Genomic DNA, 144,179 nt, shown 5'->3' with positions numbered 1-144,179 from the left:
TGGTTCCCCTAACAATGCTTTCAATGAAGAATTTGCCACTCTCATGACCTCTAAGTTCAAGATGTCTTCGATGGGAGAGTTGAAGTTCTTCCTTGGTTTTGATATCAAACAAAGAAGAGAAGGTACCTTCATCAACCAAGCCAAATACACTCAAGACATGCTTAAGAGATTCAAGCTAAGTGATGTCAAGCCGGCCTCTACTCCAATGCCCACCAAGTGCGAACTTGACATTGATCCCAGTGGTAAAGCGGTGGATCAAAAGGTATATCGCTCTATGATTGGTTCCTTGCTTTACCTTTGTGCATCTAGACCGGATATCATGTTGAGTGTGGGAATGTGTGCACGGTTCCAAGCCGCACCAAAGGAAAGCCACTTTGTGGCGGTCAAGCGAATCTTTCGATATTTGGCTCATACCCCAAACTTTGGCCTATGGTACCCAAGAGGAGCTAACTTCAAGCTTGAAGGATTTACAGATTCTGATTGGGCGGGAGACAAGGTGGATAGGAAGCCCACTTCCGGAGGGTGCCAATTTCTTGGTTGCTCTTTGGTGAGTTGGTCTTCCAAGAAGCAAAGTTGTGTGTCCCTCTCGTCCACCGAAGCGGAATATGTGGCGGCCGGTAGTTGTTGTGCACAACTCTTATGGATGAGGCAAACTTTAAAGGAATACGGTGTCATTTCTGACAAAGTGCCTCTTTGGTGTGACAATGAAAGTGCCATCAAGATTTCTCTCAACCCAGTGCAACATTTCAAGATGAAGCATATTGAGATTCGGTATCACTTCATCCGGGATCACATTAGGAGAGGGGAGATCGAGCTCAAGTATGTCAACACTCATGATAACCTTGCAGATATTTTCACGAAGCCCTTGGATGAAGCAAGATTTCGCGAGTTAAGGCATGAGCTAAATATCATTGATTCGAGCAATGTGACTTGAACCCTTGCACCCCCACCACACTCAACTTGTTGTCTAGTTTAGGTGTAGGCATGGACATAGGGGGAGTGTTGTTCTCTCGATGAACTCTTCCTCCCCCCATTATGCATAAATCGATCAACTCTTTCACACTAGCCATTTTTGATGGTACTTGTGCTTCAAAGACGAGTTTTGGTCATGGGCCCAAGGATAATTCTTCGCGGTGCCATACCAACTAACTCAAATATAGGTGGCTCCGGCCACCGCCCTCTCCTTTTGAGAGGTAGTGTCGCGTGGTTGCTTCTTGTTGTCTTTCTGCCTTTGGGTTGTGCGTGCTATTGTGGTGTCCTTTGTGCTAAAAGTTTCCTTGCAAAGATCTTCTTCTTTTGTTGAAACCTGCTTTTTCTTGAGCTCACGGTACTACCGCAGCCAGCTACGGTACTACCGCGTGTGGGGAGAACGGTACTACCGCCCCCATGCAGTAGTAATTTTTTACTGCCGCCTGGGAGAGCGGTACTACCGCTTCGGTGCGGTACTTCCGCCCAAGCGGTACTACCACGATGACATGCGGTACTACCACGCCATCATAGACGCGTGGGGATAAGGACGGGCAGGGGGAGTTCTAACTCCCCCATACCCATTCGTCAGTTCCCCCACATCGTCTCTCTCTCTCCCTCGCTCAAGAACGGGGCCGGCATCCGTCGCCGGATCTCCGCCTCTGGCTGCCCTCCTGTGATTCCGTCCGGTGGGATCGTTCCCCACCACATGCTCTTGCCATGGACCAATGTCTTTCCCCAACTCCCTCTCATTTTTGTTATGTTCTTTGCCTCTAGGTTTTTGGGGGAGGCTTGTGTGTTCTAGAGATTCTTAGGCTAAATCTATGCAAGAGTAGGATGAAGGAGTGTAGTATTGCGTAGGAATTATACTTGTCTTTTTGTCCTGTGCTAGATTTGATCACCGTAGCACCGCCGTGGTTTCGCGGTTCTTTTCAGATTCAAACCATCGTTTGGATCTGATGCGGTGCGGTACTACCGCCCGTCTGGCGCGGTACTACCGCTTGTCCGGTACTACCGCCCGTCTGGCGCGGTACTACCGCACTCGCTGCGGCACTAAAGTTTTACTACCGCTCCCACAACGGTACTACCGTGACCCCGCACGGTACTACCGCGACTTGGAGCGGTACTAAAATTTTAGTACTGCAGGCTCTGGCAGTACTACCATGGATCACATCTATCTCATGGCAACTTTCAAGTATTCTTTCTATATGTTTCTTGTGCTTTGCCGTGGTCTTTGCATTGATCCTTTTTGCTTGTCATGGGTGTTTTTGCGTTTTTGTCTCAGGTGGTGGCTCTCGCCGTTCCAATCCTAGTCGCGACACTGGTTCCAAGCGTCTGCGCAATCCAGGTGAAGCACCAGAGGGCTCCACTGCCCTGCCATGTCAAGACATCCGCTAGTAAGCACAAGGAACCCAACAAGGGCATGGATAAGATACCCCTATCTGAGTTCGTCCGCCTCAGGAAGCTCAACCCGTATGTGCATCCTCGTGCTACTGTCAGAGGTTGTGAACTATTTTGGAACAAGCAACAGACTCTCACATATCTGGATGTCATCAAGAACAAGCAGGATACCTACGTGGATGTCAAATGGATAGAAATCCATCACCTGAGGAAGGACAAGTTCCATCAGTACTCTGGAGAAGCTCTGGATTTGGTGGAGCAGTTTGGTATTGAACATGTGATCTCCTTTCACCTTGACTATGACCCTGAGCTTGTTTGTCAGTTCTTTGCCTCAGTTTACTTTCACCCTGATAAGGAGCGGAGGATGACCTGGATGACCAATGGACGTAAGTTGACTGCTACCTAGAAGGAGTTCATGGATTTGCTCCATGTTCCTGATGATGGGCTCGACACTCCCGTGGGTGTTCGCCCCCATGCTAATCCTGAGTCTGCTAACAAGGACAAGCTTCAGCCATACTATGTTGAGAAGGCGCTTCCCAATGGCAAGACAGGGTGGGTGCTCAACTCCTTTCTGGATATCATGTATCGCATCTTCCGCAACTCTTTGTTCGCTCGCATTGGTGACAAGGACAAGGTTCATGCCTATATGGTGGTATGATGCTCCTATGCGACGAGGCTCGTGTGTCTCAGACTCAGCCACTTGATGTCTCACACATCATGTGGTGTGAGCTTCGGTTTGCAGTGTTCAACCGCAAGGTGCCTATCTATGGGCCCTATATGTTTCTGCTGATCTTGAAGACTTGGAAGATGTTCCCTGGTGAGGAGTTCCTTGCTCCAGACTGAATTCCACATGATCCCATCTGTCTCCGTGTCAAGTCCAACTGGGCCAACACTACTACTCGTGTTGAGGCATCTGCTGCTAGGGCTGCTGTTGATGAGGAGGATGCTGGCGCAGAGGATGTTGCTGAGGACCGTGCTGCCAGACCTTCCCATAGTTCCTCTATGCCCTCGTTGGCCAAGAAGCTGAAGGACAAGATGAAGACTCTTTTCTGCATGCAAGCTAAGGGACAGTACATGACTCACGTGGCATCCAAGGAGAGTCGTCGTCGGGACAAGAAGATCTTGCAGCTATATGGCGAGGATGTGTCTGGCGGTTCTGAGGATCGCATCACTCCAGAGGCCGAGTGGATGGAGAAGCAAGGCTACAGGTGGACTGATTCTGAGGAGGACGTCGAGGAGACCATCCCTGCTACCGAGGAGTCAGACGAGGAGCGTTGGGATGAGTTCCCTGCTTGAGCCACCCCTAGTGTGTAGGTGTCCTCTCTGCCTTTTTGGCATCTCGATGCCAAAGGGGGAGAGAGTGTAGGGATTTGCGAGTCGTGTGTCGTCGTTTGTGTTCGATGTGTTTGCTGCTTTCTCGTTTGAACCTCGTTTCAGTTGCTTTGGGTTGCTTTACTTCATATGGTGTAAGACATATGCATAATATCTAACTTAGCAAGCTCGTGATATATTGTGCTACCTTTGTGCTATGCTCTGCTTAGATGTTAGTTATCATGCCTTTGTCTCTAAAATATAGGGGGAGTGTTGATCCTAGTTTGTGTGCTATGCAGTCCAAAGCATCTATCGAGATTGCACACATCTAGGGGGATCCTGTCTATATTCTAGAGAGGTGGGGTTTGCCTTTGCCCTATATTATCTCATCTATGTGCAAATCCCGTATTGTCATCAATCCACCAAAAAGGGGGAGATTGTAAGGGCATATTTATCCCTTAGGTGTTTTGGTGATTAATTACAATGCTTTTGCAGACTAATCGTGTGCCTTGAGTTTCTCAAACGCTTCATCACTAGGCACGAGACGATTCGGTGCCCCTTGAAGACTATTGAAGACGGCGTTGTTCTACGTTTCTCTTTGGTGGATTTGAGTCGTAGGAGAGCCGTACTATTAAGAGGGGGTCCGTGTCGGAAAGGTTCGAGTGGAATCATCACGTACACGTTTCCTTCCTTGCATCCACCTTTCCCTTGCACTTTGGAGCGTTTCTCCGTTATCCTCTTTGTGCTTGCTCTGACGGCTACTGCTGTACTTACGGTAGTACTGCTCTATGGAGCGGTAGTACCACAAGCACCTGAGGTAGTACCGCTGGGGTTCACGGTAGTACCGCTCCTCTGGAGCCTTAGTACCGTGGCTCCCAGGCCTAGTGCTGCTCCGGTACGGTAGTAGGGGCGGATGTAATTTTTTACATCCGCGCCCACACGGTAGTACCGCACGTCCAGCGCGGTAGTACCGCGGGAGGCCACGGTAGTACCGCTCCCCTGGAGTCGTAGTACCGTGGCACTCATACCCAGTACCGCTGCGTCGCGGTAGTAGGAGCGGATGTAATTTTTTACATCCGCGCCTCAACGGTAGTACCGCGCCTCGTGCGCGGTAGTACCGCCCGTGGCCTGGCTCAGCTAGTTTACGGTAGTACCGCGTCTTAGCGGTAGTACCGCGTCGGATTTTTGCACTATTTCATTTTCAGCGGAAGTAGGCACGGATGTATTTTATTTCATCCGCGCTCTTCGTAGGCTTGGACTTTCCTGCCTTGCGGTAGTACCGCAAGGGGGAGCGGTAGTACCGCGCAAGCGGAAGGACTGCACTCAGTCAGACAAGTCCCGACCTCTGCTGCTGCCGCGTAAGTACCATGGTCCACCACGGTAGTACCGCGTGGCCTTGCGGTAGTACCACGCTCCTGGAGCGGTAGTACCGCATGTCGCAGGCTGAACATGTGGATAACGGTTGGATCTCTTCCATGACTATAAAAGGGGCGTCTCCTACCTCTAGTTGACTACCTCTTCCACCTCTAAGCTCCATTGTTGCTCCAAGCTCCATTTTCGCCCGATCTCTCTCCCTAGCCAATCAAACTTGTTGATTTGCTTGGGATTAGTTGAGAAGGCCTCGATCTACACTTCCACCAAGAGAGATTTGATTCCCCCCACTTATCCCTAGCGGATCTTGTTACTCTTGGGTGTTTGAGCAGCCTAGACGGTTGAGGTCACCTCAAAGCCATACTCCATTGTGGTGAAGCTTTGTGGTGTTGTTGGGAGCCTCCAATTGTTGTGGAGATTGCCCCAACCTTGTTTGTAAAGGTTCGGTCGCCGCCTTCAAGGGCACCAATAGTGGAATCACGGCATATCGCATTGTGTGAGGGCGTGAGGAGATTACGGTGGCCCTAGTGGCTTCTTGGGGAGCATTGTGCCTCCACACCGCTCTAACTGAGACGTACTTCCCCTTAAAAGGAAGGAACTTTGGTAACACATCCTCGTCTCCACCGGCTCCACTCTTGGTTATTTCGTGCCTTTACTTTTGCAAGCTTACTTGTGTTGTATCTATTGCTTGCTTGTGTGCTAGTTGTCATTGCATCATATATGTTGTTCACATAGTTGCATATCTAGACAACCTATTTTGTTGCAAGGTTTAAAATGTTAAAGAAAAGCTTAAAAATTGTTAGTTGCCTATTCACCACCCCTCTAGTCAACCATATCGATCCTTTCAAGTGTTAAAGAGTTTATGAATTCTCAAAAGAATTTCAATGCTTTGCTTGAAGAAAAATTGCTTAAAGTTGATGAATTGGCTTGGAACATTGATAGACTTTCTCTTGATGTTGATTCTTTGAAACTTAGATCTATTCATCCTAAGCATGATATCAATGAGTCTCTCAAATCTATGAGAATTTCTTGATGAGTGCAAAGAAAGAACCGCTAGGTTGCGCGCTAAGAAAGATTGCTTTGTTAGAGCATGTTCTTCTAGTTTTCATGAAAATAATGATGAAGATCTAAAAGTTATTGATGTGTCCCCTATTAAATCTTTGTTTTGCAATATGAATCTTGGTAATGATGAGACTGGAAGTAAGTCAACTTTAGTTAAAAAGCGTTCCGACGATTTGGAGTATTTTGATCTTGATGCTAAAATTGGTAAAAGCGGGATTGGAGAAATTAAAACTTTACATAGTAATGAACCCACTACTTTGGATTCAAGGAATTTAATTATGATAATTTCTCTTTAATAGATTGTATTTCCTTGTTGCAATCTATGTTGAATTCTCCACATGCTTATAGCCAAAATAAAGCTTTTACTAAACATATCGTTGATGCCTTGATGCAATCTTATGAGGAAAAAACTTAATTTGGAAGTTTCCGTACCTAGAAAACTTTATGATGAGTGGGAGCCTACAATTAAGATTAAAATAAAAGATCATGAATGCTATGCTTTGTGTGATTTGGGTGCTAGTGCTTCCACGATTCCGAAAACTTTATGTGATGTGCTAGGCTTCCATGAATTTGATGATTGCTCTTTAAATTTCCACCCTGCGGATTCCACCATTAAGAAACCTATGGGAAGGATTAATGATGTTCATATTGTTGCAAATAGGAATTATGTGCCCGTAGATTTTATCGTTTTTGATATTGATTGCAATCTTTTGTGTCATATTATTCTTGGTAGGCCTTTTCTTAGAACGATTGGTGCAATTATTGATATGAAGGAAGGGAATATTAGATTCCAATTTCCGTTGAGGAAAGGCATGGAACACTTTCCTAGAAATAAAGTTAAATTACCTTATGAATTTATAATGCGAGCCACTTATGAATTGAATGCCAAAGATGGTAATATTTAGATCTATTCTTGCTTTTATGCCTAGCTAGGGGCGTTAAACGATAGTGCTTGTTGGGAGGCAACCCAATTTTGTTTTTGTTCCTTGCTTTTTGTTCCTGTTTAGTAATAAATAATTTATTTAGTCTCTGGTTAGATGTGTTTTCATGTTTTAATTAGTGTTTGTGCCAAGTAGAACCTATAGGATAACCTTGGGTGAAAGTTAATTGGATTCTGCTGAAAAACAGAAACTTTGCATGCACGAGAAAAAATTCAATAAATCACAGAAACGTGATTTTGCGTTGATTCTTTTTGATGTAGATCGATAGACAAATTACCTAGGACTTCCTATTTTGGTAGGATTTTTGTAGTTCCAGAAGTATTCGAAAGTTACATATTGCTACAGACTGTTCTGTTTTTGACAGATTCTGTTTTTCATGTGTTGTTTGCTTATTTTGATGCATCTATGGCTAGTATCGGGGGGTATGAACCATAGATAAGTTGGAATACGGTAGGTTTAACACCAATATAAATAAAAAATGAATTCATTACAGTACCTTATGTGGTGGTTTTTCTTTCTTGCTCTAACGGAGCTTATAAGATTTCCTGTTGAGTTTTGTGTTGTGAAGTTTTCAAGTTTTGGGTAAAGATTTGATGGACTATGGAATAAGGAGTTGCAAAAGACTAAGCTTGGGGATGCCCATGGCACCCCAAGATATTCAAGGACAACCAAAAGCCTAAGCTTGGGGATACCCCAGAAGGCATCCCCTCTTTCGTCTTCGTTTATCGGTAACTTTATTTGGAGCTATATTTTTATTTACCACATGGTATGTGTTTTGCTTGGAGCGTCTTGTATGATATAAGTCCTTGCTTTTTAGTTTATCATAATCATCCTTGCTGTACACACCTTTTGGGAGAAACCCACATGATCTAGAATTTACTAGAATACTCTATGTGCTTCACTTATATCTTTTGAGCTAGATAGTTTTGCTCTATGTGCTTCACTTATATTTTCTAGAGCACGGCGGTGGCTTTATTTTGAAGAAATTATTGATCTCTCATGCTTCACCTATATTATTTTGAGAGTCGTTTAGAACAGCATGGTATTTGCTATGGTTATAAATTTGGTCCTAGAATGATGAGCATCCAAGTTGGGTATAATAAAAACTATCATAGAAAGTGCATCAAAAACTATGATCAATTTGATGCTTAATAATTGTTTTGAGATATAAAGGTAATAATGTTAGAGTCATGATAGTTGGGTAATTATAAAATTGATAAATACTTGTGTTGAAGTTGGCAAGTCCCGTAGCATGTACGTATGGTAAAAGTTGTGTGACAAATTTGTTGCATGGGGTGCTCTTTGAGTGCTTTCCTTATGAGTGGCAGTTGGGGACGAGCGATGGTATTTTCCTACCAATCTATCCCTCTAGGGGCATGCGTAGTAGTACTTTGCTTCGAGGGCTAATAATTTTTTGCAATAAGTATATGAGTTCTTTATGACTAATGTGAGTCCATGGATATACGCACACTTACCCTTCCACTTTACTAGCCTCTATTAAGCCGCGCAACTTTTGCCGGTATTATGAACCCATTATTTATCTTTCTCAAAACAGCCACCATACCTACCTACTATGGCATTTCCATAGCCATTGCGAGATATATTGCCATGCAACTTTTCACCGTTCCGTTTATTATGACACGCTCCATCATTGTCATATTGCTCTTTGCATGATCATGTAGTTGACATTGTATTTGTGGCAAGGACACCTTCATAATTTTTCATACATGTCACTCTTGATTCATTGCATATCCCGGTACACCGCCGGAGGCATTCACATAGAGTCATATTTTGTTCTAAGTATTGAGTTGTAATTCTTGAGTTGTAAATCAATAAAAGTGTGATGATCTTCATTATTAGAGCATTGTCCCAAGTGAGGAAAGGATGATGAAGACTATGATTCCCCCACAAGTCGGGATGAGACTTTGGACTTTATAAAAATAAAAGAGGCCAAAGAAGCCCATGAAAAAAGAGAGGCCAAAGAAGCCCATCAAAATTTAAAAAAAGAGAGAGAAAAAGAGAGAAGGGACAATGCTACTATCTCTTTTCCACACTTGTGCTTCAAAGTAGCACCATGATATTCATGATAGAGAGTCTCTTATGTTGTCACTTTCATATACTAGTGGGAATTTTTTATTATAGAACTTGGCTTGTATATTCCAATGATGGGCTTCCTACGCCCTAGGTCTTCATGAGCAAGCAAGTTGGATGCACACCCACTTAGTTTCTTTTGTTGAGCTTTCATATATTTATAGCTCTAGTGCATCCGTTGCATGGAAATCCCTACTCACTCACATTGATATCTATTAATGGGCGTCACCATAGCCCGTTGGTACACCTAGTTGATGTGAGACTATCTTCTCCCTCTTTGTCTTCATAACCACCACCATATACCACACATATTGCTATGTCCATGTCTTGCGCTCAAGTATTGCATAAGAATTGAAAAGGCTGAAGCGCGTTAAAAAGTATGAACCAATTGCTCGGCTCGTCATCGGGGTTATGCATAAGGGGAGTATTTTGTGTAATAGAGATGAAGCATGGCCTAACTATATGATTTTGTAGGGATAAGCATTTTTTGGCTATGCTATTTTGATAGGACATGATTATTTGCTAGTATGCTTCAAAGTATTACTATTTTTATGTTTTATAAGCTTCTATCTTGAATCATTTGGATCTGAAAAATCATGCCACAATAAAGAGAAATACATTGAGAATTATGCTAGGTAGCATTCCACATCAAAAATTCCGTTTTTATCATTTACCTACTCAAGGACGAGCAGGAATTAAGCTTTGGGATGCTTGATACATCTCCAACGTATCTATAATTTTTGATTGTTCCATGCTATTATATTACCTATTTTGGATGTTTATGGGCTTTACTTTACACTTCTATATCATTTTTGGGACTAACCTACTAACCGGAGGCCCAGCCCGAATTGCTATTTTTTTGCATATTTCAGTATATCGAAGGAAAGGAATATCAAATGGAGTCCAAATGGAATGAAACCTTCGGGAGCGATCTTTTTGGAACAAACACAATCCAAGAGACTTGGAGTGGACGTCAAGAAGCAGCCGAGGCGGCCAAGAGGGTGGCCGGCAGCCCAGTAAGGGTGGGCGCGCCCCCTGCCTCGTGGGCCCCTCGTGGCTCCCCTGACTGACTTCCTTCGCCTATATATATCTACGTACCCCGAAAACATCCAAGAGCACCACAAGAAATTATTTCCACCGCCGCAACCTTCTGTATCCGCGAGATCCCAACTTGGAGCCTTCGCCGGAGCTCCACCGGAGGGGGAATCGACCATGGAGGGCCTCTCCATCACCACCAAGGCGTCTCCGATGAGTTGTGAGTAGTTTACCACAGACCTTCGGGTCCATAGGTATTAGCTAGATGGCTTCTTCTCTCTCTTTGAATCTGAATACAAAGTTCTCCTTCCTCTTCTTGGAGATCTATTCGATGTAACTCTTTTTGCAGTGTGTTTGTCGAGATCCGATGAATTGTGGGTTTATGATCAAGTTTATCTATGAGAAATATTTGAATCTCCTATGAATTCTTTTATGTATGATTGGTTATCTTTGCAAGTCTCTTCGAATTATCAGTTTGGTTTGGCCTACTAGATTGATCTTTCTTGCCATGGGAGAAGTGCTTAGCTTTGGGTTCAATCTTGCGGTGTCCTTTCCTAGTGACAGTAGGGGCAGCAAGGCACGTATTGTATTGTTGCCATCGAGGATAAAAAGATGGGGTTTATATCATATTGCATGAGTTTATCCCTCTACATCATGTCATCTTGCTTAATGCGTTACTCTGTTCTTATGAACTTAATACCCTAGATGCAGGTAGGAGTCGGTCGATGTGTGGAGTAACAGTAGTAGATGCAGGTAGGAGTCGGTCTACTTGTTACGGACGTGATGCCTATATACATGATCATGCCTAGATATTCTCATAACTATGCACTTTTCTATCAATTGCTCGACAGTAATTTGTTCACCCACCATAATACTTATGCTATCTTGAGAGAAGCCACTAGTGAAACCTATGCCCCCCGGGTCTATCTTTTATCATATAAGTTTTCCGTCTACTTTTATTTGCATCATTTACTTTCTAATCTATATCATAAAAATACCAAAAATATTTATCTTATCATATTATCTCTATCAGATCTCACTTTCGCAAGTTACCGTCAAGGGATTGACAACCCCTTTATTGTGTTGGTTGCGAGGTTCTTGTTTGTTTGTGTAGGTGCGTGGGACTTTTGAGGAGCCTCATACTGGATTGATACCTTGGTTCTCAAAACTAAGGGAAATATGTTGGAAGTATGCCCTAGAGGCAATAATAAAAGTATTATTATATTTCATTGTTCATGATAATTGTCTTTTATTCATGCTATAACTGTATTATCCGGAAATCGTAATACACGTGTGAATACATAGACCTCAATATGTCCCTAGTGAGCCTCTAGTTGACTAGCTCGTTGTGATCAACAGATAGTCATGATTTCCTGGCTATGGACATTGGATGTCGTTGATAACGGGATCACATCATTAGGAGAATGATGTGATGGACAAGACCCAATCCTAAGCATAGCACAAAGGTCATTTAGTTCGTTTCCTAGAGCTTTGCCAATGTCAAGTATCTCTTCCTTAGACCATGAGATCGTGTAACTCCCGGATACCGTAGGAGTGCCTTGGGTGTATCAAACGTCACAACGTAACTGGGTGACTATAAAGGTGCATTACAGGTATCTCCGAAAGTAGCTGTTGGGTTGACACGGATCGAGACTGGGATTTGTCACTCCGTATGACGGAGAGGTATCTCTGGGCCCACTCGGTAATGCATCATCATAATGAGCTCAAGGTGACCAAAGTGTTGGCCACGAGATCATGCATTACGGTACGAGTAAAGTGACTTGCCGGTAACGAGACTGAACAAGGTATTGGGATACCGACGATCGAGTCTCGGGCAAGTAACGTACCGATTGACAAAGGGAATTGTATACAGGGTTTGATCGAATCCTCGACATCGTGGTTCATCCAATGACAACATCGAGAAGCATGTGGGAGCCAACATGGGTATCCAGATCCCGCTGTTGGTTATTGACCGGAGAACGTCTCGGTCATGTTTACATGTCTCCCGAACCCGTAGGGTCTACACACTTAAGGTTCGATGACGCTAGGGTTATAAAGGAAGTTTGTATGTGGTTACCGAATGTTGTTCGGAGTCTCGGATGAGATCCCGGACATCACGAGGAGTTCCGGAATGGTCCGGAGGTAAAGATTTATATATGGGAAGTCCTATTTTGGCCACCGGAAAATGTTCAGGATTTTTCGGTATTGTACCGGGAAGGTTCTAGAAGGTTCTGGAGTGGGGCCCACCTGCATGGGGGGACCCACATGAACGTGAGTAGTGGGGGAAAGGCCCCACACCCCTGGTCAAGGCGCACCAAGATCCCCCCTTAGAAGGAATAAGATCATATCCCGAAGGGATAAGATCAAGATCCCTAAAAAGGGGGGATAACAATCGGTGGGGAAGGAAATGATGGGATTTCTTTCCTCCCAGCTTGGCCAACGCCCCAATGGACTTGGAGGGCAAGAAACCAGCCCCTCCACCCCTATATATAGTGGGGAGGCGCATGGGAGCTTAACACAAGCCAAGGCGCAGCCCCTCCCCTCCCCAACACCTCTCCTCCTCCGTATATGCTTGGCGAAGCCCTGTCGGAGTACTGCCGCACCAACTACACCACGCCGTCGTGCTGCCGTTGGAGCAATCTTCCTCAACCTCTCCTTCCCCCTTGCTGGATCAAGAAGGAGGAGACGTCTCCCGTCCCGTACGTGTGTTGAACGCGGAGGTGCTGTCCGTTCAGCACTTGGACATCGGTGATCCGAATCACGTTCGAGTACGACTCCATCATCACCATCCCCTTGGCTAGCTTCCGCTCGTGATCTACAAGTGGTATGTAGATGCAAACTCTCTCCCTTGACTCGTTGCTTAGATGAACTCATAGATGGATCTTGGTGAAACCGTAGGAAAAATTTTAATTTTCTGCAACGTTCCCCAACAGTGGCATCATGAGCTAGGTCTATGCGTAGTTCTCTTTGCACGAGTAGAACACAATTTTGTTGTGGGCGTGGATTTTGTCATCTTACTTGCCTCTACTAGTCTTTTCTTGCTTCAGCGGTATTGTGGGATGAAGCGGCCCGGACCAACCTTACACGTATGCTTACGTGAGACCGGTTCCACCGACTGACATGCACTAGTTGCATAAGGTGGCTGGCGGGTGTCTGTCTCTCCCACTTTAGTTGGAGCGGATTCGATGAAAAGGGCCCTTATGAAGGGTAAATAGAAGTTGACAAAATCACGTTGTGGTTATTCGTAGGTAAGAAAACATTCTTGCTAGAACCCAATTGCAGCCACGTAAAAGATGCAACAACAATTAGAGGACGTCTAACTTGTTTTTGCAGCGATTGATCATGTGATGTGATATGGCCAGAAGTTGTGATGAATGATGAATTGTGATGTATGAGATCATGTTCTTTGTAATAGGATTCACGACTTGCATGTCGATGAGTATGACAACCGGCAGGAGCCATAGGAGTTGTCTTTATTTTTTGTATGACCTGCGTGTCATTGAAGAACGCCATGTAACTCACTTTACTTTATTGCTAAACGCGTTAGCCATAGAAGTAGAAGTAGTCGTTGGCGTGACAACTTCATGAAGACACGATGATGGAGATCATGGTGTCAAGCCGGTGACAAGATGATCATGGAGCCCCGAAGATGAAGATCAATGGAGCTATATGATATTGGCCATATCATGTCACAACTATATAATTGCATGTGATGTTTATTATGTTTATGCATCTTGTTTACTTAGGACAACGGTAGTAAATAAGATGATCCCTTACAAAAATTTCAAGAAGTGTTCTCCCCTAACTGTGCACCGTTGCTACAGTTCGTCGCTTCTAAGCACCACGTGATGATCGGGTGTGATGGATTCTTACGTTCACATACAACGGGTGTAAGAGAGTTTTACACAGCGAAAACACTTAGGGTTAACTTGATGAGCCTAGCATGTGCAGACATGGCCTCGGAACACGAAGACCGAAAGGTCGAACACGAGTCGTATGGAAGATACGATCAACATGAGAATGTTCACCGACGATGACTAGTCCGTCTCACGTGATGATCGGACACGGCCTAGTCGACTCGCATCGTGTAACACTTAGATGACTAAAGGGATGTCTAATCTGAGTGGGAGTTCATAATTTGATTAGAACTTAATTATCATGAACTTAGTCTAAAACCTTTGCAAATATGTCTTGTAGATCAAATGGCCAATGCTCATGTCAACATGAACTTCAACGCGTTCCTAGAGAAAACCAAGCTGAAAGATTATGGCAGCAACTATACGGACTGGGTCCGGAACCTGAGGATCATCCTCATAGCTGCCAGGAAACAATATGTCCTAGAAGGACCGCTAGGTGACGCTCCCGTCCCAGAGAACCAAGACATTATGAATGCTTGGCAAACTCGCGCTGATGATTACTCCCTCGTTCAGTGCGGCATGATTTACAGCTTAGAACCGGGGCTCCAAAAGCGTTTTTGAGCATCACGGAGCATATGAGATGTTCGAAGAGCTGAAACTAGTTTTCCAAGCTCATGCCCGGGTCGAGAGATATGATGTCTCCGACAAGTTCTACAGTTGTAAGATGGAGGAAAACAGTTCTGTCAGTGAGCACATCCTGAAGATGCCTGGGTTGCACAACCGTATGACCCAGCTGAACATTAACCTCCCAGATGAGGCGGTCATTGACAGAATCCTCCAGTCGCTCCCACCAAGCTACAAGAGCTTTGTGATGAACTACAACATGCAGGGGATGGAAAAGACCATTCCTGAAGTGTTCTCGATGCTGAAGTCAGCAGAGGCTGAAATCAAGAAAGAACATCAAGTGTTGATGGTCAATAAGACCACTAAGTTCAAGAAGGGCAAGGGTAAGAAGAACTTCAAGAAGGACGGCAAGGAGGTTGCCGCGCTTGGTAAGCCAGTTACCGGGAAGAAGTCAAAGAATGGACCTAAGCCTGAGACTGAGTGCTTTTATTGCAAGGGGAAGGGTCACTGGAAGCGGAACTGCCCCAAATACTTAGCAGATAAGAAGGCCGGAAAAACCAAAGGTATATTTGATATACATGTAATTGATGTGTACCTTACCAGTACTCGTAGTAACTCCTGGGTATTTGATACCGGTGACGTTGCTCATATTTGTAACTCACAGCAGGAGCTGCGGAATAAACGGAGACTGGCGAAGGACGAGGTGACGATGCGCGTCGGGAATGGTTCGAGAGTCGATGTGATCGCCGTCGGCATGCTGCCTCTACATTTACCTACGGGATTAGTTTTGAACCTTAATAATTGTTATTTAGTGCCAAGTTTGAGCATGAACATTGTATCTGGATCTTGTTTAATACGAGATGGCTACTCATTTAAGTCTGAGAATAATGGTTGTTCGATTTATATGAGAGATATGTTTTATGGTCATGCTCCGATGGTCAATGGTTTATTCTTAATGAATCTCGAGCGTAATATTACACATGTTCATAGTGTAGATGCCAAAAGATGTAAAGTTGATAACGATAGTCCCACATACTTGTGGCACTGCCTCCTTGGTCACATTGGTGTCAAGCGCATGAAGAAGCTCCATGCCGATGGACTTTTAGAGTCTCTTGATTATGAATCGTTTGACACGTGCGAACCATGCCTCATGGGCAAGATGACCAAGACTCCGTTCTCCGGAACAATGGAGCGAGCAACCAACTTATTGGAAATCATACATACCGATGTGTGCGGTCCAATGAGCGTTGAGGCTCGCGGAGGATATCGTTATGTTCTCACTCTCACTGATGACTTAAGTAGATATGGGTATGTCTACTTAATGAAACACAAGTCTGAGACCTTTGAAAAGTTCAAGGAATTTCAGAATGAGGTGGAGAATCAACGTGACCGAAAGATAAAGTGCCTACGATCAGATCGTGGAGGAGAATATTTAAGTCACGAATTTGGCACACACTTAAGGAAATGTGGAATCGTTTCACAACTCACGCCGCCTGGAACACCTCAGCGAAACGGTGTGTCCGAACGTCGTAATCGCACTCTATTGGATATGGTGTGGTCTATGATGTCTCTTACTGATTTACCGCTATCATTTTGGGGATACGCTCTAGAGACAGCTACATTCACTTTAAATAGGGCACCGTCTAAATCTGTTGAGACGACACCGTATGAATTATGGTTTGGGAAGAAACCTAAGCTGTCGTTTCTAAAAGTTTGGGGATGCGATGCTTATGTCAAGAAACTTCAACCTGAAAAGCTCGAACCCAAGTCGGAAAAATGCGTCTTCATAGGATACCCTAAGGAAACTGTCGGGTATACCTTCTACTTAAGATCCGAGGGCAAAATCTTTGTTGCCAAGAACGGATGCTTTCTGGAAAAAGAGTTTCTCTCGAAAGAAGTAAGTGGGAGGAAAGTAGAGCTCGATGAAGTACTACCTCTCGAACGGGAAAGTGGTGCAGCTCAGGAAAATGTTCCTGTGATGCCCACACCAACTGAAGAGGAAACCAATGATAATGATCAAGGTACTTCGGATCAAGTTGCTACTGAACTTCGTAGGTCCACAAGGACACGTTCCGCACCAGAGTGGTACGGCAACCCCGTCCTGGAAATCATGTTGTTAGACAACGGTGAACCTTCGAACTATGAAGAAGCGATGGCGGGCCCAGATTCCAACAAATGGCTTGAAGCCATGAAATCCGAGATAGAATCCATGTATGAAAACAAAGTATGGACTTTGACAGACTTGCCCGATGATCGGCGAGCGATAGAAAACAAATGGATCTTTAAGAAGAAGACAGACGCGGATGGTAATGTCACCATCTATAAAGCTCGACTTGTCACTAAGGGTTATCGACAGGTTCAAGGGATTGACTACGACGAGACATTCTCTCCCGTAGCGAAGCTAAAGTCCGTCCGAATCATGTTAGCAATTGCCGCATACTATGATTATGAGATATGGCAGATGGACGTCAAAACAGCATTCCTTAACGGGCATCTTAAGGAAGAACTGTATATGATGCAGCCGGAAGGTTTTGTCGATCCTAAGAACGCTAACAAAGTATGCAAGCTCCAGCGATCCATTTATGGGCTGGTGCAAGCATCTCGGAGTTGGAATATTCGCTTTGATGAGATGATCAAAGCGTTTGGGTTTATGCAGACTTATGGAGAAGCCTGCGTTTACAAGAAAGTGAGTGGGAGCTCTGTAGCATTTCTCATATTATATGTAGATGACATACTCTTGATGAGAAATAATATAGAATTTCTGGACAGCATTAAGGCCTACTTGAATAAGTGTTTTTCAATGAAGGACCTTGGAGAAGCTGCTTACATATTAGGCATCAAGATCTATAGAGATAGATCGAGACGCCTCATAGGTCTTTCACAAAGCACATACCTTGATAAGATTTTGAAGAGGTTCAAAATGGATCAGTCCAAGAAGGGGTTCTTGCCTATGTTACAAGGTGTGAGATTGAGCTCGGCTCAGTCACCGACCACGGCAAAAGATAAAGAAGAGATGAGTGTCATCCCCTATGCTTCAGCCATAGGATCTATTATGTATGCCATGCTGTGTACCAGACCTGATGTAAACCTTGCCGTGAGTTTGGTAGCTAGATACCAAAGTAATCCCGGCAAGGAACACTGGACAGCAGTCAAGAATATCCTGAAGTACCTGAAAAGGACAAAGGACATGTTTCTCGTTTATGGAGGAGACGAAGAGCTTGTCGTAAAGGGTTACGTCGACGCTAGCTTCGACTCAGATCCGGATGACTCTAAGTCACAAACCCGATACGTGTATATGTTGAATGGTGGAGCAGTAAGCTGGTGCAGCTGCAAGCAGAGCGTCGTGGCGGGATCTACGTGTGAAGCGGAGTACATGGCAGCCTCGGAGGCAGCGCATGAAGCGATTTGGGTGAAGGAGTTCATCACCGACCTAGGAGTCATACCCAATGCGTCGGGGCCAATCAAACTCTTCTGTGACAACACTGGAGCTATTGCCCTTGCCAAGGAGCCCAGGTTTCACAAGAAGACCAGGCACATCAAGCGTCGTTTCAACTCCATCCGTGAAAATGTTCAAGATGGAGACATAGAAATTTGCAAAGTACATACGGATCTGAATGTCGCAGATCCGTTGACTAAACCTCTCTCGCGAGCTAAACATGATCAACACCAGAACTCTATGGGTGTTCGATTCATCACAATGTAACTAGATTGGTGACTCTAGTGCAAGTGGGAGACTGTTGGAAATATGCCCTAGAGGCAATAATAAAAGTATTATTATATTTCATTGTTCATGATAATTGTCTTTTATTCATGCTATAACTATATTATCCGGAAATCGTAATACACGTGTGAATACATAGACCTCAATATGTCCCTAGTGAGCCTCTAGTTGACTAGCTCGTTGTGATCAACAGATAGTCATGATTTCCTGGCTATGGACATTGGATGTCGTTGATAACGGGATCACATCATTAGGAGAATGATGTGATGGACAAGACCCAATCCTAAGCATAGCACAAAGGTCGTTTAGTTCGTTTGCTAGAGCTTTGCCAATGTCAAGTATATCTTCCTTAGACCATGAGATCGTGTAACTCCCGGATACCGTAGGAGTGCCTTGGGTGTATCAAACGTCACAACGTAACTGGGTGACTATAAAGGTGCATTACAGGTATCTCCGAAAGTAGTTGTTGGGTTGACACGGATCGAGACTGGGATTTGTCACTCCGTATGACGAAGAGGTATCTCTGGGCCCACTCGGTAATGCATCATCATAATGAGCTCAAGGCGACCAAAGTGTTGGCCACGAGATCATGCATTACGGTACGAGTAAAGTGACTTGCCGGTAACGAGACTGAACAAGGTATTGGGATACCGACGATCGAGTCTCGGGCAAGTAACGTACCGATTGACAAAGGGAATTGTATACAGGGTTTGATCGAATCCTCGACATCGTGGTTCATCCGATGACAACATCGAGAAGCATGTGGGAGCCAACATGGGTATCCAGATCCCGCTGTTGGTTATTGACCGGAGAACGTCTCGGTCATGTCTACATGTCTCCCGAACCCGTAGGGTCTACACACTTAAGGTTCGATGACGCTAGGGTTATAAAGGAAGTTTGTATGTGGTTACCGAATGTTGTTCGGAGTCCCGGATGAGATCCCGGACGTCACGAGGAGTTCCGGAATGGTCCGGAGGTAAAGATTTATATATGGGAAGTCCTATTTTGGCCACCGGAAAATGTTCGGGATTTTTCGGTATTGTACCGGGAAGGTTCTAGAAGGTTCCGGAGTGGGGCCCACCTGCATGGGGGAACCCACATGAACGTGAGTAGTGGGGGAAAGGCCCCACACCCCTGGTCAAGGCGCACCAAGATCCCCCCTTAGAAGGAATAAGATCATATCCCGAAGGGATAAGATCAAGATCCCTAAAAAGGGGGGATAACAATCGGTGGGGAAGGAAATGATGGGATTTCTTTCCTCCCACCTCGGCCAACGCCCCAATGGACTTGGAGGGCAAGAAACCAGCCCCTCCACCCCTATATATAGTGGGGAGGCGCATGGGAGCTTAACACAAGCCAAGGCGCAGCCCCTCCCCTCCCCAACACCTCTCCTCCTCCGTATATGCTTGGCGAAGCCCTGTCGGAGTACTGCTGCACCAACTACACCACGCCGTCGTGCTGCCGTTGGAGCAATCTTCCTCAACCTCTCCTTCCCCCTTGCTGGATCAAGAAGGAGGAGACGTCTCCCGTCCCGTACGTGTGTTGAATGCGGAGGTGCTGTCCGTTCAGCACTTGGACATCGGTGATCCGAATCACGTTCGAGTACGACTCCATCATCACCATCCCCTTGGCTAGCTTCCGCTCGTGATCTAAAAGTGGTATGTAGATGCAAACTCTCTCCCTTGACTCGTTGCTTAGATGAACTCATAGATGGATCTTGGTGAAACCGTAGGAAAAATTTTAATTTTCTGCAACGTTCCCCAACAAAATACTTATGCTACTTTGCCACATCACCCTTTCCTCTTCATGGGAAAAAGCAACGCATGCTCAAGAGGTAGCAGAAGGCTCTTGCCACCAAACTCCACAGCAAGGACAAAGAGGTCCATGCCCACCTTCTGCAGCAGTTCCAGGAGCTCGAGCGAAAGCACAAAGAGGTAATCAATGCTCAAGCTACAGACCAAGCCGGCAAGGTCAAAGAAGCCGTTGATGCTGCCGAAGCCGTAGAGGCTGCTAAGAATAAGCTGGAGGGCAAGGTGAAGAAGATGGAGGATGATCTTGCAGCAATTAACTATTGGGGATTGTTGCAGAAATTAAAAAATTTCTACGCATCACCAAGATCAATCTATGGAGTAACTAGCAATGAGAGAGAGAGGGGAGTGCATCTTTATACCCTTGAAGATCGCGAGATAGAAGCGCTGCAAGAACGCGGATGAAGGAGTCGTACTTGAAGCGATTCAGATCACGGTGGATTCCGATCTTAGCACCGAACAACGGCACCTCCGCATTCAACACACGTGCAGCCCGATGACATTTCCTGTGCCTTGATCCAGCAAGGAGGAGGGAGAGGTTGAGGAAGATGGCTCCAACAGCAGCAGACAGCGTGGTGGTGATGGAGTGGTAGTTCTCTGGCAGGGCTTCGCCAAGCTCGCGCGGAGGAGGAGAGGTGTTGGGGAGGGTAGGGGCTCCGCCTTGGATGTGGTGCTGCAGCCCTCCCCTCACCCCTCTATTTATAGGGAGAAGGGGGAAGGGAGTTGGCCCCTCTAGATGAGATCTAGAGGGGGGGCGGCCAAGGGGGGGGACTTGCCCCCCAAGCAAGGGGGGCGCCCCCCTTAGGGTTCCCCCCATCCCTAGGCGCATGGGCCCTAGGGGGGCGTGGCGCCCAACCCACTTAGGGGCTAGTTCCCTTCCACCTACAGCCCATAAGGCCCTCCGGGACAGGTGGACCCTCCCGGTGGACCCCAGGAACCCCTCTGGTGGTCCCGGTACAATAACGGTATACCCCCGAATATTTCTGATGACTGTATGATGACTTCCCATATATAAATCTTCACCTCTAGACCATTCTGGAACTCGTGACGTACGGGATCTCATCCGGGACTTCGAACAACATTCGGTAATCACATACAAATCTTCCTTATAACCCTAGCATCATCGAACCTTAAATGTGTAGACCCTACGTGTTCGGGAATCACGCAGACATGACCGAGATAGCTCTCCGGCCAATAACCAACAGCGGGATCTGGATACCCATGCTGGCTCCCACATGTTCCACGATGATCTCATCGGATGAACCACGATGTTGATGATTCAAGTAATCCCGTATACAATTCCCTTTGTCAATCAGTATGTTACTTGCGTGAGATTCGATCGTCGATATCCCAATACCTCGTTCAATCTCATTACCGACAAGTCACTTTACTCGTTCCGTAAAGCATGATCCCGTGACTAACCACTTAGTCACATTGAGCTCATTATGATGATGCATTACCGAGTGGGCCCAGAGATACTTCTCCGTCAAACAGAGTGACAAATCCTAGTCTCGATTTGTGCCAACCCAATAGATACTTTCAGAGGTACCTGCAGTGCACCTTTATAGTCACCCAGTTATGTTGTGACGTTTGGTACACCCAAAGCACTCCTACGGTATCCGGGAGTTACACAATCTCATGGTCTAAGGAACTGATACTTGACATTAGAAAAGCTTTAGCAAACGAACTACACGATCTTGTGCTATGCTTAGGATTGGGTCTTGTCCATCACATCATTCTCCTAATGATGTGATCCCGTTATCAATGACATCCAATGTCCATAGTCAGGAAACCATGACTATCTATTGATCAACGAGCTAGTCAACTAGAGGCTTACTAGGGACATGTTGTGGTCTATGTATTCACACATGTATCACGGTTTCCGGTCAATACAATTATAGCATGAATAGTAGAAAATTATCATGAACAAGGAAATATAATAATAATCATTTTATTATTGCCTCTAGGGCATATTTCCAACAGTCTCCCACTTGCACTAGAGTCAATAATCTAGTTACACTGTGATGAATCGAACACCCATAGAGTTCTGGTGTTGATCACAAGAGGTTTAGTTAATGGATCTGCGACATTCAGATCCGTATGCACTTTGCAAATATCTATGTCTCCATCTTGAACATTTTCACGAATGGAGTTGAAGCGACGCTTGATGTGCCTCGTCTTCTTGTGAAACCTGGGCTCCTTGGCAAGGGCAATAGCTCCAGTGTTGTCATAGAAGAGAGTCATCGGCCCTGACGCATTGGGAATAACTCCTAGGTCGGTAATGAGCTCCTTCATCCAGATTGCTTCATGTGCTGCCTCCGAGGCTGCCATGTACTCCGCTTCACATGTAGATCCCGCCACGACGCTTTGCTTGCTACTGCACCAGCTTACTGCCCCTCCATTCAAAATATACACATATCCGGTTTGTGACTTCGAGTCATCCAGATCTGTGTCGAAGCTAGCATCGACGTAACCCTGTACGATGAGCTCTTCGTCACCTCCATAAATGAGAAACATATCCTTAGTCCTTTTCAGGTACTTCAGGATATTCTTTACCGCTGTCCAGTGTTCCATGCCGAGATTACTTTGGTACCTTGCTACCAAACTTACGGCAAGGTTTACATCAGGTCTGGTACACAGCATGACATACATAATAGACCCTATGGCTGAGGCATAGGGGATGACACTCATCTTTTCTCTTTCTTCTGCCGTGGTTGGGCATTGAGCCGAGCTCAATTTCACACATTGCAACACAGGTAAGAACCCCTTCTTCGACTGATCCATATTGAACTTCTTCAATATCTTATCAAGGTATGTGCTTTTGTGAAAGACCTATGAGGCGTCTCAATCTATCTTTATAGATCTTGATGCCTAATATACAATCAACTTCTCCAAGGTCCTTCATTGAAAAACACTTATTCAAGTAGGCCTTTATGCTGTCCAAAAGTTCTATATCATTTCCCATCAACAGTATGTCATCCACATATAATATGAGAAATGCTATAGAGCTCCCACTCACTTTCTTGTAAACGCAGGCTTCTCCATAAGTCTGCATAAACCCAAACGCTTTGATCATTTCATCAAAGTGAATGTTCCAACTCCGAGATGCTTGCACCAGCCCATAGATGGATCGATGGAGCTTGCACACCTTGTTAGCATTCTTAGGATCGACAAAACCTTCCAGTTGCATCATATACAACTCTTGCTTAAGATAGCCGTTAAGGAATGCCGTTTTGATGTCCATTTGCCATATCTCATAATCATAGAATGCGGCAATTGCTAACATGATTCGGACGGACTTCAGCTTCGCTACGGGTGAGAAAGTCTCATCATAGTCAACCCCTTGAACTTGTCGATAACCCTTAGCGATAAGTTGAGCTTTATAGATGGTAACATTACCATCCGCGTCCGTCTTCTTCTTAAAGATCCATTTATTTTCTATCGCTCGCCGATCATCGGGCAAGTCTGTCAAAGTCCATACTTTGTTTTCATACATGGATCCTATCTCGGATTGCATGGCTTCAAGCCATTTGTTGGAATCTGGGAACACCATCGCTTCTTCATAGTTCGAAGGTTCACCGTTGTCTAACAACATGATTTCCAGGACAGGGTTGCCATACCATTCTGGTGTGGAACGTGTCCTTGTGGACCTACGAAGTTCAGTTGCAACTTGATCCGAAGTACCTTGATCATCATCATTAACTTCCTCTCTAGTCGGTGCAGGCACCACAGAAACATTTTCTTGAGTTGCACTACTTTCTAGTTCAAGAGGTAGTACTTCATCAAGTTCCACTTTCCTCCCACTTACTTCTTTCGAGAGAAACTCTTTCTCCAGAAAGGACCCATTCTTGGCAACAAAGATCTTGCCTTCGGATCTGAGGTAGAAGGTATACCCAATGGTTTCCTTAGGGTATCCTATGAAGACGCATTTTTCCGATTTGGGTTCGAGCTTTTCAGGTTGAAGTTTCTTGACATAAGCATCGCATCCCCAAACTTTTAGAAACCACATCTTAGGTTTCTTTCCAAACCATAATTCATACAGTGTCATTGAGGGAGTCCTGGATTCGGGGGTATCCGGACAGCGGGACTATATACTTTGGCCAGACTGTTAGACTATGAAGATACAAGATTGAAGACTTCGTCCCATGTCCGGATGGGACTCTCCTTTGCGTGGAAGGCAAGCTTGGCGATTCGGATGTGTAGATCTCCTTCTCTGTAACCGACTCTGTGTAACCCTAGCCCCTCCGATGTCTATATAAACCGGAGGGTTTAGTCCGTAGGACAAGAACAACAATCATAATCATAGGCTAGCTTCTAGGGTTTAGCCTCTACGATCTCATGGTAGATCAACTCTTGTAATACTCATATCATCAAGATCAATCAAGCAGGAAGTAGGGTATTACCTCCATCGAGAGGGCCCGAACCTGGGTAAACATCGTGTCCCCATCCTCCTGTTACCATTAGCCTTAGACGCACAGTTCGGGACCCCCTACCCGAGATCCGCCGGTTTTGGCACCGACATTGGTGCTTTCATTGAGAGTTTCTCTGTGTTGTCGCTGCAAGTTTTGATGGCTCCTTCAATCATCAACAACAATACGGTCCAGGGTGAGACTTTTCTCCCCGGACAGATCTTCGTATTCGGTGGCTGCACACTGCGGGCCGACTCGCTTGGCCATCTGGAGCAGATCGACAGCTACACCCCTGGCCATCAGGTCAGGTTCAGAAACTTGAACTACACATCCGACATCTGCGGAGACTTGATCTTCGACGGGTTTGGGCCCGTGTCAGGAGCGTCGAATGGTCATGACGAGCAGGACTTACATCTGTCGTCGAACAGTATTTGGGATATCGCACCTGCAGCTCCGGACTTCAATCTGGAGCAGATCGCGCCATCCGAGGATGGGTGTATGGACCCTGCCACGGAGGCCACACACTCATCAGCGTTGGAGCGGAACACAGACTCCACCTCTGAGGAAATCTGTGTCACCCGACCCTCGGACTTGTCTCCGGTCTTAGGTTCCAGACCGCGTGCATTCGTGTCCATCGAATCTGATTGGGCATCGATCATGGAATTCACCACTGCAGACATCTTTCAGCACTCACCCTTCGGTGACGTGCTAAATTCACTAAGGTCTCTCTCTTTGTCAAGAGACTCTTGGCCGAACTATGTCCGGCTCGAGTGGGAAGCGGATGACAAAAAAGTTTGTTACCCACCCACCACCCACTTAATTGCCACTGTCAATGATTTAACCGACGTGCTTGACTTCAACTCCGAAGACATCGACGGTATGGACGACGATGCAGGAGAAGAACAGGAACCACCGCTCACAGGGTGCTGGATAGCCACCTATTCATATGATATATATATATGGTGGACACCCCCAAAGAAAACAATGGCGATCAGGCAACAGAAGATAACCCCTTAGGGAAGCAATCAAAGCATGGGCGTCATCTACGCCGCTCTAAGCCCCGCCACAGCAATACCGACACAGGAGACAATAACAATTCGGATGGTGCCGAAGACGAATACAATCCCGACCAGCCTAACTTTGGGCAGGCCGAGCAGGGGGACGAGCAAGCTAGCCCAGATGAACAGGCAACAAACGGAGACTTGGAGGACGACAATTATATGCCTCTCTCCGAAGACGAGGTGAGCCTCGGTGACGATGAACTTGTCGTGCTTGAGGATCCCGTCGAGAAGGAGTGCTTCAAGCGCCGGCTTATAGCCACTGCAAGAAGCCTGAAGATGAAGCAGTAGCAGCTCCAAGCTGATCAAGATCTGCTAATAGACAGATGGACTGAGGTCCTGGCAGCCGAGGAATAAGCACTCGAGCACCCAACCAAAAGTTACCCAAAGCGCAGGTTGCTACCTCAACTCGAGGAGGAGGCACTAAAGCCCGAACACCAGCCTGCACCCCACCGCCAACGCACTACGGCCAGGGGCTACACGCAAGACCTGTGAAACTTACCAGAAAACAAAGCAACACAGTCAAGATCGATCTACGGATCGCGGGGGCGCACCACCATGCGTAAAGATAATTATCACGCCGGATACACCAAAAACAAGTCCAGCCGGCCCAAATACAACCGACCAGATTCCTCCAAACTGCGTCGTGATACAGACCGGCACAGAGGCGCCACACACACCCTATGCTTCACTGATGAAGTAATGGATCATGAATTCCTAGAAGGGTTTAAACCCGCAAACATCAAATCATACAATGGCACAACAGACCTCGCGGTATGGATTGAAGATTTCCTTCTCCATATTCACATGGCCCATGGTGATGACCTACGTGCCATTAAGTATCTCCCCTTAAGCTCAGATGACCGGCTCAACATTGGCTGAACAGCCTGCCGGCAAACTCAATTGGCAGTGGGGAGAACTTGGAGGACGTGTTCCTTGACAACTTCCAGGGCACTTACATACGAACACCGGACGCTGATGACTTAAGTCACATAATCCAACAGCCCGGAGAGTCAGCCAGGAAATTCTGGACTCGGTTCCTAACTAAAAAGAACCAAATCGTTAACTGTCCAGATGCCGAAGCCCTGGCGGCCTTTAAGCATAATATCCGTGACGAATGGCTCGCCCGACACCTCGGCCAAGAGAAGCCGAAGTCCATGGCAGCCCTCACGACACTCATGACCCGCTTTTGCGCGGGCGAAGATAGCTGGTTGGCTCGTAACAACAACACTGCAAGCAATCCTGGCACATCAGAGGCCAGAGACAGCATCGGCAAACCTCGGCGCAACAAACATAAGCGTCGCAAAAACAATGATGATGCCCAAGATACGACAGTCAATGCCGAATTCCGTGGCTCTCAGTCCGGTCAGCAGAAAAAGCCACTTCAAAAGAACAATTCAGGCCCATCCGACCTGGACCGCATACTTGACCGCCCATGTCAAATTCATGGTACCCCAGGAACGGCAGCCAATCATACCAATAGAGAATGCTGGGTCTTCAAATAGGCCGGCATGTCAGGCGCCAAAAACAAGGAGAAAGGGGTCTCAAAGCGATGAAGACGACGTGGAGCCCAGATCACCAAACCATAGAGGGCAAAAGAAATTTCCCCCGCAAATCAAAACGGTGAACATGATAAACACCATCCACATCCCCAAATGGGAACAGACGTGCACTCTTCGGGACATCGACTCAACAAAGCGAGTCACCCCATAGTATAAAAATATAGCCGATCACCTTCAATCGTATAAACCGTCCGGCCAATACCAACCAGGGCAATTCAGTCGCACTTATCCTCGACCCAATAGTTTGCGGGTTCCACCTCACACGAACCCTATGGGGGGAGGCAACAGTCTAAACTTGCTGTACCAGGACACAGTGCGCCAGATGGGTATTGATTGCTCGAGGATCAAACGCACTAAAAACATCCTTTAAAGGTGTTATACCAGGTGTGAAGACCAGTTCTATAGGCTCCATCACTCTGGAGGTAGTCTTCAGATCACCAAACAATCACCATAATGAAGAGTTCGTCTTCGACATTGTCCCTCCATGCAGTAACTATCACACACTGCTGGGGTGAACCGCGTTGGCTCGATTCAACGTGGTACCACACTATGCCTATGTCAAGCTTAAAATACCCGGGCCACGTGACGTGATCACAATTATGGGCAAGGCCTAACTCCACCTCGACGCCGAAGAGTATACCGCCACTTTAATGACAGAAGCAGCGAGTTGCACCTTTTAATCGAACCTTGATTCGACAGCCAAACTCCCGGACGCCGATAAAGGAGTCCGAACTACTTCACAACATGATAGCTCGGCTCTACCAGGGCTCAACCAAACACTCCGACATAAGTTGGGAAGGGCCACATCCCGCGGCTCAACCGCTCCGCGACACACAAATGTCTCTAGCATTTTCTTTGTAGGTTCGCTTTTTGCGCAGAACAGGACTGGCGACATGGAATTAGCTCGGGCGCGCAAAGGGGGAATCTTTAGACACCCCCCTGAAGACAATCCAGATATACTTCAGATTCGCACACAGCTCCCTCCCGCCCGGTCTTAGCAGGTTCCGCCGTCATACCTCTTTTTATAACATCAACAGTACTCATACGCATAGACGTATTACTCGAATACAACATGTAGAGTTATATGATGCTTATCTGCTATCATTTATCATTGACACCTTTCGTCATAATGGCATCCGTACATCGTGTCATCCCCTAATACGCCAGGGGCTTCATTGTACCCATACTATGGCAACAAAGTCCGACTACCTTCTCAGTCGCTTGGCACCCCGAACTTATAGCATTATATGCATTAGCTCCAAATCCTGTCTTGGGTCAATAGTTGGGTTTGCCCGGCTCCCATGTTTTGGTACCTTACATTCCGCTATATCGGCTAAGGTAGCGCTGGGAGAACTACTGCGATTGTGTCCCGGTTCTTCCGGACGGGCACCTCAGTAGAGAAAGCCGAAAACTGACTATCATGATATGGCGAGAGCTGGTCAGCTGTTCGAGAGGTTGTAAAATCTTTAAGGATTTATTCCGCATAATGCCATAACAAATGCAGCGTGCGATGGATCGGCCTTCCGATCAGGTGCTGATAGAGCCCCTCGTACGATCTTCCGAACACCAGGGGTTGCGCCTACCTTACTCAAACTCCCATGGCTAAGTGAGAGTGATAAAGCCCTATAGTTTGATTGCCTGGTTCGTTGTGCTGAACACCTCCTTCAAGGACCCAAAAATGGGATAAAGAGTGTTCAGGTTTACCCCGAACACCCCCGTACTTCCTACGTAGGGGCAGAAGCCGACGACTGACGAACTCTCAGGATTAATATATATAAAACGGCCGCACAGGAGGAAAAACTTTCACATAACAGGCAATACATAATAAAAGTGACTTCATTCCGCCTTACAAAGGACAACATGACTATCTTCATGGAAATACAATGTCTTTGGTACATTGCTCCGCCACAAGGCGGGCTCCTTTCAGGACACTATCATAATATAATTCGGGCTTGCGGTGCTCCTTCCCCTCCGGCGGTCCCTCGGTCATCAGTTTTTCAGCATCAAGCTTTCCCTAGTGCACTTTCGCGCGGGCAAATGCCATTCGTTCACCTTCTATACAGACCGACCACTTAATGACTTTGAGCCGAGGGCAAGCACTCACAATCCGCTTCACGAGCCCGAAGTAACTGCTTGGAATTGACTCGGCAGGCCATAGCCGGACAATTAAGTGCTTCATGGCTAGTTCGGCCGCCTTGTGCAGTTCGATCAGCTGCTTTAGCTGATCGACAAATGGCACCGGATAATTCGGAGCCAAATACTGTGACCAGAAGAGCTTTTCCGCAGTCTTCTTCTCCTTAGCTCGGTAGAATTGAGCAGCGTCAGATATGCTGCGGGGCAGCTCCGCAAACGCCCCTAGAGAAATCAGAATTCAACTTGTAACCTTGAATTTCTCCTTTTACTACATAAAAATCACTTTGAATAAGAAAAAGCCTTACCAGCCACAATCCTCTTCGCCTCCTAAATGTCCTTCAGAGCACCTTGGGCTTCCTCTCGAGCATCATTTGCGGCTTGGAGAGCTTGGGCGAGTTCGGATTCTTTCCCTGATAGACTCTGCTCCAAAGTCTCGCTTTTCTTCACGGCCTCCTGGAGCTCTCATTCAACTTCAATGACCCTGGCCTCATGCTTCTCGCGAAGAGCTTGCTCCGCGGCTGCCTTCTTTTCGGCTTCGGCCACAGCCTTCTTAAGCGCCTCAATTTTGGCATTCGCCCCTAGAACGCATAATATAAATATTTTCATCAGGCACACCTATTCATTTGTGCTAAACTTAACTAGGTTTCGGCATACCTTGATTGTCCTCCAACCGCTTTTTCACTCGGCCAAGTTCTTCTTTGTCCCGCTCCAAACTCCGCTTCAGTACGGATACTTCCGCAGTATGAGAGGCGGCAGTCGCAACAGACGCCTATTTATAAAGGAAGAGATATATGTCATCAACTGAGTCTCCTGAGAACAGAAATTTGATCCTCTGTCCGGTTCTTTCTTTCACTGGACAGTGTATCAGGGGCTACTATCTATACTATGACAATCTTCAAAACCTCATAAAACATACCTCAAAGCCTTTTATAAGGCTGATGCAGGATTCATTCAGTCCACTTTCAGCGGACTGAATCTTTTCAATCACCGCACCCATAAGGGCGCGATGTTGACCAATGATGGAAGCACTCTTCAGCGTTGTCGATAAGCTGCCCGACACCTCTGGTTGGACAGAGGTTGTCGGCGGGGCATACTCGCCCCCTCCAGCAAAGGGGGGCTACCTGCCTAATCCTGGAGCCTCAAAGGTCTCCGGGACTGTGTCCGGCTGTGGGCCAAATCCAAGATCACCCCCGCCGTCGACGCTCATGGGAGCCATCGCTCCCGTATATCTGGCCCCTGAGGTGTGCCCTCCCTGGTCTGGGTCCTTCTGGGATGACACCTCGGTGTCATGCCCAGGCTTCGGGGAAGGGGCCTTCGGAGGTGTCTTGCTCTCTAGGGCATCTGAGCTCAACGAATCCTCTGACAATGACTGTTCAGTGCGAGACCTCGCAGGGCTGCAAAAAGTGTGGCGCAAATTAAAATATTATGCCTTAGTGATCCTCGACACATAGGCGTGTTCGGATTTCGTGTACTCATGAGTTGACCAGGGGCTGGGCCCTGGGATCCCACTCTGGGCTGCTATCGGTAGCTATGGTGGACACCTCTGGAAGGGGGGGGGGTTCCCCTCTTAGGCAATTCGGCCTCTAAGGATGAGGAGGCCGTCCTTTTCTTTCCTCCCCCCACTGGGGACTCGTCTTCTTCTTCCTTCTCGTCCTCTTTGGTGGAAGGATGGGCATTGGAGTCTTTGGATTTTGTGTCCGAAGCACCGCGGTGATGGAGGCCGCCCCTGGTCGCCTTAGCCTCCTTGTTGGCCTCTTTCTTAGGCGCCTTGTAAGGCGCTGGGACCAGCATCTTCGTCAGAAGTGGTCCGGCCAGTTCTTCCGGCAGCGGGGCCGGACAGTGTATCCACCCCGCCTTCTTCGTCCATCCCTAGTAGGATCGTGGAAAGCACGTTAAAGCGTCTTCCTCGGGATATGCCAACGAAACATATGGATGGACAAAACATAGCGATGATTTACCGGACTTGCAGGGCGGGACAGTTGGTACCCGCGGTCCTCGGTGGAGTCCGGCCACGGTTTGCCGGACTGAAAAAGCACCTTCCAGATATCCTCGTGTGAGGAGCCATAGAGCTCTCGCAGGGTCTGGTGCTCGGCCGGTTGTACTCCCACAAATTGCTGGCTTAGTGCTGACAAGGAAGCACCAGGCAAACTAACATCACCTGAACTAAATCGACAAGCTTGATGTCCTTGTCTTCCATACCCTTGACGCGCGTCTGGAGCATCGATAGTTCGTCGGACAACGACTAGTTCAGGCCCTTCTTGGGCCAGGACATAAGCCACAGGGGGGCTCCAGATCGAAATTCGGGAGCAGCGGCCCACTTTTTGCCGTGCAACTCAGTGATGTAGAACCACTGCTCTTCCCACTCCTTGAAGGAATCATTGAAAGTGCCCGCCGGCCATGTGACCTTGGGCATCCTGCTCACCATGGCGCCTCCCCACTCGGTGTGCTCGCCGTTCACCACCTTGGGCTTCACATTGAAAATCTTCAGCCATAAGCCGAAGTGTGGCGAGATGCAGAGAAAAGCCTCACACACGACGATAAATGTCGAGATGTTGAGGAAGGAATTACGGAATAGATCATGAAAATTGATCCTGTAGTAATACATGATGCCGCGATCAAATGGGTGAAGGGGAAACCCGAGCCCGCAAACAAAATGAGGGAGGAACACGACCCTCTCATGGGGCTCCGAAATGGGGACAATCTGTCCCGCCGTCAGAAGACGGTGGCCGATTTTCTTGGCCAGGTACCCGGCCTCCCGAAGCTTTTTGATATCCTTCTCCTGGATGGTAGAGGCCATCCATTTGTCTCCTGCTTCGGATCCGGACATTTTTTGGAGAACCTTTGTTGGTGGAGAAGATGAACGCTTGGGCGCTAGGGCTCGAGCGAAAGGGAATGGCCGAGCAGAAGGAGAAGAAGGTGTGGGTGAAAAGGAAGAGGCATTTCCTCTTTATAGAGGCAATAAATACTTTGCGCCTCCCCGCTTGCCTAGTAGGACCTGCTCGTTCCCCACTTGCCGCGATTGGTGGTGCGGTTGGGTTACCCACACCCGTATTGATGAGAATACTGTGATAAGGGGACATGATCTCTGCTTTGACAAGGCGTGCCCAGAAAACCGCCTTGCAATATGCGCAGTAGCTGGTTGAGAAACGGTTTGGATAAGAACCGGGCCATAGTGTGATATCAAGTTATGAAAAATTGTCAGCAGATTCGATTCGTGGAAAAACTATGCTCTCTACGGTGGTATGTGGAAATTATTTTGCAGAGCCGGACACGATCCTCGTGTTCGAAGTTTACCTTGGAGTATTAGGAGATGGAACCCGCCTTGCAATGCCGAAGACAATCTGCGTGCCGGACTGATCATCATTGAAGCCTGGTTCAGGGGCTACTGAGGGAGTCCTAGATTAGGGGGTATCCGGACAGCCGGACTATATACTTTGGCCGGACTGTTGGACTATGAAGATACAAGATTGAAGACTTCGTCCCGTGTCCGGATGGGACTCTCCTTTGCATGGAAGGCAAGCTTGGCAATTCGGATGTGTAGATCTCCTTCCCTGTAATCAACTCTGTGTAACCCTAGCCCCCTTCGGTGTCTATATAAACCGGAGGGTTTAGTCCGCAGGATAAGAACAACAATCATAATCATAGGCTAGCTTCTAGGGTTTAGCCTCTACGATCTCGTGGTAGATCAACTCTTGTAATACTCATATAATCAAGATCAATCAAGCAGGAAGTAGGGTATTACCTCCATCGAGAGGGCCCGAACCTGGGTAAACATCGTGTCTCCAGCCTCCTGTAACCATTAGCCTTAGATGCACAGTTCGGGACCCCCTACCCGAGATCCGCCGGTTTTGACACTGACAGTCGTCTCAACGGATTTAGACGGTGCCCTATTTAAAGTGAATGTAGCTGTCTCTAAAGCGTATCCCCAAAATGATAGCGGTAAATCGGTAAGAGACATCATAGATCGCACCATATCCAATAGAGTGCGATTATGATGTTCGGACACACCGTTACGCTGAGGTGTTCCAGGCGGCGTGAGTTGTGAAACAATTCCACATTTCCTTAAGTGCGTACCAAACTCGTGACTTAAATATTCTCCCCCACGATCTGATCATAAGAACTTTATTTTTCTGTCATGTTGATTCTCTACCTCATTCTGAAATTCCTTGAAATTTTCAAAGGTCTCAGACTTGTGTTTCATCAAGTAGACATACACATATCTACTTAAGTCATCAGTGAGGGTGCGAACATAACGATAGCCACCGCGAGCCTCAACGCTCATTGGACCGCACACATCAGTATGTATAATTCCCAGCAAGTTGGTTGCTCGCTCCATTGTTCCGGAGAACGAAGTTTTGGTCATTTTGCCCATGAGGCATGGTTCTCACGTGTCAAATGATTCGTAATCAAGAGACGCCAAAAGTCCATCTGCATGGAGCTTCTTCATGAGTTTGACACCAATGTGACCAAGGCGGCAGTGCCACAGGTATGTGGGACTATCATTATCAATCTTACATCTTTTGGTATTCACACTATGAATATGTGTAACATTACACTCAAGATTCATTAAGAATAAACCATTAACCAGCGGGGCATGACCATAAAACATATCTCTCATATAAATAGAATAACCATTATTCTCGGATTTAAATGAGTAGCCATCTCGTATTAAACGAGATCCAGATACAATGTTCATGCTCAAAGCTGGCACTAAATAACAATTATTAAGGTTTAAAACTAATCTCATAGGTAAATGTAGAGGCAGCGTGCCGACGGCGATCACATCGACCTTGGAACCATTCCCGATGCGCATCGTCACCTCGTCCTTCGCCAGTTTCCTCTTATTCCACAACTCCTGTTTTGAGTTACAAATATGAGCAACCGCACCGGTATCAAATACCCAGGAGCTACTACGAGTACTGGTAAGGTACACATCAATAACATGTATACCACATATACCTTTGGTATTGCCGGCCTTCTTGTCTGCTAAGTACTTGGGGCAGTTCCGCTTCCAGTGATCGTTTCCCTTGCAATAAAAGCACTCAATCTCAAGCTTGGGTCCGTGTTTGGGCTTCTTCCCGGCAAATGACTTACTGGGCGCGGCAACTCCCTTTCCATCCTTCTTGAAGTTCTTCTTACCCTTGCCTTTCTTGAAACTAGAGGTTTTATTGACCATCAACACTTGATGTTCCTTTTTGGTCTCCACCTCCGCTGATTTCAACATTGAAAATACCTCAGGAATGGTTTTTACCATCCCCTGCATATTGTAGTTCATCACAAAGCTCATGTAGCTAGGTGGGAGCGACAGAAGGATTCTGTCAATGACTGCGTCATCCCGGAGATTAACTCCCAGCTGAGACAAGCGGTTGTGCAACCTAGAGATTTTGAGTATGTGCTCGCTGACAGAACTATTCTCCTCCATCTTACAACTGTAGAACTTGTCGGAGACTTCATATCTCTCGACCCGGGCATGAGCTTGGAAAACCATTTTCAACTCTTGGAACATCTCATATGCTCCGTGCTGCTCAAAACGCTTTTGGAGCCCTGGTTCTAAGCTGTAAAGCATGCCACACTGAACCAGGGAGTAATCATCACTACACGACTGCCAAGCGTTCATAACGTCTTGAGTTGCTGGGAAAATGGGTGCTTCACCTAGCGGTGCATCTAGGACATATGCTCTTTTGGCAGCTATGAGGATGATCCTCAAGTTCCGGACCTAGTCCGAATAGTTGCTACCATCGTCTTTCAGCTTGGTTTTCTCTAGGAACAGGTTGAAGTTGAGGGCAACATTAGCGTGGGCCATTTGATCTACAAGACATATTGCAAAGATTTTAGACTAAGTTCATGATAATTAAGTTCATCTAATCAAATTATTTAATGAACTCCCACTCAGATAGACATCCCTCTAGTCATCTAAGTGATACATGATCCGAGTCAACTACGCCGTGTCCGATCATCACGAGAGACGGACTAGTCATCATCGGTGAACATCTTCATGTTGATCGTATCATCTATACGACTCATGTTCGACCTTTCGGTCTTTTGTGTTCCGAGGCCATGTCTGTACATGCTAGGCTCGTCAAGTCAACCTAAGTGTTTTGCATGTGTAAATCTGGCTTACACCTGTTGTATGTGAATGTTAGAATCTATCACACCCGATCATCACGTGGTGCTTCGAAACAACGAACTTTCACAATGGCGCACAGTTAGGGGTAACACTTTCTTGAAATTATTATGAGGGATCATCTTATTTATGATACCGTCGTTCTAAGCAAATAAGATGCAAAAACATGATAAACATCACATGCAATCAAATAGTGACATGATATGGCCAATATCATTTTGCTCCTTTTGATCTCCATCTTCGGGGCGCCATGATCATCATCGTCACCGGCATCACACCATGATCTCCATCATCATGATCTCCATCATCGTGTCTCCATGAAGTTGTCTCGCCAACTATTACTTCTGCTACTATGGCTAACAGTTTAGCAATAAAGTAAAGTAATTACATGGCGTTATTCAATGGCACGCAGGTCATACAATAAATAAAGACAACTCCTATGGCTCCTGCCGGTTGTCATACTCGTCGACATGCAAGTCGTGATTCCTATTACAAGAACATTATCAATCTCATACATCACATATATTTCATTCATCACATCGCTTTTTGGCCATATCACATCACACGACATATGCTGCAAAAACAAGTTAGACGTCCTCTAATTGTTGTTACAAGTTCTTTTTACGTGGCTGCTATAGGTTTCTAGCAAGAACGTTTCCTACCTATGCCAAAACCACAACGTGGTATGCCAATTGCTATTTACCCTTCATAAGGACCCTTCTCATCGAATCCGATCCGACTAAAGTGGGAGAGACAGACACCCGATAGCCACCTTATGCAACTAGTGCATGTCAGTCGGTGGAACCTGTCTCACGTAAGTGTACGTGTAAGGTTGGTCCGGGCCTCTTCATCCCACGATGCTGCCGAAACAAGATAATACTAGTAGTGGAAAGTAAATTGACACAATTGACGCCCACAACAAACTTGTGTTCTACTCGTGCATAGAAACTACGCATAGACCTAGCTCATGATGTCACTGCTGGGAATCGTTGCAGAAATTAAAAAATTTCTATGCATCACCAAGATCAATCTATGGAGTAACTAGCAACGAGAGAGAGCAAGGAGGAGGGAGAGGTTGAGGAAGATGGCTCCAACAGCAGCACGATGGCATGGTGGTGATGGAGTGGCAGTTCTCCGGCAGGGCTTCGCCAAGCTCGCGCGGAGGAGGAGAGGTGTTGGGGAGGGGAGGGGCTGCACCCTGGATGTGGTGCTACAGCCCTCCCCTCACCCCTCTATTTATAGGGAGAAGGGGGAAGGGGGCCGGCCCCTCTAGATGAGATCTAGAGGAGGGGGGGCAGCGGACAAGGGGGAGGGGGCTTACCCCCCAAGCAGGGGGGGTGCCCCCATTAGGGTTTGTAACGCCCCGAATCCGATGCGCCAGGTGTCTTCCAGTTATTCACCGTAGTTGCCATGTCATTTGCTTGCGTGTTGCATTTTTCCATGTCATCATCTGCATTTCATTTGCATGTTTTTCAAAACTTGCATCCGTTCGGGTATTCGCCGGTTCTCTCCATTATCCGTTCTGATCCCAACCACACTCGCACGCGCCCGTCGCCCCTCTTAGACCTTGTTTCGTGAGCGGGATAAAAACATTCTCGGAATGGGTCGGGATTTGCCGAGTGGCCTTGGTATATCACCAGTAGACCGCCCATCAAATTTCATTCCATTTGGAGGCCGTTTGATGCCCCAACGGTTAACCGAGTTAACCGAGACCCCCCTTCTCTTTGCAGCCCAACACCTCTTTACACATCCCACCTAGCCCATCTAACTCCCCTCCATGCTCTCCGTTGTTCGATCATGATCGTGTGGGCGAAAACCGCTCCTCATTTGGACTCTCCTAGCTCCCTCTACCTATAAATATGTGCAACCCCTTCGAAATTCGCGGATGAATCCCCTAACCCTAGCCTTCTTCCCCTCCGCGCCGCCGGACAAAACCTCCCCCACCACCGGATATGTCCACCGCCGTCCCCCGCCCAATCCGCTGCTGCCAGCCGCCACCGTGGCCCGCGGAACCCGAATCGGGCCCGCCCGAGCCGCCCGGGCCCGTTCCCGGCGCCCCGTTCCCCACGACGATCGCCGCCCTGCTCGCCGTCCGTCGGCCCCATCGCCGGCAAGCCTCGCGGCCGCCCTGCTAGGTCGCCGCCCTCCTCTCCTCATGTTTCCCTCTATCTCTCCGCGACCCTCACCCTCTCCTCTCTCTGCCATGGCCAGCAACGTCGCCCCGCGCCATCTCCTCCTCGCCGGCGCCCGATCCGGCCTCTCCGGCCCCGGATCCGGCCGAACCCGCCGCCGCCGCCCCCGTCTGGCCTCCTCTGACTTCCCCGGCTATCTCCTCACCCTCGCCACCGGCGAGCTCGCAGTCGTCTCGGTTCGCGCACCGAATCCCTAGATCCAGATCTGAGAGGGTAATATATTGCAGTCCCGAAATCCCTGATATTCTGATGCACTGTTCATCATGCCATAACTTCTTGTGAGCTGCTCCATTTTGTGCGTGTAATATATCAAAATGTTCATTGTGAGATGCTTTTCATTTCATTCCACTGTGACATGCTTGTTTTTGTTCATCTGGATGTTGTAATCATCGTTGCAAGAGTGCTATAAAATGTTTACTACTGGTACTTATCAGAATATGATGTTTTGTCCTTTTTGTTGCATTTGATGTGTGCATCATATGAGCATGAGCTCTACATGTGTTTTGATCTATGACATGCCATCTTTACAGGGGTGCTAGTCTTGCATTTTTGTGATCAATGTGGTGGCTAGCACAAGCATGCAAACTAGGCTTTGTGATGTTGCTGATTTCAGTGTTGCCAAGTCCTTGTTCTGCTGTTATTTTGATGCCATGTAAACTTGATGCTACAGTGATATCCATGCTTGTTTTGGGGTACTTCAGTAAGGATGTTTTGAACATATGGTTATGCTCTATCCATCCATGTCCCTGTTTGAAATTATGGAGTGCTCTAGCATGTTTTGTTCTTGCTCTACGTTTGCTATAAAATGTTCCTGGCAGAATGTTAACATGTTAATCCATATTGCCATGGTTGTTGCTAGTGACACATGCATCCTATGAACTTGCTCTTGCCATGGTTAGCTTCATGAACATGTCATCCTGCTGTTGGTATGCTTATTTTGTCCTTCTGTGCCTTGTGGTGAGTGGCATGAGCTCGCAAAGTTGCCTTCATAATTCTGTTTATGACATGCTCTGTTTTTCTGCTAAGTCTGAAACTATTAACAAAACTTGCTATGTTTACATGGGCACCATCACATCTTCTGTTCCTTTTTGGCTCATGTTCATTAAGGGACTTTTTTTCTATGCGTCTAGTAGATTCATTACATGCTTTGATTTGCTATGATATGTTCCTATAGCATGTTATTTAATAGCTCCAGACATTGCAACCTGATGTTATTTCTGTCATGTCCAGTGAATTTCTGTTAAGTCTGTGAATCTGTTATTATTTGCAATCTTGCCATGTCCTTTTGAGCATGTTGTAGTGGTTTATGGAGATAGCTCAGTGTTCATGTTTTGTCATGCTTTACCTGGAAATCATGCCCATGCCTCTTGTTTTCATGTTGGGCTGCTGTAGCATATTTTTATGATGCTTGAAAGATGCCTAGTTGCTGTTTTGGACAGATTGTTGTTATATCTTGTTTGGAGTGTATGTGTTGCATCGTTGCTCCGTTTTGAGCATGCTCTATATGAAACTTGCTTGATTTTGCATGTAGTTTCGTCTTTTCATGTTGGATCCATGATTTGAGAGTGTTTGCTTGATGTTTGTATGATTTTTGCATTAATGCCATGTTTGACTTGTTTTGCTCATATCTTCTAGGCCGTAGCTCCGAACTAAATGAACTTTATATGAAACTTGACTAGAATTTCGTATAGATCATCTTTGAGCATTTAACTTGCTGTTTAACAACTTGAACATAAGGTTTATTCAGATCTGGACCAATCTCAAAAATTGCATATGAGGACTTACCAGACTTGTTATATGTTGTTTCCGGCCTCATTTAAACTTGCTTTGATGTGTTGTTCTTGTATGCATCATCTCTTGCCATGAGCAGCTTCATGTATGCCTTGTCACGCATCATGTTTGGTTGTGCATCATGTCATGTTTATGTGTTGTGTGTTTACCATGTTGTTTGCTTCTTTCCGGTTGTGCTTCTTCTCGATAGTTCCTGTTTTTGTTGCGATCGTGAGGATTCGTTCGTCTACGCGTGGATTCGTCTTCGTGTCATGAGCGATTTTCCGGGTATTAATTTCCAGAAAATGGCCGTTGTGCTCACCAGCCCCAGGATTACTGTTAGCTGATAAGGCACCAACTTGATACAGAAATTCCAAGCAAAATACAAAAACATGCAGTACAAGACCATTCTGGCCTGGGAGTACAACAAATGGTTTCTAGTGGTTGATGGCGGAAGCGGTTTGTGGATCATCAGTGTCCATGGAACTCCATTTCCCACAGGAACAGCTGACCAGGTTAATTCCTATCTTCGCGAGGCTGCTATTACCATTGCTTAGGTTCCAGGTCTGTCATCGCAACGCTCCTCTCCATGCAAGAAATCTGGCCAAGACAATAGCCAGGGACAAGCCAATGAGCACTTTGAATGTACTCGCAAACATTATGAACATGGGTATAATATAAATGATAATCATGCGCTGAAATATTCTATGATCACATCGTCAGTCATAAAATAAAATCTCTGATTCATGCAAGCAGGTTATTTATATGCAACATGAATATGCAATAATGGGGTAGAAATAACATGCACCGATCGGGTGTCTGAAGCGACGCCTCAAAAGGGCCGTGATATGAAGCATGCCTCAGTCGGGCGTCTAAGAGACACCACATAAAGGGCTTATATGGTAAATAAATAACAGGCATGCCACAGTCGAGCGTCTGTGCGACGCCACAAAAAGGGACTATAAAGTAAATAAATAACAAACATGCCACAGTCGGGCGTCTGTGCGACGCCACATAAAGGGCTTATAAAGTTAATAAATAACAAGCATGCCATAGTCGGGCGTCTGTGCAACGCCACATAAAGGGCTTATAAAGTAAATAAATAACAAGCATGCCACAGTCGGGCGTCTGTGCGATGCCACATAAAGGGCTTATAATGAAAGTAAATAACAGTGAATATCCAGGAGGTAGAATCGTCCCAGGGATACTCAATAAATCAAGTAATGTCAATAGTTAGTCCACGATAAAAAAATGATCATAATCATCATAATCAACACAAGTCACAAATCATGACCCATGTTCTGGTTTAGCAGTTTCTCCTCCGAAGACCAACACTAAGACCGACACTTGTCCCGACCCAGACTGTAGTCCTTAACCATGGACACGGCTATTCGAATAGGTTTAATACCTATGCAGAGGGTGTACTCTTTACCCACGAGCAACGGATTTCTTTAGTCCATCAGGACTAATTTCGTCTACGGTCTTTTAGTCGAAAACACGCCTGACTTGCACACACCAGCTTAACTTTACTCGTGTCTGGAATCACCCACGACACTTGTTAAGCAAAACTCTAAGTGGGGAGGCTACAACCTCGCGTAGCATGGGATCAAATTTCTATCGCATGCTCTAAGGGGTGCCCCCCTCTCAGTCCCAACCAGAAACACCCATGCTCCCGGACCAGGTGGCATGCCTACTGGATGCAGCCGGTATCTTCCACCATGGCCTCTCTGTACGGTGTGTGCCAAGACAAGGGTTGACAACTTACTGAACCATACCCTACCTACGGCAGGGACAAGTGGCAGCACGAAACAAGTATGGGGGTTACTGGAACAAGACTCGATCTACGGCCCACTTAGGAGGCTTAAGTATTCCCTGCATGATATGTATAACAAATATATTTCAACCAACAGAATCACCACTCACTATACCTTACCATGCCATACCGGACATAGCCGTCCTGACGGAGACCAGAGACAAGCTCAGGCCTACCCAAGGCAGAAGCTTTCCCGGATTTCTTTTCAGCATGCATGCAAGGCATTCGAGGATGATTATCATCACAAGTATATCTGTTTCCAACAGCAAGGAAATCTCCAATATGCATACATGCAAATTATCGTATCACCACATAAAATAACGAGTTCTCCGAAATGAGGTGGTGTTATAATCGTGTCAACCAACACAACGAAAATATTATGCCAGGGTTCAGGATGCTTGCCTTCAAGTTGTGGGGAGGCATGGTGCACTCCAAAACTTTTGAAAGCTTTCACTTCTCTCCAAAAATCCTATTAAAAATATTTTGAATCAATATATAGTTTCGAAAACAGTACCAAAAAATTGTCTGAATTTTTTTCAAATAAATCTTAAACTAAACTAGACTAAATTTGAGCGAGGTAGGAAAAAGAATCAATTTATTTGGAGTTATATTTAAAAAGTTATAGCCAGTCAAAGTTTAGCCAATATTCTGTGTTTTTTTAAAACAGAAAAAGGAAAAATGATTCGAAAATGAACACGTCGAAGACGTACTCCGGAAATAACCTTCCACTTAACCCACATGGACAGGTGCGGGGGTCACTGACAGTGGGTCCGGGAGGCCCACTGGTCAGGTTTGACCAGTCGCCCTTCCCTCCCCTTCCTCTGCCCGAGCGGAGGCGGGACTCCGGTGATCGTCGCCGGCGATTGGCGGCTACTTGCGGGGCCCCGAGGGTGGGGATGGATCCGCCACTCCAGGGCGGTCCTCCCGGTGGTCGCCAGGCAGGTGGGGACGGAGGGAGTCGCCGGCGGCGAGCTCCTTGGTGGAGGTGGCCCCGGGAGCTTTTGGGGCTTCTGGTTATGGTGGTTCCCGAGCGGGTCTGAGGTGTTGGGCGGCTCCGTAGGGTCATGAGGAGGAGGATGGAAGCACGGGAGGGGTCTGGGGGCTTTGTCCTTGGCCGGATTTTGCCGGAGCGAGGTGGTGGCCGATCCCGCCGGAGTTGGGGAAGAGAGTGGCCCCTGGCCAACTGGGGAGGGGGAGGCTTCCTACGGCTCGAGAGAGGCTGCTGATGAGCCTAGGCAGGATCGAGAGGGCTTTATATAGCCCGGCGAGGTCGGTTCCCGTGGCCGCGGATAAGCTTGCTGGCGAACCGCCTCTCTATTTGCGGCAGGGTGACGTGGTGGAGGCTAGCGGGGTCTGGAGGACGAGCGGATGAGGACGGCCTGTTCACGAGGGCAGCTGGCGAACAGAGGAGGCTCGGGCGGTGCTGTCCGTGGCAGAGGCGCACTGCGGACGCCGGCGTGCCGCCAAGAGTGCCTGACGGCGGCGCTGTAGGGTGCCAGGGTGGTTTGGGAGTGTCTGGTGAGAAGGGGAGTGTGTGGCGCGGTTCTGCAGTGTGGGCCAAACCAGGGGCGCGACGCGGCGGCTCGGGTGCGCGGCTACAGTTGGCGCGCTCTGGGCGTGCCCAGTGCATGCTCACCATCTGCTCGGCGAAATGCCATGGCCTGCTAGGTGGCTTGGTTGGAGCTGGGGATTAGCAGGTCTAGTCTAGGGGTAGCTGGGATGCTAGTGGACATGCTTGTTGGGTCAGAGGATCATGTCCACAATGCAAACCAAAACTCATGCCAAAATTGTTCATGCTCTCAAGGTGTTTGACAAAATGCCACGGGCACCTAGGCATTTCTTGGAGTGGCCAATTCTTCCAGATTGGGGTCTCTTTAGATGAATAAGAGGGTGGTTAGGTTAGTTTGTGAAAAGCACAAACTTGTTAGTGCAAGTTTTGCAGAACTTCAATTTCTGGACAGGAGGTAAATGGCATTATTTCATGAACCAAAAATATTCCAATGAGCCCATCCTCCTGGACATAAGTGTTTTGTAGGGTGTGCTATAAGCAGGAGAAAGGATCAAGGGCAAAAGAGCAAGCAAAATTATGGTTGATGTACAAACCATCAAGTTGGACCAGAATGAAAGTGAGGTTGATTCACTAAAATTTTTCAAAGAACATCACTTGGTTTTTGCATAAAGTTGAGTCATGTGGTACTACTAACATCCCATGATTTTGGTGGAAGCTAGAAATAAATATTTAAATAGGTTGTAGTGTAAAATTGCTCTCTGGACCAGATTTGAAAATTTGATGCAGAGCTCAAAATATCCAAAGAATGAAATATCTTTTTGCATAAAAGTGATTTAAAACATCACATGACATCCCCAAATTTTGGTGGGATTTTTAAATAAATTTATCAAAGGGTTGCAGTGCAAATGGAACCCTAAAACTTATGAAGAACCAATTTAGAGAAATAAAGCTCAGGGGAAAAATAATTATATAGATAATCCATCTGATGAAAGAATGGTTTTATTTTAGAGGGAAAATAAGTCCAACAATGATTGAAGAGTTTTTACTTGGGGTAAAAACTCCATAATAATAAGGAAAAGAGTGGTTCTGAAATCAGAAGGAAATCCAGAAAATAAAAGTTTTAGTTTCCTGGCAAAATTTTTAATTTATAAAACAAGGTTAAAATTTTGGGGTGTTACAACACTACCCCCCTTAAGAAAAATCTCGTCCTCGAGTTTTGTTAGGGGTTGTTTTGAAAATATCATTCCTATTAGCTGAAACCAAAAAGGTTTATCCATAGCACAAACTTGCTTCGTCGAGGTTGGTCTTTGGCAGCTACGCTTGGGATTAAAAATGCAATCGCACATCAACATATTCATGCATGCTTATAACAAAAATAGGGGTGCACAGGCAAACAATATTTAATCACGGCGATACAGGATCACACAGTTACAAGGCGAGGACATACGAAGACTCGGTACTGCTCGGGTGACTCAGTCTAACTCGTTAATATCTAAGCGGGCTTGCCTTGCGGACGTAGAGGTTTCTCCATGGTTCTCACCGTCAGGATTAGCTGGAGGGGGTTGAGGAACTGCAGGGTTGGGGTAGCAATGATGACCATCTCGGGGATTGTTGGCCACAATCCCGTTGGAGCGTGTTCCCAAAAGGCGACGAAGCACTTCTGGGGTCATCAAGGTATTTTGGTCGATGGCTGGGGCAGACCTCAAGGTCTCGATCGGTTGTCCTAACAACACGACTGGGTTGTCGGCGTCGGGCTCATCTTCTCTGCTTGCTGGGGCTCGGTGAACCAGCTCTCCATGAGCTGCGATCAGATTAATGGTGATTTGATCGAACAGTTCCTCTAGTGCACATACATAGCACACTAAGTGCAACAAAGCAGGATCCGTCTCATGATCTCCGTTGGCAACTTGGGGTGGTCTACCATATCCGTCACGGATGGGGTAGTAGTAGAACGAGCGACAGTTAACTCTGGGCGACAAATGCTGGAGTTGAACTATAGCTTCTCGAGTAGCTAGTTGGATGGCTTGTGGCTCGAAGGAAGTCGTCCTTCCGGTGAACCTGTAGGGGCGTTCTGGTGATAGACCCCTACAATAGACGTGCACAGTGGCCCAGAATTGACGGCTCTCACCGCTCATGGACCCTTGGTACACAACATATTCTGGGGGCTCTTGTAATGCAAAGGCACGGCGGGTGAGGTTTGTGAGCACGGTCACAAAACTCCAAGGTTGGTTTCTGTGGTCTCATTGTGCACAACGGGGCCAGGCATTATGGCTTGGTTTGGGAAAGAGCTTGTGCGGTGCTGGGTTGAGACTAGCGTGCCCTTTTTATAGAAAAAGGGGATGGAGTCTTCCCTCGTACGCTTGCGAATAAGACAGATTATGTGTCGGTCATTGGCACGTGATCGACAGGCTAGGCTGATAGGTTGGGCACCGACTGCCAAAAGGTGTCGGGTCACTGTGTGGCTATCTTGCACAAGAAGCTTGGCTGGGGTTAGGTTAAGGTCTGGTGGGTTGGTTTGCCTAAGTTTTTTTCTGACCTGGCTAAGATAGATTAGCCAACGGTCAGCCTGGCTCTGATACCAAGTTTGTCACGACCGGTTTTCCGGGTATTAATTTCCAGAAAATGGCCGTTGTGCTCACCAGCCCCAGGATTACTGTTAGCTGATAAGGCACCAACTTGATACAGAAATTCCAAGCAAAATACAAAAATATGCAGTACAAGACCATTCTGGCCTGGGAGTACAACAAATGGTTTCTAGTGGTTGATGGCGGAAGCGGTTTGTGGACCATCAGTGTCCATGGAACTCCATTTCCCACAGGAACAGCTGACCAGGTTAATTCCTATCTTTGCAAGGCTGCTATTACCATTGCTTAGGTTCCAGGGCTGTCATCGCAATGCTCCTCTCCATGCAAGAAATCTGGCCAAGACAATAGCTAGGGACAAGCCAGTGAGTACTTTGAATGTACTCGCAAACATTATGAATATGGGTATAATATAAATGATAATCATGCGCTGAAATATTCTACGATCACATCGTCAGTCATAAAATAAAATCTCTGATTCATGCAAGCAGGTTATTTATATGCAACATGAATATGCAATAATGGGGTAGAAATAACATGCACCGATCGGGTGTCTGAAGCGACGCCTCAAAAGGGCCGTTATATGAAGCATGCCTCAGTCGGGCGTCTAAGCGACACCACATAAAGGGCTTATATGGTAAATAAATAACAGGCATGCCACAGTCGGGCGTCTGTGCGACGCCACAAAAAGGGCCTATGAAGTAAATAAATAACAAGCATGCCACAGTCGGGCGTCTGTGCGACGCCACATAAAGGGCTTATAAAGTAATTAAATAACAAGCATGCCACAGTCGGGCGTCTGTGCGATGCCACATAAAGGGCTTATAAAGTAAATAAATAACAAGCATGCCACAGTCGGGCGTCTGTGCGACGCCACATAAAGGGCTTATAATGAAAGTAAATAATAGTGAATATCCAGGAGGTAGAATCATCCCAGGGATACTCAATAAATCAAGTAATGACAATAGTTAGTCCATGATAAAAAATGATCATAATCATCATAATCAACACAAGTCACAAATCATGACCCATGTTCTGGTTTAGCAGTTTCTCCTCCGAAGACCGACACTAAGACCGACACTTGACCCGACCCAGACTGTAGTCCTTAACCATGGACACGGCTATTCGAATAGGTTTAATACCTCTGCAGAGGGTGTACTCTTTACCCGCGAGTAACGGATTTCTTTAGTCCATCGGGACTAATTCCGTCTACGGTCTTTTAGTCGAAAACACGCCTGACTTGCACACACCAGCTTAACTTTACTCGTGTCTGGAATCACCCACGACACTTGTTAAGCAAAACTCTAAGTGGGGAGGCTACAACCTCGCGTAGCATGGGATCAAATTTCTATCGCGCGCTCTAAGGGGTGCCCCCCTCTCGGTCCCAACCGGAAACACCCATGCTCCCGGACCAGGTGGCATGCCTACCAGATGCAGCAGGTATCTTCCACCATGGCCTCTCTGTACGGTGTGTGCCAAGACAAGGGTTGACAACTTACCGAACCATACCCTACCTATGGCAGGGACAAGTGGCAGCACGAAACAAGTATGGGGGTTACTGGAACAAGACTCGATCTACGGCCGACTCAGGAGGCTTAAGTATTCCCTGCATGATATGTATAACAAATATATTTCAACCAACAGAATCACCACTCACTATACCTTACCATGCCATACCGGACATAGCCGTCCCGACGGAGACCGGAGACAAGCTCACGCCTACCCAAGGCAGAGGCTTTCCCGGATTTCTTTCCGGCATGCATGCAAGGCATTCGAGGATGATTATCATCACAAGTATATCTGTTTCCAACAGCAAGGAAATCTCCAATATGCATACATGCAAATTATCGTATCACCACATAAAATAACGAGTTCTCCGAAATGAGGTGGTGTTATAATTGTGTCAACCAACACAGCAAAAATATTATGCCAGGGTTCAGGATGCTTGCCTTCAAGTTGTGGGGAGGCATGGTGCACTGCAAAACTTTTGAAAGCTTTCACTTCTCTCCAAAAATCCTATTAAAAATATTTTGAATCAATATATATTTTTGAAAACAGTACCAAAAAGTTGTCTGAATTTTTTTCAAATAAGTCTTAAAATAAACTAGACTAAATTTGAGGGAGCAAAAAGAATCAATTTATTTGGAGTTATATTAAAAAAGTTATAGCCAGTCAAAGTTTAGTCAATATTCTGTGTTTTTTTCTTCTTTTTTAAACAGAAAAAGGAAAAACGATTCGAAAATGAACACGTCGAAGACGTACTCCGGAAATACGCTTCCACTTAACCCAGGTGGATAGGGGGTCACTGACAGTGGGTCCGGGAGGCCCACTGGTCAGGTTTGACCAGTCACCCTTCCCTCCCCTTCCTCTGCCCGAGCGGAGGCGGGACTCCGGTGATCGTCGCCGATGATTGGCGGCTCCTCGCGGGACCCCGAGGGCGGGGATGGATCCGCCACTCCAGGACGGTCCTCCCGATGGTCGCCAGGCAGGTGGGGATGGAGGGAGTCGCCGGCGGCGAGCTCCTCGGCGGAGGTGGCCCCGGGAGCTTTTGGGGCTTCTTGTTATGGTGGTTCCCGAGCAGGTCTGAGGTGTTGGGCGGCTCCGTAGGGTCATGGGGAGGAGGATGGAAGCACGGGAGGGGTCTGGGGGCTTTGCCCTTGGCCGTATTTTGCCGGAGCAAGGTGGCGGTCGATCCTGCCGGAGTTGGGGAAGAGAGTGGCCCCTGGCCAACTAGGGAGGGGGGAGGCTTCCTACGGCTCGAGTGAGGCTGCTGATGAGCCTAGGCAGGATCGAGAGGGCTTTATATAGCCCGGTGAGGTCAGTTCCCGTGGCCGCGGATAAGCTTGCCGACAAACCGCCTCTCTGTTTGCGGCAGGGTGACGTGGTGGAGGCTAGCGGGGTCGGGAGGACAAGCGGATGAGGACGGCCTGTTCACGAGGGCAGCTGGCGAACGGGGAGGCTCGGGCGGCACCGTCCGTGGCAGAGGCGCACTGCGGACGCCGGCGTGCCACCAAGAGTGCCATGACGGCGGCGCTGTAGGGTGCCAGGGAGGTTTGGGAGTTTCTGGTGAGAAGGGGAGTGCGTGGCGCGGCTCTGCAGTGCGGGCCAAACCAGCGGGGCGACGCGGTGGCTGGGGTGCGCGGCTGCAGTTGGCGCGCTCTGGGCGTGCCCACTGCACTCCCACTATCTGCTCAGCGAAATGCCATGGCCTGCTAGGTGGCTTGGTTGGAGCTGGGGATTAGCAGGTCTAGTCTAGGGGTAGCTGGGATGCTAGTGGACATGCTTGTTGGGTAAGAGGATCAGGTCCACAATGCAAACCAAAACTCATGCCAAAACTGTTCATGCTCTCAAGGTGTTTGACAAAATGCCACGGGCACCTAGGCATTTCTTGGAGTGGCCAATTCTTCCAGATTGGGGTCTCTTTAGATGAATAAGAGGGTGGTGAGGTTAGTTTGTGAAAAGCACAAACTTGTTAGTGCAAGTTTTGCAGAACTTCAATTTCTGGACAGGAGGTAAATGGCATTATTTCATGAACCAAAAAATATTCCAATGAGCCCATCCTCCTGGACATAAGGGTTTTGTAGGGTGTGCTATAAGCAGGAGAAAGGATCAAGGGCAAAAGATAAAGCAAAATTATGGTTGCTGCACAAACCATCAAGTTGGACCAGAATGAAAGTGAGGTTGATTCACTCAAATTTTTCAAAGAACATCACTGGGTTTTTGCATAAAGTTGAATCATGTGCTACTACTAACATCCCATGATTTTGGTGGAAGCTAGAAATAAATTATTAAATAGGTTGTAGTGTAAAATTGCTCTCTGGACCAGAGTTGAAAATTTGATGCAGAGCTCAAAATATCCAAAGGATGAAATATCTTTTTGCATAAAAGTGATTTAAAACATCACATGACATCCCAAAATTTTGGTGGGATTTTTAAATAAATTTATCAAAGGGTTGTAGTGCAAATGGAAAACTTATGAAGAACCAATTTAGAGAAATAAAGCTCAGGGGGAAAATAATTATATAGATAATCCACGTGATAAAAGAATGGTTTTATTTGAGAGGGAAAATAAGTCCAACAATGATTGAAGAGTTTTTACTTGGGGTAAAAACTCCATAATAATAAGGAAAAGAGTGGTTCTGAAATCAGAAGGAAATCCAGAAAATAAAAGTTTTAGTTTCCTGGCAAAATTTTTAATTTATAAAACAAGGTTAAAATTTTGGGGTGTTACACTTCCCCCGTTCGTCTTCTTCATGGACTCGTTCTTCTTCCTGGCGGGATTTCAGGCAAGATGACCGCTACCCTGGATCTCACTACTATCATTGCTATGCTAGTTGCTTCATTCTATCGCTATGTTGTGCTACCTATCTCTTGCTTATCAAGCCTCCCAATTTGCCATGCCAGCCCCTAACCTTTTTCACCATTCCTAGCAAACCGTTGCTTGGCTATGTTACCGCTTGCTTAGCCCCTCTTATAGCGTTGTTAGTTGCAGGTGAAGTTGAAGATTGCTCCATGATGGACAGGATTATGTCGGGATATCACAATATCTCTTATTTAATTAATGCATCTATATACTTGGTAAAGGGTGGAAGGCTCAGCCTTATGCCTGGTGTTTTGTTCCACTCTTGCCGCCCTAGTTTCCATCATACCGGTGTTATGTTCCTTGGTTTTGCATTCCTTACGCGGTTGGGTGATTTATGGGACCCCCTTGATAGTTCGCTTTGAAAAAGACTCCTCCAGCAAGGCCCAACCTTGGTTTTACCATTTGCCTCACCTAAGCCTTTTTCGCTTGGGTTTCCGGAGCCCGAGGGTCATCTTTATTTTTAACCCCCCCGGGCCAGTGCTTCTCTAAGTGTTGGTCCGAACTAGAGCCACTTGCAGCGCCACCTCGGGGAAACTTGAGGGCTAGTTTTAGCTGTATGTAGTGTTCATCCGGTGTACCCTGAGAACGAGATACGTGCGACTCCTATCAGGATTTGTCGGCACATCGGGCGGCTTTGCTGGTCTTGTTTTACCATTGTCGAAATGTCCTGTAACCTGGATTCCGAGACTGACCGGGTCTTCCCGGGAGAAGGAATATCCTTCGTTGGTCGTGAGAGCTTATAATGGGCTAAGTTGGGACACCCCTATAGGGTTTAAACTTTCGAAAGCCGTGCCGGCGGTTATGTGGCAGATGGGAATTTGTTAATATCCGGTTGTAGAGAACTTGACACCAGATCCAAATTAAAACGCATCAACAGCGTGTGTAGCCGTGATGGTCTCTTCTCGGTGGAGTCCGGGAAGTGAACACGGTTTTGGGTTATGTATGAACGTAAGTAGTTTCAGGATCACTTCTTGATCACTTCTAGCTTCTCGACCGTTCCGTTTGCTTCTCTTCTCGCTCTTACTTGCGTATGTTAGCCACCATATATGCTTAGTCGCTGCTGCAACCTCACCACTTATCCTTTCCTTTCCCTTTAAGCTTTGCTAGTCTTGATACCCATGGTAATGGAATTGCTGAGTCCTCGTGGCTCACAGATTACTACAACACCAGTTGCAGGTACAGGTTATGCGATGATCATAACACGAGAGCGATGCTTGCTTGTTTTGAGTTCTTCTTCTGCTTCGTCGTTCAGGGGATAGGTTCCAGGTCGGCAGCCTGGGCTAGCAGGGTGGATGTCGTTCGAGTTTCTGTTTGTGTTCCATCCGTAGTCGGATGATGCTCTTGTGCATGATGTTGTTGTATTCGTGTGGCGTTGTATGCCTCTTGTATGTATCCCCAACTATTATGTAATGGTACGATGTAATGATATCCACCTTGCAAAAGCGTCTACAATATGAGCTTCTATCCTTTGTGGGACCTTCGAGTTCCTTTAGGATAGGGTCGCATATTGGGCGTGACAGGGTTCCCCCCAACCCTAGGCGCATGGGCCCTAGGGGGGGGGGTCGCGCCCAGCCCACTTAGGGGCTGGTTCCCTTTCACATACAACCCACAAGGCCCTCCAGGACAGGTGGCCCCTCCCGGTGGACCGCCGTTACCCCTCCGGTGGTCCCGATACAATACCGGTATACCCCCGAATATTTCTGGTGACTGTATGATGACTTCCCATATATAAATATTCACCTCCGGACCATTCCGGAACTCCTCGTGATGTCCGGGATCTCATCCGGTACTCCAAACAACATTCGGTAATCACATACAAATCTTCCTTATAACCCTAGCGCCATCGAACCTTAAGTGTGTAGACCCTATGGGTTCGGGAATCACACAGACATGACCGAGACAGCTCTCCGGCCAATAACCAACAGCGGGATCTGGATACCCATGTTGGCTCCCACATGTTCCACGATGATCTCATCGGATGAACCACCATGTCGAGGATTCAATTAATCCGGTATACAATTCCCTTTGTCAATCGGTACGTTACTTGCCTGATATTCGATCATCGGTATCCCAATACCTCGTTCAATCTCGTTACGGGCAAGTCACTTTACTCGTTCCGTAATGCATGATCCCGTGACTAACCACTTAGTCACATTGAGCTCATTATGATGATGCATTACCGAGTGGGCCCAGAGATACCTCTCCGTCATACGGAGTGACAAATCCCAGTCTTGATTCGTGCCAACCCAACAGATACTTTCGGAGATACCTGCAGTGCACCTTTATAGTCACCCAATTACGTTGTGATGTTTGGTACACCCAAAGCACTCATACGGTATCCAGGAGTTACACAATCTCATGGTCTAAGGAACTGATACTTGACATTAGAAAAGCTTTAGCAAATGAACTACACGATCTTGTGCTATGCTTAGGATTGGGTCTTGTCCATCACATCATTCTCCTAATGATGGGATCCCATTATCAATGGCATCCAATGTCCATAGTCAGGAAACCATGACTATCTGTTGATCAACGAGCTAGTCAACTAGAGGCTTACTAGGGACATGTTGTGGTCTATGTATTCACACATGTATCACGGTTTTCGGTCAATACAATTATAGCATGAATAGTTGACAATTATCATGAACAAGGAAATATAATAATAATCATTTTATTATTGACTCTAGGGCATATTTCCAACATTAACAAGGAGATCTTGATGCTCAAAGCGGATGGAGAAAAGATAGCTCATGCCCTGACGGAGCTGCAAACCTCAATACCCGTTAAGAACCAAGAGCTCACAAAGGCCAGTGGCGTCATCGATGACCATAAGCTAAAGCTGACCAACTTGGAGAAATCCCTCAGAGGCGCTAAAGAGCATGGGAAGGTCTTGTCGGAGTATCTCCGAAAGGAGAAGGCCTTGCTTAAGAGCGCCACCGAATCCTTCAATGAGCTCAAATGCGGATACAAACTTTGGACTGTCCGCCTTGTGGTGACTGCGGAAAACCTCACTACACAGTTATCCGCCATGGGCTTGCCAGAATTTTGCTTCTCCACCAATGAACGGGACGGTACCAACACCAGGCTCAGTTTATTCTTTGAAAGTCTTGCCGAGGCGTTGGAAAAGCAACAGGAAGCTCGAGTTGCACATCTCACCACCGAGTCCCGCAGGCTTTGCCGGGACGTTCTCTTCAAGGTACTTGTCAAACTTGTGCACTTGAATCCCGGCATCGACATTTCCAAGGCCTTCAAGAGCCTGCCGCGAGGAGTGGACACCAAGGATGCCTAAGAGATTGTCACGCCATTTGCCAACAAGTGTGCTCTACTTGTATCATTTTGCTGCAAGTGCATTTCATGTAAAAGATAGATCTATCTTAAGTTAGAACTGCATTTGGCTTTCGATGTAATATAACTTGCTTTCTGGTGATTGACTATGTTTTTCCTTCCTTGTCTTATTCTGTCTTTGCATGATTTTTGTACCCTACGCTTACCGGAAACTTGTCGGTGCGCATGCTCTTGTCGTGATCGCTTGAGGAACAGGTCCTTAGCAGCCTGCTGGAAGTGTCGCTGCCGGCAAGGTCACAATTGACGGCCACATCACAGCTACTTAAGTTGTCGAGTGGACTCGAAACAAAGTAAAAGCGTAGCTGATTATGACAAGGTTCCTTAGCGTATGGTTTCTCATACAAAGGCCAAGATCGTTCAAGGTAGAAATGCAACTACAACAAAGAATTTGTTTCAAAGTATTTCAACTTTGCTCTTTCTTTGATGTACTTCTTGTTGCAAATGATAACTCGAACGTCACTTGTGGTATCCATACCGTCACTCCCCTCAGGAATTTTGCACGTGAGGAACCCTTCTATCCTTTTGACAAAAATAAAGAAGAGAAAAGAGGAGGCTGGAAACCTTGACGGTTCGTTAAGAAACTCAGGCAAGGCAAAATATAACACAACCCCACATCTAGTATATACAGATAAATATGTACTTCGACAAAGAGTTGTGAAACACTTACCTTTATTTCACTATGCACAGGGTCTGCGTCCGGCTTTGTACAAAGGATTACGTGCCCTTCTGGCAAACTTGTACAAAATAGGTTGTTGGGATGCCCTACAACCGCGCCTCACAGGTATAACTTGTGAAGATTTTCAATATTCCATGAGTTACGCACCCGAGTGCCATCTTCGGTCTCCACATGGATTACGCTAGGTCTGGTGACTTGTGCTACTCGATAAGGGACTTCCCACTTTGGTGTCAGCTTGTTTGATCCCTTTGCGAACTGGACCCGATGAAGAACAAGGTCGCCTTCCTCAAGGATTCGGGCATGCACTTTGTGGCAATGGTAGTGGCGCAATGCTTGCTAGTAGCGTGCATCACACACAACAACCAGGATACGATCTTCCTCGAGGAGAACGGCATCGTGACGCGCATTTGCTCTTGCTCAGCTTCGTCAAAAGCTTGCACTCGAGGTGACCTGTATGTGAGTTCTGTAGGGAGCACCACTTCTGCACCATATACTAGGGACAAGGGTGTCTCACCTGTGGCTCGACTCAGTGTTGTCCCTAGTAACGAAAGAACCGCGACAACTCGTTGATCCAGCCACTTCCATACTTATGCAACCTATCAAATGTTCTTGTCTTGAGTCCCTGTAACACTTGTGTGTTTTCCCTCTTGACCTAGCCATTGCTTCTCGGGTGAGTAAGTGATGTAAAATAGATTTTGCTACCAAGATCTTAATGGCATTGCAAGAAGGCGCGAGTCATGAACTGCATGTCCTTGTCGGTGATCACCGGCCTAGGCACACCAAAACGACAAACTAGTCCTTTGAAGAACTTGGCGGCTGACTATGTCATTACCTTCCTCACTAGCTCAACCTCAAGCCACTTTGTGAACTTGTCGATTGCTACGTACAAGAACTCAACTCCCCCGATGGCGTGGGAAAAGGGGCCAAGGATGTCAAGCCCCCAGACTGAGAAGGGCCAGGAGAGAGAAATTGTCTGAAGAGCTTGAGCTGGCTGGTGGATGTTCTTGGTGTGGAACTAGCATGCTTCGCACCTTGTTACCACATCTACTGCATCTTGAAGAGTCGCCGGCCAATAGAAACCTTGCTGACAAGCACGCGGGACCTGATATGTGAGACACACACCTTTTCATGTATCTTTGCTACCAGCTTTTGTCCATCTTCCCGACATATGCACTTCAATTTCACCCCATTCGGCCTCTTTCTGTACAAAATGCTATCTGCAAACTGATACATACTTAACTGGAGGGCTAGTTTCTCAGCTTCTTCATTGGGAAGTTGACTTGTTTGTAGGTAATGGACCATCTGGTGTGCCCATGCGGGACCCTGTGGCTCGACAACAAGGACCAAAGAAATCTCTTCTGCCGCGGCAGCACTTGTATCAATGGCAAGGACATGAGGCCCTGCCGGAGCGTGTTGCTCACTGACAAGCACCGGGTTGTTTCTGGCAAGCTCCTTCCCGACGGTTGTTGGAAGCTCTACCAGAAAGTACTTGCTAGAATTCAAATTTCTCCTATTGTCTGGCCTCATCGATGGTGCAACTGAAGGTTGATTCAGAAGGAGAACAAATGTACACCTGGTTCCATAGGTAATTTCTTGGCGGCAAGCTTTGACAGGTCATTGGCAATGTTGTTCTCAACACGAGGAACATGCTCTGCCTGCAGACCGTCAAAGTGAGCTTCCAACTTTCTCACTTCATCCACATATGCCTCCATCAATGGCTGATGTCTACTACACAACTTTATTCTTGTAGACTCGTGTTGGCCCTCCAAGCGCAGAGTTCTATAGGATAGTAGCAATTTTCCCTCAAGTGGATGACCTAAGGTTTCAATCCGTGGGAGGCGTAGGATGAAGATGGTCTCTCTCAAACAACCCTGCAACCAAATAATAAAAAGTCTCTCGTGTCTCCAACACACCCAATACAATGGAAAATTGTATAGGTGCACTAGTTCAGCGAAAAGATCGTGATAAAAGTGTAATATGGATGGTAGAAATATAATTTTATAAAAGGAACAATAAAAAAAGCAAGGTAGCAAGTAACAAAAGTGAGCACAAACGGTATTGCAATGCTTGAAAATGAGGCCTAGGGTCTGTACATTAGCTAGTACAATCTCTCAACAATGCTAATCTAATTGGATCATATAAACCATCCCTCAAAGTGCGATGAAGAATCAATCCAAAGTTCTTATCTAGTGGAGAACATAAGAAGAAATCGTGTGTAGCTATTCTTTCTGATTGATCTATCCAAGAGTTTGTACTAAAATAACACCAAGTTATCTTTCTGATCGATCTATCAAGAGTTTGTACTAAAATAACAACAAGTTATTCTTTCCGATCGATCTATAAAGAGTTCATACTAAAATAACACCAAAGCAAATTCAGATTCGTAATACTCAATCCAACACAAAGAACCTCAAAGAGTGCCCCAAGATTTCTACCAAATAAAGTAGGATAAAAATGTGCATCAACCCCTATGCATAGATTACCCCAATGTCACCTCAGGAATCCACGAGTTGAGTGCCAAAACATATATCAAGTGAATCAATTTAATACCCCATGGTCACCATGGGTATTCATATGCAAGACATATATCAAGTGCTCTCAAATCCATAAAAGTATTCAATCCGATAAGAATGAAATCTCAAAGGGAAAACTCAATTCATCACAACAAGATAGAGAGGGAGCAACACCATATGATCCAACTATATTAACAAAGACTGTGATACATCAAGATCGTGCCATATCAAGAACACGAGAGAGAGACATTAAATGCATAGCTACTGGTAACCCTCAGCTACGAGGGTGGACTACTCCCTCCTCATCATGGTGGCCGCCGTGATGATGAAGATGGCCACCGGTGATGATTTCCCCTTACGACAGGGTGCCGAATGGGGGTCAAGATTGGTTTTTCGTGGCTGCAGAGGCATGCGGCGGTGGAACTTCTGATCTAGGATTATTTCTGATGGTTTCTCTATTTATAGGATTTTTTTTGCATTAGTTTTCACACTAAGATGGGCCTCCCACGGAGCTTCGGGGGTCTCTTTTGTTCCAAAAAATCATCAAAAAGTTTCACCTCATTTGGAGAACTTTCATTTCTGCACAAAAAATAACACCGCGGTAGTTCTGCTGAAAACAACATCAGTCCGGGTTAATTCCATCCAAATCATACCGAAACCATATAAAATTGTTGTAAACATGGCATGAATACTTCATAAATTATAGATACATTGGAGATGTATCAGCATCCCCAAGCTTAATTCCTACTCGTCCTCGAGTAGGTAAATGACAAAAGAAAGAACTTATGAAGTGTGAATGCTAGCAAAGTGCATAAGTTTGATCAATCATAATTTCAATCACTTTTCCTAGCATCATAATAACAACTCTTTCTCATAAAACTTACCATGATAAAGTAGCAATTGAAAATGGAATTTTTGTTGTGGAAAGCTACCTATCATATTCATCATATAATCTTTCTTTTGTAGGATGGACATTTGGACTTAAATGATTCAAGGCAATAGTCTATAATTTGACATGAGGACATTAATACTCATGCATATCAACAAGCAACCATGTCTTTCAAAATATCAACACTAAAGAAAGTTATCCCTAGCCCATCATGATCAATCATTGATCTATTCATGAAACGCAATCGCATATTAGCTACATCGAATGCACAAGTATGATCATAGTACTCCCTAGTTGGTGCTTTATAAGAGAAGATGGAGACCCAAATAAAAATTGCATAAAGTAAATGGATAGGCCCTTCGCAGAGGGAAGCAGAGATCTGTAGATGTGCCAGAGCTCAAACCTAAAATTGAGAGATCAAATTGTTTTGGGTGGCATGCTTTTCCCGTCAACGAAAATGATCGAGTAGTTCCCAATACTTTCCATGCTATATACATCATAGGCGATTCCCAAATAGAAAATAAAGTTTATTCCTTTTTCCACCATTATTTCACAATCCATGGCTAGCCGTATCTAGCGATTCCCTCCATACCAACACTTTCGAAGGATTTATTATTTGACGACATAAAGTAAATTTCTTCTCATTTCGGGACTAGGAATTGTTGTGGGGGTAAGTATGATAGTAAGAATAGGGGGTACGTAGGAGGAGGCAAGGTCCTGGCTATGGTGAGGTTGTACACGCAAGTTTACGAGTTCAGTCCCCTCTCGGAGGAGGTAAAATCCCTACGTCTCGGTGCCCTGAGGCTTTGTGGACTGCATTATGCGTGGATGTTACAAGGGGTGCGAACCCTTGTGCCTGAGGAGGGGGTGGCTTATATAGAGTGTGTCAGGACCCTCGCAGCCTCAGTTACATAGGGTTCAATGTGAGTTAAGATAGGGGCATTACTGGTAATGCCAGCCATTAATGATCTTTAAGACTACAGAGTGAACGTCTGACCGGTGCTATCCTGGGGTGGCTTTAGATCTTCTGTACTCTAAGTGGTTCTTTATATGGTCGAGTGTCTTTGCTGTGGTCGAGTGGAATTGGGGTATCCGAGTGGAATCTTCTGTCAAGTGGATTGCACTTCAAAGTGATTCCAGTCGGTACTCTCTACTGGTCTTTGAATGCCTTTGATTATAGGGTAGTTTCCTTGGGTAGGCTATCTAGGTCAGGCCTAAGACCCTACCCTAGGTACATGTGCTCGGCATTAGCCCCCGAATGGATTGGGGTCCGAGTGAAGAAGGGTTGAAGTTGGTTTTGATTGGATTCAATGCTTCGGAGGCATTTCATAGAAGTCTGGATATCACACTGCTATTTTAACCCTGCTTTAGTCGCCTCGGTCGATTCTGGTAGCTTGAGGTCACCGAGTGAATGAATGTGATAAGTCTTCGAGTGAATTAGAATGTGAAATCTTTGGCGCGATTGACTGCCCTGTGGATTTCGGATCTCGCGGGATTCAAAATTCGGAGAAGCGTGTCGGACAGGGAGTGCCGCAGTAAACGGAGCAAGTCGGATAGGGACTCCTCGATTTCTGTGTTGCCTTTTTTGCCACTTATCGAGCTAGCGCCTGCGACGGGATGTGATTGGATTGCTTGGGCTCACCAGTGAGCCACTCAGAACCAGTCTCATAAAAGGCGTCGAGGCTGATGCAAGGTATTGTGTATTCCATTCAATCTCTTTTCTCTCTTCTTCTCCGTCTCTCTTCCCCCTGCCCTCCATGCCCCCTCTCGGCCCTCCCAAGCTCCACCACAATGGTGAAGGAGAAGACCGTAGCTCTGGAGCGCGCGAAGAAGGCGGCGGCGGCGGCGAAGGGCAAGAAGACGGTGAGGGCTTCATCGTCGCGGTCCGGTCTGCCGCCTCATTGGATCCAGGGAGACTGGATTTGCTTGACGGTCGTGAAGGAGTACCTGGATAATCTTTCCCACAATGTCTTGATTGCTCACGAGTCCTGGAGGTTGCCGGGAGATGAATCTGAGCCCCAGCCGCGCGATGGTGAGTGCGTTCTTCTCACCACCCATGTCGAGCGAGGCTTTTCTCTGCCTCCGCACCCATTCTTTTGATGCTTCTTGAACTTCTTTGGTGCCAAAACCCACCACTCCTCCCAACACCATTTTGTATTTTGCCGCATTCGTTTCCATGTGCGAAAACTTCCTGGGACACCAGCCACACTGGGGTCTCTTCAAGCACATATTCACTTGTCATTCTCAGACGGTGAAGAAAGCTAACCCAGACGACGAAAAGACGCACGTGATCTAGATGGGTGGGGGGTTAGGTATCCAAATGAGGGGTAGGAGCTGCTTTCCTCCTGTGACTTTTCCTGAGTTAGTTAGAGGGTGGCAGTCGACCTGGTTTTATTGCAAGGATGTTCCCACTCCTGGTCAGTCGACTGGCCTCCCCCCTTTCACTATGGAGAGACTCCGCACCCCTCGCTCACTAGTTGTAGCTCCGGAGAAGGAGGAAGTGCAAATGCTGGTCGTGGTCGTTGTTGAGTTGGTTAAAGGTGGAGTGACGGGGATGGATCTGTTGGAGGTGTACCTCAGTCGATAGATCCAACCCTTGCAAGCCCGTGACCAACCCATGTGGATGTACTCGGGCCCAGAGGACACTCTCGAACCCACCCGGAGGAGGTTAACAAGGAGAAGGTGGCTCAGTGGCTCCGGGGCATTACTGGCAACAAGGACAACCCCAAGGGGTCCAGGAGAATTCTGCCATTCGACGCCAACAACGCCCCAGGAGAGGTCAAGCTTAAATATCTGAGTGCTTTTTTTCCTTTCTTTTGCGGTTGTTCTTGGATCCGACTCATGTCAACAACTTGTGTCTTGTAGGTTTTCACCAAGTTGCACTCGATGCCAAATGGATAACAGTACCAAGAAGGAATTGGCAGTGACAGTGAGGGCAGCGACAACTAGTATGCAGAGGATAGTGAAGACGAGAGCGAAGATTCGAGCAGCAACAACAGCGAAGAAGTCGACTCACCGCCCCACTTAGAGTGTTGTTCCAAACAGTCGCAAGATCATGTAGGGGGACGTGGCAAAGCTGCTGCGTCGAGTGCCAAAGTTCCAAAGCGCACTCGAACATCAACTCCCGAGCCGTTAGAGAAGGCCGTGAAGCAGGCCAAAGTTGCCCCGCCCAAGCCTCAGAAGGCCCTACCTAGGATCAAGGTGGCTGTGCCCATGACTTCAGCGTAAGAATTTCCTTCTTGTGTTCTTCAGTGTTGTTGTGAACTCATTTGCTTGCTTGACCGAGTGAAATCTGAAAATTTCAATGTTGCTACTTCTACGACATCCATGGACGTTGACGAGGAGCATGGTGATGCGGAAACTGCGGGTGTAGCCACCTCTCGGGTAGGTATGGTTTTATAACTGCGCCTATGCTCTATTAATGATCTTTTGGGTCGACTGAAATTTCACTGTCGAGTGTTTGCAGCACCAACGAATATTATCCAACTCCCTGATGACGATGATGAGGATGCACCTCCGAAGAATGTTGGGAGGAGAGGCAGGACTTTGAGCAGGAGGGTGCCTGGAGCTAGAACGCCTCGCTCATCATCATAACCTATGGTCTAACAACTCAACGATCCAGTACGGGCTTCAGTCTCCTTTTCCAATCCTCTGTTGACTCACCAACCTTCAGCGTCGACTCAAGTTCAGGATTCAGAACCGATTGCACAAGTTCAGGCTTCTACTCCACCGGCCCCGTCACCTGTTCCATCATCTTGCATGTTTGCTGTGTATCATGTCCTAGAGGATCAAGTAGGAGCTGCCAAGGAGGCCATGATTCAGGTGGGTCTAATGATGGACCAACTGAAGGTGGTGTATGACACCAGCAAGGTCACATATGACGCCAGCTCTGCTCTTCAAGCGAATGTCCGAGCAAGTGGGATTGTAAGTTGATTTCCAATTGGTTTCTCTATCTTGGCCTTTGTTCTATTAGGACACTCCCTGTGGCTTTATTATTCGTAAGATTTTCATATATCTATCTTGAGTTTGCAACTTGCATTTGTTCACCCAGTGGGTGTTTTCTTTTCACTTTGTAGATCTTTCACTTGAGTTGACCAGGTCCAGTTCGAGTGAAATCTTGGTCCAGTGGGGGCACGCTTAGTGCACCCACTAGGTGTAGTCACCAAGACCGTCATCAAATGTTTGATTTGGCGGGGGTATTTTTGATTGTTTTGCTTGTAGCACTTCCACTCGACCTAGACAGGTCGTGTCGAGTGGGAACCGAACGAGTGGGGGCATGCTAAGTGCACCCACTGGGTGTAGTCCCCGTGACCGCGGTTGTCTGCAGGCAGTCGGCGGTGGTCTGAGAACCAATGATGTTGTTTTTTTACTCCTTCCACTCAAGCTGGGCTGACCATGCAAAGTGGGAAATGTAAGCAGTGGGGGCACACTAAGTGCACCCACTGGGTGTAGTCTTTGAGACAGCTGTTGGATGTTTGATTCGGCAGCAGTCTTAGAACTCTTTTGCTATGTAATTCACTTTTGCACTTTTCCATTCGGATGTAACCATCGACTGACTTGTCTTGCTGTTATTTGCAGAAATCCTGTGAGCTTGGAACTCAACATGCTGCCTTGGAACAGGAGAAAATCCAACTCAAGCTCGATCTGGATCTGGCCAAGGTGAACTTGAAGAAGGCTCAAGATGAAGTAGCTATCATGGGAGGTAATGACTCGTCGACTGCACGCCTTGTTATTTTTTCCTTTCCATCTTTTGAACTGAGTGATTCCACTTGAGAAGATGTGCGTAATGAAAATCGTCAACTCCAAGCTCGTCTAAGGAGTGTTATTTCTTTAGACAAAATGAAGCAGGCCCTGGAGCAGAAGGATCTTGATCTTGCTGCATCGCAGAAGATGGCTCGTGAAAAGAATGAACTTGCCGACCAGAAACTTGCTTCAGTCGGAAAGTTGGAAGATGAGAATGCCAAGCTAAAAACTGATGTTGACAAGGAGAAAAAAGAGGCCGTGCAACTGAAGGAGGAGAAAGCGGCTTTGACTCGGAAGAGCGACGGCTGGAAACTTATCTGGGTGATCTTGCCAGAAAGATGTTCCGTATGCTTGAAGGTACTCCCTTTAATCCAACTGACTACAATAACTTTTTTTGCCATGTTGCTGCCAATTCACTATCTTTCCATGCATGTAGAATTCTATCAGAAGTTTGAGGAGGAAACCAGGCGGATCGAGACTGGACTAGACCCCATCAATTCCCCTATCAAGGATGAAGCTGCCATGAACGTGCTGCTACTGGAATCTTGACTTGCCAGCGTCTTGGACTACATCGCCCGACTGAGAGTTGCAATGTCTCGGGTTGACAAGGAGCTCTGGCCAGAGGTTGTGCTTATGAATGACCTCGAGTCACTGATGACTCGACTTAACAACATCCCTGACCGAGTGCAGGCGTGGAGGAAGTCAGATGCGTGCTGTGGTGCTGATGTTGCTTTATCAGTCGTCTGCGTTCACTGGGATGTCAAGGAAGAAAAATCGAAGGCCCTGTAGGTAGCGAACACCAAGAAGCATCAATTCCAATCCTTCATGGAGACCTTCATCGACGCGGCCACTCGGATTGTAGATGGTATTGACTTGGACGCATTTGTCGAGCCAGCAAGTCCTCGTCCCAACGAATGAAAACTTGATAACATGACTTTTTTGCCTCGGAATGCCGAGTGATTTTGTAATCGTTAAAACTCCTTCGAGCCTAATGCTCGAATACTTTTGCTTGTGACATTAACCCCTGGTGGATTTATCCGAACTTTGTTGCTTTATTTGAATGCAGTTGCTTTGTCTCCATTGTTCTTTGGATTTTCTTGATTTGAGTGAATCTGGGATTGCAACTGTCTCTTTGAGTGAAAGGGTTGCTCTTCACTTGGAGTCGATGTTGTACTTGTGCCACATCTTAGAGTGCATCTAGACGTTGTACTTGTGGTGCAGCTCAGAGTGCATCTAGATGTTGTACTTGTGGAGCATCTCAAGGTCCTCCTTGTAGCGTTCTTTTAGGCTTAGGCGAGTACGGGATCCCGGCTAAGCCTCCGAGTGAGAGGGTTGCTCTTCACTCGGATAGTTTTTGCGAGTGAGAGGATTGCTCTTCACTCAGAGTGTTTTTGAAACTTAGGCGAGTGAGGAATCGCAGCCAAGCCCCCGAGTGAGAGGGTTTCTCTTCACTCGGAGTGTTTTTGAAACTTAGGCGAGTACGGGGTTTTAGCTAAGCCCCCGAGTGAGAGGGTTCTTTTTAACTCAGAGTGTTTTTGAAACTTAGGCGAGTACAGGGTCGCATCTAAGCCCCTGACTGAGAGGATTGCTCTTCATTCGGAGTGTTGAAACTTACGCGAGTACGGGATTGCAGCTAAGCCTCTGATGAGAGGATTGCTCTTCACTCGAATTGTATTTTGAACTTAGGCGAATTGGATTCGCGGCTAAACCTCCGAGTGAGAGGATTGCTCTTCACTCGGCGTGTGTGTAACTTAGGCGACTACAGGGTCGCAGCTAAGCCCCCGAGTAAGAGGATTGCTCTTCACTCGGAATATTTTTGAAACTTAGGCGAGTACAGGATGGCAGCTAAGCCTCTGAGTGAGAGGATTACTCTTCACTTTGAGTGTATTTTGAACATAGGCGAATTGGGTTCGCGGCTAAGCCTCCGAGTGAGAGGAGTGCTCTTCACTCAAAGTGTGTTTAACTTAGGCAAGTACGAGGTTGCAGCTAAGCCTCCGAGTGAGAGGATTGCTCTTTAGTTGGAGTGTGTTTAACTTAGGCGAGCATGGGGTCGCAGCTAAGCCCTCGAGTGAGAGGATTGCTCTTCACTTAGAGTATTTTTGAAACTTAGGCGAGTACGGGATCGTAGCTAAGCCTCCAAGTGAGAGGATTGCTCTTCACTCGGAGTGTGTTTAACTTAGGCGGGTACGGGGTCGTAGCTAAGCCCCCGAGTGAGAGGATTGCTCTTCACTTAGAGTATTTTTGAAATTTAGGCGAGTATGGGATCGCAGCTAAGCCCCCGAGTGAGAGCATTGCTCTTCACTTGGAGTGTGTTTTGAACTTAGGCGAATCGGGTTCGCGGCTAAGCCACCCACTAGGAGATTTGAACACAAGTATATGTGAAACCAATCAATTTGGGACTATGGAAACCATGTCTTTGATAAACAATCTGAAAAGTACTTCTTATTACATCTCGACAATCCGAGTGTTTTCAGGTATAAAAGTGGCGGAGCAGATCTGTGTTCCAGGAGCGCGGCTGGTCCTTCCTCTTGGCCACGTCGTAAAGGTGATATGCTGCATTGTGAAGCACCTTGGTGACAATGAAGGGGCCTTCCCAGGCAGGGGCGATCTTGTGAGGTCGTTGTTGATCCACTCGGAGCACAAGGTCTCCTTTCGGAAATGCATGACCCCTAACATTTCGCGCGTGGAACTGACGAAGATCTTGATGATAGATGATCGACCGGATCAAACCCATCTCTCTCTCCTCTTCCAGAAGATCAATAGCATCTTGACGTGCTTTTCGGCTTCAGTTTCTGAGAAGAGTTCCACTCGTGGCGCATTTTGGATCAAGTCACTCGGAAGCACTGCTTCAGCTCCATATACCATGAAGAAAGGAGTTCGACCAGTCGACCGGTTGGGAGTTGTCCTCAAATCCCACAAAACGGAAGGCAACTTAGTCACCCAAGCGTGTGCTGCATGCTTGAGGTCGCGCATCAATCGGGGTTTTAGCCCTTGTAGGATCAAACCATTTGCTCTTTCGGCTTGCCCATTCAATTGCAGGTGCGCAACGAATGTGTAGTTGACCCGAGTGCCTTGGGAAGTACAGAAAGCTCTGAATTCATCGGAATCAAAGTTTGAACCATTATCTATGATGATGCTGTGTGGAACTCCATATCTAAATATTAACTCTCTGATGAAAGTGATGGTTGTGCTTGAGTCGAGGTTCTTGATGGGTTTGGCTTCAATCCACTTAGTGAACTTGTCGACTGCCACAAGCAGATGGGCGAAGCCACTTTTGCCAATCCTCATGGGCCCAACCATGTCGAGTCCCCAAACAGCAAATGCCCAGATGAGTGGAATAGTCTTTAAAGCCGATGCAGGTTTGTGGGACATGTTCGAGTAAAACTGGCATCCTTCACACTTCTCAACTCTCTCTTTAGCCTTTTCATTTGCTCGAGGCCAGTAGAATACTGCTCAGTATGCTTTGGCCACGATGGTGCGGGAGGACGCATGGTGACCACAGGTCCCTGAGTGGATCTCATTTAAGATTAGTCGACCTTTTTCTGGAGAAATACACCGCTGAGCAACACCAGTTACACTTTCTTTGAAAAGTTGATCGCCTATAATTGTGAAGGCTTTGGATCTGCGCACGATCTAACGAGCCTCATCCTCATCTTCTGGGAGCTCCCGCCTGAGCAGATATGCAATATATGGCACTGTCTAGTTGGGGATGATTACCAAAACCTCCATGATTAGGTCGACCACTACTGGGACTTCAACTTCAGTCGGATTGGTTGAACTTATCAGTTGTGGGGGATCCTCTGTAAAGGGATCTTCTTGAACTGACGGGGTGTGGAGATTCTCCAAGAACACATTACGTGGGATAGGCTTCCGAGTGGAACCTATTTTCGCCAGATCATCAGCAGCCTGATTCTTGAGTCGGGGTATGTGGTGGAGCTCTAACCCTTCAAACTTCTTTTCTAACTTTCTCACTGCATTGCAGTATCCTGTCATGGCAGGGCTCTTGATATCCCACTCCTTCATCACTTGATTTACTACAAAATCTAAGTCACCGTAAACCATCAGGCGACGGACGCTGAGTGAGATGGCCATAAGCAACCCATATAAAAGTGCTTCATATTCAGCTTCATTATTGGAGGAATCAAAGTGAATCTGGAGAACATAACTGAGTTTATTGCCTCTTGGGGACACCGAGACTACTACGGCTCCAAAACCATTCAACATTTTAGATCCATCAAAGAACATGGTCCGATGCTCCGAGTGAACTGGAGTCGGTTGCTGTTGCTCAATCCACTCGGCCAAGAAATCGGCAATTGCCTGAGACTTAATTGCCTTCTTTGCTTCGAACTTGATATAAAGAGGAAGGAGTTCAATCGCCCACTTAGCCACTCGACTAGTTGCGTCCCGATTATTCAAAATCTCTGACAATGGAGCATCACTAACAACTAAAACCGATTGATCTGCGAAGTAATGTGCAACTTTCTTCGTGGTCAGATAGATTCCATAGACAAGCTTCTGGTAATGCGGATACCTTTGCTTGGACGGAGTCAAAACTTCAGAAATGTAATACACTGGGCATTGAACTTTGTAGGCTTTGCCTTCTTCCTCCCACTCAACCGTGAGCACTATGCTGATAACCTGTCCAGTGGCTGCAATATATAACAACAAAGGCTCTTTGCTGACTGGAGCAGCAAGCACCAGTTGGGTGGTAAGCAGGGCTTTGAGCTCTACAAATGCTGCTTCAGCTTCAGGATTCCAGTTGAATGTATCAGACTTCTTCATCAGTCGGTAAAGAGGCAATGCCTTTTCACTGAGGCGAGAAATGAATTGACTTAATACAGCCAAACAACCCGTAAGCTTCTGAACATCATGCACATGCACAGGGTGTTTCATTCGGACAATTGCTCCAATCTTTTCAGCATTTGCGTTGATTCCTCGTTCGGAAACAAGAAAACCGAGCAACTTCCCTCATGGGACTCCGAATGTGCACTTGGATGGATTAAGCTTGATGTCATATCTTCTTAGGTTGGCAAAGGTTTCAGCAAGGTCGGTCAGCAGGTCGTAACTCTTGCATGACTTGACCATGATATCATCCATGTACGCTTCCACGTTCTGACTAATTTGAGTGAGCAGGCACTTCTGTATCATGCGCATGAACGTGGCTCCAGCATTCTTCAGACCAGAAGGCATGGTAACATAGCAAAAACACCCAAATGGGGTGATGAAGGCTGTTTTTATTTCATCAAGTCCATACAGACAGATCTGATGATACCCGGAATATGCATCCAAGAAGGATAAACGCTCACACCCTGCCGTCGAGTCGACGATCTGATCGATGCGGGGGAGAGGAAAATGATCTTTTGGGCATGCCTGATTGATATGCTTGAAGTCGATACACATACGAAGCGATTCATCTTTCTTAGGGACCATGACGACGTTGGCGAGCCACTCGGAGTGGTAAATCTCGCGGATGAACTCAACTGCCAAGAGCCAAGCCACCTCATCACCAATCGCCTTTCTTTTTTTCCGAGGTGGACCATCGGAGATGCTTTTTCACTGGTTTTGCTTTCGGGTCGACACGCAAACAATGCTCAACCAGTCCCCTGGGAACACCCGGCATGTTAGAGGGCTTCCATGCAAAGATGTCCCAGTTCTCACGGAGGAACTGGATGAGCGCGACTTTCTATTTGCTGTCGAGTGTCGTTGATATATGATTCAGAGCTCCATTGGGGTCTTACGGGTGGATATGAACAGGTTTGGTTTCTCCAGCCGACTGAAATGCAGACTCTTAGGCAGGCTTCTTGGACCGCAACAAATCACTCAGATCTGCAGTTTTCGGGTATTCCTGCATCTCCACAACTGCCATCTGCTCATCAGTAATATTGCAACCCTTCTGAAGGCACTCCTTCTGCTCTCTGTCTGTTTCCTGTGATTGTGATCACACCTCTGGGACCAGGCATCTTTAACTTGAGATATACATAACATGGTCGAGCCATGAAACGAGCATATGCTGGTCTGCCCAGCATGGTAGGATAAGCGCTATGGAAATCCACCACCTCAAATGTCAACTTTTCCTTGCGGTACTTCTTGGAATCACCGAAAACCACATCAAGAGTTATCTGCCCAACTGACTTTGCCTTTTTTCCGGGAATGACATCGTGGAACTGCATGATGCTCTCATTGAGTTTGGACATCGGAATGCCCATCCCTCCAAGGGTCTCGGTGTACAGAATGTTCAGGCCACTTCCACCATCCATAAGGACTTTAGTCAGTCGGGTGCCCCCAACGACTGGGTCGACCACCAGCGCTTGCCGCGCAGGAGTAGCAACATGTGCTGGGTGATCTGATTGGTCAAATGTAATGGAAGTCTGCGGCCACTTCAAGTACGTCGTAGTTGCCGGAGCAACCTTATTCACTTCCCTGTTAATGACTTTTAGTCGACTTTTTCTTTCTACGTCAGCAAAAATCATCAAGGTTGAACCATCATCTTCCTCTTTTTCATCCTCTTTATCAGATTCTTTCTCACTGGACTAATTCTCTCGGAAACTCTGAATCAGAAGTCTGCACTGTCGAGTCGTATGCATGGGTTGAATCAAGTTACCATCTTCTTCTTTCTTAGTGTGAATGTAACACGGCAAATCCAGAATGTCCTGGCCTAATTGATCCTTCACTTTCTTGGGTTTCCACTGCCGTTTAGGTTTTCCTTTGAACCTCCCTCCTCCTACATTCAGGACTGCAACCTCAGCATGACCTATAGGTTCAACTTTATGTTTTTGCTTCTGACTGAAATTTCCAGCCCCGGAGTCCTGGACGACTGTTTTTCCCTTGCTATTGCAGAGTCGGTCTTCCTCTTCACCATTACCGTACCGGGTGGCTATTTCCATCATTCGGGTCAGAGTCATGTCTCCGGAATGACCGAATTTCAGTGTAAGCTCTTTGTACCGGACACCCTCTTTGAAGGCGCAAACCGCCTGGTGATCTGACACATTTTCCACCGTATGATGAAGGGTAGTCCATCTCTGGATGAAGTCTCTCAAGGCTTCACTTGGCTTCTAAACGCAGTGTCGCAATTCAGTCAGCCCAGCAAGTTGCTTGCAAGTGCCTTCGAATGTTTTGATGAACACTCAGGCCAAGTCATCCCAGCAGAAAATACTCCCAGGGGCCAACTGAGTCAACCAGGCTCTGGCCGAACCCTCAAGCATCAGGGGGAGGTGCTTCATGGACATCATCATTGCCTCCACCAATCTACACAGCCACTCGGTAGTCTTCCAGCCAGGTGTCCGGCTTTGATTCTCCGATGAACTTACTCACGCCCGCTGCCAACCTAAAGTTAGGAGGGATCTCAGCCGATCAGATGGCCATACTGAAACACTCGGGCCTAGAAATAAATGCTCTATTTCCAGTCGGACGATCTCTGCCTTGCCCTTCTCCGTTTGCTCGGCCTCTGTCGACCAAACCTTGCACAAGGAGTGACCCTGCATCGAACCCCGGCTCTCTAGGGTTGACCGAGGCTCTCCGTTCGTCACCATACGGGTGCATATCATCATACCATCGGGGCGTGTACGACCCGCCCCTCGGAGGGGGCGCAAGCACTCAATGGTGGTCAACACAGGAAAACTAGCGATCATATTGCCCGTGGCCTCACCCCAGGTACTAATCTTGGCGGGGACCACGATCTTCACAACACCGGGGCGACCTTGGACTATGTGCCGATTGAACTGTGTCTGCAACCACTGACCTACTATGAATTCTGTTACACGACTGGGAGATAGCAGAATTATGTTCCCCAACGGCTTTAAGCAATGCTCGAATCTGCTCCAAACCTCTACCAGCTTCTGAATGTGATGGCTGAATTGCCTCTGCTATGTGTGCTACTGCTGCAACATTTTGAACCGGAGTATGGTATTGATACCTCTCCAATGTATCTATAATTATTTATTGTTCCATGCTATTATATTATCTATCTTGGATGTTTTATATGCTATTTTATATGATTTTTGGGACTAACCTATTAACCTAGAGCCCGGTGCTAGTTTCTGTTTTTTCCTTGTTTTTGAGTTTTACAGAAAAGTAATACCAAACGGAGTCCAATTGACGTGCCAATTTTTGATGATTTTTTTGGACCAAAAGAAGCCCGGAAGTAAAAGAGTTGGGCCAGAAGAGTTCCGAGCCATCCACGAGGGTGGAGGGTGCGCCCTACCCCCCTAGGCACGCCCCCTATCTCGTGGACGAATCGGAGACCCCCCTGACATGAGACCGACGCCAAAAATTCCTATAAATACAGAAATACCCAAAAATAAACATAGATCGAGAGTTTCGCAGCCACAAGCCCCTGTAGCCACCAAAAACCTCTCGAGAGCCCATGCCGACACCCTGTTGGAGGGGAAATACATCACCGGTGGCCATCTTCATCATCCCGGCGCCCTCCATGACGAGGACGGAGTAGTTCACCCTCGGGGCTATGTACCAGTAGCTATGTGTTTGATCTCTCTCTCTGTCTCGTGTTCTTGATATGGCAGGATCTTGATGTACCGCGAGCTTTCCTACTACAGTTAGATCTTGTGATGTTTCTCCCCCTCTACTCTCTTGGAACGGATTGAGTTTTCCTTTTGAAGTTATCTTATCGGATTTAATCTTTAAGGATTTGAGAACACTTGATGTATGTCATGCATATGCTTATCTATGGTGACAATGGGATATCACGTGATCTACTTGATGTATGTTTTGGTGATCAACTTGTGGGTTCAGTGACCTTGTGAACTTATGCATAGGGGTTGGCACACGTTTTCATCTTGACTCTCCGATAGAATCTTTGGGGCACTCTTTGAAGTTCTTTGTGTTGGTTGAATAGATGTGTCAATGTCCTGGATATGGGGGTATCCAGACTTGCCTGCCTGCGGCCTGCGGCGTGGCTTAGTAGTGGCCCAGTTCGGCCCGTCTTTATCAACCCAAGTTCAAGACCCTCGCGGGGGGCCAAGCCTCACGGGGCGGACGACGGAAGGCCTCCTCAAGGGCGGCCTCACCAGGCAAGCTCGCGAGGAGGCGGAGAGATCAAGGCAAGAGGTACCTCGCGAGGTGCACATGATGCAAGCCATGACGATCAAGACCAGGCGGGCGCTAGGCGGGTGCAGGCCAGCGCAGTGTCCTTGTTTCCTCTTTGGTGCAAAGGGGAAAGCGCAGACGCGGGGTACCGAGGCATCAAGCAAAGTTTTCCATATCAGTGCAACAAGACTAAGACCAGCAGGACGGCAGGACGGAGGTCACCGTGGAGCCCAAGACAGCGTCATCGCCAGTGCCTTTGGCAGTCGAAGACCAACTTTAGTCGGGATAGCTTGTACTGGTTGTCCCCCTTTAAATCCCGCCATTGTGGAATCCCTTCCCACTCAATATATGGGAAGAGGACCAAGGCCACTATAAATAGGACTAGCCATTACCATAGCAAGGTGGGTCAATCAGGACTCGGTTCATACACACCACACCAGCACAAGAACACCTCTCCTCTTCGAGGCTGTTCTTCCCCTTGTACTGTTCATCATCAGCCCAAGAGGCAATCCACACACCACACACTGGAGTAGGGTATTACACCACAATGGTGGCCTGAACCAGTATAAACCTCATGGCCCTTGTGTTGTTCCTCTTATTAGCTTAGAATCACGGCGGGGTTGTGGGCGTGGATCGGTAGGGAGAAGATCTTCGTGCGCACCGCAGAGTTCGAAGCTCAAGAGTTTTGCCGGAACACGATATCCGACATTTGGTGCGCCGGAATCTTTTCTCCGCTAGTCTGCGTCCCATCGCTTCGTCGCATACATGGCAGATGCTCGTCGAGCTCGCGTCGAATGCCAGGCTGCTCTTGCCACCCACGTCACCCAAACGGCTCCTGTTGAAGGGGCTCCTCATCATTCCCCGTCGCCTGCTGCCCATGCCGCCACTAGCCCAGCTGGGAACGAGCAGCAAGCATCCTTGCTGCACCCCTCGTTGCGGCGGGAAGGTCGCACTGCCACTCCGTCGCTGACCCCAGCTTGCTCGTCATCTCATGCTTGTCGCGCCCCCACAGACGTGCAGGCTACGTTGCTCCTAGCCGTGAGCTCCTGCACTACCGCCCCGTCAATGACCTCTACAAGGAGTGGCTCGCTCACATCACCAAGCTCGTCAGCGCCGCAGCGGGCTCTCCTGCGTAGTCCCTCTCGCTGCCTCGCCCTCCGTCCTCCATGGGCGATGCGGCTCAGGGGGTGCCTCCACCACCTCCTCCCCAAGAAGGCGCCTTGGCTCCAAGGCGCGCGTCTCCTAGACGCGGCCTACCGCGTCCAGCGCAAGCACGGCAAGAAATAAGCTGTTAAGAAATCCCTCGGCCTCAAGAAGGCGCTCGCGTGCTCCCTGCACCGGCGCGGCAAGACCGCGTCCCTGCACCAGCACTCCAAGACCCCGCGCTGCCACAGGCGGCAACACGTGAGAATCATCAAGAGCAGACCCCGCGTCTACAAAAAGCTCCGGTGGCCACGGCAGGCTGTCGCGCCTTCACCACCGAGCTACGCAGCATCGCATGGCCCGACAAGTTCAAGCCGGACCTGCCTCCTCACTATGACGGTACCATCGAGCCTGCGGAGTTCCTGCAGCTCTACGAGCTGGGCATCGAGGCGGCAAGCAAAGACGAAAAGGTCATGGCAAACTGGTTCCCCATGGCGCTCAAGGACGGTGCCTGCACCTGGCTCTTGAACCTACCTCCCGGCTCGATCTCCTCTTGGGACGAGATGCGCAGCCGTTTCATCGCCAACTTCCAGGGCACTCGCGACCACCCTTCGGTCATGGGTGACTTGTGTCGCATCAAGCAGCAGCCTGGAGAGATCCTGCAGAAGTACATCGAGCGCTTCAACAATGCTCGCCTCAAGATTCCTAGGGTGACAGAGGAGGCCATCATCTCAACATTCTTTGATGGAGTCCGCGACGTCAAGATGAAGGAGGAGCTCTCTATCCACGAGGATCTGTTCATGTCTCTGGAGTTGTTCAACCTGGCGACCAAGTGCGCAAGAGCTGAGGAGGGACGCCTCTCCCTCCTCGAGCTTCCAACTGCTGACCCAGAAGAGAATAAGGCCAAGGCCAAGGACGTGAAGCGCAAAGGAGCAGCCGTGCTCGCAGCAAAGCCAGACACAAAGCGCGGTAGGGACCATCCGGAGTCGTCCAAGGGTAGCCGATTCTGTGCCTACCACAACCTCTACACCCACAACTCCAACGAATGCCAGGAGCTCAGAGCCATTCGCGAAGGGCGCGTCGGTCGACGCCCTGGGCGTAACGACCGGGGCTACGGCCATGGAGGAGGAAGAGGCGGAGGACGATGGCATGACCGAGGCCCTCGCCAGGAGTGGTGTGACCGACCTCGCGAGGATCGCTGGCAGGACCAGCCTCACGAGGGAGCCTGGAGGGATCAGCGTCGCGAGGACTGCCCGCAGGGCAACACAGGTCTTCCTTCGCTGCCACCACCAAGAAGGAATGATGATCACCACCAGGACGAGGGGGCTGGGGGCTTCCAGGAGCCGCATGCTGTCGCTTGCATCCTGGGTGGTGCCCAAGCCCCATCCTCTCAGCGCATTTTCAAGTAGTTTGCTCGCGAGATGAATGCAGTCCTCCCCAAGATCGAGGCCACTCAGATGGTTCATGTGCGCCATCACTTTCAGCTCAGCAGACCAACTCAAGTGTGCGGCCACAGCTGGCGTCCTTCCAATGCTTTGTTCCCTAGTCATCAGCAACATGCAGGTCACCAGGACCCTAATCGACCGCGGCGCAGGCCTCAACGTCCTGTCCGTCGAGATATTCGACAACCTTCAAGTGCCATATGATCAACTCCAGCCGACCAAGCCTTTCTCCGGAGTTACCGACGGCTCCACCATGCCTATAGGGCAGGTCCGCCTCCCTGTCACTTTCGGACAGCGCAACAACTACCGTACCGAGCTCATCGACTTCGACATCGCCCATATCCGCCTGCCATACAATGCCATCCTCGGGTATCCGGCCCTGGCCAAGTTCATGGCGGTGCCCCACCATGGCTACAATGTCCTCAAGATGCCAGGAAGCGACGGGGTCATCACAGTCCCCTGTGAAGAGAAGGATGCGGTGTGCTCACTCGAGCCCGCCTTTCAAGCTGCATCAATTGAGGACCCAGACTGCAAGAGCGAGAACCCTCCTGAGGTAGTTCCCAAGAAGAAGAAAACATCGCCTGGCTCAAGGCCTCTAGAGGTGGGCATCTCCGGAGATGTTGCATCAAGATATGCGCCCGTGCAAGGGGCGCCCCCCCTCCATCGCATAGGAAGGCGCGCCCGGCACCCTCCTCGGGCAGGGCTCGGGGCTCTCTTATGGAGGGCCTCAGACTTTGCCAAGATCACGAGGGAGGCGCTCGGGCACCACTTGGAGGCGTGCTTCGTAGCACGTTTCCCTCAGGAAGGCATGGGGTGAGGGAGACCCAACCCTCAGGAGTTCATCACCAAGATCACTCAGGAGCTTCAGGATTCAAGAGTCATACACGGCGATCACCACCTGCCTAGCGTAGCTCTCCATCCAGGCAAGGATGGCGGGCTGCGCGTCTGCATCGACTTACCGGGGCTCAACCGGGCGGCGTCTCAGGAGCACCTCTGGCCTTCGTGCGTGGGATGTTGCGAGGGCCCGCCGCACAGCTACGTTCGCATGCCTTTCGTCCTGCCGAACACGACTGCTACTCATCAGCGCCATCTGCGGAGCATTTTGGCGGCTTAGGAGGCCAGGCATCACGCGGTCCTGGCAAAAATGGGGACGGTCCTCATGGAACCAGCCGGACCACCGGAGCCTCCTGAGGCTCAGGGTTCCGGTGGCTCATGAGGAACGGCTCCCCCAGCGCGCATCTTAAGCTACTCCAACACACCCCTCTACAATGGTGCCAGGTGACATCTTTCGAGCTCATTTCAGCTGGGAGCGCCCTCAGGGCTGCATCATTCCCAGGTCGTGTGGGCCTACCCCTGCGACATGTATCCCTTTTGCTTATGTCTTTAGTTCACCTTGCTGGGGGCGCCCCTCAGGCTGCATCATCCCCTAAGCAGCTCGGGCCTGACCAAGTGGCATGTGTCCCTCCTGCTTTTATCTAAGCTGATTTACTTTTCATGCTTAACCTGCCTGTGCTTATCACCAGCTCGATCGACGCCTACTTCTGGAGCTGCTTACGCTGGCACGACACTTGTGCATGGGTCCGTTCCTGCAACGCCGACAAATCTGGGAGGTCGAGCTCTGGCCCGCGGCAGCCCCGCAAGCGTCACCTCACCAGGCCCTTAGTGCCCTCACCACTCTCTTGGAGCGACCAATGGATGGCTGGCAATCATAATGGCAACCCCTACTTCTCTCGTGTTGGTTTACAAAAGCCACTTGAGGCCAACAGCGGGTGGCACCACGAGCTCTCTCTTTCTTTCTCGCGCTATCTACTTGTACATTAAAAGGGGGGCTCCTGAGCATCGTGACTCGAGAGCTCTTAGTGGCTCTCCAGCCCTCACCCCCTGGCCTTGTCCACGGCATTGCGACCTGGCATACCAACGACGGCTGAGCTTGCTTGAGGGCTGGGACCTGAGGACATAGAGCACTAAGGAGGGTGTGGGGAAGAGAGGAGAGGCTCGCGAAGGCCTAACCCAGCTGCCGACATCCGGGACCGGCGCAACACGATGGAACGACCCCCTACCTTCGAGATAAGTTTCTCGCCTGCAATAGCTAATTGATGCGACACAAAATCTCCACCTAATGCGGCTCAGTCGCGGCAATGTTGCCTTCCTTTCTCATCTGTCGGCGGCTGCTTGGGCGCTAAGGGGGACCTCCTGAGCATCGCGCCTCATGGGCTCTTACTGGACCTCGAGCTGCTCACCTCCTGGCCTTGACCCCGGCATGGCGACCTGGCATACCAGCGACGGCTGAAGCCTTCCTGGGGACCGGGACCTGTCAGCGTAGAGCATCGAGTCGTCGCAAGATTAGAAAGGGGGAACCAAGCCGGGACAGGACATGCATTCACACCGTTTCATAATAAGGATAATATCGGCAAAAGATGTCGCGGACCCTTTACATGCCCCCGCGGGGTATTTTCTCGATTCCTCGCAGGGAACAAAAGACGTGAATCCTAAGGAGCCCTAACTACACACGCCTCCTTGGCTGACGCCATCATCAACAGTGGGCCAGGGGAGGACGGCGCCAACCTCATCCAGATCAGCCGCGCCGGCGTCCTGATGCAGCCGCCTTGTCCTGGACACGACGCGAGCTCGAGGGCACATAGTTGTCGTTGCTCGTCTCCGGAGTCATGAGGAGCTCAAGATAGTTGCTGGACTCCCGAGCATCGCTAGTGCTGCCAGAGGAGTCGTTGGGGAAGCAGGTGACAGGCCTAGCCCTTGCCACGTCGGTGTCCTGACTACCTCCTCTAGGGCATCACTCCAGCCGGCGGCCTTCTGCGTCGAAGACCTTGAAGAGCATCAAGGAGGCGCCGTCGTATTCGAAGTTAATCACGAGGGCACCCCCTGTTCGGCAGACCCGCGCAATCTCGCCCCAGCCTCGGGTCATGAAGACCTTGCCCGGAGCGACGACTTCAACCTCCGCTCCGCTCGCCGGGGCCCCACAGTCGGTGTGCTGCAGCCAAAGCTCGAGAGGCGCCCTCGACGGCATCTCGAAGGTGAAGAATGGAGGGAAGCGGATCCAGGTGCTTGGAGGCATCGCAGCGTGGAGCACAAACTCGCGAAAGGAGTCCACGGCATGGGCTCTAGGAGCGATGGTGCGCGTCGCCGTGGCTCGTCGACCTCGTCGCAGCGGTGCGAGACCGGTCGTTTCTTCGGCAAGAGCGAGTCAGGCCCCTCTCGGGGGGCCTTTCCTTTCTCTGCGGCTGAGAACCAATGGATCGGCGCCATTGGCATCAAGAGCAGAGGAGGAGCAAGAGTGAAGAAGCAGGCGGAGCAATGAGAGATGGACAGTGGGGGCTCACATCTCCCCGTACTTATTGAAGGAAATATGCCCTAGAGGCAATAATAAAGTTATTATTTATTTCCTTATATCATGATAAATGTTTATTATTCATGCTAGAATTGTATTAACTGGAAACATAATACATGTGTGAATACATAGACAAACATAGTGTCACTAGTATGCCTCTACTTGACTAGCTTGTTGAATCAAAGATGGTTAAGTTTCCTAGCCATGGACAAAAGAGTTGTCATTTGATTAACGGGATCACATCATTAGGAGAATGATGTGATTGACATGACCCATTCCGTTAGCCTAGCACTTGATCATTTAGTATGTTGCTATTGCTTTCTTCATGACTTATACATGTTCCTGTAACTATGAGATTATGCAACTCCCGTTTACCGGAGGAACACTTTGGGTGCTACCAAACGTCACAATGTAACTGGGTGATTATAAAGGAGTACTACAGGTGTCTACAAAGGTACATGTTGGGTTGGCGTATTTCGAGATTAGGTTTTGTCACTCCGATTGTCGAAGAGGTATCTCTGGGCCCTTTCGGTAATGCACATCACTATAAGCCTTGCAAGCAATGTGACTAATGAGTTAGTTGCGGGATGATGCACTACGTAACGAGTAAAGAGACTTGCCGGTAACAAGATTGAACTAGGTATTGGATACCGACGATCGAATCTCGGGCAAGTAACATACCGATGACAAAGGGAACAACGTATTTTGTTATGCGGTTTGACCGATAAAGATCTTCGTAGAATATGTAGGAGCCAATATGAGCATCCAGGTTCCGCTATTTTTATTGACCAAGAATAGTTCTAGGTCATGTCTACATAGTTCTCGAACCCGTAGGGTCCGCACGCTTAAGGTTTCGATGACAGTTATATTGTGAGTTTATGAGTTTTGATGTACCGAAGGAGTTCGGAGTCCCGAATGAGATCGGGGACATGACGAGGAGTCTCGAAATGGTCGAGACGTAAAGATCGATATATTGGACGACTATATTCAGAGTTCGGAAAGGTTCCGAGTGATTCGGGTATTTTTCGGAGTACCGGGGAGTTACGGGAATACGGGGAAGAGTATTGGGCCATAATGGGCCTTAGTGGGAAGGAGCCAGGAGGTGGCGCGCGCCCCTCCCAAGCCCAGTCCGAATTGGACAAAGGGTTTGGGGCGCGGCCCCCCTCTCCCTTCCTTCTCCACTTCCCTCCTTTCCCCCCTTCTCCTAGTTGGACTAGGAAAGAAGGAGTCCTACTCCCGGTGGGGCGAGCGCCTCCACCATATTCCACCTCGGTCATATCGTTGCGGAGTTTAGGCGAAGCCCTGCGCCGGTAGAACATCATCATCGTCACCACGCCATCGTGCTGACGGAACTCATCCCCAAAGCTTTGCTGGATCGGAGCCCGGGGATCGTCATCGAGATGAACGTGTGCTGGACTCGGAGGTGCCGTATGTTCGGTACTTGGATCGGTCGGATCGTGAAGACGTATGACTACATCAACCGTGTTGTCATAATGCTTCCGCTTACGGTCTACGAGGGTACGTGGACATTACTCTCCCCTCTCGTTGCTATGCATCACCATGATCTTGCGTGTGTGTAGGATTTTTTTTTTGAAATTACTAAGTCCCCCAACAGTGGTATCAGAGCCAGGTTTTATGGTTTGATGTTATATGCACGAGTAGAACACAAGTGAGTTGTGGGCGATATAAGTCATACTGCTTACCAGCATGTCATACTTTGGTTCGGCGGTATTGTTGGATGAAGCGGCCCGGACCAACATTACGCGTACGCTTACGCGAGACTGGTTCTACCGCCGTGCTTTGCACACATGTGGCTAGCGGGTGTCAGTTTCTCCAACTTTAGTTGAACCGAGTGTGGCTACGCCCGGTCCTTGCGAAGTTTAAAACAACACCAACTTGACAAACTATCGTTGTGGTTTTGATGCGTAGGTGAGATTGGTTCTTTCTTAAGCCCGTAGCAGCCACGTAAAACTTGCAACAACAAAGTAGAGGACGTCTAACTTGTTTTTGCAGGGCATGTTGTGATGTGATATGGTCAAGACGTGATAAGATATAAGTTGTTGTATGAGATGATCATGTTTTGTTGAAGTTATCGGCAACTGGCAGAAGCCCTATGGATGTCTCTTTGTTGCATAAGATGCAAGTGCCAAATAATTGCTTTAGTTTATCGCTATACGATAGCAATAGTTGGAAGAGCAATAGTTGGTGAGACAACCATGTGATGACACATTGATATAGATCAAGATGATGAAGATCATGGTGTCGTACCCGTGACGATAGAGATCATGACAGTACTTTGGAGATGGAGATCAAAGGCGCAAGATGATCATGGCCATATCATGTCACATATTTTGATTGCATATGATGTTAATCTATTATACATCTTATTCTTGCTTTGATTAACGGTAGCATTTTAAGATGATCTCTCACTAATTATCAAGAAGTGTTCTCCCTGAGTATGCACCGTTGCCAAAGTTCGTCGTGCCCAGACTCCACGTGATGATCGGGTGTGATAAGCTCTACGTCCATCTACAACGGGTGCAAGCCAGTTTTTGCACACGCGGAATACTCAGGTTAAACTTGACGAGCCTAGCATATGAAGATATGGCCTCGGAACACGGAGACCGAAAGGTCGAGCGTGAATCATATAGTAGATATGATCAACATAGTGATGTTCACCATTGAAAGCTACTCCATTTCACGTGATGATCGGTTATGGTTTAGTTGATCTGGATCACGTGATCACTTAGAGGATTAGAGTGATGTCTATCTAAGTGGGAGTTCTTAAGTAATATGATTAATTGAACTTTAATTTATCATGAACTTAGTCCTGGTAGTATTTTGAAAATTATGTTGTAGATCAATAGCTCGCGTTGTTGCTTCCCTATGTTTTTATATGTGTTCCTAGAGAAAATTATGTTGAAAAATGTTAGTAGCAATGATCCGGATTGGATCCGTGATATGAGGTTTATCCTCATTGCTGCACAGAAGAATTATGTCCTTAATGCACCGCTAGGTGACAGACCTATTGCAGGGGCAGATGCAGACGTTATGAACGTTTGGCTAGCTCAATATGATGACTACTTGATAGTTTAGTGCACCATACTTAACGGCTTAGAATCGGGACTTCAAAGACGTTTTGAACGTCATGGACCATATGAGATGTTCCAGGAATTGAAGTTAATATTTCAAGCAAATACCCGAGTTGAGAGAAATGAAGTCTCCAACAAGTTCTATAGCTAAAAGATGGAGGAGAATCGCTCAACTAGTGAGCATGTGCTCAGATTGTCTGGGTACTACAATCGCTTGAATCAAGTGGGAGTTAATCTTCCAGATAAGATAGTGATTGATAGAATTCTCTAGTCACCATCACCAAGTTAGTAGAACTTCGTGATGAACTATAGTATGCAAAGGATGACGAAAACGATTCCCGAGCTCTTCGTGATGTTGAACTCGACGAAGGTAGAAATCAAGAAAGAGTATCAAGTGTTGATGATTGACAAGACCACTAGTTTCAAGAGAATGGCAAAGGCTAAGAAAGGGAACTTCAAGTAGAATGACAAGCAAGTTGTCACTCCCGCGAAGAAGCCCAAAGCTGAACCTAAAGCCTGAAACTGAGTGCTTCTACTGCAAAGGAAATGGTCACTGGAAGTGGAACTACTTCAAATATTTGGTGGATAAGAAGGATGGCAAAGTGAACAAGGGTATATTTGATATACAGGTTATTGATGTGTGCTTTACTAGTGTTTATAGCAGCTCCTGAGTATTTGATACTTGTTCGGTTGCTAAGATTAGTAACTCGAAATAGGAGTTACAGAATAAACAAAGACTAGTTGAAGGGGAAGTGACGATGAGTGTTGGAAGTAGTTCCAAGATTGATATGATCATCATCGCACACTCCCTATACTTTCGGGATTAGTGTTAAACCTAAAAAAATGTTATTTGGTGTTTGCGTTGAGCATGAATATGATTTGATCATGTTTATTGCAATACAGTTATTCATTTAAAATCAGAGAATAATTGTTGTTCTGTTTAAATGAATAAAACCTTCAATGGTCATACACCCATTGAAAATAGTTTGTTGGATCTCGATCGTAGTGATACACATATTCATAATATTGATGCCAAAAGATGCAAAGTTAATAATGATAGTGCGACTTATTTGTGGCACTACCGTTTGGGTCATATCGGTGTAAAGCGCATGAAGAAACTCCATAAAGATGGATTTTCGGAATCACTTGGTTATGAATCATTTGATGCTTGCGAACCGTGCCTTTGGGGCAAGATGACTGAAACTCCGTTCTCCGGAACAATGGAATGAGCTACTGACTTGATGGAAATAATACATACCGATGTATACGGTCCAATGAGTGTTGATGCTTGTGGCGGGTATCGTTATTTTCTGACCTTCACAAGATGAATTGAGCAGATATGAGTATATCTACTTAATGAAGCACAAGTCTGAAACATTTGAAAAGTTCAAAGAATTTCAGAGTGAAGTGGAGAATCATCGTAACAAGAAAATAAAGTTTCTGCAATTTGATCGCGGAGACAAATATTTGAGTTACGAGTTTGGTCTTCAATTAAAACAATGTGGAATAGTTTCACAAACTCACGCCACCAGGAACACCACAACATTATGGTGTGTCCGAACGTCATAATCGTACTTTACTAGATATAGTGCGATCTGTGATGTCTCTTATCAGTTTACCACTATCGTTTTGGGCTATGCATTAGAGACAGCTGGATTCACGTTTAATAGGGCACCATCTAAATCCGTTGAGACGACACCGTATGAACTATGGTTTAGCAGTAAACCTAAGCTGTCATTTCTTAAAGTTTGGAGTTGCGATGCTTATATGAAAAAGGTTTTCAACCTTATAAGCTCGAACCCAAATCGGAGAAGTGCGTCTTCATAGAATACCCAAAGGTAACTATTGGGTACACCTTCTATCACAGATCCGAAGGCAAGTTATTCGTTGCTAAGATGGATCCTTTCTAGAGAAGAAGTTTCTCTCGAAAGAAGTGAGTGGGAGGAAAGTAGAACTTGATGAGGTAATTGTACCTTCTTCCTTATTGGAAAGTAGTTCATCACAGAAATCAGTTCCAGTGATTCCCACACCAATTAGTGAGGAAGTTAATGATGATGATCATGAAACTTTAGATCAAGTTGCTACCAAACCTCGTAGGTCTTCCAGAGTAAGATCCGCACCAGAGTGGTACGGTAATCATGTTCTGGAAGTCATGTTACTAGACCATGATGAACCTACAAACTATGAGGAAGCGATGATGAGCCCAGATTCCGCAACATGGCATGAGGCCATAAAATCTGAGATATGATCCATGTATGAGAACAAAGTATGGACTTTGATTAACTTGCTCAATGATTAGCAACCAATGTTAAATAAATGGATCTTCAAGAGGAAGACGGACACTGATAGTAGTGTTACTATCTACTAAGCTCGACTTGTTGCGAAAGGTTTTCGACAAGTTCAAGGTGTTGAATACTATGAGATTTTCTCACTCGTATCGATGCTTAAGTCTGTCTGAATCATGTTAGAAATTGCCACATTTTATGAAATCTGGCAAATGGATGTCAAAACTGCATTCCTTAATGGTTTTCTTAAAGGAGAGTTGTATATGATACAACCAGAAGTTTTTGTCAATCCTAAAGATGCTAACAAAATGTGCAAGCTCCAGCGATCCATCTATGGACTGGTGCAAGCATCTCAGAGTTGGAATATACGCTTTGATAAGTTGATCAAAGCATATAGTTTTATACAGACTTACGGTGAAGCCTGTATTTACAAGAAAGTGAGTGGGAGCACTACAACATTTCTGATAAGTATATGTGAATGACATATTGTTGATCGGAAATAATGTAGAATTATTCTGCAAAGCATAAAGGAGTGTTTGAAAGGAGTTTTTTCAAAGAAAGACCTTGACAAAGCTACTTACATATTGAGCATCAAGATCTATTGAGATAGATCAAGACACTTGATAAGTTTTTCAATGAGTACATACCTTGACAAGATTTTGAAGTAGTTCAAAATGGAACAGTCAAAGAAAGAGTTCTTGCCTGTGTTGCAAAGGTATGAAATTGAGTAAGACTCAAATCCCGACCACAGCAGAAAATAGAAAAGAGAATGAAAAGTCATTCCCTATGCCTCAGTCATAGGTTCTATAAAGTACGCTATGCTGTGAGCCAGACCTATTGTATACCTTGCTTTGAGTTTGACAAAGGAATACAATTTTGATCTAATAGTAGATCACTGGACAGCGGTCAAGAATATCCTTAGTAAGGACTAAGGAGATGTTTCTCGATTATGGAGGTGATAAAAGAGTTTGTTGTAAAAGTTACATCGGTGCAAACTTTTACACTGATCCAGATGACTCTAAGTCTCAATCTGGATACATATGGAAAGTGGGAGCAATTAAGCTAGAGTAGCTCCATGCAGAGCATTGAAGACATAGAATATTTGCAAAATACATACGGCTCTGAATGTGACAGACCCGTTGATTAAGCTTCTCTCACAAGCAAAACATGATCATACCTTAGTACTCTTTGGGTGTTAATCACATAGCGATGTGAACTAGATTATTGAATCTAGTAAACCCTTTGGGTGTTGATCACATGACGATGTGAACTATGGGTATTAATCACATATAGCTGTGAATATTAGTGTTAAATCACATGGCGATGTGAACTAGCTTATTGACTCTAGTGCAAGTGGGAGACTGAAGGAAATATGCCCTAGAGGCAATAATAAAGTTATTATTTATTTCCTTATATCATGATAAATGTTTATTATTCATGCTAGAATTGTATTAACCGGAAACATAATACATGTGTGAATACATAGACAAACATAGTGTCTCTAGTATGCCTCTACTTGACTAGCTCGTTGAATCAAAGATGGTTAAGTTTCCTAGCCATGGACAAAAGAGTTGTCATTTGATTAACGGGATCACATCATTAGGAGAATGATGTGATTGACATGACCCATTCCGTTAGCCTAGCACTTGATCATTTAGTATGTTGCTATTGCTTTCTTCATGACTTATACATGTTCCTGTAACTATGAGATTATGCAACTCCCGTTTACCGGAGGAACACTTTGGGTGCTACCAAACATCACAACGTAACTGGGTGATTATAAAGGAGTACTACAGGTGTCTCGAAAGGTACATGTTGGGTTGGCGTATTTCGAGATTAGGTTTTGTCACTCCGATTCTCGGAGAGGTATCTCTGGGCCCTCTCGGTAATGCACATCACTATAAGCCTTGCAAGCAATGTGACTAATGAGTTAGTTGCGGGATGATGCACTACGTAACGAGTAAAGAGACTTGCCGGTAACGAGATTGAATTAGGTATTGGATACCGACGATCGAATCTCGGGCAAGTAACATACCGATGACAAAGGGAATAACGTATGTTGTTATGCGGTTTGACCGATAAAGATCTTCGTAGAATATGTAGGAGCCAATATGAGCATCCAGGTTCCGCTATTGGTTATTGACCAAGAATAGTTCTAGGTCATGTCTACATAGTTCTCGAACCCGTAGGCTCCGCACGCTTAAGGTTTCGATGACAGTTATATTGTGAGTTTATGAGTTTTGATGTACCGAAGGAGTTCGGAGTCCCGGATGAGATCGGAGACATGACGAGGAGTCTCGAAATGGTCGAGACGTAAAGATCGATATATTGGATGACTATATTCGGAGTTCGGAAAGGTTCCGAGTGATTCGGGTATTTTTCGGAGTACCGGGGAGTTACGGGAATACGGGGAAGAGTATTGGGCCATAATGGGCCTTAGTGGGAAGGAGCCAGGAGGTGGCGCGCGCCCCTCCCAAGCCCAGTCCGAATTGGACAAACGGTTTGGGGCGCGGCCCCCCTCTCCCTTCCTTCTCCACTTCCCTCCTTTCCCCCCTTCTCCTAGTTGGACTAGGAAAGAAGGAGTCCTACTCACGGTGAGAGTAGGACTCCCCTTGGCGCACCCTCCTCTTAGGGCCGGCCTCCTCCTCCCTTGCTCCTTTATATACGGGGGCAGGGGGGCACCCCATGACACACAAGTTGATCTACGGATCGTTCCTTAGCCGTGTGCGGTGCCCCCCTCCACCATATTCCACCTCGGTCATATCGTCGCGGAGTTTAGGCGAAGCCCTGCACCGGTAGAATATCATCATTGTCACCACGCCATCGTGCTAACGGAACTCATCCCCGAAGCTTTGCTGGATCGGAGCCCGGGGATCGTCATCGAGCTGAACGTGTGCTGAACTCGGAGGTGCCGTATGTTCGGTACTTGGATCGGTCGGATCGTGAAGACGTACGACTACATCAACCGCGTTGTCATAACGCTTCCGCTTACGGTCTATGAGGGTACGTGGACATTACTCTCCCCTCTCGTTGCTATGCATCACCATGATCTTGCGTGTGCGTAGGATTTTTTTTTTGAAATTACTACGTTCCCCAACACTTATAGTCCAGAGGAGGCCAACCGTCGGCCTCCACAATCACAAGTAATGATGACTCTTTTTTGCATGCAGCAGGCACTCGTCAAATGAGGCAATTGCCGAGGCAGCATGGGGAAGCGGAGACGCCCACGTCCAATCAAGTCTCCACGCGTCAACCAAGGCCTCAGCCTGTGGGGCCCGCGGCGCTCCGCACTTGCCCTTTGGCTTTGCCGCTAAGCCAAGTCCGAGCGCGCCTTAGGCCCGGGGGCTACTGTTGGCGTCCTGGATATGGGGTATCCAAACTTGCCTCCCTGTGGCCTGTGGCGTGGCTCAACAGTGGCCCAGTTCGGCCCGTCTTCATCAACCCAAGTTCAAGACCCTCGCGAGGGGCCAAGCCTCGCGGGGCGGACGATGCAAGGCCTCCTCAAGGGCGGCCTCACCAGGCAGGATCGCGAGGAGGCGAAGAGATCAAGGCAAGAGGTACCTCGCGAGGTGCACATGACACAAGCCATGATGATCAAGACGAGGCGGGCGCCAGGCAGGCGCCGGCCAACGCAGGCGCGGGGTACCGAGGTATCAAGCAAAGGTTTCCATATCAGTGCAACAAGACCAAGACCAGCAGGACGGCAGGACGGAGGTCACCATGAATCCCAAGATGGCGTCATCACCAGTGCCTTTGGAAGTCGAAGACCACCTTTAGTCAGGATAGCTTGCACTGGCTGTCCCCCTTTAAATCCCACCGTTGTGGAACCCCTTCCCGCTCAATATTTGGGAAGAGGAGCAAGGCCACGATAAATAGGACTACCCACCACCGTAGCAAGGTGAGTCAATTAGGACTCAGTTCATACACACCACACCAACACAAGAACACCTCTCCTCGCGAGGCTGTTCTTCCCCTTGTACTATTCATCATCATCCCAAGAGGTAATCCACACATCACACACTGGAGTAGGGTATTACACCACAATTGTGGCCTGAACCAGTATAAACCTTGTGTCCCTTGTGTTGTTCATCTTGTTAGCTTAGAATCGCGGCGGGGTTGTGGGCGTGGATCGGTAGGGAGAAGATCTTCGTGCGCACCCTAGAGTTCGAACCTCAAGGGTTTTGTCGGAACCCGATATCCGACAAGATGTTTCTGGGATTGTGTGATGCATATCGTATAATCATACCCACGGATACTTGTCGTGACATTGGAGTATCTAGGTGATATTAGGGTTTTGGTTTATTTGTGTCTGAAGGTGTTATTTTACTACGAACTCTAGGGCACTTTGTGACACTTATAGGAATAGCCCAATAGATTGACCGGAAAGAATAACTTTGAGGTGGTTTCGTACCCTACAATATCCTCTTCGTTTGTTCTCCGCTATTAGTGACTTTGGAGTGACTCTTTGTTGCACGTCTAGGGATTTTTATAAGATCTAATTATGTTATTATTGTTGAGAGAACTTGCACTAGTGAAAGTATGAACCCTAGGCCTTGTTCGAAGCTTTGCAATACCGTTTATGCTCACTTTTACCACTTGTTACCTTGCTGTTTTTATAATTTCAGATTACAAAACCTATATCTACCATCCATATTGCACTTGTATCACCATCTCTTTGCCGAAATAGTGCACCTATAAAATTTACCATTGTATTGGATGTGTTGGGGACACAAGAGACTCTTTGTTATTTGGTTGCAGGGTTGTTTGAGAGCGACCATCTTCATCCTATGCCTTCTACGGATTGATAAACCTTAGGTCATCCACTTGAGGGAAATTTGCTACTATCTTACAAACCTCTGCACTTGGAGGCCCAACAACGTCTAGAAGAAGAAGGTTGTGTAGTAGACATCAGGTATACCTGAGTTTCAGTTGGAAACAATCGTCGCGCACGTCGACTGGATTTGGGGATCTGCTGATGAGCGCGCTCGTCAAGTGCCTTCTGTAGATTCTCCAAACGCGTACCCTCGGCCCATGTGGCTAGGCGCGCAGCCTCCAAGGCCGAGCCTCAGAGGTCTCCCCAATGATGGGGGTCTGGAGCGCCTGGACATTGCGACGATGCAGCTCTTCCCTCTGCTCTGCAGTGAGGGCTTTGGGGATGTACTCGTCATGATCTTGCGATGGGCCCCCGACACCGTCACTGTCGCCGCCGTTGCGGCAAAATCCAGGCGGACCATGGTGGGAGTCGACCACGAGGACTTCTGCCGCTGGATCATTGCTCTCGCACTCGGAAAGGGAATCCGAGTGACCAGTCGGCAGATCGAATAGATCGTAAAGAGATTCGTCGAGCTCAATTTCCGCAACTTGAGGAGTTGCCGATTGACGAGCCACTGCATGCTTCACCCAGCGTTGGAGCCGCGAACGTCCAGACCACTTGCAATGGCGGATGGTGGGGAGCGATGATGCCACCAGAGCTGGCCGATACTGGGTCGGTGGCTGATGAAGAAGTACATCGCAAGCACTCGCACAGAAGTGCGTCGCCCCGCGGACGGGGAGGGCCTCGACGTCGAGGGAGCTTCTTGAAGCCATGCGGAGTCATCGGCAATGAAAACGAGCGCACCGAGACGGATCTCGCGGCCCAATGCCAAACCACCACCGGAAACCATGTTGACGGAGAACGAAATTTGCAACCTCACCAGAAGTCGCTTAGACACCTTCCCCGAGGTGGGTGCCAACAGTCATGGGAATAAGTCTGGCACTAAGAATAGGGGGTACGTAGGAGGAGGCAAGGTCCTAGCTACGGTGAGGTTGTGCATGCAAGTTTACGAGTTCAGGCCGCTCTCGGAGGAGGCAAAAGCCCTATGTCTCGGTGCCCTGAGGCTTTGTCGACTAGATTATCTATGGATGTTACAAGGGGTGCGAACCCTTGTGCCTGAGGAGGGGGGTGGCTTATATAGAGTGCGCCAGGACCCTCGCAGCCCTCAGTTACACAGGGTTCAATGTGGGTTAAGATAGGGGTGTTACTGGTAATGCCAGCCATTAATTATCTTTAAGACTACAAAGTGAACGCGTGACTGTTGCTATCCTGGGGTGGCTTTAGATCTTCTGTAATCCAACTGGTTCTTTGTATGGTCGAGTGACTCTATTGTGGTCGAGTGGAATTGGGGTATCTAAGTGGAATCTTCTGTCACGAGTGGATTGCACTTCAAGGTGATTCTAGTCGGTACTCTCTGTTGGTCTTTGAATGCCTTTTATTATAGGGTATTGTCCTTGGGTAGGGTGTCTAGGTCAGGCCTAAGACCCTACCCTACGTACATGTCCTCCTCGGGCATCCCTATTACCTCTGCCATATTCTCGTGCAATGACAAGTGAATAAACACTCATCTTGAGAATAACGCATCTAGCATGGAAAAATATTGGCCACCCCCTACCGCTTCATGAGCGGTACAAACACACAAAAAGGGAATTAGAGTTGGCACATACAAATTTGCTTAGAACGGCATGGAAATACCGCATATAGGTAGGTATGGTGGACTCATATGGCAAAACTGGGTTTAAGGATTTTGGATGCACAAGTAGTATTTCTACTTAGTAGAAATGGGGGCTAGCAAATAGATTGAGAAGCAACCAACCAAGAAACAAAAAAAATCACATAAGCGAGCATTAAACATAACTAACACCAAATAATGCACCATAAGTAGGATATAATTTCATTGCATAACAATTGACTTTCGTGCTTCCATAGGGAATCACAAACCCTAACACCAATATTCTTACTAAAGCATAATTACTCACCAACATGACTCACATATCACTATCATCATATCTCAAAACTATTACAAGGAATCAAGTTTATTTTGTCCAGTGATGTTCATGAAAGTTTTATTATATCCCTCTTGAATTCAATCACTTTGGTACTAATTTCATATGTTGCTTTATATAAGCCCAAAACAAATTTAAGTGAAGAACACGAGCATAAAAAAATTCTTCTCTCAAAATAATATAAGTGAAGCATGAGAGAATTTCTTCAACTACTTACTCTCAAATAAATCGAGGTGAAGCATGAGAGTTTTTCTTCAAAAAATTTAAAGCACACCATGCTCAAAAAGATATAAGTGAAGCACTAGAGGAAATGTCAAACTACTCCAAGAAGATATAAGTGAAGTTCAAGCGAGTAGTTAAGTAAAGGGGTAGCTAAATTGGACTATCTCTTATTTAAAAACTTTCAGATCTGAGTATTTTATTAAAACATCAATAAAAACAAAATAAAATAACATTCCCAGGTCAGCACACATCATGTGAAGAAGCAAAAACTTAAGCTCAACCAATACTAATCCTATAGTTGTTGAAGAAGAAAGATGGGATGCCTACCGGGGCATCCCCAAGCTTAGATGCTTGAGACTTGTTGAAATATTAATTTGGGATGCCTTGGGAATCCCCAAGCTTAAGCTCTTGTGTCTCCTTAATTCCTTTTATACCAAGGTTTCCCTAAATCTTAAAAACTTCATCCACACAAAACTCAACAAGAACTCGTGAGATAAGTTAGTATAAATCAATGCAATAACCTTATCATTCTCTACTGTAGAAAATCACTAAAATTATTATTTAACATTACATACTAAATGCCTCTGCATATTTAATACTCCTATCCTCAAATAGAATCAGTAAACAAGCAAACATATGCAAACAATGCAAACATAACAACAATCTGCCAAAACAGGACAGTCTGTAAAGGATGCAAGAATATCCATACTTCTCTGAATCCAAAAATTCTGAAAATTTACCAAATTGTAGAAAATTTATCATAACTTATTGTGCAAAAGGTTTCATCATTTTATCACATTCTGAATTTTCTCAATAATTCACGCACTAGGGTGCAACTTTCTGTTTTCAAACAACCACATATAGACTTGCAAAATAAGCATGGCAAAGGCTATACTTGACACTTTTATTGAAATAAAAAGATGAAAAACATTATTATAAATAACAGCAAGCAAATCCTAACAAAATAAAATTATGCTCCAAGCAAAACACATTTCATGTGACGAATGAAAATATAGCTCCAAGTGAGGTTACCGATAATGTTGGAGAAGAAAGAGGGGATGTCTTCCGGGGCATCCCCAAACTTAGTTGCTTGGATCTTCCTTGAATATTACCTTGGGGTGCCTTGGGCATCCCCAAGCCTAGGGTCTTGTCACTCCTTATTCTCCTCGTATCGATATCTCACCCAAAACTTGAAAACTTCAATCATGCAAAACTTAACGGAACTTCGTGGATGCGTTAGTATGATAAAGAGCAAACCATTCAATTAGGTATTGTCAAGATAAGATTCATAATTGTTATCACACAATGCCTATTGTACCTGTTGGTTCATCGAAGTTCATCTCCGCTTTTCTTTGTTCTTCACTATATTTTGAGATTTTGATCCAAACTTTATGCTCCTCCTGCACGGCAGCAGTTATATTACTCATTTTTTATACTTAGAGCATCTCCTTTGCGTGAGAAATCCAATCTGGACACATGAACTGCTCCACTGCTACGACTAAGGTCTAGATATTTTCCATTATTTGAAGTGCCATAGATCCAAAATTGTAGCATCAATCTGTGAAATCTGTTTTTTCAACACTTAGCAACTTTTCCACTATCAGATCTGTAAATCAATAACTGCGTGGGCGGCTTAACTCAGAATCCACCCGCCAGATACCATTAGTCCCCTCTTAAGCCGCCAATAGATCACCTTTATAGCTTCAATGCTATGCTCCAGTTTAATAACTTTGCATGCATGCTTCATTATTATTTACCTTCAAACCAACAGCCGGCTTAACTTAAACCGGCATAATATTCCTTTCAGATCATCAAAAAATGACTAAGACATACACTGCCTGCAACTAGGTCCGATCTGGGGTCACTGAAGAAGACCTGAACAATATCGTTGCAATTGGCACCCTAGCCAAGAGAGAGGATCTCCACTGGAGGGGCCCAGGTGAAGAAAATCCTCCTAAGCCCAAGGACGGAGAAGTGGTTGTTTTCACTAACCACCTGATCCGGGGGGTTCAGCCCGCCCGGCTCAAAGTTTTTCCGCGGTGTACTTCATTTTTTCCAACTTCACCCTCAAGATATTGGACCCAATTCCGTGTCTAATATTTGCAACTTCCAAGTATTCTGTGAAGCTTATCTTCAAGAGGAGCCAACAGTTGAATTGTTTAAAGAGTTTTACTACTTAAACCGTTAGACAGAGTTCACTGACGGGCCCAACTTGGAACTTGGTGGAGTTTCAATTCAGAAGAGGAAATAAGCCAGCTTTCCCTACGCCAAGCCGCTGAGTCATCCCAAAGATTGGAACCAGACTTGGTTCTAGTGTCAAAACACATCTCCAGCGGACGAGAATCCTCTGCCAGGTTATCGCGACCACCGGCTTAGCAATGCACATCCACTCCCTCCACGGATCAGCATAAAGGAGCGGGCAAAATATGCGCCAACTTTTTCATAGCTCGAAGCCTTCATGGCTAACGGTTTAACTGACATTGACCTTGTACGGTGTTGGGTCTCCTGGAGGATCTTGTCGCTAAGCCGTCGCCCTGGCTTAATGCGCGAGATACTAGCAATCTGAAAGATCCCCAACGCCACCGTGACATTCAATTATCCGACGCGAAAATCACTGAGGCCATCAAGGCGTTGCTGAACGAATCTTTGGCAGATTGTAGTAAGACATGACTTAGTCCTTTTTGCAATTTCAACAAACCGCCCAGTGTAAGTGTTGCACACTTGTTCAATCATATTTTCATTAAATACTGCCCACTTATGATCTTTTTAACCTGAACAAGCCGACTCTTCCTTTTGGAAGAAAAAACCGCAAGATAAGCCGGCCAAACCAGCTCTTACCAAAACCAAGGTCACCAAGAGGCATGTCAAGAAGAAAACCACTGAGCCTGCCGAGTTAAACTTGGATGATGACGGTGATGATGATGAGTCAGAGTTAGAACTTGACTCTCTTGGCTCATTTTTTATACATCTCATTTACAATGATTGTTATCAGGAGGAAGCCAAGGCCAGCCGTGCAGGTGACGACGAGGTAATTGTTCTTTCCTCCGGCTCAAAGTCTGTGCCAAAGCAGAAAACTCGCCAGGAAAACCGGAAGGTAAGGTTTTCTCATCCTTTAGCTTATCTGGATCCCAACATTATTTTGTAGAAGTAGCAACACGAAGCTTGCCATATGACCCGGAACATCGAAAGCGGAATCCTCTCTTCTGGCTTACCAAACACCTCTGCCCCTCGCAAGTGTCGTCCAGAAGTCGCAACCACTTCCGACTTAATTTATCTCACGCACGATCTTTACTGACAACCTCTTAATCCCCCCGATTCAAATTATCAGGGAACATCTCATTCCTCCTCTAACGATTCAACGGGAACTCATGTCCCGGCCTTCAAATCGGTTCCAGGGTAATGTTACCAAACCTTTACTTTCAATCATATACTCAGCTGTTCTGCTAAACTTTCCTTGTGTTTCATTTACAAGGCCATGACAAAGCCCAGCAAGAAGATGAAGGTGATGAAAACTCATGAGAATCCTTCTAAGCCGGAGCAGCAATCAGTAGGAACCTCTCATAAACCTATGTCGGATTTCGGGTTCCGGCTAAACCCTTAAGGTTCGAACTCTGGGGTGCGTGCAAAGATCTTTTCCCCTACCAATCTACCCCCTCGCCCTGCCGCGGTTCTAGGCTAGCAAGATGAACAACACAAGGGACGCAAGATTTATACTTGTTCAGGCCACCATGGTGGTGTAATGCCCTACTCCAGTGTGTGGTGTGTGGATTGCCTCTTGGGTTGATGAGGAACAGTACAGGGGGAAGAACAACCTCGTGATGGGAGGAGTTCTTGTGTTGGTGTGTGCGGTTCTGGCTAAGGTTCGGTTGGTCAATCCTCTTCCCTTTGCCTTGAGAGTGGCTAGTCCTATTTATAGAGACCTTGGCCCTCTTCCCAAATATTGAGTGGGAAGGGATTCCACAATGGCGGGATTTGAAGGGGGACAACTAGTACAAGCTATCCTGACTAAAGGTGGTCTTTGATTGTCAAAAGCACTGGCGATGATGCCGTCTTGGGCTCCATGGCGACCTCCGTCTTGCCGTCCTCCTGGTCCTGGTCTTGTTGCACCGACAGGGAAATCTTTGCCTGATGCCTTGGTACTCCGCGCTTGTTCTTGCCCCCCTTAGCACCAAAGGGGAAATAAGGACACTGCCCTGGCTGGCGCCCGCCTGGTCTCGATCGTCATGGCTTGCGTCATGTGCACCTCGCGAGGTACTCCTCGGCTTGATCTCTCCGCCTCCTCGCGAGCCTGCCTAGTGAGGTCACTCCTGAGGAAGCCTTGCGTCGTCCACCCACAAGGCTTGGCCCCTCGCGAGGGTCTTGAACCTGGGTTGATGTAGATCAGCCGAACTGGGCCACTGATGAGCCGTGCCATAGGCCGAAGGCAGGCAAGTCTGGATACCCCCATATCCAGGACGCCGACAGTAGCCCCCGGGCCCAAGGTGCGCTCGAACTTGGGTTAGTGGCGAAGCCAAGTGTCAAGTGTGGAGCACCGCGGGCCCCAACAGCCTAAGGCCTTGGGCGACACGTGGCGACTTGATTGGACGTGGGCGTCTCCGCTTCCCCACGCTGCCTCGGCAACTGCGTGACTAACAAAAAGGCAGGCTTGGGTAAGAGTCACTTTCATTGCTCCCTTGCACCTTGCCTCAGATCCCCTTCCTGGCCTTCTTGCTTCCAAATCTCCAGATCTGCTCCACTTGTCTTCGGAAGCAAGCGATGGCACCCTACAGGAACAAGCCCGACGCGCCTCCGGCTTGGTACTCACCGGCCCTGGATGCCCCCACCGTGTCGTAGAAGAATCTTGCTGCCATACGCCTGATGATAGTGGTGGAGGGCAGTGAGATGGGACGACGGAGCTCCGGGCTGATTCTACCGCGGCAGAAGCCAAGGGGAGCACCTTCTACCCCTTCTTCATGAGCGCCATTGTTTCTGGCCTGGTGCCCCCTTCTCTGAGTTCTTCTACACCGTCCTCCGCCATTATGGGCTGCAGGCCCTTCACCTCCATCCTAATTCCGTCCATCTTCTGTCAATTTTTGCCTATTACTGCGAGGCGCACGTCGGGGTGATGCCGTCTGTGGCTCTGCTGCGCCACTTCTTCTCCCTCCGGATCAATAGCGAGCACACCTTGGCGTGTGCCAACTTTGTTGCACATGGCAAGACCAATGCGATCTCGATGACCGGGAAGACGGCTGAGGGCTTCCGGAGCAAATGGATCATGGTGGACGCCAGGTGCACCCACTCCCGGCTGATGCTACCCACAAGGATGCCTCGGCCTGACGAGGGGTGGTCCCGTGCGAAGCTTGACGACAACCGGGCGAAACCAGTGCTGGCGAAGATGAACGCTGATCTGAACCCCGGCAATGTGAAAGCGGCGAAGCTGACGGGGGCCACACTTCTGAGGGAGTTCCTGATGCAGCGGGTGGCTCCCCTTCAGGCGCACCCGCGCCCGCTGTGGATGCTCGGAGGTGCCGACGACAGGCTCTGCCTGAAACCTGTCGCCTAGGAGGACGATGACGTGTCCTCTACTCTTCACCTCTTGGTCGGGGAAGACCCGGGGGATGTGGAGGGTATCCCCACTGCCTTGTTCCTTCGCGAGGACCGTGCGTTGGTGGTGAAGGCCATGCCCACCTTCGACAGCGGCGGTTTGGTGGCGGCGGTGCCTCCTGAGGGCCAGGGGGCGACGACGCCGTGGGAGGTGTCTTCTGATGGCTCCCGTGAGGGAGGGGAAGGAGACGAGGAAGATGAGGAGCTCGACTCGGAGGAGACCACTGAAGGGACGGGAGAGACCTCCCCCGGCACATGGCCAGCGTCCTCCGTGCCATGCCGAACGACAACGAGGCCGACGCCGCACGGGAGGAGGACCCGTCTGTGATCCCGAAGAGGGGCAGGTCTGCGCTGATCCCTCAGGGGGCTTCCCTGGCTCAGGCGCCACCTAGGGCTGGCTCCAACCCTTCTGGTGCGCCTTCTCCCGCTTCTGGTCCTCCTGAGGCCGCCATTGGGGCTAGGAGGCTTACGGGCTTCAAGATGGGCAAGAGACAGGCGGACTTTGACATACCTGACCAGTAAGTGCTCGCACTCCGTCTTGCTCTTGTTTTTGCTGCTGAAGCTTGATGTTCTCCATCATTGGGTTAGGCCACCGTTTTTGGTGAAGAAGAAGAAGGGGGATAAGGTGGCTCCGACAAAGGCAGGCTTGTCTGCCGCGGCCGCGCCTCCGCCGGCGGGAAAAGGAGGTAGTGGAGCTAACGCCTCCCCTGCCCGATCGTCTTTGCGAGGCCTGGCGGGGGGCCCTGGCGTGGTGCCAGCCCCCGCGGCCCCACTGCCTCTAGAGGTGTCGGCGCCTGCTGCCATCGTCGAGGCCGACCAGGCTTAGGAACCTCCGGTCTACCGAGCCATGATCATGCTGCCGCCTCCTCCTTCTGCTCCACTGGTTCCGGACTCCTCCGCCTCCTCTGCCATCTTGGACCGTGCCTTCGTTGAGCTGGGCCAGCTGTGAGAAGACCTCCAAGGCGCCTACCCCCGCCTGGCGGCTGGGCGCTTGGAGCTGATTTCTGGTTGGCTTCATTCTGATGCCTCCGTCCGAGCGGCATTGGACTAGGCTGCAGCGGCTTCTAAGGAGAAGAAGCTCGCCGCCACACAGGCCGCAGCGGCTCGTGATGTGGCGTTGAAGGACACCGCGGCCGCCCAGGACCGCTGCAAGGCGCTAGAGGCCGAACTACAGGGCCTGTGTGACGAGCTCGCCAAGGAGGCCCGCGACCGCCAGGCGAAGGAGGAAGAGATGAAGGCTCGGGAGGACGCCACCAGGGAACGCGACGCCGAGCTGGCCGTCGAGTGCGGCCGACTGAAGATGCTGGAGCGAAAGCTGGGGATGGAGAGGGTCGAGCTGGACGCCAAGGCGAAGGTCTTGGCCGAGGACCGAGTGGCCTTCGTGAATCCGGAGGAGAGGGCTTGCAAGGCGCTGAAGACGCTCTATGATGGCGGCTTGGAGAAGCCGCTCGCTGGCGCCGATGAAGGAAATATGCCCTAGAGGCAATAATAAAGTTATCATTTATTTCCTTATTTCATGATAAATGTTTATTATTCATGCTAGAATTGTATTAACCAGAAACATAATACATGTGTGAATACATAGACAAACATAGTGTCACTAGTATGCCTCTACTTGACTAGCTCGTGAATCAAAGATGGTTAAGTTTCCTAGCCATGGACAAAAGAGTTGTCATTTGATTAACGGGATCACATCATTAGGAGAATGATGTGATTGACATGACCCATTCCGTTAGCCTAGCACTTGATCGTTTGGTATGTTGCTATTGCTTTCTTCATGACTTATACATGTTCCTGTAACTATGAGATTATGCAACTCCCGTTTGCCGGAGGAACACTTTGGGTGCTACCAAACGTCACAACGTAACTGGGTGATTATAAAGGAGTACTACAGGTGTCTCCAAAGGTACATGTTGGGTTGGCGTATTTCGAGATTAGGTTTTGTCACTCCGATTGTCGGAGAGGTATCTCTGGGCCCCCTCGGTAATGCACATCACTATAAGCCTTGCAAGCAATGTAGCTAAAGAGTTAGTTACGGAATGATGCATTACGTAACGAGTAAAGAGACTTGCCGGTAACGAGATTGAACTAGGTATTGGATACCGACGATCGAATCTCGGGCAAGTAACATACCGATGACAAAGGGAACAACGTAAGTTGTTATGCGGTTTGACCGATAAAGATCTTCATAGAATATGTAGGAGCCAATATGGGCATCCAGGTTCCGCTATTGGTTATTGACCAAGAATAGTTCTAGGTCATGTCTACATAGTTCTCGAACCCGTAGGGTCCGCACGCTTAAGGTTTCGATGACAGTTATATTATGAGTTTATGAGTTTTGATGTACCGAAGGAGTTCGGAGTCCCGGATGAGATCGGGGACATGACGAGGAGTCTCGAAATGGTCAAGACGTAAAGATCGATATATTGGACGACTATATTCGGAGTTCGGAAAGGTTTCGAGTGATTCGGGTATTTTTCGGAGTACCGGAGAGTTACGGGAATTCGCCGGGGAGTATATGGGCCTTATTGGGCCATGCGGGAATAGAGGAGAGAGGCCGAAAGGAAGGAGGCGCGCAGCCCCCCTCTGGTCCGAATTGGACAAGGGGTGCGGCCCCCCTTTCCTTCCTCCTCTCCCCCTCTTTCCCCCTTCTCCTACTCCAACAAGGGAGGTGGAATCCTACTAGGACTAGGGAGTCCTAGTAGGACTCCACACTTGGCGCGCCCCCTGCTAGGGCCAGCCACCTCCCCCCTTGCTCCTTTATATACGGGGGCAGGGGGGCACCCCATGACACACAAGTTGATCTATGGATCATTCCTTAGCCGTGTGCGGTGCCCCCCTCCACCATATTCCACCTCGGTCATATCGTCGCGGAGTTTAGGCGAAGCCCTGCGCCGGTAGAACATCATCATCGTCACCACGCCGTCGTGCTGACGGAACTCATCCCCGAAGCTTTGCTGGATCGGAGCCCGGGGATCGTCATCGAGCTGAACGTGTGCTGAACTCGGAGGTGCCGTACGTTCGGTACTTGGATCGGTCGGGTCGTGAAGACATACGACTACATCAACCGCGTTGTGCTAACGCTTCCGCTTACGGACTACGAGGGTACGTGGACAACACTCTCCCCTCTCGTTGATATGTCATCACCATGATCTTGCGTGTACGTAGGAAATTTTTTGAAATTACTACGTTCCCCAACAGTGGCATCCGAGCCTAGGTTTTATGCGTTGATGTTATATGCATGGATAGAACACAAGTGAGTTGTGGGTGATATAAGTCATACTGCTTACCAGCATGTCATACTTTGGTTCGGCGGTATTGTTGGATGAAGCGGCCCGGACCGACATTATGCGTACGCTTACGCGAGACTGGTTCTACCGACGTGCTTTGCACACAGGTGGCTTGCGGGTGTCAGTTTCTCCAACTTTAGTTGAACCGAGTGTGGCTACGCCCGGTCCTTGATAAGGTTAAAACAACACTAACTTGACAAACTATCATTGTGGTTTTGATGCGTAGGTAAGAACGGTTCTTGCTCAGCCCGTAGCAGCCACGTAAAACTTGCAACAACAAAGTAGAGGACGTCTAACTTGTTTTTGCAGGGCATGTTGTGATGTGATATGGTCAAGACGTGATGCTATATTTTATTGTATGAGATGATCATGTTTTGTAACCGAAGTTATCGGCAACTGGCAGGAGCCATATGGTTGTCGCTTTATTGTATGAAATGCAAACGCCCTGTAATTGCTTTACTTTATCACTAAGCGGTAGCGATAGTCGTAGAAGCAATAGATGGCGTAAATGACAACGATGCTACTATGAAGATCAAGGTGTCGCGCTGGTGACGATGGTGATCACGACGGTGCTTCAGAGATGGAGATCACAAGCACAAGATGATGATGGCCATATCATATCACTTATATTGATTGCATGTGATGTTTATCCTTTATGCATCTTATCTTGCTTTGATTGATGGTAGCATTTTAAGATGATCTCTCACTAAAATTATCAAGAAGTGTTCTCCATGAGTATGCATCGTTGCCAAAGTTCATCATGCCCAGACACCACGTGATGATCGGGTGTGATAAGCTCTACGTCCATCTACAACGGGTGCAAGCCAGTTTTGCACATGCAGAGTACTCAGGTTAAACTTGACAAGCCTAGCATATGCAGATATGGCCTCGGAACATGGAGACCGAAAGGTCGAGCATGAATCATATAGTAGATATGATCAACATAGTGATGTTCACCATTGAAAACTACTCCATCTCACGTGATGATCGGTTATGGTTTAGTTGATTTGGATCACGTGAACACTTAGATGACTCGAGAGATGTCTGTCTAAGTGGGAGTTCTTAAGTAATATGATTAATTGAACTTAAATTTATCATGAACTTAGTCCTGGTAGTATTTTGATAATTATGTTGTAGATCAATAGCTTGTGTTGTTGCTTTCATATGTTTATTTTGATATGTTCCTAGAGAAAATTATGTTGAAAAATGTTAGTAGCAATGATGCGGATTGGATCCGTGATATGAGGTTTATCCTCATTGCTGCACAGAAGAATTATGTCCTTAATGCACCGCTAGGTGACAGACCTATTGCAGGAGCAGATGCAGACGTTATGAACGTTTGGCTAGCTCAATATGATGACTACTTGATAGTTTAGTGCACCATACTTAACGGCTTAGAATCGGGACTTCAAAGACGTTTTGAACGTCATGGACCATATGAGATGTTCCAGGAATTGAAGTTAATATTTTAAGCAAATACCCGAGTTGAGAGAAATGAAGTCTCCAACAAGTTCTATAGCTAAAAGATGGAGGAGAATCGCTCAACTAGTGAGCATGTGCTCAGATTGTCTGGGTACTACAATCGCTTGAATCAAGTGGGAGTTAATCTTCCAGATAAGATAGTGATTGATAGAATTCTCTAGTCACCATCACCAAGTTAGTAGAACTTCGTGATGAACTATAGTATGCAAAGGATGACGAAAACGATTCCCGAGCTCTTCGTGATGTTGAACTCGACGAAGGTAGAAATCAAGAAAGAGTATCAAGTGTTGATGATTGACAAGACCACTAGTTTCAAGAGAATGGCAAAGGGAAAGAAAGGGAACTTCAAGTAGAATGACAAGCAAGTTGTCACTCCCGCGAAGAAGCCCAAAGCTGAACCTAAAGCCTGAAACTAAGTGCTTCTACTGCAAAGGAAATGGTCACTGGAAGTGGAACTACTTCAAATATTTGGTGGATAAGAAGGATGGCAAAGTGAACAAGGGTATATTTGATATACAGGTTATTGATGTGTGCTTTACTAGTGTTTATAGCAGCCCCTGAGTATTTGATACTTGTTCGGTTGCTAAGATTATTAACTCGAAATAGGAGTTACAGAATAAACAAAGACTAGTTGAAGGGGAAGTGACGATGAGTGTTGGAAGTAGTTCCAAGATTGATATGATCATCATCGCACACTCCCTATACTTTCGGGATTAGTGTTAAACCTAAATAAATGTTATTTGGCGTTTGCGTTGAGCATGAATATGATTTGATCAGGTTTATTGCAATACAGTTATTCATTTAAAATCAGAGAATAATTGTTGTTCTGTTTAAATGAATAAAACCTTCAATGGTCATACACCCAATGAAAATAGTTTGTTGGATCTCGATCGTAGTGATACACATATTCATAATATTGATGCCAAAAGATGCAAAGTTAATAATGATAGTGCAACTTATTTGTGGCACTACCGTTTGGGTCATATCGGTGTAAAGCGCATTAAGAAACTCCATAAAGATGGATTTTCGGAATCACTTGGTTATGAATCATTTGATGCTTGCGAACCGTGCCTTTTGGGCAAGATGACTAAAACTCCGTTCTCCGGAACAATGGAACAAGCTACTGACTTATTGGAAATAATACATACCGATGTATGCGATCCAATGAGTGTTGATGTTCGTGGCAAGTATCATTATTTTCTGACCTCCACAAGATGATTTGAGCAGATATGGGTATATCTACTTGATGAAACATAAGTCTGAAATAGTTGAAAGGTTCAAAGAATTTCAGAGTGAAGTGGAAAAATCATCGTAACAAGAAAATAAATTTTCTGCGATCTAATCACGGAGACGAATATTTGAGTTACGAGTTTGGTCTTCAATTAAAATAATGTGGAATAGTTTCACAGCTCAGGCCACCTGGAACACCACAACGTTATGGTGTATCCGAACGTCGTAACTGCACTTTATTGGATATGGTGCGATCTATGATGTCTCTTACTGATTTACCACTATTGTTTTGGGGTTATGCATTAGAGACAGCTGCATTCACGTTAAAAGGGCACCATCTAAATCCGTTGAGACGACACCGTATGAACTATGGTTTAGCAGTAAACCTAAGCTGTTATTTCTTAAAGTTTGGAGTTGCGATGCTTATATGAAAAAGGTTTTCAACCTGATAAGCTCGAACCCAAATCGGAGAAGTGCGTCTTCATAGAATACCCAAAGGAAACTGTTGGGTACACCTTCTATCACAGATCCGAAGGCAAAACATTCATTGCTAAGAATGGATCCTTTCTAGAGAAGGAGTTTCTCTCGAAAGAAGTGAGTGGGAGGAAAGTAGAACTTGATGAGGTAACTGTACCTGCTCCCTTATTGGAAAGTAGTTCATCACAAGAACCGGTTCCTATGACAACTACACCAATTAGTGAGGAAGCTAATGATATTGATCATGAAACTTCAGATCAAGTTTCTACTGAACCTCGTAGGTCTACCAGAGTAAGATCCGCACCAGAGTGGTACGGTAATCTTATTCTGGATGTCATGTTACTTGACCATGATGAACATACAAACTATGAGGAAGCGATGATGAGCCCAGATTCCACAAAATGGCTAGAGGCCATGAAATCTGAGATGGGATCCATGTATGAGAACAAAGTATGGACTTTAGTTGACTTGCCCGATGATCGACAAGCCATTGAGAATAAATGGATCTTTAAGAAGAAGACTGGCGTTGATGGTAATGTAACTGTCTATAAAACTCGACTTGTCGCAAAAAGGTTTTTGACAAGTTCAAGGTGTTGACTACAATGAGATTTTCTCAACTGTAGCGATGCTTAAGTCTGTCCGAATCATGTTAGCAATTGCCACATTTTATGAAATCTGGCAAAAGGATGTCAAAACTGCATTCCTTAATGTTTTTTAAGAAGAGTTGTATATGACGCAACCAGAAGGTTTTGTCAATCCTAAAGGTGCTAACAAAATGTGCAAGCTCCAGCGATCCATCTATGTTGGAATATATGTTTTGATAAGTTGATCAAAGCATATAGTTTTGTACAGACTTACGGTGAAGCCTGTATTTACAAGAAAGTGAGTGGGAGCACTACAACATTTCTGATAAGTATATGTGAATTACATATTGTTGATCGGAAATAATGTAGAATTATTCTGCGAAGCATAAAGGAGTGTTTGAAAGGAGTTCTTTAAAAGAAAGACCTCAATAAAGCTACTTACATATTGAGCATCAAGATCTATTGGGATAGATCAAGACGCTTGATAAGATTTTCAATGAGCACATACCTTGATAAATTTTTTGTAATAGTTCAAAATGGAACAGTCAAAGAAGGAGTTCTTGCCTGTGATGCAAAGGTGTGAAGTTGAGTAAGACTCAAGACCCGACCATGGCAGAAAATAGAAAGAGAATGAAAAGTCATTCCCTATGCCTCAGTCATAGGTTCTATAAAGTGTGCTATGCTATGTACCAGACCTATTGTATACCTTGTTCTGAATTTGGTAAGGGAATACAATAGTGATCTAGGAGTAGATCAATGGACATTGGTCAAGAATGTCCTTAGTAAAGGACTAAGGAAATATTTCTCGATTATGGAGGTGATAAAACAGCCCATCGTAAAGAGTTACATCGGTGCAAGCTTTTACACCAATTTAGATGACTCTAAGTCTCAATCTGGATATATATTAAAAGTGGGAGAAATTATCTAGAGTTGCTCCGTGCAGAACATTGTAGACATAGAATATTTGCAAAATACATATGGCTCTGAATATGACAGACCCGTTGACTAAGCTTCTCTCACGAGCAAAACATGATCACACCTTAGTACTCTTTGGGTGTTAATCACATAGCGATGTGAACTAGATTATTGAATCTAGTAAACCCTTTGGGTGTTGGTCACATGGCGATGTGAACTATGGGTGTTAATCATATACAGATATGAATATTGGTGTTAAATCACATGGCGATGTGAACTAGATTATTGACTCTAGTGCAAGTGGGAGACTGAAGGAAATATGCCCTAGAGGCAATAATAAAGTGATTATTTATTTCCTTATTTCATGATAAATGTTTATTATTCATGCTAGAATTGTATTAACCGGAAACATAATACATGTGTGAATACATAGACAAACATAGTGTCACTAGTATGCCTCTACTTGACTAGCTCGTGAATCAAAGATGGTTAAGTTTCCTAGCCATGGACAAAAGAGTTGTCATTTGATTAACGGGATCACATCATTAGGAGAATGATGTGATTGACATGACCCATTCCGTTAGCCTAGCACTTGATCGTTTGGTATGTTGCTATTGCTTTCTTCATGACTTATACATGTTCCTGTAACTATGAGATTATGCAACTCCCGTTTGCTGGAGGAACACTTTGGGTGCTACCAAACGTCACAACGTAACTGGGTGATTATAAAGGAGTACTACAGGTGTCTCCAAAGGTACATGTTCGGTTGGCGTATTTCGAGATTAGGTTTTGTCACTCCGATTGTCGGAGAGGTATCTCTGGGCCCTCTCGGTAATGCACATCACTATAAGCCTTGCAAGCAATGTAGCTAAAGAGTTAGTTACGGAATGATGCATTACGTAACGAGTAAAGAGACTTGCGAGTAACGAGATTGAACTAGGTATTGGATACCGACGATCGAATATCGGGCAAGTAACATACCGATGACAAAGGGAACAACGTATGTTGTTATGCGGTTTGACCGATAAAGATCTTCGTAGAATATGTAGGAGCCAATATGGGCATCCAGGTTCCGCTATTGGTTATTGACCAAGAATACTTCTAGGTCATGTCTACATAGTTCTCGAACCCGTAGGGTCCGCACGCTTAAGGTTTCGATGACAGTTATATTATGAGTTTATGAGTTTTGATGTACCGAAGGAGTTCGGAGTCCCGGATGAGATCGGGGACATGACGAGGAGTCTCGAAATGGTCGAGACATAAAGATCGATATATTGGACGACTATATTCGGAGTTCGGAAAGGTTCCGAGTGATTCGGGTATTTTTCGGAGTACCGGAGAGTTACGGGAATTCGCCGGGGAGTATATGGGCCTTATTGGGCCATGCGGGAATAGAGGAGAGAAGCCGAAAGGAAGGAGGAGCGCAGCCCCCCTCTGGTCCGAATTGGACAAGGGGTGCGGCCCCCCTTTCCTTCCTCCTCTCCCCCTCTTTCCCCCTTCTCCTACTCCAACAAGGGAGGTGGAATCCTACTAGGACTAGGGTGTCCTAGTAGGACTCCACACTTGGCGCGCCCCCTCCTAGGGCCGGCCACCTCCCCCCTTGCTCCTTTATATACGGGGGCAGGGGGGCACCCCATGACACACAAGTTGATCTACGGATCGTTCCTTAGCCGTGTGCGGTACCCCCCCTCCACCATATTCCACCTCGGTCATATCGTCGCGGAGTTTAGGCGAAGCCCTGCGCCGGTAGAACATCATCATCGTCACCACGCCGTCGTGCTGACGGAACTCATCCCTGAAGCTTTGCTGGATCGGAGCCCGGGGATCGTCATCGAGCTGAACGTGTGCTGAACTCGGAGGTGCCGTACGTTCGCTACTTGGATCGGTCGGATCATGAAGACGTACGACTACATCAACCGCGTTCTGCTAACGCTTCCGCTTACGGTCTACGAGGGTACGTGGACAACACTCTCCCCTCTTGTTGATATGTCATCACCATGATCTTGCGTGTACGTAGGAATTTTTTTGAAATTACTACGTTCCCCAACAGCCGAGGACCCCCCCCCCCCCGAGCTGCTTCCCTTCTTGGTTCAAGCGCTTAAGGATGTCGTGGACGGCATCGGCCCCATGTCCGAGGATGAAGCTCACGTGCTTTCTTCTGCGGTGCTGACGCACGTCCTTAGCCACGTCTACCTTCGTGACCCCAACACCAACCTCGATGGGCTGCTGGAGCTTGTGAGCGGCGAGCTTGCCGCCGCTGTTGCTGAAGCTGTGAAGGGCCGAGCGGAAGCCCTGCTGCAGGCTCCGTGGCTTCGGGAGGTGGAGCTAGTGGGGGCGACACCATCATGAAGGCAGGGCTCCTGGCAAACGAGGACGCTCCCTAGGGGTGATCTCCTCGCGGCTTCCTACCTATTTTATCTCCTGCGATATGTACTGTGCCTCGTGGAGGCGTTTACACTTGTGTTTGGTGTCGTGAAGACGGTTATGGCTTGTAATATTTGCTTCTGGATTTTACGATTTCCTCTCTATTTGCTTTGTGTTTTACGTCGGTAGAGCCCGGCCCCGCGCATACCTCAGCCGCCGTTAGCCCCGACCGGAAACAATGAGGGGACCAAGGAGTGAGCGGCTACGTGACAAGTTAGGCTCCCGAGTCGCGATGCTCAGGAGTCCCCCTTGATGTGCAAACAGCAAATAGGGAAGGAAAATAGGGGTAGGTCTAGTGTTCTACGTCGGCAAGGCCCGGCCCCACGCATACCTCAACCGCCGTTAGCCCCGACCGGAAACTAGGAAGAAACTAAGGAGTGAGGGGCTACGTGACCAGTTAGGCTCCTGAGTCGCGATGCTTAGGAGTCCCCCTTGATGTTCAAACGACCTTCATACCTTGGCTCCACTCGGGGAGGGACGCGCGACGACCAGGTCCGAGGGACCTGGTTGGGTGGCATGTGCTCGGGCGTGGCCCGGGCGCAGCCCCCGTGCCCAGCCCCCCCCCCCCTCCCCCGCGTGACGCTCCCGAGGGGAGGTGTTGCGATGAGGCTGGACACTGAGCTCCGGTCTCCCTGAGGTTGATGCGGCCATGGGCTGCCCTCAGTTGTTTATCACCAGTGCGGAGCATATCTCTTCTATATGTGTACAGGCATAGCCGCTCCTCGGCAGTGTCGTCAGCCAGCGTGGAGCATGGTGCTTCCACTGGTGCGTGGGAGGGGGCTCCCCTCCAGGAGGAGCCCCCGGGGCGTGTACAACCCCGCCCTAACACATGGCTGGCATGGTAGAGCTGGACGAGGTGTATTGGGGCACCCGTGAGCCAGCGCGGGACTCACGAGGCCCTACCTCAAGGCGTGTTGCGCCTGATCTTGAGCCTTGGGCGGATGTATGCTCCTGTAGGATGGTTAGATACAAAACACTCTACGTCCTCAGGTCCCAGCCCTCGAGCAAGCTCAGCCACCGCTGGTATGCCAGGTCGCGATGCCATGGTCAAGGCCAGGGGGTGAGGGCTGGAGAGCCAGTAAGATCTCCTGAGTCGCGATGCTCAGGAGCCCCCCTTTTAACGAGCAAGCGATTTGCATGGGAGAGGGAAAGCCCGTAATAGGCAACAAATGACAATCATGGGCAGATTAAGCATGCAAGGCAAATTAGCTTAGATAATGCAGGAGAGGGTACAAGCCACTAGGTCTGGCCCAAGCAACTTAGCGGATAATGCAGCCCGAGGGGCCCCCCTAGCGAAATAAGCCTAAGACATAAGAAAAATGGGATACATGACGTAGGGACGGACCCACGCGGCCTGGGAATGATGCAGCCCTGGGGGTGCTCCCAGCTGAAATGAACTTGGAAGATGTCACCTGGTTCCGTTGCAGACGAAGGGGTGTTGAAGTAGCTGAAGATACGCAGTGAAGAGCTGGCCCCTCACGAGCCACTAGAGTCCTAACCTCGGGATATTCTGGGGCCCCTGGTGGGTCTCTGAGAGCCACCTCTATCTCTGCTAGAACCTCGTGATGCCTGGCCTCCTGAGCCGCCAGAATGTTCTGCAGGTATCGCTGGTGGACTGCAGCCACGTTCGACAGGCCAAGGGGCATGCGAATGTAGCTGTGCGGCGGACCCTTGCACGTCATGTGTGTGAATGCCAGAGGCGCCCCTAAGATGCGGCTCGATTGAGTCCTGGTGTGTCAACGCAGACGCGTAGCCCGCCATCTTCGCCTGGATGGGGAGCCACGCCAGGCAGGCGGCAAACACCGCGTATGACTCTTGATTCTTGAAGCTCCTGAGTGATCTCGGTGATGAACTCCCAAGGGTTAGGTCTCCCTTTCCTCATGCCTTCCTGAGGGAAACGTGCTGCGAAGCACCCCTCCAAGTGGTGCCCGAGCGCCTCCCTCGTGATCCTGGCAAAGTTTGAGGCCCTCCAGAAGAGAGCCCCCGAGCCCTGCCCGAGGAGGGTGCTGGGCGCGCCTTTCTATGCAACGGAGGGAGGCGCCCCTTGCGCGGGCGCAGATCTTGGTGCCACACCTCCGGAGACACCAATCTCCAGGGGCCTTGAGCTGGGCGATGTTTTCTTCTTCTTGGGAGCTACCCCGGGGGGTTCTCGCTCTTGCAGTCTGGGTCTTCAATTGAGGCAGCTTGAAAGGCGCGCTCAAGCGAGCACACCGCGTCCTTCTCTTCACAGGGGACTGTGATAACGCCACCACTTCCTGGCATCTTGAGAACATTGTAGCCGTGGTGGGTTACCACCATGAACTTGGCCAGGGCTGGATACCCGAGGATGGCATTGTATGGCAGTCGGATATGAGCAACGTCGAAGTCGGTGAGCTCGGTTCGGTAGTTGTTGCGTTGCCCGAAGGTGACAGGGAGGCGAACCTACCCTATCGGAGTCGTGGAGCCGTCAGTAACCCCGGAGAAAGGCTTGGTAGGCTGGAGCTGATCATAGGGCACTTGGAGATTTTCGAACATCTCGACGGACAGGACGTTGAGGCCTGCACCGCCATCGATGAGAGTCTGGGTGACTTGCACATTGTTGATGACTGGGGAACAGAGCATTGGGAGGATGCCGGCTGTGGCCGCACACTTCAGTTGGTCTGCTGAGCTGAAAGTGATCGCGCACATGGACCATCTGAGCGGGCGCGTGGCTTCGAGTTTGGGGAGGACTGCGAGCAAACTGCTTGAAGATGTGCTGAGCGGCTGGGGCCTGGGCACCACCCAGGATACAAGCGAAGGCTCGCGGCTCCTGGAAGCCCCCAGCCCCCTCGTCCTGGTGGTGGTCATCATTCTATCTTGGTGGCGGCAACGGAGGGAGGCCTGCGTTGCCTTGCGGGCGGTCCTCGCAAGGCTGGTCTCTCCAAGCTCCCTCGCGAGGCTGGTCCTTCCAGCGATCCTCACGTGGGCGATCACGCCACTCTTGGCGAGGGCCTCGGTCTTCCCAGTGTCCTCCGCCTCTTCCTCCTCCGCGGCCGTAGCCCCGATCGTTACGCTCGGGGCACCGACCGACGCGCCCTTCGCGAACGGCTCTGAGCTCCTGGCATTTGTTGGTGTTGTGGGTGTAGAGGTTGTGGTAGGCGCAGAATCGGCTACCCTGTGACGACTCCGGCTGGTCCCTGCCGCGCTTCATGTCTGGCTCTGCAGCAAGCACGGCTGCTCCTTTACGCTTCACGTCCTTGGCCTTGGCCTTCTTCTCCTCTGGGTCTGCAGCTAGAAGCTCGAGGAGGGAGAGGCGTCCCTCCTCAGCTCTTGCGCACTTGGTTGCTAGGTTAAACAACTCCAGAGATGTGCACAGATCCTCGTGGATGGCTAGCTCTTCCTTCATCTTGACGTCTCGGACACCATCGAAGAACGCCGAGATGATGGCCTCCTCTGTTACCCTGGGAATCTTGAGACGAGCGTTGTTGAAGCGCTGGATGAACTTCTGCAGGGTCTCTCCAGGCTGCTGCTTGATGCGGCGTAGGTCACCCATGGCCGGCGGGCGGTCGCATGTGCCCTAGAAGTTGGCAATGAAGCAGTTGCGCATCTCGTCCCAAGAGGAGATCGAGCCCGGGGTTAGGTGCAGGAGCCAAGTGCAGGTGCCGTCCTTGAGCGCCATGGGAAACCAGTTTGCCATGACCTTTTTGTCTCCACTTGCAGCCTCAATGCCCAGCTCGTAGAGCTGCAGGAACTCTGTGGGGTCGGTGGTGCCGTCATAGTGAGGAGGCAGGTCCGGCTTGAACTTGCCGGGCCAGGCGATGCTACGCAGCTCGGTGGTGAAGGTGCGGCAGCCTGCCGTGGCCACCGGAGCCTTCAGCAAACGCGGGGCCTGCTCTTGATGATCCTCGCGCGCTGCCGCCCATGGCAACACAGGGTCTTGGAGTGCTGGTGCAGGGATGCGGTCATGACGCACCGGTGCGGGGAGCACGTGTGCGCCTTCTTGAGGACGAGGGATCTCTTGACAGCTCCTTTCTTGCCGCACGGGTGCTGGGCGCAGCAGGTCACGCCCAGGACAGCGCGCCTTGGAGCCAGGGCGCCTTCTAGGGGAGGAGGTGGCAGAGGTGCCCCCTGTGCCGCATCGCCCATGCCGGACTGTGGGCGAGGCAGCGAGAGGGACTGCGCAGGGGAGCCCCCTGCGGCGCTGATGAGCTCGGTGATGCGAGCAAGCCACTCCTCGTAGAGGTCGTCGACGGGGCGGTAGTGCAGGAGCTCACGTGCCAGGAGCAGCGCGGTGTGCGTGTCCGCGGGGGCGCGACGAGCGTGAGACGACGAACCAGCTGGGGTGAGCGACGGAGTGGCGGTGCGGCCTTCCCGCCGCACTGAGGGGTGCAGCGAAGATGCTTGTTGCTCGTTCCCCGCCGGGCCATTGGCGGCGTGAGCGGCAGGCAACAGAGAATGACGAGGAGCCCCACCGACGGGAGCTGTCTAGGCGACATGGGCAGCGAGAGCGGCCCGGCGCTCGGCACGAGCTCGGCGAGCATCCGCCATGGATGCAATGGAGCGGTGGGACGCAGACGAGCGGAGGAAAGATTCTGGCACACCCCTACCTGGCGCGCCAAATGTCAGATTTCGGGTACCGGCTAAACCCTTAAGGTTTGAACTCTGGGGTGCGCGCGAAGATCTTTTCCCCTACCAATCTACTCCCTCGCCCTGCCGCGGTTCTAGGCTAGGAAGATGAACAACACAAGGGACTCAAGATTTATACTGGTTCAGCCCACCATGGTGGTGTAATACCCTACTCCAGTGTGTGGTGTGTGGATTGCCTCTTGGGCTGATGAGGAACAGTACAAGGGGAAGAACAGCCTCGCGAGAGGAGTTCTTGTGCTGGTGTGTGCGGTTCTAGCTAAGGTTTGGTTGGTCGATCCTCTCCCCTCTGCCTTGAGAGTGGCTAGTCCTATTTATAGAGGCCTTGGTCCTCTTCCCAAATATTGAGCGGGAAGGGATTCCACAATGGCGGGATTTGAAGGGGGATAGCTAGTACAAGCTATCCTGACTAAAGGTGGTCTTCGACTGTCAAAAGCACAGGCGACGACGCCCTCTTGGGCTCCATGGTGACCTCCGTCTTGCCGTCCTCCTGGTTCTGGTCTTTTTGCACCGATAGGGAAATCTTTGCATGATGCCTTAGTACTCAACGCCTGCGCTTGCCCCCCTTAGCACCAAAGGGGAAATAAGGACACTGCGCTGGCCGGCGCCCGCCTGGCGCCCGCCTGGTCTCGATCGTCATGGCTTGCGTCATGTGCACCTCGCGAGGTACTCCTCGCCTTGATCTCTCCGCCTCCTCGCGAGCCTGCCTGGTGAGGCCACTCCTGAGGAAGCCTTGCGTCGTCCGCCCCGCGAGGCTTGGCACCTCGCGAGGGTCTTGAACCTGGGTTGATGTAGACGGGCGGAACTGGGCCACTGATGAGCCGCGCTGCAGGCCGAAGGCAGGCAAGTCTGGATACCCCCATATCTAGGAAGCCGATAACCTCCTGAACCCATAGTTGATGAACTGCCTCTGGTTGATCATAAAGCTGATGCTGACCCGATGTATGTGGATGCAACTATCAATCCACCAAGCCATGTTAAGCCGGCTAGCCCTGCTAAGCCGCCAAGCCCTGCCAAAGTGCCAAGCCCCATCAAAAACACTGAAGATAAGGCTAGTGACGATGATGTTGCTATAACCAGGCATGGTTATACAGCGCCAGGCCAACTCACTGTTTTGTCAAAACACAATGCCAAGGAGGAATTCTTTGTTGCTGATAAAGGCAAATGGTCAACCAATCTAGATAGCTATGCTCAACTCAGTGCTCAAAAACTTCATTATGGGTATTTAAACCGCCTTTACACCAACCGTGATTATGAAGCCGGCTTGGTAAATCTGATGAAGGAGCGTTTTGAGGCAAACACTGCATCTCTTATTCATATAATCATACTTGCCTTAGCCGCCAAGTTTATTGGATATGATAGAATAGAATGTGCTGTAAATTTCAATAATCTCCATAAATCAAAACCTGTAGCCCCCAAGGGCCGGTTTATGCTTTCAACATAAACCGGGACTTCCAATAATAATACCTCAACTTTGCATGTGTAGCCCCCAAGGGCCGACTTAATCTGTCAAGATAAGCCGGGTCTCTAACTCTACACAAAAAATACACTTCCGTGATGATACGTGTTTGTCACAGTAGGTCGTGTTTTTTGTCATGCATGTACATCCATGATGATTTTATGACAGAATCAAGAGAGTCATACCTGTGCTGTCATAGAAGTATTCCATGACATTACCAAAATTATCATCATGGAAGTGTCCACTTCCATCACGATAAATCGCGCGTCACAGAAGTGCTTTCGTCAAGGGTGACCGACACGTGGCATCCACCATAACGGAATGTTGGTAAGCTATCAGGTCCGGTTTTGGATCTGATAACCTTTTGACAGCCCCGACCAATATTGATTTTCCACGTGTAAAATCATCATTGGCTGGAGGAAACACGTGTTGGCTCAACGTTGGGACAGATGTCATCCACTCATTGGACAGAAGGCGCCTATGATACGTCGACATGTGGCACGACCCAACAGAGGCCCATTCCTGTGAAAAGGCTGTCCCGTGTGACTTGGTCAAAAGCTGGCGGGCCGGCCCATGGAAAGCCTGTTAACGGCCGGTTCGCATGTAACCCATTTACAGCCCGCTAACCCAGGGCCCATTATGACCTATCCAAATTAGGCCCAGTAGCATCATATGGGCCGTCCAATATGATTCCAGCCTGTTTAACTTTTGGCCCATGTATGGCCCACGACATCTTTCGGCCCATATGAGGCCCTTTGTAACTCTTGGCCCATTAACGGCCCATGGTGAAACTGGCCCGTAATGAACAGTGTATCACTTTATACCCATTAACGACCCATGGTGAAACTGGCCCGTAATGAACAGTGCATCACTTTATGCCCATTAACGGCCTGTTATTCCGTTGGGCCGTTTCCATCCCATGTTATCTTTCAGCCTTCTCAGGGCCCATTTATTCTTGGGCTCATTTCTAGCATTCGTTTACTTATGGCCCGTTACTATCATTTTCTGCTTGTGGGCCAAATTCAGCCCGAGGTTACAGTCGGCCTGTTTGTGGCCCGTTAGTACGTTGGGCCGTTTTCATGGCGTCATCAAATATGACCAATTAACAATGGCCTATTATGGTTGGCCCATGAACGAACGATTCCAACTCTAACCCGTTTATGGCCATAATGCGGTCTGTTATTGGCCCATGTTTGGCCAACCGATCATACGGCCCGTAGAAGGCCCATTGATGATACGACCCATAGAAGGCCCATTGTGTCTACAACCCGTATAAGGCCCATTGTTTCTACTACCCGTAGAAGGCCCATTGTTTCTACGGCCCGTAGGAGGGCCATGGTAACTACAATAAATATGTAGACCATGGTTATTGTGGCCTAGTTTTAAAAAATAGGTTATTGCGGCCACTAACAAACCGCGGAAAAAGAACTGCACTGACTACAAGCAAAGAAATAAATAAGACTAAGGAAATAAATAAGCAAGCAACTTACGCTAGGCTATCATGACTATTACACATATTACATCCACTGGGCATCAAAGTTCGCCACCAGTGCAAATATAGGGAACAAAGCAGCATATTAACGTCGCAGCAAAACAAGTCCGGAACTGAAAACACTTCAGAAGAGCTCAAGAAACAATATCCTGGGTACCCATAACGCTGGCAAGATGCTTAGCAAGCTTATTAACTTTCTCTTGTTTGGTGCTTAAATCCTCCAGCGCTTGATGTTGCACAAGAAAGTACGCATGTGAATTCTGCAGGGGCTTCCTCAGTCCTTTGGCTTCTTGCCGCAGCACAGCTGACTGATGCCTTTCAGCTTGTAGCTAGGACTGAAGAAGCCGAAGTGATTTAGGCAGCAAGTTCGAAGAGCTTGTGCCAGCGGTACTAGCCAGTAACTCGAACACTACATCACCGCAGGACTATGGGGTTTTCTCGCTGTCTACAAGATCATTTTTATCACCTTTCTTGGAGACCAACAGGGTTGTCTCACTATCTTGAACCTTATCTACATTACTTCTCTACCATTGCATAGTGGGGTGCTCTTATCCAATATTTTGTTTGCATACTACAAGAGAAACAAGCAGACACATCACAAGTTTAGCATGTAGTATACGATACTCACTTTGGTAAGCCGTTTCAGTAGTAAGGTGGGCAGGATAACAACATGAAACAAACATATATCTATATACTATGGTCACTGTATTGTCCATGTCAATCTAGTTTATGTTGCCTAATCAAGATAGAGACACAGTTCAACTCGTATTTTTAAGACACAACAGCATAGACAGAATATAAGTGTGAGAAACTACACAACATTGGCAACACTTGTAATGTGCATCACATGAGAACATAACTGTTTATACAAGTTAAACTGAAATCAACATAGATCAAGAAGTTAGAACAACAATCCAGTCAAAGAAATAGGTTTAAAACATACCTGTTGCGCCATTGGAGTTTCAATTGGATCCTTCAAATTCGAAAGTAGTTGGTATGAGTAAATACAGTGATGTAACAGCAAAGGACTATGGACCATAGCTACGAAATCTGACCTAAGAACAATTGCTCTTCTGCTTTAAATGTGGAGTTTGGGTTAGCTGTGGTGGTCTTCGTGCTTTGGGCACTGTAGTTGCTTTACAAACTGCTTGTGTGGGGGTACTCTGTGGTGGACATGGTGCTTTGTCAACTAGAAGTGGGTTACTATCCGCTAGGGTTGCGGTTAGATGGGTTGTAGCTGGTTCTCTGCCCAATGGTGTAAGTGTGCAATCTAGAAGAGTCTCGATTATGTGTGGTGGGGCTAGTTTGTGGGCTAGTACAACCCTGGTTCTATCTGCATCGACGGGTAGCACTATCTTTTGTGAAGAACGGGGTTTTGCCCCCTTAGATACTGCCATCACCCCCTCCAATTCAAATGGCTGATAAACAAGAAGAGAATTTGAACGTACAGACATTGTATGATAGACAGATGTGGTAATTCACATATATGTTGTCTAACCAAATAGGAAAGCATGACACAATTTCACATATATGATGCCTAACTAAACAGGATAGCATGACACAGTTTCAGATATATGATGGATAACTTAACATGATATAATGGCATAATTCAACATATGATGAGTATCTAAATAGGATGATATGATAAAACTATATGATGTCTTTCTAAAATAGGTTGGGATGAAATAATTCACATACATGTTGTCTAAGTATACAGGATGGCATGATATAATTGACATAATTGATTCATACACTAAGCAGCTGGCACTCGCATGTATGATCTCCAAACTAAGCAGATGGATTCAATATTGTGCATATGATGTCTAAACTAAGCAATGTAAGACACCATATGCATGATATGAGAAATATAAACATTGCAACTTAGAGCATACACCTCAAGTGGGATATAGGACTGGTCATTTGTCTCTGAATCCTCCTCTGAGGAGCTCCCTATAACCATCGAGATATATGCTTCAACATGTACCATTGCCTGCTCTGAAGACCTTTTTTTCACTCCAGATTTTTCCATAACCGACTCAAATGGCTGATACACATGAAGAGTAGTTCAATATACATAGATTGTCAACAAATGGAATACGTAATAAAAAAAGATGGCATGAGATAATTCACATATATGATGCCTGGCTACATGGCGGTGCATAATTCACATATATGATAACCGGCTGAAAATATGGCATTGCATAATTCACATATCTGATATAGAAAGCAAATAGGATGCATTCACACAAAGCATTTCTAATCTAATCAGATGGCATGGCAATGCAAGACACCATATGCATGATATGAGCAATATAACCCTGCCAAATTAGAGCATGCACCTCGGGGGGGGGGGGGATACGACTGGTCATCTGTCTATGAATCCTCCTCTGAGGAGCTACCTGTAACCAGCAAGAAATCTGCATCGACAAGTAGCACTAACTACTCAGAAGACCTTGTTTTCACTCCAGATTTTCCCATGACCGACTCGAATGGCTGATGCACAGGAATAGTAGATGAATGTATAAACATTGTTGACAAATGGAATACATTATGAAAAAAATATGGCACGATATAATTCACATTTACGATAACTGGCTAAACAGGATGGCATTGCATGATTCATGTATATGATGCCTGTCTAAAGAAGATGGCATTGCATAATTCCCATATACTGCCTCCGTTCCTAAATATTTGTCTTTTTTGAGATTTCAAATGTACTACCACATACGGATGTATATAGACATATTTAGAGTGTAGATTCACTCATTTTGTTCCGTATGTAGTCACTTGTTGAAATCTCTAAAAAGACAAATATTTAGGAATGGTGGGAGTATGATATAGAAACCAAACAGGTGGCATTCACACAAAGCAAATCTAAACTAAGCTGATGACATATAAGATGTATAATGTAAGCAACACGACGCGCCATATGCATGATATGACCAACATCAGCATGCCAGGTTAGAGCAAACACCCCAGGTGCTAAATGGGCGTGGTCAGCTCCTTCTGAATCCCCATCTGAATAGTTATGTTCCTCTAGAATACAATCTGGAAATGCGGGAGGGGGTCCACTTCGCCCACCATGGAGCAGCGTCTGCATGACATTATATTCCCACGCAACGGTCTTCTCTTTTTCTCTACATGTTCAGTATGATTGTGAACAATATCTGACATGCATAATAAAAAATTGTTAGATTTTGTAAGGCCTAAGGGGTGCATGCAAAAATCAAGACTGATGGTAGCAAACGAGTGGATGGATCCAAAACTAATGATAGCAGGTAGATTATAGCTTCAGTTTAAAAAGATAGACAATGGATCATCTATTGTTTGTTGCCCACCGAACATGAACCACATAGAAGACCCTAGATGAACCAGATAGTAGAGAGATACTATTCGTTGCTACCTCAATATGAGACCCACGGGCATTTTAAAACTCAAGTTTGAACGATAAAGTAGCACGTAATAATAACCGATGTATAACGTAAGTAAACACGAAAGACTGTGACCTCTCTTCCGGAACTGTGTAGTCCTCAGGTTCATCTGCTCAGTCGACGATGGTAATGCAGTTGGCGTGGCTACCGAAAACGGGGGAGATGATCTAAGGCGGCGAAAGAAAGTCTGCAGGGGGGATCTCTACTGCAGTGAACGCTTTTGTCGATGGTGCACCTCAGGTGGGGTGGATGACGGCACGACAGGAGCAGGACATAACACACAGAGTTTTCTTTGACGCCTATCTGAAAATGAAGTAAATCTGTAAGGGCTCCTTACAATTGGAGAATTCTATAAACGCAGGGATAGGAAAAACACAGGAATAGGATAGGAATGCACATGCAAAATAGAGCATTTGGAAACATAGGATTTCAGTCAACCTGGGTGTTTGGTTCACATGAATTGAAAGAACACAGAAATGGAGAAACATGGTCAAATTAAAGTCAAACCACGTGAAAATGAAAAAATAAGAATGCCAATAATGCAATTAGTTCGGTTCTTCATGCGTATTAATTTGAAAAGGACGTCCAAGTGAATATTAAAATTCCTACATTTTTTCTTCGGAAGAGACACCAAAGAGAAAAAATCCTCTAGTTTTGCTTTGCTCCACTCCTTCTAACCAAATGCATGAATCGTAGTAACATAGTAGTTCCATAGCAAGGATCCCTGAGGTATCAACATGAATGCAGAGTAACAAAGTGATGCAACGAGTGTACAACCTCTTTGGCATAGCCTTGTGCACCTCAGCATCATTGGGTTGGACGTGGAGGATGGTGATGCTGGTGTGACTGTCGGAGGTGGGGAAGAAGATCTGAGGCCTCTGGAAACGGCACCAAGGGTACTGCTCCACTGTTATGGATGGTTCCGTTGTTGGAGCAGCTCCAGTGAAGTGTATGGTGGCGAGGCTGAAGCATGACAAGACAAACAACGTTAATCTGAAGTGGGACTCTAATATCATCTGCAATAGATGATGTAAAATACATCACCAAAAAGTTCTAGATGTAAAACATATCAGCCGCGCCACGGCCGCTCTGACAGATGCTGATAAGTATTGTTCACTCTGAACTTAACTGAAGAAACTGAACTTTACAGTAGTAACTGAATTTTACTATCGAAACTGATTGAACTAGTAGCAGAGCATTGCAATAGATGTTTAGGGCGTTCGAGCACTAGTAGCAGAGAAGCAGTGATCTAAATCAGCAAACGCTCGAGCAGGGAACACACTAGCAGAGAGCAAGTCATGTAGTAGCACCGCGAGCGAGTGCTAAAGCAGATGCAGCAGCAGTAGCAGCACGAGCGAGAGCAAGAGCAAAGGAGCAGCACGAACTAGAGCAAGAGCGGAGCAGCAGCGCGACCGGCAGCAATAGCAGAGCAGAGTAGCATCACGAACAAAAGCAAGAGCAGTGCAGCAACACGACCAACATCAAGAACAAAGCCGCAGCGCAAGCGAGAGCCAGAGCAGCTACAGCTAGTGCCGGTGTGGAAGTCACCACCGAGGAAGCAACGGCATGGGGGAGAGATGACGTGGATGATGTGGCTGGCGACGACGCCGTTAATGGAGACCTGCAATGGCTGCTCGGTATCGAGCACCAGCAGCCCCGTGAGATCGAATAAAAGATAAAATGCAGAAGTGAGTGCAGAACCTCCTTGGTGGTGCCGAGTTGGCCTCGGCTTCATCGGAGGAATTGGTGAGGGTGCTACGGTTCCAGTGGGGCAGGTCAAGATGGCGCTGTGGGGATTGAGGTGGCGTGATAGACGAGGAAAACATCGGGGCAGCTCCTTGGAGGTGGAGGACGGGGCGACTGATCTGGCGGGACGACGAGATCGACAACGGATCCTCATCTGGTGCGGTGGATGAGGGACGGCGAGATGTTCTGGTGGACGACGTAGTCAGGGAAGAGTCTCCGACTGGGCGGCGATCGGGAGGCCGACGGAGGAGTGTGGGGTTTCACGGGTTTTGGCGGCCTCGATGTACGAATGGGGGGCGAAGGGGAAGGGAGGGGGGCCATGGCTTAGGGACGCGCTTGTCCGAAATGTAGGGAAGTTACCAGCGTACCCCCACCAGTTTTGACACCGCGACGTGGAGCTTCATTCCCGGCTGAGGGGTAGATGGGGGATTTTGCGTGTCTGGGCTGCGGGACTGATTTAGGATGAGGAGGGAGTTTTCGCAAGCATAGAAATTTTGGGATAACAAGGCGCGGCGCGGGTTGAAGAGGCGGGAGTCTCAAAGCAGGTGAGACAAAAGATACTCGAGCTTGAAAATTTCGGGATAACAAGGTGTGGATTCCTTGTTCGGCAAAACAAACTTAACGTGTAAAAAAACAATTCATACAAGACACAAGAGAGTCATGTCCCCTTTTACTATATTGCTATAGATGCCATTGAAAAAACTACAAGAAAAATGTAAAAAAAATCGGGAGAACAAGATTACCCTGTACAGTACCAAATCGATTCGCACTTCCCTCAACAACAACAAAAAACAAATCAATTCCCACCAAAAGAAAGACTAATGTCCCTTTTTATATGATTACAGATGCCAGGATCTCAAATTTAAATTTTTGAATCCACGTTATGTTGAATTCGAATATATCGTTAGGTGACCTTGCGGTTTATAATTGATGTAGTCGTAGATTTTGATCTTTGATCATATATGAACATTTTACTCCACCATGTGAACATATATATTGTCGTCTACCATATGGTCTAAATTTGAATAAATTTTCCTTATTTGAATATGATTGTTGTCAAGTTATACAATAATTTAAATATTATCTTGATAACAAAAAACATGCATATAGCAGTAATCATATTTCACTATGAACTACATGTACCATACGATCTCCAATTCAAATATTTGTATCCATTTTATGTTGAATTCAAATCATAGTACATTATTGGTCTAGGTAGCGAGATGTTCGTGATAATCTAAACCCTATTTTCATATGTATAATTTTTGGCTGAATTGGGACAAGTTTTGGTATAAGCTTCTTGCAAAACCGGAGATTCTCTCAACAAGCCTCGTGGTTCCGAGGGGGAATGTGTCACCTTTGTGTGCGAAACGATATACGCTGCCTCCCCCCTGATTTTATTTACAGAGGCAACATAGAACTATATGAGTGCCCTATTAAATTTTGGAATGATTTCGGGTTTGTTTGGCCTTTTTATACATTAATTGAGTTTCTGGACTTTTAATGTGCATAATCCAAATTTGAACTGCTAGCACATGCTCCGGTGTACCAAAGTTGGTTGAAAAATCACATTGAGAAACTTGGTTTTAAAATTCTTGTAAATCCAAAACACGTCTGAAAATCATGAAACTTGGCATGGTGTCATGTCATGGTACTACCATGTTGTGGTAAAAAAATTGGCCGAATATGAACAGATTTTGGTATAAGCTTCTTGCAAACTGAAGCTTCTCTCAAGAAGGCTCGTGGTTCTGAGAGGGAACGTGCCACCTTTGAGTGCGAAATGATATACGTTGTCCCCCCTTGAGTTTATTTACAAAGGCAACATAGAACTACATGACTGCCCTATTAAATTTTGGAATTATTCCGTGTTTGTTTGGCCTTTTTATACATTAATTGAGTTTCTAGTCATTTAATGTGCATAATTCAAATTTGAACTACAAGCACATGCTCCCGTGCACCAAAGTTGGTTGATAAATCACATTTGTGTCCTCGGGTGAATTTCTAGGTCCCATGCAAGAAATGGGAATAGAATTCAAACATCTGGGCATCGTGGCTCGGCCGAGAACATTGAGAAACTTGGTTTCAAAATTCTTGTAAATCCAAAACACGCCTGACAATCATAAAACTTGGCATGGTGTCATGTCATGGTAGTACCATGCCGTGGTAAAAAAAATTGGTCGAATAGGAACAAATTTTGGTATAAGCTTCTTGCAAACCGGAGCTTCTCTCAAGAAGGCTCGTGGTTCTGAGAGGGAACGTGTCACCTTTGTGTGCATAATTCAAATTTGAAATACAAGCACATGCTCCAGTGCACCAAAGTTGGTTGAAAAATCACATGTGTGTCCTCGCCTAATTTTCTAGGTTCCTTGCAAAAAATGGGAATGAAATTCAAAATTCTGGGCGTCGTGGCTGGGCTGGAAACATGGAGAAACTTAGTTTTTTAATTCCTGTAAATCCAAAACACGCATGAAAATAATGAAACTTGGCTTGGTGCCATGAGATGGCACCAGAACTGTGGTAATTTTGCAGTCCGATTTGCGAAGGCGCACACATTAACAATCAAAAAAGTCATTTTGGAACAAGTTCTATCACGTTACAATCGGAAACACAAGTATTATTGAAACCATAGGCGTTCTATTTACTACCATTTACGTGCCGCCACACGTCCCCTTTTTTTATTAGCTAGGAGGTGCCGTGCAGGGTAGCTATTTGAGTACGAGAGGCGTGCGATCAGACCCCTACGCGTGCTTATCGGGAGGAGAGCCCTTTGACCTCCATATGTCGTCGACCTCTCTCCCAAGATCTCCATTAATGGCATAGCTATGTCTCACTCGACTGAGATTTAAGAGAGAAAAAAGAAAATCTGAAAGCACGGATCTTGATGTAAGTTCCGACGGACCTACGTAGCATCTACTGCGACTTATAGCAAGACTGATGAATATATAAGGACGACGACAGTGGATAATAATTGTCTTACATAATTAGGAAGATAATTAAAAAAGCCACATGCAGCTACGTCCGAAATACACAAGGGAAAAATAAGAAGGAAGACAAGGATCTGGCTCGCTGATCTCTACTTTCTTCATGCGTTGCTGCAGGCCGCGGGAACTAGTCTCCGCGGTGAGCGGTGATGAGCTCTTTCGTGTCCTCAAGACGCTTCTTGAGAGCATCCATGGATTCCTCCACCAGCCTTTGGCGCTCGATGCGGAGCATGTCATTCTCGTCCGTAAGTTTCTTGACGATGACGCTGGTCCTCTTCAACAAGGCACTGGTCTCCTCCTGTTGGTCTGCACTTCGGATGATCTTCGCCCTCAGTGGGTCGCGCTCGGCCAGGAGCCTCTCATTGCCCTCCCTTAGTTGCCGGATGACGCCGGTAGCCTGTTCAAACAAGGCTTTCATGTCATCCTGCAACCTTGCCCAGCCGGAGATCTGATCCATCTGGCTATTGACAATCGTATGCATGCGCCTGTAAGAGTCGTCGCCTGCCCGCGAGACATTTTCCTAGGCCGCCGTGGCGCGGTGGGACATCTCTGCTGCATTAGCGGCACGGTGGGACATCTTTGCTGCTTCCGCGGCGCAGCCAGACCAGTCTGCTACATCGATAGTGCGGCGGGACCTCCGTGCTGCTTCGGCGGCACGGCAAGACCTCTGTGCTGCTACTTCCGTGTGGCGGGACATGTCGGCTACTTTCGCGGCGAGGCGGGACATCTCTCGTGATTCCGCTTCCATGCTCGCCTCTCCCTGGTGGTAATCTCTCGACCCAGAACTCACGCTGGCCATGGCAGACGCAAGGGAAGGATGCTGAATGACTTGTTTGTTTTTGTGGATGAGGAGTTGAGGAGGAATGTGCAGTCATCTTGGCATAGTAGTATTTACAACCGAGTACTAATACGCTCCTAAGTGGGAAACCGTTTAGGTTGTGATCGGTGTGAACATGTTTGCAATTCAATATAGCACGGTAGTAGTAGTAATTTGGAATGTGACGAGACGCAAGCTCAAAATTTATTGATAGTTCTAGTTTCGAAGTGCGGCACTATTCTCGGATGGCGTAATGTGGGCACGTGCTCTCGGTTGTGGTGTAGCATATGCCATGGTAGTTCTTTTTCTACTGCTGTGTACGTGCAATAACTGGCACCGTCGGATACATATCTTACGGTTATTGGGGCGTTCGACAGGAATAGCCGCATGGCGAGCTATAGGCTAGTCTTTTTTTCAGATGCATTAAACCTATCTCTCGGGACTTCTTGCACGCACCATCTCTAGCTCCCTAGGTCGATGCCACCCACATACACTTGTACTCTGAGTTTAGTACGTTATACAGGAAGAGAAGAGGTGCACGCATGCACTCATCTTCTCACACACGCATATGTTTTTTCTCGAAAAGTAGGATGATGACCCCCGGCCTCTGCATCTAGGAGTCACACACGCATCTGTAGCTATGAACTGTAGTGTTCTCAATCATCTGATTGGCTCTATCATAGGGTTCACGTTGCTCCTTGGCCTTCGTAGCCGCAGACGGGCACGGGGCATTTGCAGGGAGCGAGTGGACACACGCTCTAATGATCGGCGAGCTTGTGGTAAGTGACATAGAGCCCACAGCCTTCGTGCGGGCACTCCACCCTCACCAACGAAAGGACGACGTCCACCGCCGTGTTCCACACGTTGAAGCCACCGTCGTGCTCGCACTTCTGGCACTGCCGCTGGTTCCCGGGGCACTCGATGCGGCAGTCCACGTAGGCCAGGTGCCCTCCCTTGCACTGCAGAAATCAATCGAACAACACATCAATCAAGAAACCTGCACCTTTCTCGATTAGCCGAACGGACGAGGTGTATTCAAACCTCATACACTGGAGGTGTCAAGGGGCGAAGGCACAAGGGGTGGTGGAGCACGGTGAGGTCCATCGAGACCTTAGAGAGCTCCATCGTTGGGTCTTGTTCCATCTACATGATCTCGCCCTCCTCGAGCACAACCATCTCTCGCTTTACGGCCGGGGCATTACTTACAAAGCTTTACCGTCACATATTTATACTACTTCAAGGTGCATTAAAATCAACACATGCAAGTATCAAAAGGAGAGTCACGACATGCATGCATGCGTTGTAATTAATGCATCGGTAAATGCAAATTATTGAAATATATCGAGTGCAGTGCTTTGATGTGTCGCATCAACTTGTACATCAACGAGAAGTTTGATTATCCTCTCCCTCGCGGACTTAACTACACCTGCCTTTGGCTGTATGACAGGTTGGCCACCCACCTGTTAGGCCCACCTGTCATACACGTAAAGGCAGGAGCGTCCCTCCCTCCCCTATGAGCATGGTGGCTGGCATGACTAGGAGAAGCTTTCGCTACATGCTCTCCCTCCCGCACGCGGTGGACAAGCAGCAGTTCAATCGGTGTCAGATGGCCAGAAGCGTACTGTAGTACTCCTCCAGTGCAGTAGTACTCCATCATTTTTTGACTTCCCGAAGAGGCGAAGAGCCAAGCGTAGCCCGGACGCTCGTGTGGCAGTTTCATGTGTAGAGTAGTCTAGGATAGCGTGTACCATGCCTGTAAGCTTAAAATCGTTGGGGTCGGCTCCATGCTATGTGGCAGTCTCGAAGTTTTTTAAAAAAAAATAGTCTTCTGGCCCTACCTGTCATCCTGGTGATTGTAGTTTGCACGCTCATCTGGTCAAGACGGGAATATATATTTTAATTTGTGGTGGGTAAATGTTAGAGGTTGCAGCAAATATATTGTATACTACGGGTCTTTCAGCCAAGTTTAGAGGCAAGCATGTGGGGCCAGTGCTATGATGTGTCGGGTCAACTCGTACAACGAGGAGAAGCTTGATTTTACTACTACACGCCTTCTCCCCCGCCCATGCGTGCAGTTGCTCGCAAAGGACGACAAGCTTTTGCCTATATAGTACTACAACAAGCTATCCCTCCCGCTCGCGGTGGATGGACATGCAGCAGTGGATTCGACACTGTAGAAGCAGTAGTAGTAACATCATTGTTCGTCTCCCCGAAGAGGCGAAGATCCAAGCGCAACCCGAATGTGGCAGTTGCGAACATTGGAGCGCACATATAGCCAGTCTCTTGCATGAGGCAAAATTGCTATGTGAGCCCACTATTGTAGTACGTACTTTCTAATATAGCCCTGTAAACCTGAAAGGAGTATTTGCTTTTCTAGAGATTTCAACAAGTGACTAGACTACACCGAGACGGAGTACATATGGAGCAAAATGAGTGAATCTGCACCGTCAATAAATACGTAGTTCTATCGTTTTCCTCTCTGAGGTGCACAATATTGAGTAAACTGACTAGTCTCTTTTTGACACGCATTTACGTTTTTTTGATACAGTACAGATGCAAGCGCTCATATACACGCGCATACACTCACCCCTATGAACGCACACACACACCCCCTACCCCTATGAGCACCTCCGAAATACTGAGCCGTCATATCATCTTGAAATTTATGAAATCGCCATAGGCACCTCGTCCTCGACGGGAACGTCTCCTCACATGCGATAGACGATGCGAGTGGCAGTCGCCTCCATAGGTGCTTGAATGCCAAGGAGGGAGAGTGTAGCGATTCCCGAGATGTTGAACGGTCAATGATGCATCATCAATTACATGCAGAGGGAATTAATTGGAGAAGCAGAATAGAGCCAGCACGATGTGAATGCAACAGAGTTTAGACTCTCATATAAAGGCGCCCCACCAATCCAATCCATCTACTCCTAAGTCTCTGCGCAAAACTGCTCACTCCAATCCAAGACCAAGTGACCAGAAGCCACAAGCACCTATGGAGGCGATGGACGCGAGCGGCAGTCGGCTGTGCCAAATCATCCAAGGCACCAGCCTGCGGCCCTGCACCATGCAGCGTTTCCAGACGGTGGTGGCGACTGCCGGCATGCTAGCCCTCACCGACGCTGGCTTCACCTCTCGCATGGACGACATGATGGTCAACTCCATCCGCAAGTTCACCGCCATCAAGAAGCGCGCGGACGACCTTGCCGTACTGCTCCAGCCCGCGCGCCCAGGCTCCTCATTGCCTGCCACCCTCATCGGCCTCCATGGTGACAAACTCTTTCAATCCCTGGTGGCCCTGCAGGTGCCGGAGGTCGCGATGAAGAATGTGCACCTCGAGCCGCGCTCGCCGTGCAGTGCCTCGCCATGCAAGAAACTGTCGACCTGCACATCCACGTCTACATAGGCCACTACAAGGAAAGCGAGGACAGAAAGACGTTGTCCTTCTTCCAGCGGCTGGAATCTTTGGACGCCATTGTTCAGAAGCACGTCGACCTGGCCACGAAAGACGCTGCTACTTAGGCGCCGTTCGGTGGGCCGACGCCCTGAATCGAGGAGATGGACGTCGTCGATGGATGCATCTCTTCTTCTTGCCTCCTGTAACCAACACTGCATCGCCTCGTGGCCTTAATGTTTTATTAGTATAGTACTCCCTCCGTTCCCAAATATAAGTCTTTCTAAAGATTCCAGCAAGTGACTACTACATACAGAGCAAAATGAGTGAATCTACACTATAAACTATGTCTACATACATCAGTATGCTGTATTCCATTTGAAATATCATCTAAAAAGGCTTATATTTGGGAACAGAGGGAGTATATGGCATTTTTATTCCAGTCGTAACGTTTTCACTATGAGGTGGGGCCGCAGTTGAGCAAACCCACCCCGCCCACCGGGCGTTGGCCGAGTTTAGAATTACAGAAGAGAGAAACAAGGGAGGAGAGCTAGCTGTAGCACGGACACTATTGTCAAATGGGACTCATGTTGATAGAATAGGAGTACTGAGAACTCGTACCTCTTTTTTTAGGGGGGAAAAGTCATATGTCTAGTACCACTAGTTGTGTGTGTGCGACCTATAACTGTCATCACTTTAGGTCTCCTTTTCGAACCGCAGCTACGCTTCACAATACATATTTTTTCACGCATTTATCCTCCTATGTACTCCTAGGCTATTTCCATGTGCTCCCATTCGCCGACATGTGGGACATAGAGCATATGGGTCATAGTGCATGCACGCCTCGGAGCATATGCCAGGGTACTTTACATTTCAGACCTCATGAATTACAAGCAAACTACTCGCAAAAGAATAAATAAAAAATGACTTACTAGATGAAACCGGATTATTTTCGTAGAAACCGAAACACGTTCATTAAATTTTGGACATAACACGTTTATAAAAGATGACCGGACCTAAACCAGTCTAAGGGCCACTTTGATTTTCCCGCAAAAAGGGCCTCTTTGATTCATAGGATACTAAAAACGCAAGAATGGGGAAAGTATGATGGCGATGAACCGAGACGAGGAGAACTCTAACTCAGTTAGAGGTTAGAGTTAGATTCTAACCCTGAACTAACTCTAAACCAAAGAGGTGTATGGATGGCAGGGTTAGATTGACAATAAATGCTCTTTCTCAATCATTTGACTACTTTGGGCCCTATTTCCTACTGGATTTGGTGTGGCCGGCTCTTGTGTGGCCTCCTCCCGCTCACAACTGGCATAAACGAACCATCTTTACAAATCAAGCATGCAAAACATGATAATTTTTACTTTGTCCATACAAATGAGATATCCCACTTAACCATACAAGTCATCGATCAAGCTTAAAAAAACACTCCATGAAACAAAGCATGAGCTAACTCATCACGGAAGTCATTCACGATAGCGAGGGAGCCCGGAGCCCCTCACACATCGAGGGAAGAGTTCATCATCGTCGCTCTGGAGGAAGGCTCTGTAGAGCCCAAGCCCCGGGAACCCCTCCGACGCTGGCGCTTATGAGTTGAGGTCGACACCGGCATGGGTAGCAGGGCCGCTTGCCACCGACTAGGAACTTAATCTTTGGGCCCCTAGAAATAATGCAAGCCTAAAACTAAAATACCTAGAAAGGTGAACTGAATCTTTCGGTCTCTAGAAATAATGCAAGCCTGAAACTGAAATACCTAGAAAGGTGAATTGAATATTTGGGCCTCTAGAAACAATGCAAGCCTGAAACTGAAATACCTAGAAAGGTGAACTGAATCTTTGGGCCTCTAGAAAGATTTATTACCTCCTCAAGCAGCAACAAACAATTCCATGCGTGCACCACAAATCTATACCATGTTTGATCAGGATCTACTTTTCCAAATTAGAATTAGCGCTAGAGCGAGCAAGATCAATGATATGGTTGTGAGACAGAGAAGGAACGAACAAACTCACCCCTCTCGCGACCTCCCTGGTAGATGCGCTGCCGCTGCGCACGACAGAGGGAGAAAAACGACAGGTGAGGTGGGAGCGGGGCGACCTTCGAAGGCCGGAGGGAGTGGGCGGCTGGAGTAGGGCGGCGGAGGCCGGAAGGAGAGGGCGGCCGGAGGAGAGACAAGGCGAGCAACGCTTGGGCGGGCAGCCCTATGGGGCACATAGAGGAGTCGTGCGAGAGGGAGGAGCGATCTGGTGCGGGCAGGGGCGATTTTTTTAGTTTTCTTTTAGTGGGCCCGAGGATAACTAACCAAATTAGAACCTCTCCATCGGGCTAGTTTTTTAGTTGAGTTAGAGCAAACTAGCTCAAACTAACCCCTCATGTTTCGATAATTTGAGGCTATTTCAACCGAAACTAGCTCTAACTCAAGGATCCAAACAAAGAGGAGTACTCGTGCTTTACATGCTACAGTCTGGACCGTAGCACATTGATTTTTATGGCCATGTCACCACATTGTTTTCTACTGCTAGTTCAGTGGGCTACTGTGGTTCGCAGTGCTGGTTCACTGGGCTGCCGTGGTTCGCACTCCTTCGACCTGAGTAGTAGTAGTAGTATATACTGCATCATTCTTTGCTCCTTCTTACTACGTACTTCGCCAACATGTGGGAGAGCCAGCATCCGGGTCGACGTGTCATGCATCAGATTAGAGTGCGGAACGGAAACGGGCATCACCCCGGTCGTAGTGCCAGTAATTCATGACTATAGTGAGTAGTCATATCACAAGTCTTTCCAGCAGTAACGCGCCGTCAAATCACACAACACGACCTTTCCAGCAGTAAGTTTGAGAATCCGCCACTCGCTCACCCTCCTCGCCTCTCTGTCAAACCGCCAACCCGAAAACTGCCATGCGTACTACCCAGGAAAAGCCCCGCCCTCAACTTTTAACTACACAAAAATAGTTCGAGCTTGTTCGTTTTATATAAATACTTACTATATGTTTATTCACCCGTGGGGTTGTTCAATGAATGGAGGGCCGGGGAGCACAAGTGAAGAATACTAGTACTACTAGTAGTAAGTAGGAGTCGTACAGCAGTCACCTTAAATAGAGAGTTTCTTTTCTTTAATGCCACGTACACAAATTGAAACGCTTGTTGTGGAGAGAAAAAGATAATCACTCCACTATATATGTACGCGGGGGCCTGAGCACTTGTTTTACTAGGGTTGCTCTCTTCATTCTCTCATCCTCTCCAGATCTAAATAAGATAGCGGTAGCGACATTTTCTCTTTGCTCACCGCTGGTCAGTGATCCGGCCGGATCCCTTCGGCTGGTGGGTGTAGAGGACTAAAAGGTGCATCGTTCACGCAGTCATCGCTGCTGAGAGAGGAAAACCATAGCTGTCGGCGGGGCCTGATCCTCTGCCTGTGCCGTTCTCTCCGACACAGCGCCGGCTCGGGAGGTCCTCCGACCCTTCTTCCTCCCTGTCATATTGTGCGCAGATCGGACCTGCTGCCGCCGACATCCTGACGAACCTGAGGTACAAGTTCTTCGAAAGCAGCCTTGCTCTACTGCCCCAGCTCCCAATGTGTCGGCATGTGCATCTTTTTCTACTTCCATCAGCTCTTCCAAATCCACCTAAATTTTTACTATTATTAGAGGTAAAGCTACTTCATGCATTCGAATCTAGGACTTGGTTCAAACAATGAAGAAAGGGGGGCGGGGATCGTAGCATGAATGTAGGACTTGATTCAAAGAGAAAATAATAGGGGGAAAGTAGTAGAGACCGGGTACCCAACTGGTCTCTTGGTTGAAAAGGGAAATAATGGGAAAACTCAGTACAAACTGGATAAGGAACATATCTATTATTGGTTGAAAAATGGATAGAAAGTGGCGGCTAGAGGACAAGTCAACAGAGTATGTGCAGGATTAGATTTGCTGCCCTCACACAGTAAAAGGTCTCCAGGATTAGATTTGCTGCCCTCACATAGTAAAAGGTCTCCAGGATTACATTTGCTGCCCTCACATAGGAAAAGTTTTCCAGGATTAGATTTGCTGTCCTCACAGAGCATGAACAAACTCGGCATCACCACTTTATGCCTCCTTGTAGGTACATTGTGCTGATGTGTCCACTGTCGCATGTCCTTATACCAACCTTTTGCTGTTGTCAATGTAAGTGCGCATGTAAAATGAAGTGATCACACTGTTACCTTAAGAACATGTTGAACCAGTGTTATTGTTAATCTAATGCCTCCAGTGATATGATGCAATTAAACTATGTTAACAAATGGTTCTCCTGCTGTTTTCCCCAGTATGATAAGTAAGTTGCTTCTTTATGCTGCTGAGTGACCTGGTGTCCCCATGGTCCCATGCCCTTAAACCAACTCTTTAGTTGTTGTTGATTTACTGTATCTGGTAAACAAGCAATGCCACCATTAAAGTAATCCCATATTTAACGAATGTCATAGTTGATCGTAATGCTTCCGGTAACATGAAGCATTGCTGATGTTTTCAAATTTCTACTGTCCTTGCATGATTGCCATGAACATAATTAATATGCTTCTTTTCATTTCGTGTATGTTTCGTATATTCTTATTGACCAGCAACTATTTACTTTCTATCTTTTTGTGTAGATAGGGATATCCATTTCACCTGTTGCTATTGTGACCTTTTGGTGAACTGCACAAAACACTTTCTTCTGGAATGAGTGTCTTGTGCAGTTTAACTAAAATGTCACATGGGCAACATCTCTCAGTTTTGGTGGAACTGCACAAAATGGTGATTGGAGTTTCCAAAATCTCCATCAAGTTTTGCTGGTAATCTCGTCCAACATTTTATTAGCTTTTGCAAGATGAGTCATCACTGTCACCACAATGACACTTTATTTTAGTGGAACTGCACAAAAGGATAAGCAAATTATAATTGCACCTTACATGAGCAGGACAGCCAACCTCAATGTTGCTGAATTTTAGTGCAACTACTAAAGAAGAACCTGCCAACTCACGAGAGCAAGTACTTCTTGCTAGCTAAATGATGCAATCTTTGCATCAATTCAGGTGAACTGCAGAAAAAGGCGCATGAATTGAATCATGGATCTGCAGGTTGACCTCATCCAAGTGGAGTTGCAGGTTCACCACATCGAGTCGTGGCAGTATAGGGCCCCTCACACTGGTTGCTTAAACTAGTGCCACTATTATAGTAAGCATGCTCTTTCTTATCTGTGCAAACAGGAATACTCTACTACAGATATTGTGATGGTAAAGAGCATTCGCCAAATTCTTGGGTTGTATGACACGGCTATCCAAGATGGATTTAATCCCCATATTCACTTTATCAAAAGGCTCTAATGGGTTGGTTCTGAATCTTGCAAGCTGGGAATCAATGAGATGTGTAGGCATCTTTGTTGTACTTATTATTTGAATCTTATTTGTTGGTTCTGAATCTTGGAAGCTGGGAATCAATGAGATGTGTAGGAATCTTTGTTGTACTTATTACTTGAATCTTATTTGTTAGTTTTGAATCTTGCAAGCTGGGAAACATGGCATGATGATGCAGAGGACAACAACCATAACAAACTGTTCAAACTTGGTAGTATTTTTTGTGTGAAAGTGCGGCAAATGTGCTGATCATCTATGTCCTTAGAATAATAATTCTAATTGTTGTGCATGTTGATCATGTGGCACTGATAGAATGAGCCAATGCATTGCTTCTTTTAAGAATACATTTTAATTAAAGCTAATTAAATTTAAGTAAAGTGACCACTAACACTTGTTATTACATTACCAATATAGACCCGCTCATGAACCGACGTGTGTGGCCAGAATAGGTTTCTTAATGGAGGCGGTTGAATGCGCCGAGGGTGCATATTCTGCCGGGCGTGCAGCGGGCGAAGGAGGGGTACTAACTGTTGTCTCCTATACACACTCAGTTTACTGTTGAATCCAGTTCCCCAAGAGTTGAAAAACCAATGCTGCTGCCGCCTACTCACTCGTTCACTTGAAGAGACTCCAATGGCGATATGACGGGTGAGCCTGCTGGATATGGACTTCAGCAAGGAGTTCACCTTTGAGTTCTCCGTTCAGTTCCATGGCAGCACCAAGTTGAATGTGATTTACACCAACGATCCGGACTCGGTGAAGCTCTGCCTCGCCGAGTTCAAGAAGTACCTACAGGATGAGAAAGCACAAGGTCGCAGGACTAGACCTTGTGCCCATCCATTCGTCTCCTGACAAGGACCAGCGGATCGCGATTGCCCAGGTATGTGTGCGAGATGAGGTTCTCCTCTACCACTGCTATAGGGCCATCAGAGGATCTGGAGCATTCGCCCGTTTCATCGGCAACGCCGATTGCACCTTCGCTACGGTGGAGAGAAGGAAGAACGCGATGATTCGGCCATCTGGTGCAGCAAGCTTATCGTCATCCAAAAGCAATACAAGATCATCGACAATGATCAGGAGAAGGACTCCGTGGTTGACCTTGCCGAGACCATCATCAACCCCTGCTACACCAACATGAAAGAAGACAATGATACCAAGGAGCTCCACCGGACACCCTGCATCCGAACAAGTCAACCCTCGTACTCCCCTCCGCCTGCGTCTTCCCCCGCTCCGGTTCGATCGGTCCATGGTCTCGACGGCGTCCTCTACCTTGGTGCTCTCGCCGTGGCGCCGCCGTCTGTCGTTCCCAACATGGTCAGCAAAACAAGAGGAATTGGGAGACAACTGTTCGTCGAGAGGCTGACAGTCCCGGGTCCACCAGGTCCATGGCCTTGATTTTGTTGTTTAACATGGGCAACCCACGACATGTTTCAACATTTTTTGGATCAAGCGGCCTCTGGGCCTCCCAACCTAGCTTGTCTATAACATTAGCAGCCCAATTTATGTTTGTTTTTCCAAGACGATGCACAACTCAGTTCTTTTTTTCTACAAGAATGCAAAACTGAACCTATGTTTTCCCTTCAATAACTTATATATATAATAGAAACAACATAAGGTTTCGTTAAACCCGTCGTTTGTCCAACCATTTTATAGACCTTCCCACTTCCTTTATTTTTTGTTTTCATTAATCCTATATCTGAATTTTCTTCCTCTTTCTTTTTCGATGTAAACTGAGTTTTCTCTCAGTACTTTTCCCTAGAACCAACTCAACTGTCCCACGTCTAGCCTAAAAAATAATATTACCCCACGTCCTATTAAATCATCAAATTAAAATGATATTTTATTTTGTAAATTGAAATTTCTTATAAAATAATAATAATAATTGTTTATATATAACTTGGAAAGTTAACTCCTAGTGATTGCATACATAAGCTTGCAAAGATTTTACTGACCAATGCAGTAATAGACATGCAATCATGTGTTTATGTTTTTATAACATTTCTCCGTCCAACCCAACATGATATTTTCGCCCAGCCCAGCAAGTCATGGATTTCGAGAAAAATGCAAATAGGCTTTAAATTCTACCATATATATAAACAGGCTGCATAGATGCTACATCATTGTTTCACCCAGCCCACCAAATGGATTAAAAAAACAAATGGACTAGCTGACATGTGGGCCAGAAGGTCGAAGCCTAAGCAAGGCGTTGGATTTACATCCAATGGCCGGCATTCTTCTTCAATCACTCATCTTCTTCCCCCAGCGCTGCCGGGACCGCCTGCTCCAGCCTCCAGCATCCAACGGTGTTGTTTTGCGTGCCTCGTAGTGAAACGCTACCCCGCCGACGGCCATGCCATCCCTCCACTCTGCACGTCCTGTTATTCTCTGCCGAGTGTAGGCCCATCCCGCACCTAAACCAGCCAAGTTTCCCACTCCTCTCCGTCTGAGACTCCACTGCCGCGTCTTCCCTATCTCCGGGTCGTTCCAGTCTGGGGCCTCGCCGTCGTCCACCACCTCGCTACGCTCGTCGCGACATGGTCAACAATCGAGAGTCATCGGAAGTCGACTGTACATGAGAGCCTGACGGCTGGGACCCACGAGGTCCACGGTCGCATGCAAGGAAAGTTCCTCCTTATTAAGTTGTTTCCTTCCCCTGACAGCTAGGACCCACCGGCTGTATCTTCGCACGGAAGGAAGTGCCTCCTTGTTATGTGAAAAAAAACTATTCCTCCCGATGACAGCTGGGACCCAACAGATTTGGTGGCTGACTTGTGGGCCTACTAAGCAGACGTGTACGCAGGGCTTTGTCAACTTTATCAACAAATGATTCTAGCAGCTGGACCATTGGATATTAATCCAATAGCCATGCTCGTTCTTCAACATCTTTTCTTGCTCCAGTCAATCGTGCGTGGCAGTGCTGCCGCGCACCTGAACCAGTCAAGTTTCCCACTCCTCTCCATCTGTGATTCCACTGTCGGGTCTTCCCCATCTCCGAGTCGTTCCAGTCTGGGGCCTCTCCTCGTCCACCAGACTTGGTGTGCTCGGCACGGTGTGGTCAACGTGGTCAAAAAACGAGAGTCATCGGAAGCCTCACACCGCAGCCGAACCAGTGAACCCTTGTACTCCTCTCCGTGGAGCATCCACTGCCGCGTCTTCCCCGGTTCTGCGTCGTCCCCTTCCTAGGCCTCGCCATCGTCCACCGCCTTGATGCTCTTGGCGCGGCGTGGTCAATGTGGTCAACGACCGACTTCCATCGAAAGAGTATTGTACATGGAGAGGCTGACAGCTGGGTCCACGTCCGCAGCAAGGAAGTGCATCCTTATTACGTGGAAAATAATGATTCCTCCACCTCACAGCAAGGACCCACCGGACGGGCAACCGTATTTCACGAAAAAAATGTTTCCCCCCTGACTGCTGGGACCCAACAGCTACATCTTCGCACGCAAGGAAGTGCGTCCAGGCAAAAAAATGATTCGCCCCCCTGACTGCTGGGACCCACCAACTACATCTTCGCATGCAAGGAAGTGCTTGACAGTCGGGACCCACCTGGTTGAAGTGTACGTAGTGTTGTCATTCTGGTCGCGAACATGTACGTACATACTGGTCGATGTAGAGGCGTGCACGTGTCGTAGTAGAGGTGCGCACGTAGCATGTACACATACGTACAACGGCCAGGGTGCAAGAAAGAAAATACAGCCACGTACGTACATACGGGTGGGGTCTCGAACGCCTAGTCGCACATACGTACGGCTAGGGCTCGTGTACATGGCTGGGTCGGAACAGAGAAACAACATCGTCGTCATGTTCATGGGGATCCAACCGGCTGGGTCGGAACGGAATGCGTCGTCGTGTTCATCCGGAGGGCTTGGACGGAACAGCCGATGGATACAAGGCCTGGCGTACCGCAGAACAGAGGAAACGGCCTTGTGTTCGACCGACCATGTTCGAAACGGGATACTATTCATCGGGAGGGGTCTGGCGTACCGCAAAATGGAGGAAACAGACTTGTGTTGGACCTCCTACGGGTCGAAACGGGGTCCTGTTGATCGGGAGGGGTGTAGCGTACCGCAAAACGGAGGAAACAGACTTGTGTTGTAGCGCTACGGTCGAAATAGGGGTCCTGTTCATCGGGAGGGGTGTGGCGTACCACAAAACGGGACTCCACGGAATACTGTTCATCTCCACCATCGACCTCCTCCAGCCTCCATGGGCTACTGTTCATCCACCGTCTCCCTCCTCTAGCCTCCACCTGCGACTGTTCATCCACGGGCTACTGTTCATCCAGCCCTCTCCACGGGCTCCTGTTCAGCCACCCTTCACGGGCTACTGTTCATCCAGCCCTCCACAGGCTACTGTTCAACCAGCCCTTCACAGGGTCGTCCTGTTCATCCAGCCCTCCACGGGGTCCTGTTCATCCAGCCCCAAACGGCTCGATCCATCGGGGCCCTGTTCATCCAGAGGCAACACCACAGGGTCCTGTTCATCCACCCCCACCAGGAACTGTTCATCCAAACTCCCCCAGCAACACTCACTATTCATCCAGAGGCAACATCGACCGGCTTCAGTTAGCAGTAGTAGTGAAGGAATCGCTCGACCGGGTTCAGTTAACAGCCATTGATCGATCACTCGGGTTCGATAACGCGTAGCCTGCAGTGCAATCACTCGGGTTCAGTAGGCGAACGCCTCACGCGGGTTCAGTTAGAGCCCAATGCCTCGCACCCACGCGCGTGCGTGTACGAGAGAAACGCGCAAACCTCCGTGCATCACTTGGCCCCGACCATCCACCGTAACCGGGAACACCCCGATATTTTCCTCGCCCTCGCTTCTACCATGGTTTTTTCCATCATGGACGGCCCAAAGAATGTCATGCAGCTGCGTCTTCGGCCCGCCCAGGATGAAAAGCCCATTTTCTGTCATAATTTTTTGTCATAGAAGTAGGAGCCCACCACATCTATGATGATACTGGGTTTTGTCACAATTATCGGCATAGAAGGGTCATAAGTATGATATAATTTTTTTCCGTTCGGCCCAAAATGTCACGGATGTGTCTTTTTTTGTAGTGTAAATAATAACACTTTGATTTCCATCTATAGCCCTCAAGGGCCGGCTTGATCTGTCAAGATAAGTCGGGTCTCAATACCATACAGATACGGAAACTTAATTATATAGCCCCCATGAGTAGGCTATACTTAACATATGACAATCATGCCATCATAAACTTGTCTTAAAAAGAGCAAGGTGCATTAGCCCCCGAGTGCCAAGTAAAATACTTGTATTGTGCTTGGGACTTTCCAAATATACCCATTGTAATCTCATTCATTATTTACCTCTTGTAGACTTAGTTGAATAGCAAAGAATCCCAGGTTGCTAACTTTCAAGAAAATATCAAGTCCTAGCCAGTAGAAACCTCCAAGGCCAAAAATGAATTGACCACTGCTTTAGCAGATATGGAGAGATTGAAAAAAGACTGCAAAGCTTATCAACCGGGCCAGGAAACAGAGAAGTCAGCCCTGGTGAAGAGAGCAGAAGACGCTGAAGCAGCTCTTAAGCCGGTAGCTGAAGAGCTTGCCAGCTTAAAACATCAAATCAATGCCATGACTGCTGCCATCTTTGGTATGTACTTTCATCTCAATACTTTCTTTGAATGCATTGAAACCATTACTCATCCGGCTTTAATTTCCGTGACGATGCAGGCTCGAGAGTTGCCCATCTTGGCACAAATATGCGCAAGAAATTAAAGGCTGCCTACACACTTGTAGAGCAATTATATACAGGCGCGCAACGAGTCATCTATATAGCTGCTCACAAGAAACAGCCTTCAACCCTTATCAAGGAAACATTAGAAAATCATTTCTGTGATGCCTCTGTGGATCGACGAGCTGAAGAAATCTGCTGCAAGAGCCGGTGCACTCACTGCGCTAACCCGGGCCAAGGCATGGCAGGCCGATCTTGATCCGGTAGACTTAGCAATTGGTTGCCCCAGCATCAAAGAGGACGGTCACCCTTCAGCGTAGAAGAATTTTCCACCATAGCAAGGAAAATGTGCCCTCTATCGAGTAAGCTAGCTAAAGATACCAATCTTACACATTACCAGCCAGTTTACGACGCCAACAACAAGAAGGTCAAAGCGCCAATTCACGAATCGCAGGATCTGACTCTGCCCATCCGTAAGCACACTTTCACCCCTGATCTTGACCCATCCACTCTTATAGGTGACAAAGCTATATTCAGAGCCTTGACAGGGATCAACTGGGCAACCACTGATTTCCAGCCAATGGGTGAAGAAGAACAGGATAAGCCGGCGTTGGATGATCCACAACCTTCAACTCATCAAGGCCAAGAGCAATTAGTCACAGGACGGCTTAGCATCTGTTCTTCGTGAAACCATGAAAACAATTATTCTTTTGGGCTAGCAGTTGCCTTGTAATAGGCTAGTAAAATACTGATATGTCGTGCCATCGTGCACGTTTTGTTTGCATAACACTGCTGACAAGGCATTGGACGATCTTCCACTTATGCTTGATGGCATTATCAACTATGCAGATCAAATTTATTATAAGCCCTGTGTCGTGGAATAGTCTCGGCAGATGTCCTAGTGTGAGGACTTAGTCGTGGAGTCATCGCAACTAGGTTAGCTTAAAGGGGTTAAACAGGACAAATGACACATGAGTTTATATTGGTTCGGCCCCTTGCGGTGAAGGTAAAGGCCTAGTCCAGTTTGAGGTGGTATTGCTTATGTCTCGATTACCAGGGAGCAAATACGCTTGACCTAGCTTTCGATCTCTTCACTACAAAAAAAAGACACATCTGTGACATTTTGGGCCGAACGAAATTTTTTCTGTCATACTTATGACACTTCTATGACGATAATTATGACAAAACCCGGTATCGTCATAGATGTGGTGGGCTCCTACTTCTATGACAAGAAATCATGACAGAAAATGGGTTTTTCGTCCTGGTCGGGCCGGAGACGCAGTTGCATGACATTCTTTGGGTCGTCCATGACGGAAAAAACCGTGGTAGAAGCAAGTGCGAGGAAAATATCTGGGTGTTCCCGATTACGGTGGGTGGTCGGGCCGAGCGATGCACGGAGGTTTGCGCATTTCTCTCATACATGCATGCGCGTGGGTGCGAGGCGTTGGGATCTAACTGAACCAGAGCGAGGCGTTCGCCTACTGAACCCGAGTGATTGCACTACAGGCTACGCGTTACTGAACCCAAGCGATCGATCGATGGATGTTAACTAAACTCGATCGAGCGATTCCTTCGCTGCTGCTGCTAACTAAAGCCGATCAATGCTGCCTCTGGATGAACAGTGAGCACTGCTGGGGGAGTTTGGATGAACAGCTCCCGGTGGGGGTGGATGAACAGGACCCCGTGGTGTTGCCACTGGATGAACAGGACCCTGATCGATCGAGCCGGTTGGGGCTGGATGAACAGGACCTCGTGGAGGGCTGGATGAATAGGACGACCCCGTGGAGGGCTGGTTGAACAGTAGCCGATGGAGGGCTGGATAAACAGTAGCCCGTGGAGGGGTGGCTGAACAGGAGCCCGTGGAGAGGGCTGGTTGAACAATAGTCGGTGGAGTAGCGCGCGGTGGAGGATGGATGAACAGTAGCCCGTGGATGAACAATCGTAGGTGGAGGCTGGAGGAGGTCGGCGGTGGATGAACAGTAGCCCGTGGAGGCTGGAGGAGGTCGACGGTGGAGATGAACAGTATACCGCGGAGTCCCCTTTTGCGGTACGCCACACCACTCCTGATGAACAGGACCCTCGTTTCGACCGTAGCGATCCAACACAAGTCTGTTTCCTCTGTTATGCGGTATGCCGCACCCCTCCCGATCAACAGGACCCCGTTTCGATCGTAGGAGGTCCAACACAAGTATGTTTCGTTCATTTTGCGATACGCCAGACGCCTCTCGATGAACAGGATCCCGTTTAGAACGTGGCTGGTTGAACACAAGGCTGTTTCCTCCATTCTGCAGTACGCCAGGCCTCGTTTCCATCGGTTGTTCCATCCAAGCCGGTTGGCTCCCATGCATTCCGTTGCCTCCCGATGAACACAACGTATTCCGTTGCCTCCCGATGAACACGACGCATTCCGTTGGCTCCCCATGAACACGATGACAACGATGTTTCTCCGTTCCGACCCAGCCATGTGCACGAGCCCTGGCCATACGTATGCGCGAGTAGGCGTTCGAGACCCCACCCGTATGTACGTACGTAGCCGTATTTTCTTTCTTGCACACTGGACGCTATACGTACGTGTACATGCTACATGCGTGCCTCTACTATGACACGTGCGCGCCTCCACATCGACCAGTATGTACGTACACGTTCACGACCAGAATGACAACACTAGGTACGCTTCGACCAGGTGGGTCCCGATTGTCAGGCACTTCCTTGCGTGCGAAGATGTAGATGGTAGGTCCCAGTAGTCAGGGCGAATCGTTTTTTTTGCCCGGACGCACTTCCTTGCGTGCGAAGATGTAGCTGGTGGGTCCCACCAGTCAGGAGGGAAACAATTTTTTCATGAAATACAGTGACCCGTCCGGTGGGTCCCTGCTGTTAGGTGGAGGAATAATTATTTTGAGCGTAATAAGGAGGCACTTCCGGTGTGTCGGAGCTGACAGTGAGGGGAAGGTTTTTTCGCGAAATACGGTGGCCCGTCCGGTGGGTCCCAGTAGTCAGGGGGAAATGTTTTTTTTCACGAAATACGGTGGCTCATCCGGTGGGTCCCTACTGTCAGGTGGAGGAATAATTATTTTGCGCGTAATAAGGAGGCACTTCCTTGCGGCTGCCGTGGACCCAGCTGTTAGCCTCTCCACGTACAGTACTCTTCCGATGGAAGTCAGTCATTGACCATATTGACCGCGCTGCGTCGAGAGCACCACGGCGGTGGACGACGGCGAGGCCTAGGAAGGGGACAACACGGAGCCAGGGAAGACGCGGTAGTGGATGCCCACGCGGAGAGGAGTACGGGGGTTCACTGGTTCGGCTGCGGTGTGAGGCTGCCATCGCCGCAGAATAACAGGGGGTGTGGGTGAGTGGAGGGAGGAGTAGGGGCGGTGAGGCCTCCACGGCAGCACAGCCGGCTACAGGAGGCAGGAGAAGGCGGCATGGCCGACACTGCTTTGGGCGGCTGGAGCAAGAAGAGCAGAGGTTGAAGAAGCACGACAGCCATTGGATGGACATCGTATGGTCACTGCAGCTAGAATCATTTATATTGACTAAGTTGACAAAGCCCTTGGTACACGTCAACTTAGTAGGCCCACAGGTCAGCTTCCTAAACGGTGCGCCCCAGATGTCAGGGGGAGGAATCATTTTTTGGGCGGGTGAAGCTAGAATATCCGAGATTGAAGAAGAAGCAGGGCATCGGTTGGATGGATATCCAACGACCACTGCTGTTAGAACCGTGTGTTGACTATAAGTTGACAAAGCCTTGCATACGCGTCAACTCTTTTTTTTGAGGGGACGCGTCAACTTAGTAAGGCCACAAGTGTGTGGCAGAGAACTTATAGCCCATTTGAGATTTGTAAGAATGTGCAGCCCCTTTTTGAATTCTAATGGAATTTACTACAACCCATTTACAGTTTGTTTTGATGGGATCCGAAATATTTTTATCCCGAAATTTCTATTTAGAATAAATACAATTTAAATATAAATTTATATTATGTAAAAATCCAAGGAAACATTGCGCTCGCAACAATTAATGAAATTAAAATTTTCAATATCCAAAAATAATATTTTATAAAGTAATTATGTGTTTGGTGCATTTTTTTATAGTTACTGCCCAGTTTTTATAATTACATCCCATTTATTATTTCCTAAAGTCCATTTCCTTGTTAAGCCTAATGCATCCCTCCTATGAAAGATTTGCAGCCCAGCGGGGCGGAGAATAACAACTTGACCTTGCTTGGGTATTCCTAGAAAAAGTATAGCTGGGCTAGCCATTTTCAGCTTGAAAAAAATAATATCTAGGCTGGATATCTCGCTTGTGCTAGACGGGCCACAACCCTCCCAATTAATACCTGCAGCGATGTTTTCGTTGTTGTTCAGAGGAGAAAAATTAATATATGGGCTAAACATCGCTCAATAAAAACTCTGCAGTGCTCACATCTCAAAAACACAAATACTGCTCGAGCTGCTTGGTCCCAGCTGTCGGCCGCTTCTTGTGCAATTCTCTTGTTTATTGACTACATAGGTTGACAATGGTGTGGGACTGTGATGTCAGGAAACCAGGAGGAAGTAAAGAAAAGTATAGTTTTATATAATAAGGAGGCACTTGCGTACGTGAGGCTATGGCCCTGGTGGGTCCCCGCTATCATCCTCTCCAAGAAAAGTCATCTCCTCGCTCGCGCACGCTTTCCTCCCGAAACGGTCAGCGCCGCCCGCCACGCTTCCCGGTGCAGGCAATTGCTCCGCCTTCAAACGACACAAGTGCCGTCCGTCCGTCTGTCTGCCCCCCACATTAATGATACGCAGTTGCCAAGGCGGATACTACGGCGCCACACATTCGTCCCTCCGCCTCCCACCATTACTATATAAATTGTTGCGCCAGCCATAGCCGCAGGCATCCGCATCTGTTCCCTTTCTCCTATCGACACCACTACTGCCCACCATGGCTTCCTCGCGCTCCAGCGCTCTTCGGGACAAGCGAACGAGGGACCACAAGGAGATGGCAGCCATTGTTGCTGACTGGCTGGCTGGCAGGCAGCCGGAGGATGACGACATCCCAATGGAGAACATGGTAGTTGACGATCCGGCGCCAACCCCGTCCTCCGCGCCATCCTCGCTGGTGCATTGCACCATGACCGTCCACGAGGTCCATGCCCAATATATGACACGGTGAGGCAAAAGCGTGAGGAGCAGTTCCGGGAGGTGCAGGCCGACGCCGCCTACAACCACCATCTCCTCCAGGAGCACCTGCAGGCGGAGGAGCAGATCGTCGCGGAGCGGGCGGAGCAGGAGGCGCTGCTCGACTTGTACTACTCTGCTCGCGAGGGCCGCCTCGAGCGCTGGCGGTACCGCATGCGGGTGGTGGAGGCTGCGGCCGCCTACAAAGAGGTCGATGAAGCAGGCGAGGCGCTGTTTGGCGAGACCGAGGACGAGGCAGAGGACAATGCCGGCTCCGATGAGTCCCCGCTCTGCTGGCGTCGACGAGGCCCCGCGGCGCCAATGACGGGGCAGAGGACACCACCGGCTCCGCCGAGGCCCCACCCCACCAACAACGAGGCAGAGGACATCGCCGGCTTAGCCGAGGCCCCACCCTGCCGGCAACGAGGAGGAGGATTTCCCCTGCTCCGCCGAGGCGCCGCCCGTGGGCAACGAGACAGAGGACATCGCCGGCTCCACCGAGGCCCCGCCCCGCTGCCAACGAGGAAGCGCCACACAGAAAACGAGGAAGAGTAGAACACGGTAGGTCGCTGCCGCTCAGGTCCAAGTAAGGCCACCGCTTCTACCCTCCGGTTGAAGCCAAGCTAGGCGGGCTGACCATTGACGACACATTAGCTTCTTGGCGGCGACGTGGAGTCGGAGAGCTATGTTGGAGAAGGATGCTGCTTCTACTTAACTGCTGGTGCAGTTGGCTGACTAACACGTGGGCCCAATAGGCATCTGGGCGACATGTCAGTTATGCAACTGCACCTGCAGTTAAGTCACTAAAGCTTCTGTTCGGCTCAGCCGGACATAGGTGGGTAGCTTTGGCTAATTAATTATACCTCCAGCGCACCCCTTTTTAGTTGAAGAATGTATGAAATGTAATGAAATTTGGCATGTTTATATGAAATCCAACCGTGTATGAATGAATTTATTTCGATTAGTTCGAATTATTTTATCACTGGCATTGGATGAACATGCAAAACAATACGTACTAGCATTATTCCCAGGGTGATCACCTTGTTTGTAGCAGTTTCACATGTACTCCCTCCGGTCCTTTCTAGTCTACATACAAGTTTTGTCTGCAGTCAAAGTATCTCTACTTTGACCAATCTTATAGAAAAAAGTATGCACTTTCACAATGTGCAAAGTAAAAAGGAACAGAAGGAGTACAAAGAGTTTGAGCAGCTTTTTAGCGTTCCTGTACATTGCAATCAAACACACAGGCCTGGAAATTCATAGAGAACATTCAAAACAATCGATGATTATGCATCTCAGAGATTCACATGTCAGAGCCAATATTTACTTCACAACTAAAGAATAAAGAAAAAATTGATCGACGCTGCTGATAGCAAAGGGCGTCCCATTCAAAAATATCAAACACATGTCTTCTTGCTAAAATCAATGAGCAAAATTTGACAAGGTTGTCCCATTCCAAAATATCAAATGCCTACGATTGTGGAATTGGTAGGGTTTGCCATCAGTTTGGACATTGACATGGCACCTCGTGCTAAATAAACCATCTGTTCTTTTTGTGCAGTTCCACCAAAATCAACCAAATTCGCGCGTAGCTTGTATGATTTCGCCTTGAACTTATCGACACCTCCTTTCTTGTGGTGGAAATGAATGATTCGATGTATTCATGAACATTTTGTGCAGTTCCCATTGAAATCAAGTTGAGCACCCCTGTTTGCACAAATACAAAAAAAGTTATTAGTATAAAGCAAACTCTAGTATGAATTGATAGTTTAAACAGGCACCTACATGGTCCATGTAGAGCACACTTTTAGAAAAATGGAACTCACTAGAAAGAATCCTAGAACAACAATGTACTCGTGCATCACAGCAAGAAAATGGAGATTTGTCAGTCCTTCTGAGATGAAGTTAGTATCGCCTTGTGGGGAGTAATATGAAGGAAAGGAAATATTTAAAACAGCACAGATGAAGCACTTTTCAAGGACAATACCACTTTTTCATGATAGTATCTAAACAGTAGCACAACACAAATAGAGATGACAAAGCTCAATCATATGGACGAAATCAGTGGGCGAGTACCAACCTTTGTTAGGAGGCTTATTGTGTAGAGCATACAGATCAAGCACTTCTCCGGAACCATCTGTTGCTATCTACTGTGGTGGCCATGCTTACTATATACTCCTCGATTAGTTTAATGTTTCTAACATCTTCTTGTGCAGTTTCACTAAAATATGTGATATCTTCAAAGAAGATCCCTGTTTGCACAAGTAGAGATAATTACGTATTACATAATTAAGAGTGGCATCAAATCAGTGGAAAAACAATTGCTCGTTCCAGCCATAGCAATAAATTAAGATGCAAAACTATATCATTACTTGTGTCATCACAGTTCCAGTGCTTCATTACAGCACCGGGAGTTGATTTTTGTTTTTCTTCCGCTTGCTCTTCCCCTTCATCACTTGGTTCAATAATAGACAAGCTTCGCCTTCAATGTAAGATTTGGCATGTCAATTAGGGAGCATAAGTATAGCACTAAACAATGGCATTAATTTTCTAATGAAAGTGGCAAAATATAGGCCAACAATTGTGAAATATCCTTATCTTACCTCAATGGGATATTACGGTGCACATACAGATTGGAAGTCTTGCCTCCATTTGTGCAGTTCACTAAAATCAAGCAACATTACCGTACAAGTAGCACAACATATGAAAGCACACTGCAAAATCATGTGAAAGAAGGCTAGTACTGACCTCTCATGACGCGGAATTCAAACAACTCAAAAGAAG

Source organism: Triticum aestivum, chromosome 2B, assembly GCF_018294505.1.
Source record: "Triticum aestivum cultivar Chinese Spring chromosome 2B, IWGSC CS RefSeq v2.1, whole genome shotgun sequence".
Lineage (NCBI taxonomy): Eukaryota > Viridiplantae > Streptophyta > Magnoliopsida > Poales > Poaceae > Triticum > Triticum aestivum.
This window is presented reverse-complemented; position numbering follows the sequence as displayed.